Genomic DNA, 144179 nt, shown 5'->3' with positions numbered 1-144179 from the left:
AATACCACTGCCCCACTCTTTCCACATAGCCCTGTATCAATCCCAAACTAATCCCACTGCCCCGCTCACTCCCCATAGCCCTGTATCAATCCCAAACGAATCCCACTGCCCTGCTCACACCCCATAGCCCTGTATCAATCCCCAAACTCATCAAACTGCCCCAATCTCTCCCCATAGCCCTGTATCAATCCCCAAACTAATCCCACTGCCCTGTTCTTTCTCCACAGACCTGTATCAATCCCAAACTAATCGCACTGTCCCACTCTCTCCCCATAGCGCTGTATAAATCCCCAAACTAATCCCACTGCCCTGTTCTCTCTCCACAGACCTGTATCAATCCCAAACTAATCCCACTGCCCCGCTCTCTCCCCACAGCTCTGTATCAATCGCCAAACTAATCCCGATGGCCCACTCTCTCCACATAGCCCTGTATCAAACCCCAAACTAATCCCACTGCCCCGCTCTCTCCCCATAGCCCTGTATCAATTCCCAAACTAATCCCACTGATCCGCTCTCTCCCCATACACCAGTATCACTCCCAAAATAATCCCACTGCCGCCCTCTCTCCCCATAGACCTGTATCAATCCCCAAACTAATCCCACTGCACCGCTCTCTCCCCACAGCGCTGTATCAATCGCAAAACTAATCCCATTGCCCCGCTCTCTCCCCATAGCCCTGTATCAATCCCCAAAATAATCCCACTTCCCCGTTCACTTCCCATAGCCCTGTATCAATCGCAAAACTAATCGTACTGCCCCACTCTCTCCCCATAGCCCTGTATCAATTGGCAAACTAATTCCACTGCCCCCACTCTCTCCCCATAGCCCTGTATCAATCCCCAAACTAACCCCACAGCCCTGCTCTGTCCCCATAGCCCTGTATTAATCCCAAACGAATCCCAGTTCCACTCTCTACCCAGAGCCCTAAGCAATCCCAAACTAATCCCACTGCCCCGCTCTCTCCCCACAGTTCTGTATCAATCCCCAAACTAATCCCACTGCCCCGCTCTCTCCCCATAGCCCTGTATCAATCGCCAAACTAATCCCACTGCCCCGCTCATTTCCCATAGCCCTGTATCATTCCCCAACTAATCCCACTGCCCCGCTCTCTCCCCATAGCCCTGTATCAATCCCCAAACTAATCCCACTGCCCCACTCTCTCCCCACAGACCTGTATCAAACCCCAAACTAATCCCACTGCCCTGCTCTCTCCCCATAGCCCTGTATCAATCCCCAAACTAATCCCACTGCCCCGCTCTCTCCCCATAGCCCTGTATCAATCCCAAACTAATCCCACTGCCCCGCTCTCTCCCCATAGCCCTGTATCAATCCCAAACTAATCCCACTGCCCCGCTCTCTCCCCATAGCCCTGTATCAATCTCCAAATTAATCCCACTGCCCCATTCTGTCCCATTCACTGTGTCAATCCCACAGTAATCTCACTGCACCGCTCACACCCCATAGCCCTGTGTCAATCCCCAAACTCATCAAACTGCCCCAATCTCTCCCCACAGCTCTGCATTAAGCCCCAAACTAATCGCACTGCCCCGCTCTCTCCCCACAGACCTGTATCAATCCCAAACTAATCCCAGTGCCCCGCTCTCTTCCCATAGCCCTGCAGATAGCCCCAAAGTAATCCCACTGCCCCGCTCTCTCTCCACAGCTCTGCATTAATCCCAAATTAATCCCACTGCCCCGCTCTCTCCCCATAGCTCTGTGTCAATCCCAAAACTAATCCCTCTGCCCCGCTCTCTCCCCATGGCCCTGTATCAATCCCCAAACTAATCCCACTGCCCTGCTCCCTCAACATTGCCCTGTATCAATCCCGAAACCAGTCCCGCTGACCCACACTCTCCCCATCGACGTGTATCAATCCCCAAACTAATCACACTGCCCCACTCTCTCCCCAGAGCCCTGTATCAATCCCAAACTAATCCAAGTGCCCCACTCTCTCCCCATAGCCCTGTATTAATTCCAAACTAGTCCCACTGCCACGCTTCTCCTCATAGCCCTGTATCAATCCCCAAACTAAGCCCACAGCCCCGCTTTCTCCCCATGGCCCTGCATTAATCCCAACGTAATCCCACTGCCCTGATCTCTCCCCATAGCCCTGTATCAATCCCAAACTAATGCCACTGTCCCGCTCTTTCCCCATAGCCCTGTATCAATCCCAAACTAATCCCACTGCCCCGCTCTCTCCCCACAGCTCTGTATCAATCGCCAAACTAATCCCGATGGCCCACTCTCTCCACATAGCCCTGTATCAATCCCAAACTAATCCCACTGCCCCACTCTCTCCACATAGCCCTGTATCAATCCCAAACTAATCCCACTGCCCCGCTCTCTCCTCACAGCCCTGTATCAAACTCCAAACTAATCCCACTGCCCCGCTCTCTCCCCATAGCCCTGTATCAATTCCCAAACTAATCCCACTGATCCGCTCTCTCCCCATACACCAGTATCACTCCCAAAATAATCCCACTGCCGCCCTCTCTCCCCATAGACCTGTATCAATCCCCAAACTAATCCCACTGCTCCGCTCTCTCCCCACAGCGCTGTATCAATCGCAAAACTAATCCCATTGCCCCGCTCTCTCCCCATAGCCCTGTACCAATCCCCAAAATAATCCCACTTCCCCGTTCACTTCCCATAGCCCTGTATCAATCGCAAAACTAATCGTACTGCCCCACTCTCTCCCCATAGCCCTGTATCAATTGGCAAACTAATTCCACTGCCCCCACTCTCTCCCCATAGCCCTGTATCAATCCCCAAACTAACCCCACAGCCCTGCTCTGTCCCCATAGCCCTGTATTAATCCCAAACGAATCCCAGTTCCACTCTCTACCCAGAGCCCTAAGCAATCCCAAACTAATCCCACTGCCCCGCTCTCTCCCCACAGTTCTGTATCAATCCCCAAACTAATCCCACTGCCCCGCTCTCTCCCCATAGCCCTGTATCAATCGTCAAACTAATCCCACTGCCCCGCTCATTTCCCATAGCCCTGTATCATTCCCCAACTAATCCCACTGCCCCGCTCTCTCCCCATAGCCCTGTATCAATCCCCAAACTAATCCCACTGCCCCACTCTCTCCCCACAGACCTGTATCAAACCCCAAACTAATCCCACTGCCCTGCTCTCTCCCCATAGCCCTGTATCAATCCCCAAACTAATCCCACTGCCCCGCTCTCTCCCCATAGCCCTGTATCAATCCCAAACTAATCCCACTGCCCCGCTCTCTCCCCATAGCCCTGTATCAATCCCAAACTAATCCCACTGCCCCGCTCTCTCCCCATAGCCCTGTATCAATCTCCAAATTAATCCCACTGCCCCATTCTGTCCCCATTCACTGTGTCAATCCCACAGTAATCTCACTGCACCGCTCACACCCCATAGCCCTGTGTCAATCCCCAAACTCATCAAACTGCCCCAATCTCTCCCCACAGCTCTGCATTAAGCCCCAAACTAATCGCACTGCCCCGCTCTCTCCCCATAGCCCTGTATCAATCCCCAAACTAATCCCACTGCCCCGCTCTCTCCCCATAGCCCTGTATCAATCCCAAACTAATCCCACTGCCCCGCTCTCTCCCCATAGCCCTGTATCAATCCCAAACTAATCCCACTGCCCCGCTCTCTCCCCATAGCCCTGTATCAATCTCCAAATTAATCCCACTGCCCCATTCTGTCCCCATTCACGGTGTCAATCCCACAGTAATCTCACTGCACCGCTCACACCCCATAGCCCTGTGTCAATCCCCAAACTCATCAAACTGCCCCAATCTCTCCCCACAGCTCTGCATTAAGCCCCAAACTAATCGCACTGCCCCGCTCTCTCCCCACAGACCTGTATCAATCCCAAACTAATCCCAGTGCCCCGCTCTCTTCCCATAGCCCTGTAGATAGCCCCAAAGTAATCCCACTGCCCCGCTCTCTCTCCACAGCTCTGCATTAATCCCAAATTAATCCCACTGCCCCGCTCTCTCCCCATAGCTCTGTGTCAATCCCAAAACTAATCCCTCTGCCCCGCTCTCTCCCCATGGCCCTGTATCAATCCCCAAACTAATCCCACTGCCCTGCTCCCTCAACATTGCCATGTATCAATCCCGAAACCAGTCCCGCTGACCCACACTCTCCCCATCGACGTGTATCAATCCCCAAACTAATCACACTGCCCCACTCTCTCCCCAGAGCCCTGTATCAATCCCAAACTAATCCAAGTGCCCCACTCTCTCCCCATAGCCCTGTATTAATCCCAAACTAGTCCCACTGCCACGCTTCTCCTCATAGCCCTGTATCAATCCCCAAACTAAGCCCACAGCCCCGCTTTCTCCCCATGGCCCTGCATTAATCCCAACGTAATCCCACTGCCCTGATCTCTCCCCATAGCCCTGTATCAATCCCAAACTAATGCCACTGTCCCGCTCTTTCCCCATAGCCCTGTATCAATCCCAAACTAATCCCACTGCCCCGCTCTCTCCCCACAGACCTGTATCAATCCCCAAACTAATCCCACTGCCCCGCTCTCTCCCCATAGCCCTGTAGCAATTCCAAACGAATCCCAGTGCCCCGCCCTCTTCCCACAGTCCTGTATCAATGCCAAACGAATCCCAGTGTCCCGCCCTCTTCCCATAGTCCTGTATCAATCGTCAAACTAATCCCACGATCCGCTCTCTACCCATAGCCCTGTATCAATTCCCAAACTAATCCCACTGCTCCGTTCTCTCCCCATGGACCAGAATCACTCCCAAAATAATCCCACTGCCGCCCTCTCTCCCCAGAGACCTGTATCAATCCCAAACTGATCCCACTGCCCCACTCTCTCCCCATAGACCTGTATCAATCTCCAAACTAATCCCAGTGCCCCGCTCTCACCCCATAGCCCTGAATCAATCCCCAAACTAATCCCACTGCCCCGCCTTCTTCCCATCGTCCTGTATCAATCCCCAAACTAATCCCACTGCCCCGCTCATTTCCCATAGCCCTGTATCAATCCCAAACTAATCCCACTTCCCCGTCCTCTTCCCATCGTCCTGTATCAATCCCCAAACTAATCCCACTGACCCGCTCTCTCCCCACAGCTCTGCATCAATCGCAAACCTAATCCCACTGCCCCGCTGTCTCGTCATAGCCCTGTATCAATCCCAAACTAATCCCACTGCCCCACTCTCTCCCCACAGCCCTATATCAATCCCAAGCTAATCCCAGTGACCCACTCTCTCCCAATAGCGCTGTATCAATCCCCAAACTAATCCCACTGCACCGCTCTCTCCACACAGCTCTGTATCAATCCCCAAACTAATCCCAATGCCCCACTCTCTCCCCATAGCTCTGTATCAATCTCCAACCTAATCCCACTGCCCCGCTCTCTCCCCAGACCTGTATCAATCCCAAGCTAATCCCAGTGACCCGCTCTCTCCCCATAGCCCTGTATCAATCCCAAACTAAGCCCACTGCCCCGCTCTCTTCCCATAGCCCTGTATCAATCCCCAAACTAATCCCACTGCCCCACTCTCTCCACATAGCCCTGTATCAATCCCAAACTAATCCCACTGCCCCGCTCACTCCCCATAGCCCTGTATCAATCGCCAAACTAATCCCACTGCCCCGCTCACTCCCCATAGCCCTGTATCAATCCCCAAACTAATACCACTGCCCCACTCTCTCCACATAGCCCTGTATCAATCCCAAACTAATCCCACTGCCCCGCTCACTCCCCATAGCCCTGTATCAATCCCAAACGAATCCCACTGCCCTGCTCACACCCCATAGCCCTGTATCAATCCCCAAACTCATCAAACTGCCCCAATCTCTCCCCATAGCCCTGTATCAATCCCCAAACTAATCCCACTGCCCTGTTCTTTCCCCACAGACCTGTATCAATCCCAAACTAATCGCACTGTCCCACTCTCTCCCCATAGCGCTGTATAAATCCCCAAACTAATCCCACTGCCCCGCTCTCGTCCCACAGACCTGTATCAAACCCCAAACTAATCCCACTGCCCCGCTCTCTCCCCATAGCCCTGTATCAATCCCCAAACTAATCCCACTGCCCCGCTCTCTCCCCATAGCCCTGTGTCAATCCCCAAACTCATCAAACTGCCCCAATCTCTCCCCACAGCTCTGCATTAAGCCCCAAACTAATCGCACTGCCCCGCTCTCTCCCCACAGACCTGTATCAATCCCAAACTAATCCCAGTGCCCCGCTCTCTTCCCATAGCCCTGTAGATAGCCCCAAAGTAATCCCACTGCCCCGCTCTCTCTCCACAGCTCTGCATTAATCCCAAATTAATCCCACTGCCCCGCTCTCTCCCCACAGCTCTGTGTCAATCCCAAAACTAATGCCACTGCCCTGCTCCCTCAACATTGCCCTGTATCAATCCCGAAACCAGTCCCGCTGCCCCACTCTCTCCCCATCGACGTGTATCAATCCCCAAACTAATCACACTGCCCCACTCTCTCCCCAGAGCCCTGTATCAATCCCAAACTAATCACAGTGCCCCGCTATCTCCCCATAGTCCTGTATCAATCCCAAACTAGTCCCACTGCCACGCTTCTCCTCATAGCCCTGTATCAATCCCCAAACTAAGCCCACAGCCTCGCTTTCTCCCCATGGCCCTGCATTAATCCCAACGTAATCCCACTGCCCTGATCTTGTGGATATCTGAACGGAATATATGGAATTAAGGACAGTAAAGTAAACGGGATATATGAAAATGTATAAGCCATGGAAGAATAGCTGGGAGAATGTCAGATTGCAAATAGTGCAACATCAGCATAGCTAACAGTCTGTCTCAAGGTTTCAAGTCACTAATCCTGCCAATAATATATAATTGTAACATGAAATACATCTGCAGAATTGCAAGGTCTCAGTAAATAGTCACACCATTAGATTGAAACATTTGGAGGCAATACTTGAGCTTTCAAGAAGAACATCTCATATAGATTGACTAATGAGTGTCTGAGTTAGACTGTCAATCCATTTGTATTTTGTTATCTGATTTCAAAACTGTATAACTGTTAACGCTTTACGATGTAACTTCACCTATCCGTAGGGAGTGTGTACGCTCTATCCAGAGAGTATATCTTCTGTCTGATAGGTCTTACTGGCCGGTAATAAAGACTGCTTTGTTCAAAGCACAAGAGGTATTCGACTCAGTAATTTTACTGAACCAGATTGAAGTAAAAGAATCCAGGAATTAACATTTGGTGTCAGAAGTGGGATCTCAACGGACGACTGCCGAAAACTTGCGAATTAAGAGCCAGACTAGCCTTGGACGAGACGAGGGGAAAATGGCCACTGGAGTGAGTATGATTTCAATACTGCTCCAGTTTCCCCTGGTTTCAAAAGTCTGAGGAAAGTTTAGCCACTCGCTGGTTCTCAGGTAGTGTCTGAACGAGATCCAGGACAATCTGGTGAATACCTTTCAAACTTAGAATAGGGATAGAGATAGGGAAATTGCGCGATGATGCAAACCAAGCAGCGACTTGGAAAGGGAAAGATAGTTTAGAGCTAGATAGGGATAGATGATCAATCATGGATCCAAAAATTAATAGGAAAGAAAAGAGACTCTTGTGAATGTCTGTTTAAATGAGAAATGCTTCTGTGACTTTTACTGTAAAAAAAAAGCCGGGGAGTTGTGGTTTGTTTTATCTCAAACAGAATGAAAGTTTGTTTTAACCCTTCGTAGTGTTGTCCTGTATGTGGGAAGTTTAAGAGTGTGAACCTTATTGAATTACGTATATTCGGATGATAAGTTACGGAGCCAGGAAATGCCCAAAGGATAGGTTTGTTAAAAAAAAAAGAAAAAATTACATGGTCCCGGTGGTTAAAAAAAAAGAAAAACTTGTTGAAAGAAAACATTCAGAGAAGGCACAGCAAAACAACTGAGATGGATTCAAAAGGATTTAAAAAAAAATATTAAATAACACGACCTTGAGGCTGGAACAATTGAGGTAACGAAAAGCAGTCCACAGCCTACGTGCCAGACTTCTCTCTGGTTATAAAAAAAAGTAACGTACTAAATAGGTGCTGAAAGAAAAAAATGTTCTGAGATTTTAAATTATGAAAAATATAAAATCACTCCTGTCCAATTGGCAGAAAAACTCCATTAAATTAGGGCTTTCATTGACTGATTGAATTTAAACTGCGCAGTAACGCGAAAGGATAGGGAAATTTGGAGACTGAAAGAAATTAATTGAGGCTCATAAGAAATCAAAATTAGAAAATTAGGCTCACAGGGAATAAAATGGGGATTTAAATAGAAGATAGGTGTTCAACTCAGGTACGACGTCGACCTTGTATATCACTTGGCCCGTCTAGGCTCTGATTGAATAAAAAAAAACCCCCGCAGCAACTCAGAAGGTAGGGCCGAAGCGAACACGCAGTAACGTAAACGCGCAGTGAAGCAAACGTGCAGTGACGTCAACGCGCAGTGACGTAGACGCGCAGTGACGTAAACGCGCAGTGACGCCGACGCGTAGTGACGCAGAGGCGCAGCAACGCGAATCGCGAAAGTCAGTGCTAATGGCAGTAAGTCTGTAAGTCTTAAAGTGTTTAGAGTTTTAAGTAAAGTTAAAGTATCTTAACTCGCGCGGCGACGCGAGCCACGGGTCGACGCGGATCGCGCGGCAACGTGAACTGCGAGGTATTGAGATCGTGCGGCGACGCGGACCGTGCGGCGATGCGGGTAAGTGTTAGCATTAGTAAAGTTTGGTTATTTGGAGTTAGTTAAAGTCAGTGTTAGTTCTGTAAAGTCTGTGTCTATTTTTAAGTTTGTTTAAATTGCATGACGACACGAACGCGTAGCGACACAGTAATACGAGGGGCAGTGTGAAAATGGGTAATCAGTTAGATAAAACCACGGATGCGGATAGTCCGCTACAAAAGCTATGTGAGGAATTCCCTGAAAGAGCTGAAGACTTTAGAAAATTATCAGGAGCCCTGAACAAATTATTAGGGGATGACCAGTGGCCTCTAAGTGACACTAGAAGCGTAGAGGTAAAAAAAAAAGCACAGGGATTAATTTGGAGAAGGGGACGAGGAAAAGGGGATAAAAAAATTTAATTGCAACCTGGCGACATTATTGTCAGAAATTAAAAGATGCATCACTTCTATCGAGTTGGCAAACAAATGCTATTAAATTAGGACTTGCATTGACAGAGGGAACACATGTTAAAACTGTAGACGTCTTTAAAAAAAAAGAATGAATGTGCGCACGAGAAACTTGCTAAGAGATCCTCTGGGACCTCTGAGAAAGGTATTGATCAACTACAAGTTAAAATGGCTGGCTTTGTGTTAACCGAGGCTGATGATGAAATTGATGAGTGGCCACTGACTCAGCGCCCAACGGCGCCTCCCGCACCCCCTGGCCTCTTGCTCCAGTCCTCTTCCCAACACCCTCCACCTAACACTCCAGTAAAAAGAGTTAGGAACAACCACATATCACCAAAGCAACAAACCCAAACTGACTCCTCATCCTCTGATAGCAATTCGGATCCCCAGTTCACAGGCAATATAGCCGAAAGGACCAGATCTCACACTCGAAAGGGCAGAACTATATCTCAACATCACAAACAGTCCCGTAAATCTTCTAGTCAACCTACCAGTCCAAGTTGTGAAAGACATAGCAAACACCCCCGCCGATCGAGACGCAGAACTGTCAAGCAGTCAGACAGCTCTGAAACATCCTCCGGCCTAGAAATGATTTCCAAGATCCCAAAGTCCCGACACCAATTCCCTGTCAGACCAATGCCAAACCCTGATGCACAACAAGCTGCAGACCACCTCTCTATAGATGTCTGTGATCTTCAAACAACTATTTGATTGCTCACGCTATCCGGACAGATGGAAAGGGCAGTTAGATATTATTGGCAGAAAAAGAAAGGGGAGGGGGGAGGTGCGCCCCCAACCCGGGTCAAGACTGAATACGTGACTGGAAAGGAAGAGCCATCTCGGGAGGAAGGATCAATAGAACCGTAGTGTGGCATACAGGATTGGATGGATAAGCAAGGATACGGTTATACTAAACAACCAAACGGCCCGAGCCCTGCTAATAAACCTCCTTATTGTCCCCGGCATGGTATGGGAAGAGGCCGGGACTGGGTAAGAGGAATTGACTGTTTTAATTGTGGGCAGGAAGGACATTGGAATAAAAATTGCCCTACCGTCAGCATGGAAAAGGAAGAGGAGGGGGGCAAGGGGGGAGAGGAGGATCTTACACTAACTTCTCCCAGAACAACCCCTTTGGTCAATTGTCCCCCGATTGACTACGCAGCTTGATTGTGCAGGGATCCTCCCCGGACGACGAACCCATTCTGAATGAGTGGCAACCCTTTTTGATAGATACGGGAGCCTTCATGTCTTCTGTACAATCAAAGCTTAAACTCCCTGCTTCTACTGAAACACAGGAACTTTCAGGATTCCTGGGACAAATCTCGACATTCCCAGTGTCAGAACCGGTTAAAATGGGTTACCAGGAACAATCGGTGAAACATCGAGTTGTTATCACAACCAATCTGGACTGTAACTTGATGGCTAGAGACCTCCTTTGCAAATTCCAGTTGCATTTGGAGTGTGGAGATAATGGGATTATTGTAAAACAGGAAACCCTTAAGCGGCAGTATTATACCACTAGAACCCCTCAGTGGTGGTCTCTGGACCTGCCGCAGGCACCCTATCACGTCACCCTAGCATACGATCCCAGTGGAAAGAATCAGGACCTGCAGAACTTTTATCAGGATCACGAAGGGGAAGTGAAGGGAATTCTATTAAGGGCTAGAGTGACTGGACTGGAAAGAGAGGCAGATTTTGTGGAAGTGGATAAGAATCTGTGGAAACAGCCCCTAACAATGGCACCGCATATTGCTCGTGAAGTATTAGCCCCTCACCATGCTAAAGATTTGGGAGTTATGGTACGTAAGGCCATAGATGAGGCTGACCCTACCATCCGGGATGTGCAAATCGTAAAACATGGCCGAACAGTCCAATTTCATGGGGACCCCGAGAAGGTCTTAACGACTCTACAGCATCATACTGGCTCGGACATACCTGACTATGTGGATCCTCATGTGTGGGCAGAGGACCCCTCCCAAGTGGGTTATACTCCCATTAATTGAGATCCCAGTGCAGGGCAATGTGGACTGGCCCTCTATCCGACAGAACCCACTGAAATCACAGGCAATCCTAAACTGACTTTTCGGCACTGTACTGCAAATAATCCAGCCTGTTTTCTTACTGAGCCACCCCAAGATGAGGAAGAACCCAGCCATGATTGCTTATCTTTAATTTAAGAGGCCACATCAGTCAGGGAAGATTTAGTTGATGGAAGATCCAGACTGTATTCTTACTGAGCCACCCCAAGATGAGGAAGAACCCAGTCATGATTGTTTATGTATGTTGACGGAAGTACTTCTATTAATCCAGAAGATACACGAATCTCAGGATACGCCATAGTAAACCAGGAGAATCAGGTCTTGGAATTCTGCTCAACAATTCGCCCTCACCCAAGCCTGTATCTTGGCCAAAGATCTCAAAGTCAATATCTATACCGACTCTAGGTATGCCTTTGGGGTGGCGCATGATTTCGGACAATTATGGAAAAATAGGGGATTCCTAACCTCACAGGGGAATGAGATATCTCAGAAACAGCTAGTATCTGATTTGTTGCAAGCCCTCATGTTCCCCAAACGCATTGCCATTGTACCAAGAGGCCAAACAGGCCTCTCGTGACCAACAGATGGTAGTGCCCAAAATTATGAGTCAGATTAAAAATCCTGCGAAGGATAAGTTAGCCTCGGAAAAACCAATGCCAACCATCCAAGATGTTATAAAAGCACAGGGGGACGCTCCTGAAAAAGATAAACTGTTGTGGAAATATTATGCATGTACTTATGACAATGTTTCTAAACTCTGGACCACTCCCGCGGAACAGACTTGCATGTCTGACGAATTGGCCTCATGGGTTACAGAATGTCTGCATTTTGCTACTCATTGTGGAGCAAGGGCAACAAGTGATACGCTTTTGGCTACTTGGTGGCACCCTAGACTCCAGGCGCTCACCCAGAACATCAGTAGTCATTGCCTGATTGGCCAGCAACATATTCCAGGGAAGGGAGTCCCCTGTGATTGGGGTAAAACGCCCCTACCCGAAGGTCCCTTTGAGACATTTCAGTTGAACTACATTGAGTTGCAAAAAGTTCAGTGTTACAGATATGTGTTAGTAATAGTAGATGTGTTTAGCAGATGGATTGAAGCCTACCCTAACCTGGACGATAAGACTCAGACTGTTGTTAAGGTGTTAATGAGGGAAATTGTTCCTAGATATGAGATCTCAGCTAGACTGATGACCACCTATGTTCTTTCTCTGACTCAGGCTCTGCGACTAGTTCACAACCAGGTTCAAGATGCTCACCTCGACCTCCCAGTTTTACCCGAATTGTCCCTCGTGGCACCAGGGAAGTATGGATTCGGAAGGGATTAGAGCCACAATGGGAGGGGCCTTTTTAGGTGTCACTCACTACCCCCACTGCAGCCAAGGTTGAGGGGAAAAGTGCCTGGGTTCACCTGCACCACTGCAAGCTCATCACTATTTAAACAAATTTTGCTGGTTAGTCTAATTCCTGTTTCTGTTCCAGATCTCCTCCTCCCTATAGCTGAACAAGGCAGTTGAAGGAGGATCAGTTTGAACTCTTACCTGTCAGACAGCCAAATACACTGACGGAGACCTGAAGGGAAATGTGAAAACAGAACTCTTTTTATCAGCTAAATAATTGGACTATTTATAAGATGAGACTGTGTCTGTATGCTACTGTCTGCATAATAGTGTTGATATATGACAGTTTTGGTGCACGGGAAGGAAGACAAAGGCGAGAGCTCCATGTAAACACCTCTTTGTATATGTCTTACGTTTATGCGGAAAAAGGGCACTTCACTAGATGCTGGGTGTGTTCACATATCCCTATACATTCTAAAGGGGGAATTCCTTTGCGCACCGTTCCCCTGACCCTAACTGAGACTGTTAGATGGATTCAAAGAAACGATATTGGAACAGGTAGCTAACCGCACTGCTGAGGCTCTGGAGGGCATCACAGCTGAAATGGTAGCGATAAGGACCGTAGCATTACAAAACCGAATGGCCCTCGATTACCTGTTAGCTGAGAAAGGGGGAACGTGTGCCCTGATAGGATCTGAATGTTGCACTTACATTCCTGATAGTTCAGAAAACATAGCCCACCTTGCCGATCACAAAAGGAGGGAGGTGAAAAAGTTATCCACACCAGCAAAGGAACTTAGCAGGTTTGATTGGTTTCTGGGTGGATCTTGGAGATCCTATCTAATACATGGGGCAATTGTTCTCCTCATAATAATTACCTGCTGTTTGATTGTTGGTTGCCTTAACCTCTGCTGTAAAGCAATGACAAGGTTAGCAGACCCTCTTGTGGTCAAGGGTTCCCGGGTTATGATCCAACAAACTAGAGAACTACTCAACAATAATATGATTCTGGAAAGGGAGTGCGAACGGATGAATGCAATACTCCTAGAATGATCCTAAATGTTATCATAGAATGATAAAAGGGGGGATGTGGATATCTGAACGGAATATATGGAATTAAGGACAGTAAAGTAAACGGGATATATGAAAATGTATAAGCCATGGAAGAATAGCTGGGAGAATGTCAGATTGCAAATAGTGCAACATCAGCATAGCTAACAGTCTGTCTCAAGGTTTCAAGTCACTAATCCTGCCAATAATATATAATTGTAACATGAAATACATCTGCAGAATTGCAAGGTCTCAGTAAATAGTCACACCATTAGATTGAAACATTTGGAGGCAATACTTGAGCTTTCAAGAAGAACATCTCATATAGATTGACTAATGAGTGTCTGAGTTAGACTGTCAATCCATTTGTATTTTGTTATCTGATTTCAAAACTGTATAACTGTTAACGCTTTACGATGTAACTTCACCTATCCGTAGGGAGTGTGTACGCTCTATCCAGAGAGTATATCTTCTGTCTGATAGGTCTTACTGGCCGGTAATAAAGACTGCTTTGTTCAAAGCACAAGAGGTATTCGACTCAGTAATTTTACTGAACCAGATTGAAGTAAAAGAATCCAGGAATTAACATTCTCTCCCCATAGCCCTGTATCAATCCCAAACTAATGCCACTGTCCCGCTCTCTCCCCATAGCCCTGTTTCCATCCCAAACTAATCCCAGTGACCTGCTCTCTCCCCATAGCCCTGTATCAATCCCCAAACTAATCCCACTGCCCCACTCTCTCCACAGACCTGTATCAAACCCCAAACTAATCCCACTGCCCTGCTCTCTCCCCATAGCCCTGTATCAATCCCCAAACTAATCCCACTGCCCCGCTCTCTCCCCATAGCCCTGTATCAATCCCAAACTAATCCCACTGCCCCGCTCTCTCCCCATAGCCCTGTATCAATCCCAAACTAATCCCACTGCCCCGCTCTCTCCCCATAGCCCTGTATCAATCTCCAAATTAATCCCACTGCCCCATTCTGTCCCATTCACTGTGTCAATCCCACAGTAATCTCACTGCACCGCTCACACCCCATAGCCCTGTGTCAATCCCCAAACTCATCAAACTGCCCCAATCTCTCCCCACAGCTCTGCATTAAGCCCCAAACTAATCGCACTGCCCCGCTCTCTCCCCACAGACCTGTATCAATCCCAAACTAATCCCAGTGCCCCGCTCTCTTCCCATAGCCCTGCAGATAGCCCCAAAGTAATCCCACTGCCCCGCTCTCTCTCCACAGCTCTGCATTAATCCCAAATTAATCCCACTGCCCCGCTCTCTCCCCATAGCTCTGTGTCAATCCCAAAACTAATCCCACTGACCCGCTCTCTCCCCACAGCTCTGCATCAATCGCAAACCTAATCCCACTGCCCCGCTGTCTCGTCATAGCCCTGTATCAATCCCAAACTAATCCCACTGCCCCACTCTCTCCCCACAGCCCTATATCAATCCCAAGCTAATCCCAGTGACCCACTCTCTCCCAATAGCGCTGTATCAATCCCCAAACTAATCCCACTGCACCGCTCTCTCCACACAGCTCTGTATCAATCCCCAAACTAATCCCAATGCCCCACTCTCTCCCCATAGCTCTGTATCAATCTCCAACCTAATCCCACTGCCCCGCTCTCTCCCCAGACCTGTATCAATCCCAAGCTAATCCCAGTGACCCGCTCTCTCCCCATAGCCCTGTATCAATCCCAAACTAAGCCCACTGCCCCGCTCTCTTCCCATAGCCCTGTATCAATCCCCAAACTAATCCCACTGCCCCACTCTCTCCACATAGCCCTGTATCAATCCCAAACTAATCCCACTGCCCCGCTCACTCCCCATAGCCCTGTATCAATCGCCAAACTAATCCCACTGCCCCGCTCACTCCCCATAGCCCTGTATCAATCCCCAAACTAATACCACTGCCCCACTCTCTCCACATAGCCCTGTATCAATCCCAAACTAATCCCACTGCCCCGCTCACTCCCCATAGCCCTGTATCAATCCCAAACGAATCCCACTGCCCTGCTCACACCCCATAGCCCTGTATCAATCCCCAAACTCATCAAACTGCCCCAATCTCTCCCCATAGCCCTGTATCAATCCCCAAACTAATCCCACTGCCCTGTTCTTTCCCCACAGACCTGTATCAATCCCAAACTAATCGCACTGTCCCACTCTCTCCCCATAGCGCTGTATAAATCCCCAAACTAATCCCACTGCCCCGCTCTCGTCCCACAGACCTGTATCAAACCCCAAACTAATCCCACTGCCCCGCTCTCTCCCCATAGCCCTGTATCAATCCCCAAACTAATCCCACTGCCCCGCTCTCTCCCCATAGCCCTGTGTCAATCCCCAAACTCATCAAACTGCCCCAATCTCTCCCCACAGCTCTGCATTAAGCCCCAAACTAATCGCACTGCCCCGCTCTCTCCCCACAGACCTGTATCAATCCCAAACTAATCCCAGTGCCCCGCTCTCTTCCCATAGCCCTGTAGATAGCCCCAAAGTAATCCCACTGCCCCGCTCTCTCTCCACAGCTCTGCATTAATCCCAAATTAATCCCACTGCCCCGCTCTCTCCCCACAGCTCTGTGTCAATCCCAAAACTAATGCCACTGCCCTGCTCCCTCAACATTGCCCTGTATCAATCCCGAAACCAGTCCCGCTGCCCCACTCTCTCCCCATCGACGTGTATCAATCCCCAAACTAATCACACTGCCCCACTCTCTCCCCAGAGCCCTGTATCAATCCCAAACTAATCACAGTGCCCCGCTATCTCCCCATAGTCCTGTATCAATCCCAAACTAGTCCCACTGCCACGCTTCTCCTCATAGCCCTGTATCAATCCCCAAACTAAGCCCACAGCCTCGCTTTCTCCCCATGGCCCTGCATTAATCCCAACGTAATCCCACTGCCCTGATCTTGTGGATATCTGAACGGAATATATGGAATTAAGGACAGTAAAGTAAACGGGATATATGAAAATGTATAAGCCATGGAAGAATAGCTGGGAGAATGTCAGATTGCAAATAGTGCAACATCAGCATAGCTAACAGTCTGTCTCAAGGTTTCAAGTCACTAATCCTGCCAATAATATATAATTGTAACATGAAATACATCTGCAGAATTGCAAGGTCTCAGTAAATAGTCACACCATTAGATTGAAACATTTGGAGGCAATACTTGAGCTTTCAAGAAGAACATCTCATATAGATTGACTAATGAGTGTCTGAGTTAGACTGTCAATCCATTTGTATTTTGTTATCTGATTTCAAAACTGTATAACTGTTAACGCTTTACGATGTAACTTCACCTATCCGTAGGGAGTGTGTACGCTCTATCCAGAGAGTATATCTTCTGTCTGATAGGTCTTACTGGCCGGTAATAAAGACTGCTTTGTTCAAAGCACAAGAGGTATTCGACTCAGTAATTTTACTGAACCAGATTGAAGTAAAAGAATCCAGGAATTAACATTCTCTCCCCATAGCCCTGTATCAATCCCAAACTAATGCCACTGTCCCGCTCTCTCCCCATAGCCCTGTTTCCATCCCAAACTAATCCCAGTGACCTGCTCTCTCCCCATAGCCCTGTATCAATCCCCAAACTAATCCCACTGCCCCACTCTCTCCACAGACCTGTATCAAACCCCAAACTAATCCCACTGCCCTGCTCTCTCCCCATAGCCCTGTATCAATCCCCAAACTAATCCCACTGCCCCGCTCTCTCCCCATAGCCCTGTATCAATCCCAAACTAATCCCACTGCCCCGCTCTCTCCCCATAGCCCTGTATCAATCCCAAACTAATCCCACTGCCCCGCTCTCTCCCCATAGCCCTGTATCAATCTCCAAATTAATCCCACTGCCCCATTCTGTCCCATTCACTGTGTCAATCCCACAGTAATCTCACTGCACCGCTCACACCCCATAGCCCTGTGTCAATCCCCAAACTCATCAAACTGCCCCAATCTCTCCCCACAGCTCTGCATTAAGCCCCAAACTAATCGCACTGCCCCGCTCTCTCCCCACAGACCTGTATCAATCCCAAACTAATCCCAGTGCCCCGCTCTCTTCCCATAGCCCTGCAGATAGCCCCAAAGTAATCCCACTGCCCCGCTCTCTCTCCACAGCTCTGCATTAATCCCAAATTAATCCCACTGCCCCGCTCTCTCCCCATAGCTCTGTGTCAATCCCAAAACTAATCCCTCTGCCCCGCTCTCTCCCCATGGCCCTGTATCAATCCCCAAACTAATCCCACTGCCCTGCTCCCTCAACATTGCCCTGTATCAATCCCGAAACCAGTCCCGCTGACCCACACTCTCCCCATCGACGTGTATCAATCCCCAAACTAATCACACTGCCCCACTCTCTCCCCAGAGCCCTGTATCAATCCCAAACTAATCCAAGTGCCCCACTCTCTCCCCATAGCCCTGTATTAATTCCAAACTAGTCCCACTGCCACGCTTCTCCTCATAGCCCTGTATCAATCCCCAAACTAAGCCCACAGCCCCGCTTTCTCCCCATGGCCCTGCATTAATCCCAACGTAATCCCACTGCCCTGATCTCTCCCCATAGCCCTGTATCAATCCCAAACTAATGCCACTGTCCCGCTCTTTCCCCATAGCCCTGTATCAATCCCAAACTAATCCCACTGCCCCGCTCTCTCCCCACAGCTCTGTATCAATCGCCAAACTAATCCCGATGGCCCACTCTCTCCACATAGCCCTGTATCAATCCCAAACTAATCCCACTGCCCCACTCTCTCCACATAGCCCTGTATCAATCCCAAACTAATCCCACTGCCCCGCTCTCTCCTCACAGTCCTGTATCAAACTCCAAACTAATCCCACTGCCCCGCTCTCTCCCCATAGCCCTGTATCAATTCCCAAACTAATCCCACTGATCCGCTCTCTCCCCATACACCAGTATCACTCCCAAAATAATCCCACTGCCGCCCTCTCTCCCCATAGACCTGTATCAATCCCCAAACTAATCCCACTGCTCCGCTCTCTCCCCACAGCGCTGTATCAATCGCAAAACTAATCCCATTGCCCCGCTCTCTCCCCATAGCCCTGTACCAATCCCCAAAATAATCCCACTTCCCCGTTCACTTCCCATAGCCCTGTATCAATCGCAAAACTAATCGTACTGCCCCACTCTCTCCCCATAGCCCTGTATCAATTGGCAAACTAATTCCACTGCCCCCACTCTCTCCCCATAGCCCTGTATCAATCCCCAAACTAACCCCACAGCCCTGCTCTGTCCCCATAGCCCTGTATTAATCCCAAACGAATCCCAGTTCCACTCTCTACCCAGAGCCCTAAGCAATCCCAAACTAATCCCACTGCCCCGCTCTCTCCCCACAGTTCTGTATCAATCCCCAAACTAATCCCACTGCCCCGCTCTCTCCCCATAGCCCTGTATCAATCGTCAAACTAATCCCACTGCCCCGCTCATTTCCCATAGCCCTGTATCATTCCCCAACTAATCCCACTGCCCCGCTCTCTCCCCATAGCCCTGTATCAATCCCCAAACTAATCCCACTGCCCCACTCTCTCCCCACAGACCTGTATCAAACCCCAAACTAATCCCACTGCCCTGCTCTCTCCCCATAGCCCTGTATCAATCCCCAAACTAATCCCACTGCCCCGCTCTCTCCCCATAGCCCTGTATCAATCCCAAACTAATCCCACTGCCCCGCTCTCTCCCCATAGCCCTGTATCAATCCCAAACTAATCCCACTGCCCCGCTCTCTCCCCATAGCCCTGTATCAATCTCCAAATTAATCCCACTGCCCCATTCTGTCCCCATTCACTGTGTCAATCCCACAGTAATCTCACTGCACCGCTCACACCCCATAGCCCTGTGTCAATCCCCAAACTCATCAAACTGCCCCAATCTCTCCCCACAGCTCTGCATTAAGCCCCAAACTAATCGCACTGCCCCGCTCTCTCCCCATAGCCCTGTATCAATCCCCAAACTAATCCCACTGCCCCGCTCTCTCCCCATAGCCCTGTATCAATCCCAAACTAATCCCACTGCCCCACTCTCTCCACAGACCTGTATCAAACCCCAAACTAATCCCACTGCCCTGCTCTCTCCCCATAGCCCTGTATCAATCCCCAAACTAATCCCACTGCCCCGCTCTCTCCCCATAGCCCTGTATCAATCCCAAACTAATCCCACTGCCCCGCTCTCTCCCCATAGCCCTGTATCAATCCCAAACTAATCCCACTGCCCCGCTCTCTCCCCATAGCCCTGTATCAATCTCCAAATTAATCCCACTGCCCCATTCTGTCCCATTCACTGTGTCAATCCCACAGTAATCTCACTGCACCGCTCACACCCCATAGCCCTGTGTCAATCCCCAAACTCATCAAACTGCCCCAATCTCTCCCCACAGCTCTGCATTAAGCCCCAAACTAATCGCACTGCCCCGCTCTCTCCCCACAGACCTGTATCAATCCCAAACTAATCCCAGTGCCCCGCTCTCTTCCCATAGCCCTGCAGATAGCCCCAAAGTAATCCCACTGCCCCGCTCTCTCTCCACAGCTCTGCATTAATCCCAAATTAATCCCACTGCCCCGCTCTCTCCCCATAGCTCTGTGTCAATCCCAAAACTAATCCCTCTGCCCCGCTCTCTCCCCATGGCCCTGTATCAATCCCCAAACTAATCCCACTGCCCTGCTCCCTCAACATTGCCCTGTATCAATCCCGAAACCAGTCCCGCTGACCCACACTCTCCCCATCGACGTGTATCAATCCCCAAACTAATCACACTGCCCCACTCTCTCCCCAGAGCCCTGTATCAATCCCAAACTAATCCAAGTGCCCCACTCTCTCCCCATAGCCCTGTATTAATTCCAAACTAGTCCCACTGCCACGCTTCTCCTCATAGCCCTGTATCAATCCCCAAACTAAGCCCACAGCCCCGCTTTCTCCCCATGGCCCTGCATTAATCCCAACGTAATCCCACTGCCCTGATCTCTCCCCATAGCCCTGTATCAATCCCAAACTAATGCCACTGTCCCGCTCTTTCCCCATAGCCCTGTATCAATCCCAAACTAATCCCACTGCCCCGCTCTCTCCCCACAGCTCTGTATCAATCGCCAAACTAATCCCGATGGCCCACTCTCTCCACATAGCCCTGTATCAATCCCAAACTAATCCCACTGCCCCACTCTCTCCACATAGCCCTGTATCAATCCCAAACTAATCCCACTGCCCCGCTCTCTCCTCACAGTCCTGTATCAAACTCCAAACTAATCCCACTGCCCCGCTCTCTCCCCATAGCCCTGTATCAATTCCCAAACTAATCCCACTGATCCGCTCTCTCCCCATACACCAGTATCACTCCCAAAATAATCCCACTGCCGCCCTCTCTCCCCATAGACCTGTATCAATCCCCAAACTAATCCCACTGCTCCGCTCTCTCCCCACAGCGCTGTATCAATCGCAAAACTAATCCCATTGCCCCGCTCTCTCCCCATAGCCCTGTACCAATCCCCAAAATAATCCCACTTCCCCGTTCACTTCCCATAGCCCTGTATCAATCGCAAAACTAATCGTACTGCCCCACTCTCTCCCCATAGCCCTGTATCAATTGGCAAACTAATTCCACTGCCCCCACTCTCTCCCCATAGCCCTGTATCAATCCCCAAACTAACCCCACAGCCCTGCTCTGTCCCCATAGCCCTGTATTAATCCCAAACGAATCCCAGTTCCACTCTCTACCCAGAGCCCTAAGCAATCCCAAACTAATCCCACTGCCCCGCTCTCTCCCCACAGTTCTGTATCAATCCCCAAACTAATCCCACTGCCCCGCTCTCTCCCCATAGCCCTGTATCAATCGTCAAACTAATCCCACTGCCCCGCTCATTTCCCATAGCCCTGTATCATTCCCCAACTAATCCCACTGCCCCGCTCTCTCCCCATAGCCCTGTATCAATCCCCAAACTAATCCCACTGCCCCACTCTCTCCCCACAGACCTGTATCAAACCCCAAACTAATCCCACTGCCCTGCTCTCTCCCCATAGCCCTGTATCAATCCCCAAACTAATCCCACTGCCCCGCTCTCTCCCCATAGCCCTGTATCAATCCCAAACTAATCCCACTGCCCCGCTCTCTCCCCATAGCCCTGTATCAATCCCAAACTAATCCCACTGCCCCGCTCTCTCCCCATAGCCCTGTATCAATCTCCAAATTAATCCCACTGCCCCATTCTGTCCCCATTCACTGTGTCAATCCCACAGTAATCTCACTGCACCGCTCACACCCCATAGCCCTGTGTCAATCCCCAAACTCATCAAACTGCCCCAATCTCTCCCCACAGCTCTGCATTAAGCCCCAAACTAATCGCACTGCCCCGCTCTCTCCCCATAGCCCTGTATCAATCCCCAAACTAATCCCACTGCCCCGCTCTCTCCCCATAGCCCTGTATCAATCCCAAACTAATCCCACTGCCCCGCTCTCTCCCCATAGCCCTGTATCAATCCCAAACTAATCCCACTGCCCCGCTCTCTCCCCATAGCCCTGTATCAATCTCCAAATTAATCCCACTGCCCCATTCTGTCCCCATTCACTGTGTCAATCCCACAGTAATCTCACTGCACCGCTCACACCCCATAGCCCTGTGTCAATCCCCAAACTCATCAAACTGCCCCAATCTCTCCCCACAGCTCTGCATTAAGCCCCAAACTAATCGCACTGCCCCGCTCTCTCCCCACAGACCTGTATCAATCCCAAACTAATCCCAGTGCCCCGCTCTCTTCCCATAGCCCTGTAGATAGCCCCAAAGTAATCCCACTGCCCCGCTCTCTCTCCACAGCTCTGCATTAATCCCAAATTAATCCCACTGCCCCGCTCTCTCCCCATAGCTCTGTGTCAATCCCAAAACTAATCCCTCTGCCCCGCTCTCTCCCCATGGCCCTGTATCAATCCCCAAACTAATCCCACTGCCCTGCTCCCTCAACATTGCCATGTATCAATCCCGAAACCAGTCCCGCTGACCCACACTCTCCCCATCGACGTGTATCAATCCCCAAACTAATCACACTGCCCCACTCTCTCCCCAGAGCCCTGTATCAATCCCAAACTAATCCAAGTGCCCCACTCTCTCCCCATAGCCCTGTATTAATCCCAAACTAGTCCCACTGCCACGCTTCTCCTCATAGCCCTGTATCAATCCCCAAACTAAGCCCACAGCCCCGCTTTCTCCCCATGGCCCTGCATTAATCCCAACGTAATCCCACTGCCCTGATCTCTCCCCATAGCCCTGTATCAATCCCAAACTAATGCCACTGTCCCGCTCTTTCCCCATAGCCCTGTATCAATCCCAAACTAATCCCACTGCCCCGCTCTCTCCCCACAGACCTGTATCAATCCCCAAACTAATCCCACTGCCCCGCTCTCTCCCCATAGCCCTGTAGCAATTCCAAACGAATCCCAGTGCCCCGCCCTCTTCCCACAGTCCTGTATCAATGCCAAACGAATCCCAGTGTCCCGCCCTCTTCCCATAGTCCTGTATCAATCGTCAAACTAATCCCACGATCCGCTCTCTACCCATAGCCCTGTATCAATTCCCAAACTAATCCCACTGCTCCGTTCTCTCCCCATGGACCAGAATCACTCCCAAAATAATCCCACTGCCGCCCTCTCTCCCCAGAGACCTGTATCAATCCCAAACTGATCCCACTGCCCCACTCTCTCCCCATAGACATGTATCAATCTCCAAACTAATCCCAGTGCCCCACTCTCTCCATAGCCCTGGATTAATCCCAAACTAATGCCACTGTCCCACTCTCTCCCCATAGTCCTGTATCAATCTCCAAACTAATCCCAGTGCCCCGCTCTCACCCCATAGCCCTGAATCAATCCCCAAACTAATCCCACTGCCCCGCCTTCTTCCCATCGTCCTGTATCAATCCCCAAACTAATCCCACTGCCCCGCTCATTTCCCATAGCCCTGTATCAATCCCAAACTAATCCCACTTCCCCGTCCTCTTCCCATCGTCCTGTATCAATCCCCAAACTAATCCCACTGACCCGCTCTCTCCCCACAGCTCTGCATCAATCGCAAACCTAATCCCACTGCCCCGCTGTCTCGTCATAGCCCTGTATCAATCGCAAACTAATCCCACTTCCCCGCCATCTCCCCATAGCCCTGTATCAATCCCAAACTAATCCCACTGCCCCACTCTCTCCCCACAGCCCTATATCAATCCCAAGCTAATCCCAGTGACCCACTCTCTCCCAATAGCGCTGTATCAATCCCCAAACTAATCCCACTGCACCGCTCTCTCCACACAGCTCTGTATCAATCCCCAAACTAATCCCAATGCCCCACTCTCTCCCCATAGCTCTGTATCAATCTCCAACCTAATCCCACTGCCCCGCTCTCTCCCCAGACCTGTATCAATCCCAAGCTAATCCCAGTGACCCGCTCTCTCCCCATAGCCCTGTATCAATCCCAAACTAAGCCCACTGCCCCGCTCTCTTCCCATAGCCCTGTATCAATCCCCAAACTAATCCCACTGCCCCACTCTCTCCACATAGCCCTGTATCAATCCCAAACTAATCCCACTGCCCCGCTCACTCCCCATAGCCCTGTATCAATCGCCAAACTAATCCCACTGCCCCGCTCACTCCCCATAGCCCTGTATCAATCCCCAAACTAATACCACTGCCCCACTCTCTCCACATAGCCCTGTATCAATCCCAAACTAATCCCACTGCCCCGCTCACTCCCCATAGCCCTGTATCAATCCCAAACGAATCCCACTGCCCTGCTCACACCCCATAGCCCTGTATCAATCCCCAAACTCATCAAACTGCCCCAATCTCTCCCCATAGCCCTGTATCAATCCCCAAACTAATCCCACTGCCCTGTTCTTTCCCCACAGACCTGTATCAATCCCAAACTAATCGCACTGTCCCACTCTCTCCCCATAGCGCTGTATAAATCCCCAAACTAATCCCACTGCCCTGTTCTCTCTCCACAGACCTGTATCAATCCCAAACTAATCCCACTGCCCCGCTCTCTCCCCACAGCTCTGTATCAATCGCCAAACTAATCCCGATGGCCCACTCTCTCCACATAGCCCTGTATCAAACCCCAAACTAATCCCACTGCCCCGCTCTCTCCCCATAGCCCTCTATCAATTCCCAAACTAATCCCACTGATCCGCTCTCTCCCCATAGACCAGTATCACTCCCAAAATAATCCCACTGCCGCCCTCTCTCCCCATAGACCTGTATCAATCCCCAAACTAATCCCACTGCTCCGCTCTCTCCCCACAGCGCTGTATCAATCGCAAAACTAATCCCATTGCCCCGCTCACTCCCCATAGCCCTGTATCAATCCCCAAAATAATCCCACTTCCCCGTTCACTTCCCATAGCCCTGTATCAATCGCAAAACTAATCGTACTGCCCCACTCTCTCCCCATAGCTTTGTATCATTTGGCAAACTAATTCCACTGCCCCCACTCTCTCCCCATAGCCCTGTATCAATCCCCAAACTAACCCCACAGCCCTGCTCTGTCCCCATAGCCCTGTATTAATCCCAAACGAATCCCAGTTCCACTCTCTACCCAGAGCCCTGTATCAACCCCCAAACTAATCCCACTGCCCCGCTCACACCCCATAGCCCTGTGTCAATCCCCAAACTAATCCCACTGCCTGCTCTCTCCCCACAGCTCTGCATCAATCCCCAAACTAATCACACTGCCCCGCTCTCTCCCCACAGACCTGTATCAAACCCAAACTAATCCCACTGCCCCGCTCTCGTCCCAAAGACCTGTATCAAACCCCAAACTAATCCCACTGCCCCGCTCTCTCCCCATAGCCCTGTATCAATCCCCAAACTAATCCCACTGCCCCGCTCTCTCCCCATAGCCCTGTATCAATCCCAAACTAATCCCACTGCCCCGCTCTCTCCCCATAGCCCTGTATCAATCCCAAACTAATCCCACTGCCCCGCTCTCTCCCCATAGCCCTGGATCAATCTCCAAATTAATCCCACTGCCCCATTCTGTCCCCATTCACTGTGTCAATCCCACAGTAATCTCACTGCACCGCTCACACCCCATAGCCCTGTGTCAATCCCCAAACTAATCCCACTGCCCCGCTCTCTCCCCATAGCCCTGTATCAATCCCAAACTAATCCCACTGCCCCGCTCTCTCCCCACAGACCTGTATCAAACCCAAACTAATCCCACTGCCCCGCTCTCGTCCCACAGACCTGTATCAAACCCCAAACTAATCCCACTGCCCCGCTCTCTCCCCATAGCCCTGTATCAAACCCAAACTAATCCCACTGCCCCGCTCTCGTCCCACAGACCTGTATCAAACCCCAAACTAATCCCACTGCCCCGCTCTCTCCCCATAGCCCTGTATCAATCCCCAAACTAATCCCACTGCCCCGCTCTCTCCCCATAGCCCTGTGTCAATCCCCAAACTCATCAAACTGCCCCAATCTCTCCCCACAGCTCTGCATTAAGCCCCAAACTAATCGCACTGCCCCGCTCTCTCCCCACAGACCTGTATCAATCCCAAACTAATCCCAGTGCCCCGCTCTCTTCCCATAGCCCTGTAGATAGCCCCAAAGTAATCCCACTGCCCCGCTCTCTCTCCACAGCTCTGCATTAATCCCAAATTAATCCCACTGCCCCGCTCTCTCCCCACAGCTCTGTGTCAATCCCAAAACTAATGCCACTGCCCTGCTCCCTCAACATTGCCCTGTATCAATCCCGAAACCAGTCCCGCTGCCCCACTCTCTCCCCATCGACGTGTATCAATCCCCAAACTAATCACACTGCCCCACTCTCTCCCCAGAGCCCTGTATCAATCCCAAACTAATCACAGTGCCCCGCTATCTCCCCATAGTCCTGTATCAATCCCAAACTAGTCCCACTGCCACGCTTCTCCTCATAGCCCTGTATCAATCCCCAAACTAAGCCCACAGCCTCGCTTTCTCCCCATGGCCCTGCATTAATCCCAACGTAATCCCACTGCCCTGATCTTGTGGATATCTGAACGGAATATATGGAATTAAGGACAGTAAAGTAAACGGGATATATGAAAATGTATAAGCCATGGAAGAATAGCTGGGAGAATGTCAGATTGCAAATAGTGCAACATCAGCATAGCTAACAGTCTGTCTCAAGGTTTCAAGTCACTAATCCTGCCAATAATATATAATTGTAACATGAAATACATCTGCAGAATTGCAAGGTCTCAGTAAATAGTCACACCATTAGATTGAAACATTTGGAGGCAATACTTGAGCTTTCAAGAAGAACATCTCATATAGATTGACTAATGAGTGTCTGAGTTAGACTGTCAATCCATTTGTATTTTGTTATCTGATTTCAAAACTGTATAACTGTTAACGCTTTACGATGTAACTTCACCTATCCGTAGGGAGTGTGTACGCTCTATCCAGAGAGTATATCTTCTGTCTGATAGGTCTTACTGGCCGGTAATAAAGACTGCTTTGTTCAAAGCACAAGAGGTATTCGACTCAGTAATTTTACTGAACCAGATTGAAGTAAAAGAATCCAGGAATTAACATTTGGTGTCAGAAGTGGGATCTCAACGGACGACTGCCGAAAACTTGCGAATTAAGAGCCAGACTAGCCTTGGACGAGACGAGGGGAAAATGGCCACTGGAGTGAGTATGATTTCAATACTGCTCCAGTTTCCCCTGGTTTCAAAAGTCTGAGGAAAGTTTAGCCACTCGCTGGTTCTCAGGTAGTGTCTGAACGAGATCCAGGACAATCTGGTGAATACCTTTCAAACTTAGAATAGGGATAGAGATAGGGAAATTGCGCGATGATGCAAACCAAGCAGCGACTTGGAAAGGGAAAGATAGTTTAGAGCTAGATAGGGATAGATGATCAATCATGGATCCAAAAATTAATAGGAAAGAAAAGAGACTCTTGTGAATGTCTGTTTAAATGAGAAATGCTTCTGTAACTTTTACTGTAAAAAAAAAGCCGGGGAGTTGTGGTTTGTTTTATCTCAAACAGAATGAAAGTTTGTTTTAACCCTTCGTAGTGTTGTCCTGTATGTGGGAAGTTTAAGAGTGTGAACCTTATTGAATTACGTATATTCGGATGATAAGTTACGGAGCCAGGAAATGCCCAAAGGATAGGTTTGTTAAAAAAAAAAGAAAAAATTACATGGTCCCGGTGGTTAAAAAAAAAGAAAAACTTGTTGAAAGAAAACATTCAGAGAAGGCACAGCAAAACAACTGAGATGGATTCAAAAGGATTTAAAAAAAAATATTAAATAACACGACCTTGAGGCTGGAACAATTGAGGTAACGAAAAGCAGTCCACAGCCTACGTGCCAGACTTCTCTCTGGTTATAAAAAAAAGTAACGTACTAAATAGGTGCTGAAAGAAAAAAATGTTCTGAGATTTTAAATTATGAAAAATATAAAATCACTCCTGTCCAATTGGCAGAAAAACTCCATTAAATTAGGGCTTTCATTGACTGATTGAATTTAAACTGCGCAGTAACGCGAAAGGATAGGGAAATTTGGAGACTGAAAGAAATTAATTGAGGCTCATAAGAAATCAAAATTAGAAAATTAGGCTCACAGGGAATAAAATGGGGATTTAAATAGAAGATAGGTGTTCAACTCAGGTACGACGTCGACCTTGTATATCACTTGGCCCGTCTAGGCTCTGATTGAATAAAAAAAAACCCCCGCAGCAACTCAGAAGGTAGGGCCGAAGCGAACACGCAGTAACGTAAACGCGCAGTGAAGCAAACGTGCAGTGACGTCAACGCGCAGTGACGTAGACGCGCAGTGACGTAAACGCGCAGTGACGCCGACGCGTAGTGACGCAGAGGCGCAGCAACGCGAATCGCGAAAGTCAGTGCTAATGGCAGTAAGTCTGTAAGTCTTAAAGTGTTTAGAGTTTTAAGTAAAGTTAAAGTATCTTAACTCGCGCGGCGACGCGAGCCACGGGTCGACGCGGATCGCGCGGCAACGTGAACTGCGAGGTATTGAGATCGTGCGGCGACGCGGACCGTGCGGCGATGCGGGTAAGTGTTAGCATTAGTAAAGTTTGGTTATTTGGAGTTAGTTAAAGTCAGTGTTAGTTCTGTAAAGTCTGTGTCTATTTTTAAGTTTGTTTAAATTGCATGACGACACGAACGCGTAGCGACACAGTAATACGAGGGGCAGTGTGAAAATGGGTAATCAGTTAGATAAAACCACGGATGCGGATAGTCCGCTACAAAAGCTATGTGAGGAATTCCCTGAAAGAGCTGAAGACTTTAGAAAATTATCAGGAGCCCTGAACAAATTATTAGGGGATGACCAGTGGCCTCTAAGTGACACTAGAAGCGTAGAGGTAAAAAAAAAAGCACAGGGATTAATTTGGAGAAGGGGACGAGGAAAAGGGGATAAAAAAATTTAATTGCAACCTGGCGACATTATTGTCAGAAATTAAAAGATGCATCACTTCTATCGAGTTGGCAAACAAATGCTATTAAATTAGGACTTGCATTGACAGAGGGAACACATGTTAAAACTGTAGACGTCTTTAAAAAAAAAGAATGAATGTGCGCACGAGAAACTTGCTAAGAGATCCTCTGGGACCTCTGAGAAAGGTATTGATCAACTACAAGTTAAAATGGCTGGCTTTGTGTTAACCGAGGCTGATGATGAAATTGATGAGTGGCCACTGACTCAGCGCCCAACGGCGCCTCCCGCACCCCCTGGCCTCTTGCTCCAGTCCTCTTCCCAACACCCTCCACCTAACACTCCAGTAAAAAGAGTTAGGAACAACCACATATCACCAAAGCAACAAACCCAAACTGACTCCTCATCCTCTGATAGCAATTCGGATCCCCAGTTCACAGGCAATATAGCCGAAAGGACCAGATCTCACACTCGAAAGGGCAGAACTATATCTCAACATCACAAACAGTCCCGTAAATCTTCTAGTCAACCTACCAGTCCAAGTTGTGAAAGACATAGCAAACACCCCCGCCGATCGAGACGCAGAACTGTCAAGCAGTCAGACAGCTCTGAAACATCCTCCGGCCTAGAAATGATTTCCAAGATCCCAAAGTCCCGACACCAATTCCCTGTCAGACCAATGCCAAACCCTGATGCACAACAAGCTGCAGACCACCTCTCTATAGATGTCTGTGATCTTCAAACAACTATTTGATTGCTCACGCTATCCGGACAGATGGAAAGGGCAGTTAGATATTATTGGCAGAAAAAGAAAGGGGAGGGGGGAGGTGCGCCCCCAACCCGGGTCAAGACTGAATACGTGACTGGAAAGGAAGAGCCATCTCGGGAGGAAGGATCAATAGAACCGTAGTGTGGCATACAGGATTGGATGGATAAGCAAGGATACGGTTATACTAAACAACCAAACGGCCCGAGCCCTGCTAATAAACCTCCTTATTGTCCCCGGCATGGTATGGGAAGAGGCCGGGACTGGGTAAGAGGAATTGACTGTTTTAATTGTGGGCAGGAAGGACATTGGAATAAAAATTGCCCTACCGTCAGCATGGAAAAGGAAGAGGAGGGGGGCAAGGGGGGAGAGGAGGATCTTACACTAACTTCTCCCAGAACAACCCCTTTGGTCAATTGTCCCCCGATTGACTACGCAGCTTGATTGTGCAGGGATCCTCCCCGGACGACGAACCCATTCTGAATGAGTGGCAACCCTTTTTGATAGATACGGGAGCCTTCATGTCTTCTGTACAATCAAAGCTTAAACTCCCTGCTTCTACTGAAACACAGGAACTTTCAGGATTCCTGGGACAAATCTCGACATTCCCAGTGTCAGAACCGGTTAAAATGGGTTACCAGGAACAATCGGTGGAACATCGAGTTGTTATCACAACCAATCTGGACTGTAACTTGATGGCTAGAGACCTCCTTTGCAAATTCCAGTTGCATTTGGAGTGTGGAGATAATGGGATTATTGTAAAACAGGAAACCCTTAAGCGGCAGTATTATACCACTAGAACCCCTCAGTGGTGGTCTCTGGACCTGCCGCAGGCACCCTATCACGTCACCCTAGCATACGATCCCAGTGGAAAGAATCAGGACCTGCAGAACTTTTATCAGGATCACGAAGGGGAAGTGAAGGGAATTCTATTAAGGGCTAGAGTGACTGGACTGGAAAGAGAGGCAGATTTTGTGGAAGTGGATAAGAATCTGTGGAAACAGCCCCTAACAATGGCACCGCATATTGCTCGTGAAGTATTAGCCCCTCACCATGCTAAAGATTTGGGAGTTATGGTACGTAAGGCCATAGATGAGGCTGACCCTACCATCCGGGATGTGCAAATCGTAAAACATGGCCGAACAGTCCAATTTCATGGGGACCCCGAGAAGGTCTTAACGACTCTACAGCATCATACTGGCTCGGACATACCTGACTATGTGGATCCTCATGTGTGGGCAGAGGACCCCTCCCAAGTGGGTTATACTCCCATTAATTGAGATCCCAGTGCAGGGCAATGTGGACTGGCCCTCTATCCGACAGAACCCACTGAAATCACAGGCAATCCTAAACTGACTTTTCGGCACTGTACTGCAAATAATCCAGCCTGTTTTCTTACTGAGCCACCCCAAGATGAGGAAGAACCCAGCCATGATTGCTTATCTTTAATTTAAGAGGCCACATCAGTCAGGGAAGATTTAGTTGATGGAAGATCCAGACTGTATTCTTACTGAGCCACCCCAAGATGAGGAAGAACCCAGTCATGATTGTTTATGTATGTTGACGGAAGTACTTCTATTAATCCAGAAGATACACGAATCTCAGGATACGCCATAGTAAACCAGGAGAATCAGGTCTTGGAATTCTGCTCAACAATTCGCCCTCACCCAAGCCTGTATCTTGGCCAAAGATCTCAAAGTCAATATCTATACCGACTCTAGGTATGCCTTTGGGGTGGCGCATGATTTCGGACAATTATGGAAAAATAGGGGATTCCTAACCTCACAGGGGAATGAGATATCTCAGAAACAGCTAGTATCTGATTTGTTGCAAGCCCTCATGTTCCCCAAACGCATTGCCATTGTACCAAGAGGCCAAACAGGCCTCTCGTGACCAACAGATGGTAGTGCCCAAAATTATGAGTCAGATTAAAAATCCTGCGAAGGATAAGTTAGCCTCGGAAAAACCAATGCCAACCATCCAAGATGTTATAAAAGCACAGGGGGACGCTCCTGAAAAAGATAAACTGTTGTGGAAATATTATGCATGTACTTATGACAATGTTTCTAAACTCTGGACCACTCCCGCGGAACAGACTTGCATGTCTGACGAATTGGCCTCATGGGTTACAGAATGTCTGCATTTTGCTACTCATTGTGGAGCAAGGGCAACAAGTGATACGCTTTTGGCTACTTGGTGGCACCCTAGACTCCAGGCGCTCACCCAGAACATCAGTAGTCATTGCCTGATTGGCCAGCAACATATTCCAGGGAAGGGAGTCCCCTGTGATTGGGGTAAAACGCCCCTACCCGAAGGTCCCTTTGAGACATTTCAGTTGAACTACATTGAGTTGCAAAAAGTTCAGTGTTACAGATATGTGTTAGTAATAGTAGATGTGTTTAGCAGATGGATTGAAGCCTACCCTAACCTGGACGATAAGACTCAGACTGTTGTTAAGGTGTTAATGAGGGAAATTGTTCCTAGATATGAGATCTCAGCTAGACTGATGACCACCTATGTTCTTTCTCTGACTCAGGCTCTGCGACTAGTTCACAACCAGGTTCAAGATGCTCACCTCGACCTCCCAGTTTTACCCGAATTGTCCCTCGTGGCACCAGGGAAGTATGGATTCGGAAGGGATTAGAGCCACAATGGGAGGGGCCTTTTTAGGTGTCACTCACTACCCCCACTGCAGCCAAGGTTGAGGGGAAAAGTGCCTGGGTTCACCTGCACCACTGCAAGCTCATCACTATTTAAACAAATTTTGCTGGTTAGTCTAATTCCTGTTTCTGTTCCAGATCTCCTCCTCCCTATAGCTGAACAAGGCAGTTGAAGGAGGATCAGTTTGAACTCTTACCTGTCAGACAGCCAAATACACTGACGGAGACCTGAAGGGAAATGTGAAAACAGAACTCTTTTTATCAGCTAAATAATTGGACTATTTATAAGATGAGACTGTGTCTGTATGCTACTGTCTGCATAATAGTGTTGATATATGACAGTTTTGGTGCACGGGAAGGAAGACAAAGGCGAGAGCTCCATGTAAACACCTCTTTGTATATGTCTTACGTTTATGCGGAAAAAGGGCACTTCACTAGATGCTGGGTGTGTTCACATATCCCTATACATTCTAAAGGGGGAATTCCTTTGCGCACCGTTCCCCTGACCCTAACTGAGACTGTTAGATGGATTCAAAGAAACGATATTGGAACAGGTAGCTAACCGCACTGCTGAGGCTCTGGAGGGCATCACAGCTGAAATGGTAGCGATAAGGACCGTAGCATTACAAAACCGAATGGCCCTCGATTACCTGTTAGCTGAGAAAGGGGGAACGTGTGCCCTGATAGGATCTGAATGTTGCACTTACATTCCTGATAGTTCAGAAAACATAGCCCACCTTGCCGATCACAAAAGGAGGGAGGTGAAAAAGTTATCCACACCAGCAAAGGAACTTAGCAGGTTTGATTGGTTTCTGGGTGGATCTTGGAGATCCTATCTAATACATGGGGCAATTGTTCTCCTCATAATAATTACCTGCTGTTTGATTGTTGGTTGCCTTAACCTCTGCTGTAAAGCAATGACAAGGTTAGCAGACCCTCTTGTGGTCAAGGGTTCCCGGGTTATGATCCAACAAACTAGAGAACTACTCAACAATAATATGATTCTGGAAAGGGAGTGCGAACGGATGAATGCAATACTCCTAGAATGATCCTAAATGTTATCATAGAATGATAAAAGGGGGGATGTGGATATCTGAACGGAATATATGGAATTAAGGACAGTAAAGTAAACGGGATATATGAAAATGTATAAGCCATGGAAGAATAGCTGGGAGAATGTCAGATTGCAAATAGTGCAACATCAGCATAGCTAACAGTCTGTCTCAAGGTTTCAAGTCACTAATCCTGCCAATAATATATAATTGTAACATGAAATACATCTGCAGAATTGCAAGGTCTCAGTAAATAGTCACACCATTAGATTGAAACATTTGGAGGCAATACTTGAGCTTTCAAGAAGAACATCTCATATAGATTGACTAATGAGTGTCTGAGTTAGACTGTCAATCCATTTGTATTTTGTTATCTGATTTCAAAACTGTATAACTGTTAACGCTTTACGATGTAACTTCACCTATCCGTAGGGAGTGTGTACGCTCTATCCAGAGAGTATATCTTCTGTCTGATAGGTCTTACTGGCCGGTAATAAAGACTGCTTTGTTCAAAGCACAAGAGGTATTCGACTCAGTAATTTTACTGAACCAGATTGAAGTAAAAGAATCCAGGAATTAACATTCTCTCCCCATAGCCCTGTATCAATCCCAAACTAATGCCACTGTCCCGCTCTCTCCCCATAGCCCTGTTTCCATCCCAAACTAATCCCAGTGACCTGCTCTCTCCCCATAGCCCTGCATCAATCCGCAAACTAATCCCAATGCCCCGCTCTCTCCACATAACACTGTGTCAATCCCCAAACGAATCCCACTGCTCCGCTCTCTCCCCATAGACCAGTATCAATCCCAAACTGATCCCACTGCCCCACTCCCTCCCTATAGCCCTGTTTCCATCGCAAACTAATCCCACTGCCCCACTCTCTCCCCATAGCCCTGTTTCCATCCCAAACTAATCCCACTGCCCCACTCTCTCGCCATAGACCTGTATCAATCCCAAACTAATCCCACTGCCCCACTCTCTCCCCATAGCCCTGTATCAATCGTCAAACTAATCCCACGATCCACTCTCTCCCCATAGTCCTGTATCAATTCCCAAACTAATCCCACTGACCTGCTCTCTCCCCATAGCACTGTATCAATCCCCAACTAATCTCACTGCCCCGATCTCTCCCCATAGCCCTGTGTCAATCCCCAAACTAATCCCACTGCCCTGCTCCCTCAACATTGCCCTGTATCAATCCCGAAACCAGTCCCACTGCCCCACTCTCTCCCCAGAGCCCTGTATCAATCCCAAACCAATCCCAGTGCCCTGCGATCTCCCCATAGTCCTGTATCAATCCCAAACTAATCCCACTGCCCCACTCTCTCCCCATAGCCCTGTATCAATCGTCAAACTAATCCCACGATCCACTCTCTCCCCATAGTCCTGTATCAATTCCCAAACTAATCCCACTGACCTGCTCTCTCCCCATAGCACTGTATCAATCCCCAAACTAATCCCTCTGCCCCGCTCTCTCCCCATAGCCCTGTATCAATCCCCAAACTAATCCCACTGCCCTGCTCCCTCAACATTGCCCTGTATCAATCCCGAAACCAGTCCCACTGCCCCACTCTCTCCCCAGAGCCCTGTATCAATCCCAAACCAATCCCAGTGCCCTGCGATCTCTCCATAGTCCTGTATCAATCCCAAACTAATCCAAGTGCCCCGCTCTCTCCCCTTAGCCCTGTATCAATCCCCAAACTAACCCCACTGCCCCACTCTCTCCCCATAGCTCTGTATTAATCCCAAACTAGTCCCACTGCCACGCTTCTCCTCATAGCCCTGTATCAATCCCCAACCTAAGCGCACAGTCCCGCTTTCTCCCCATGGCCCTGCATTAATCCCAACGTAATCCCACTGCCCTGATCTCTCCCCATAGCCCTGTATCAATCCCAAACTAATGCCACTGTCCCGCTTTCTCCTCATAGCCCTGTTTCCATCCCAAACTAATCCCAATGACCTGCTCTCTCCCCATAGCCCTGCATCAATCCGCAAACTAATCCCAATGCCCCGCTCACTCCCCATAGCTCAGTATCAATCCCCAAACTAATCCCACTGCCCCGCTCTCTCCCCACAGCTCTGTTTCAATCCCCAAACTAATCCCACTGCCCTGCTCCCTCCCCATAGCCCTGTCAATCCCCAAAGTAATCGCACTGCCCTACTCTCTCCCTATCGCGCTGTATCAATCGCAAAACTAATCCCACTGCCCCGCTCTCCCCCACAGCCCTGTATCAAACCCCAAACTAATCCCATGGCCCCGCTCTCTCCCCATAGAGCAGTATCATTCCCAAAATAATCCCACTGCCGCCCTCACTCCCCATAGACCAGTATCAATCCCAAACTGATCCCACTGCCCCACTCTCTCCCCATAGCCCTGTTTCCATCCCAAACTAATCCCACACTCTCGCCATAGTCCTGTATCAATCCCAAACTAGTTCCACTGCCCCGCTCTCTCCCCACAGACCTCTATCAAACCCCAAACTAATCCCACTGCCCCACTCTCTCCCCATAGCCCTGTATCAATCGTCAAACTAATCCCACGATCCACTCTCTCCCCATAGCCCTGTTTCCATCCCAAACTAATCCCACTGCCCCGCTCTCTCCCCATAGCCCTGTATCAATTCCCAAACTAATCCCACTGACCTGCTCTCTCCCCATAGCACTGTATCAATCCCCAACTAATCTCACTGCCCCGATCTCTCCCCATAGCCCTGTATCAATCCCCAAACTAATCCCACTGCCCTGCTCCCTCAACATTGCGCTGTATCAATCCCGAAACTAGTCCCACTGCCCCACTCTTTCCCCAGAGCCCTGTATCAATCCCAAACCAATCCCAGTGCCCTGCGATCTCCCCATAGTCCTGTATCAATCTCAAACTAATCCCACGGCCCCGCTCTCTCCCCACAGCTCTGTATTAATCCTAAACTAATCCCACTGCCACCCTTCTCCTCATAGCCCTGTATCAATCCCCAAACTAATCCCACTGCCCCGCTTTCTCCCCATAGCCCTGTATTAATCCCAAACTAATCCCACTGCCCTGCTCTCTCCCCATAGCCCTGTATCAATCCCAAACTAATCCCACTGTCCCGCTCTCTCCCCATAGCCCTGTATCAATCCCAAACTAATCCCACTGCCCCGCTCTCTCCCCATAGCCCTGCATTAATCCCAAACTAATCCCACTGCCCTGCTCTCTCCCCATAGCCCTGTATCAATCCCAAACTAATCCCACTGTCCCGCTCTCTCCCCATAGCCCTGTATCAATCCCAAACTAATCCCACTGCCCCGCTCTCTCCCCATAGCCCTGCATTAATCCCAAACTAATCCCACTGCCCTGCTCTCTCCCCATAGCACTGTATCAATCCCAAACTAATCCCACTGTCCTGCTCTCTCCCCATAGCCCTGCATTAATCCCAAACTAATCCCACTGCCCTGCTATCTCCCCATAGCCCTGTATCATTCCCCAAACTAATCACACTGCCCCGCTCTCTCTCCACAGGCCTGTATCAATCGCAAAACTAATCGTACTGCCCCACTCTCTCCCCATAGCCCTGTATCAATCGGCAAACTAATTCCATTGCCCCCATTCTCTCCCATAGCCCAGTATCAATCCCAAGCGAATCCCAGTGACCCGCTCTCTCCCCATAGCCCTGTATCAATCCCAAACTAATCCCACTGCCCCGCTCTGCCCATAGCCCTGTATCAATCCCAAACTAATCCCACTGCCCCGCTCTCTCCCCACAGCTCTGTATCAATCCCCAAACTAATCCCGATGCCCCACTCTCTCCACATAGCCCTGTATCAATCGTCAAACTAATCCCACGATCCGCTCTATCCCCATAGCCCTGTATCAATTCCCAAACTAATCCCACTGACCTGCTCTCTCCCCATAGCCCTGCATCAATCCCCAACTAATCTCACTGCACCGCTCTCTCCCCATAGCCCTGTATCAATCCCAAACTAATCCCAGTGCCCCGCTCTCTCCCCATAGCCCTGTAGATAGCCCCAAAGTAATCCCACTGCCCCGCTCTCTCTCCACAGCTCTGTATTAATCCCAAATTAATCCCACTGCCGCTCTCTCCCCATAGCCCTGTGTCAATCCCCAAACTAATCCCTCTGCCCCGCTCTCCCCATAACCCTGTATCAAACCCCAAACTAATCCCTCTGCCCCGCTCTCTCCCCATAGCCCTGTGTCATTCCCCAAACTAATCATTCTGCCCCGCTATCTCCCCATAGTCCTGTATCAAACCCCAAACTAATCCCTCTGCCCTGCTCTCTCCCCATAGCCCTGTGTCATTCCCCAAACTAATCCCTCTGCCCCACTCTCTCCCCAGAGCCCTGTATCAATCCCAAACTAATCCCAGTGCCCCGCTATCTCCCCATGTCCTGTATCAATCCTCAAACTAATCCCACTGCCCCGCTCTCTCCCCATAGCCCTGTATCAATCCCAAACTAATCCCACTGCCCCGCTCTCTCCCCATAGCCCTGTATCAATCTCCAAATTAATCCCACTGCCCCATTCTGTCCCCATTCACTGTGTCAATCCCACAGTAATCTCACTGCACCGCTCACACCCCATAGCCCTGTGTCAATCCCCAAACTCATCAAACTGCCGCAATCTCTCCCCACAGCTCTGCATTAATCCCCAAACTAATCGCACTGCCCCGCTCTCTCCCCACAGACCTGTATCAATCCCAAACTAATCCCAGTGCCCCGCTCTCTCCCCATAGCCCTGTAGATAGCCCCAAAGTAATCCCACTGCCCCGCTCTCTCTCCACAGCTCTGCATTAATCCCAAATTAATCCCACTGCCCCGCTCTCTCCCCATAGCTCTGTGTCAATCCCAAAACTAATCCCTCTGCCCCGCTCTCTCCCCATGGCCCTGTATCAATCCCCAAACTAATCCCACTGCCCTGCTCCCTCAACATTGCCCTGTATCAATCCCGAAACCAGTCCCGCTGCCCCACTCTCTCCCCATCGACGTGTATCAATCCCCAAACTAATCACACTGCCCCACTCTCTCCCCAGAGCCCTGTATCAATCCCAAACTAATCACAGTGCCCCGCTATCTCCCCATAGTCCTGTATCAATCCCAAACTAATCCAAGTGCCCCACTCTCTCCCCATAGCCCTGTATTAATCCCAAACTAGTCCCACTGCCACGCTTCTCCTCATAGCCCTGTATCAATCCCCAAACGAAGCCCACAGCCCCGCTTTCTCCCCATGGCCCTGCTTTAATCCCAACGTAATCCCACTGCCCTGATCTCTCCCCATAGCCCTGTATCAATCCCAAACTAATGCCACTGTCCCGCTCTCTCCCCATAGCCCTGTTTCCATCCCAAACTAATCCCAGTGACCTGCTCTCTCCCCATAGCCCTGCATCAATCCGCAAACTAATCCCAATGCCCCGCTCACTCCCCATAGCTCAGTATCAATCCCCAAACTAATCCCACTGCCCCGTTCTCCCCCACAGCCCTGTATCAAACCCCAAACTAATCCCATGACCCGCTCTCTCCACATAACACTGTGTCAATCCCCAAACGAATCCCACTGCCCAGCTCTGTCCCCATAGCCCTGTATCAATTCCCAAACTAATCCCACTGCTCCGCTCTCTCCCCATAGAGCAGTATCATTCCCAAAATAATCCCACTGCCGCCCTCTCTCCCCATAGACCAGTATCAATCCCAAACTGATCCCACTGCCCCACTCTCTCCCCATAGCCCTGTTTCCATCGCAAACTAATCCCACTGCCCCACTCTCTCCCCATAGCCCTGTTTCCATCCCAAACTAATCCCACTGCCCCACTCTCTCGCCATAGTCCTGTATCAATCCCAAACTAATCCCACTGCCCCACTCTCTCCCCATAGGCCTGTATCAATCGTCAAACTAATCCCACGATCCACTCTCTCCCCATAGCCCTGTTTCCATCCCAAACTAATCCCACGGCCCCGCTCTCTCCCCATAGCCCTGTATCAATTCCCAAACTAATCCCACTGACCTGCTCTCTCCCCATAGCACTGTATCAATCCCAAACTAATCCCACTGCCCCGCTCTCTCCCCATAGCCCTGCATTAATCCCAAACTAATCCCACTGCCCTGCTCTCTCCCCATAGCCCTGTATCAATCCCAAACTAATCCCACTGTCCCGCTCTCTCCCCATAGCCCTGTATCAATCCCAAACTAATCCCACTGCCCCGCTCTCTCCCCATAGCCCTGCATTAATCCCAAACTAATCCCACTGCCCTGCTCTCTCCCCATAGCCCTGTATCAATCCCAAACTAATCCCACTGTCCCGCTCTCTCCCCATAGCCCTGCATTAATCCCAAACTAATCCCACTGCCCCGCTCTCTCCCCATAGGCCTGTATCAATCGCAAAACTAATCGTACTGCCCCACTCTCTCCCCATAGCCCTGTATCAATCGGCAAACTAATTCCATTGCCCCCATTCTCTCCCATAGCCCTGTATCAATCCCAAACTAATCCCACTGCCCCGCTCTGCCCATAGCCCTGTATCAATCCCAAACTAATCCCGATGCCCCACTCTCTCCACATAGCCCTGTATCAATCGTCAAACTAATCCCACGATCCGCTCTATCCCCATAGCCCTGTATCAATTCCCAAACTAATCCCACTGCTCCGCGCTCTCCCCATAGTCCTGTATCAATCCCAAACTGATCCCACTGGCCCACTCTCTCCCCATAGCCCTGTATCAATCTCCAAATTAATCCCACTGCCCCGTTCTGTCCCCATTCACTGTGTCAATCCCACAGTAATCCCACTGACCTGCTCTCTCCCCATAGCCCTGCATCAATCCCCAACTAATCTCACTGCACCGCTCTCTCCCCATAGCCCTGTATCAATCCCAAACTAATCCCAGTGCCCCGCTCTCTCCCCATAGCCCTGTGTCAATCCACAAACTAATCCCTCTGCCCCGCTCTCCCCATAGCCCTGTATCAAACCCCAAACTAATCCCTCTGCCCCGCTCTCTCCCCATAGCCCTGTGTCATTCCCCAAACTAATCATTCTGCCCCGCTATCTCCCCATAGTCCTGTATCAAACCCCAAACTAATCCCTCTGCCCTGCTCTCTCCCCATAGCCCTGTATCAATCCCAAACTAATCCCAGTGCCCCGCAATCTCCCCATGTCCTGTATCAATCCCCAAACTAATCCCACTGCCCCGCACTCCTCACATAGCCCTGTATCAATCCCAAATGATCCCACTGACCCGCTCTTTCCCCATAGCCCTGTATCAATCCAAAACTAATCCCACTGTCCCACTCTCTCCCCATAGCCCTGTATCAATCCCAAGCTAATCCCAGTGACCTGCTCTCTCCCCATAGCCCTGCATCAATCCGCAAACTAATCCCAATGCCCCACTCACTCCCCATAGCTCAGTATCAATCCCCAAACTAATCCCACTGCCCCGCTCTCTCCCCACAGCTCTGTTTCAATCCCCAAACTAATCCCACTGCCCCGCTCCCTCCCCATAGCCCTGTCAATCCCCAAAGTAATTGCACTGCCCCACTCTCTCCCCATCGCGCTGTATCAATCGCAAAACTAATCCCACTGCCCCGCTCTCCCCCACAGCCCTGTATCAAACCCCAAACTAATCCCATGGCTCCGCTTTCTCCACATAACACTGAGTCAATCCCCAAACGAATCCCACTGCCCAGCTCTGTCCCCATAGCCCTGTATGAATTCCCAAACTAATCCCACTGCTCCGCTCTCTCCCCATAGACCAGTATCAATCCCAAACTGATCCCACTGCCCCACTCTCTCCCCATAGCCCTGTTTCCATCCCAAACTAATCCCACTGCCCCACTCTCTCGCCATAGTCCTGTATCAATCCCAAACTAATCCCACTGCCCCGCTCTCTCCCCATAGCCCTGTATCAATCCCAAACTAATCCCATTGCCCCGCTCCCTCCCCACAGCCCTGCCAATCCCCAAACTAATTCCACTGCCCCGCTCACTCCCCATAACCCTGTATCAATCCCAAACTAATTCCACTGCCCCGCTCACTCCCCATAGCCCTGTATCAATCCCAAACTAATCCCAGTGCCCTGCTCTCTACCCATAGACCTGTATCAATCCCCAAACGAATCCCACTGCCCCGCTCTCTCCCCATAGCCTTACACCACTCCCAAACTAATCTCAGTGCCCATGTCTCCCCATAGGCCTGTATCAATCCCCAAACGAATCCCACTGCCCCGCTCTCTCCCCATAGCCTTACACCACTCCCAAATTAATCTCAGTGCCCCGCTCTCTCCCCATAGGCCTGTATCAATCCCAAACTAATCCCAATGCCCCGCTCTCACCCCATAGCCCTGTATCAATCCCCAAACGAAACCAACTGCCCCGCTCTCTCCCCATAGTCCTGCATTAATCCCAAACTAATCCCAGTGCCCCACTCTCTCCCCAGAGCCCTGTATCAATCCCCAAACTAATCCTACTGCCCTGCTCCCACAACATTGCACTGTATCAATCCAAAACTAATCCCACTGCCCCGCTCTCTCCCCATAGCCCTGTATCAATCCCCAAACTAATCCCACTGCCCCGCACTCCCCACATAGCCCTGTATCAATCCCCAAACTAATCCCACTGACCCGCTCTTTCCCCATAGCCCTGTATCAATCCAAAACTAATCCCACTGTCCCACTCTCTCCCCATAGCCCTGAGCAATCCCTAAACTAATCACAGTGCCCTGCTCTCTCCCCATAGACCTGTATCAATCCCCAAACTAAACCCACTGCCCCGCCCTCTCCCCACAGACCTGTATCAATCCCAAACTAATCCCACTGCTCCACTCTTTGCATATAGCCCTATACAAATCCCCATTAATCCCAGTGCCCCGCGCTCTCCCCATAGCCCTATATCAATCCCAACCTAATCCCACTGCCCCGCTCTCTACTCATAGTTCTGTATCAATCCCAAACTAATGCCACTCTCTCCCCATAGCCCTGAGCAATCCCTAAACTAATCCCACTGCCCCGTTCTCTCCCCATAGACCTGGATCAATCCCCAAACTAATCCCACTGCTCCACTCTTTCCATATAGCCCTATACCAATCCCAAATTAATCCCAGTGCCCCGCTCTCTCACCATAGCCCTGTATCAATCCCAAATTAATCCCACTGCCCTGCTCTCTCGTCATAGTCCTGTATCAATGCCCAAACTAATCCCACAGCACCGCGCTCTCCCCATAGCCCTGTATCAATCCCCAAACTAATCCCAGTGCCCCGCTCTCTCCCCATAGCCCTGTATCAATCCCAAACTAATCCCACTTCCCCGCTCTCACCTCATAGCGCTGTATCAATCCCCAAACTAATCCCACTGCCCCGCGCTCTCTCTCCCCATAGCCCTGTATCAATCCCCAAACTAATCCCAGTGCCGCGCTCTCTCCCCATAGCCCTGTATCAATCCCAAACTAATCCCACTGCCCCGCTCTCTCCCCCATAGCCCTGTATCAAACCCAAACTAATCCCACTGCCATGCTCTCTCCCCACAGACCTGTATCAATCCCCAAACTAATCCCACTGCCCCGCTCTCTCCGCACAGACCTGTATCAATCTGCAAATTAATCCCACTGCCCCACTCTCTCCCCAAACTAATCCCACTGCTCCGCTCTCTCCCCACAGACCTGTATCAATCCCAAACTAATCCCACTGCTCCACTCTTTGCATATAGCCCCATACAAATCCCATATTAATCCCAGTGCCCCACTCTTTGCATATAGCCCCATACAAATCCCATATTAATCCCAGTGCCCCACTCTCTCCCCATAGCCCTGTATCAATCCCAACCTAATCCCACTGCCCCGCTCTCTCCTCATAGTCCTGTATCAATCCCAAACTAATCCCACTGCCCCACTCTCTCCCCATAGCGCTGTATCAATCCCCAAATCAATCCCACTGCCCCGCTCTCTCTCTCTCCCCATAGCCCTGTATCAATCCCCAAACTAATCCCACTGCCCCGCTCTCTCCCCATAGCCCTGTATCAATCGCCAAACTAGGGTTTAGGGTGGGTGGGTGTGAGGGTTTAGGGTGGGGGGGTTGAGGGTTTAGGTTGGGGGGGTGTCAGGGTTTAGGGTGGGGGGTGTTTATGATTTAGGATGGGGGGGGGTTGAGGATTTAGGGTGGGGAGGAGTTGAGGATTTAGGGTGGGGAGGAGTTGAGGGTTCAGGGTGGGGAGGAGTTGAGGGTTTAGGGTGGGGAGGGTCTGAGGGTTCAGGGTGGGGAGGGTCTGAGGGTTCAGGGTGGGGAGGGTCTGAGGGTTCAGGGTGGGGAGGAGTTGAGGGTTCAGGGTGGGGAGGAGTTGAGGGTTCAGGGTGGGGAGGAGTTGAGGGTTCAGGGTGGGGAGGAGTTGAGGGTTTAGGGTGGGGAGGAGTTGAGGGTTCAGGGTGGGGAGGAGTTGAGGGTTTAGGGTGGGGAGGAGTTGAGGGTTTAGGGTGGGGAGGAGTTGAGGGTTCAGGGTGGGGAGGAGTTGAGGGTTTAGGGTGGGGAGGAGTTGAGGGTTTAGGGTGGGGGGTCTGAGGGTTCAGGGTAGGGAGGAGTTGAGGATTTAGGGTGGGGAGGAGTTGAGGATTTAGGGTGGGGAGGAGTTGAGGGTTCAGGGTGGGGAGGGTCTGAGGGTTCAGGGTGGGGAGGAGTTGAGGGTTTAGGGTGGGGAGGAGTTGAGGGTTTAGGGTGGGGAGGAGTTGAGGGTTTAGGGTGGGGGTTGATGTATTCTAAGCACCCTCTCCACTTCCCTCCAGCCCTGTCAGATGATGTCCCATCAGTTATTTATGAATGGCGGGTAAGGTTGTGGATTTGTGGCGCGAATCCTTTTTCATGAATGGAGTTCCGGCGCTGCCGCCTTTTCCAAAAAGCACCCAATCAGCGAGCAGGGCGCGGAGCCAGCGTCGCCCCGGGCAACGCCGGCGCGCGAGGCCGGGGGCGGCATTGGGCCAATCAGAGGCGGAGCTGGCTGCGCGCGGCGCGGGGCTGGAGCGAGGCGGACAAGCGGCTGACATCTTCCCGAGCGCGGAGCGGGCCAGCGGCAGGATGGTGAGGGTCCCGGGGGCCGAGGGCGGCCCGCGGGCTGGGGGCACAGCCACCTCTTGGTGTGCGGCGCCTGCTGAGGCAATCGCTGAGAGGCCGCTCCCTACCGAGCTTCGCCATTAGCGGGGGCGCCGCCGCCGCCGTTATCTTCGTCGTCTTCGCCTTTCAAAAGATGCGCCGGCGTCGAGCGTGCGCAGGCGCGGTCCCCGCCTCTCGCCCTCTTTCCCTCCGTGCGCAGGCGCGGCCTTTCCCCTCCCTCGCTGCGCAGACGCGGTCGCTCTCGCTTTCCCTCAGTGTGTCGACGCGGTCCGGTTCCCTTCGCTGCGCAGACGCGGTTTCTTTCCCCCCCCCCCACTCCCTCGCTGCGCAGGCGCAGTCGTTACCGCCTTCTCCCTCCCTCAGTGCGCAGGCGCGCTCCTGTTCGCTCCCTCAGTGCGCAGGCGCGCTCTCTTCCTCCCTTGGGCATTGGGTGGTAGGACACTGAGAAGTGTACAGGAACACAGGGACCTTGGGGTGCAGGTCCACAGATCCCTGAAGTGAGCAGGCCAGGTGGATAAGGTGGTTAAGAAGGCACACGGAATACTTGCCTTTATTGGCCGAGGCATGGAATACAAGAGCAGGGAGGTTATGCTTGAACTGTATTTCACACTGGTTAGGCCACAGCTGGAGTACTGTGTGCAGTTCTGGTCACCACATTACAGGAAGGATGTGATCGCACTGGAGAGGGTACAGAGGAGATTTACCGGGATGTTGCCGGGACGGGAGAATTTTAGCGATGAGGAAAGATTGGACAGGCTGGGGTTGTTTTCCTTGGAACAGAGGAGGCTGAGGGGAGACCTGATTGAGGTGTATAAAATGATGAGGGACCTGGATAAAGTGGATGGGACGGACCTGTTTCCCTCGGCAGAGGGGTCAACAACCAGGGGGCAGAGATTGAAAGTAATTGGGAGGGAGGTTTAGAGGGGAAAAGTCTTCACCCAGAGGGTGGTGGGGGTCTGGAGTGGAACTCACGGCCTGAAAGGGCGGTAGAGGCAGAAACCCTCACCACATTTGGATGTTTCTATAGCAGGAATGGGGTACTGAAGTTGCATGTTCAGCCATGAACTCATTGAATGGCGGTGCAGGCTCGAAGGGCCGAATGGCCTACTCCTGCACCTATTTTCTATGTTTCTATGCAGCTTGAAGTGCTGTAACCTACAGGGCTACGGACCCAGAGCGGGAAAGTGGGATTAGGCTGGGTAGCTCTTGGTCGGCCGGCCCGGACACGATGGGCCGAAATGGCCTCCTTCCTTCCGTGCTGTAAATTTCTATGATTCTATAATTTGAGGTCAAAGTTTTGTTTGGGATTCGGTGTGTCTCTGCCGTACTTTTTGAGATTAGCAGCTGAAAATTCGGTGCCGCCCCAAGACTTCTGTGCTTGCCCCGCAAGCTATATTTGGCTTATTGCCCCCGACAGGAACTGCAGCGTGTAATCCCAGGAACGGCCCCTGGGGAGAATGCTAACTGGAGGGGCAAACGACCCCAATTTTCCCCCATGATTTATATTTGGGATTACGCTTAGGGTCGGAATTGAGGTTAATTTCTGTTTACATTTGGGATTAGGTTGTCATTAAAGTTAGCTTTACATTTCGGGTTAAGATCTAACGTGGTGTTATGGTTACACTTAAAGGCAGAGTAACCCTGAGGGTTTGGGTTACACTTGGAGTTCAGGTTTTATGTTTAATGTTCTGTTTATATTTCATTTTGCAATTTGGATTAACGTTACACTTGGCGCGAATCTCACTTTCAAGTTTGAGGGAAACCCTGGGAGGAGAGGAGGATACAGAGTTAGGGTGCTGTAGGTGGGGGATTTGTAAATAAGGACCTCTGCTGGTAAAACTTCGTAGTGTAACGTTAATATTACTCCGACATAACACCCATCTTCAGTAATTGTATATGATACAGCCTGTGGGTTCATCTCCACTGACTGTATAAAGCATTACCCTCCTACCTGTGTGAGTAATCATGTGATCTTCCCTCTTTAGCGTGAGTGTCTTTCAATCCACGTTGGCCAGGCGGGTGTGCAGATCGGCAACGCTTGCTGGGAGCTGTATTGCCTGGAGCATGGGATCCAGCCGGACGGGCAGATGCCCAGTGACAAGACCATCGGAGGTGGCGACGATTCCTTCAACACCTTCTTCAGTGAGACGGGGGCGGGCAAACACATTCCCCGAGCCGTGTTTATAGATCTGGAGCCCACTGTGATTGGTAAGGGGAGTGATTGTTGGTGGGTTGGTCAGTCAGTGCTCTCTCTAAACTAGCTGCCTGTGGTAGGTACACAGTTACAGACCATCCTTATGTACATTGTGCTACATTTTGGCACTGAGGGAAGATAGATTATGAAAGTAAACTAGCACGAAATATAAAAACAGACAATAAGAGTTTCTCCACGTACATAAAAAGGAAAAGAATGGCTAAAGTAAATGTTGGTCCCCTAGAGGATGAGACAAGGGAATTAATAACGGGGAACAGGGAAATGGCAGAGACTTTGAACAAATATTTTGTATCGGTCTTCACGGTAGAAGACACTAAAAACATCCTAATAGTGGATAATCAAGGGGCTATAGGGAGGGAGGAACTTAATACAATCACTATCACTAAAGAAGTAGTATTCATTAAAATAATGAGACTAAAGGTCGACAAGTCCCCTGGACCTGACGGCTTACATCCTAGGGTCCTAAAAGAAGTGGCTGCAGAGATAGTGGATCCATTGGTTGTAATCTACCAAAATTCCCTGGATTCTGGGGAGGTCCCAGCGGATTGGAAAACCGCAAATGTAACGTCCCTATTTAAAAAAAGGAGGCAGACAGGAAACTACAGACCAGTTACCCTAACATCTGTGGTTGGGAAAATGCTGGAGTCCATTATTAAAGAAGCAGTAGCAGGGCATTTGGAAAAGCATGATTCGGTCAAGCAGAGTCAGCATGGATTTATGAAAGGGAAATCCTGTTTGAAAAAGTTGTTGCAGTTCTTTGAGGATGTAACGGACAGGGTGGATAAAGGGGAACCAGTAGAGGTAGTGTATTTGCATTTCCAGAAGGCATTCGATAAGGTGCCACATGAAAGGTTACTGCACAAGATAAAAGTTCACAGGATTGGGGATAATATATTATCATGGATAAAGGATTGGCTAACTAACAGCAAACAGAGAGTCGGGATAAATGGGTCAAACTGTAACTCGTGGGGTGCCGCAGGGGAAGAGAGGCAGGCAGTGTGGGGCTGAACGACCCCCTCGACCGCCCGCTGCCCGGACCTGTTAATGGCCAGCTTGGCCGTGCCCTGGAGCAGCCCTACGAGGAGGCCTTCCGACCTGCCCGCTCCCCTTCGCACAGGGTGCCCAAAGATCAGGAGTGTGGGACTGAAGTGCAACCAGAATTTGAGGAGCCAGCCCCTTCAAATAATGGAATAGGGGCTGCAACCCTCGCACATTCAATAAAAACGTGGAACACGGACTCCTCTAGACTGCAGAAATTGCAGGCGGCCTGGGAGCCCGTGAACCGACTTAAACCTGTGAGCATATTCGCAGGTGCAAACATTACAACAGCCAATGAAGTACTTTTCTGAGCGCTTGTGGCAATTGTAGACTGCAAATATGACATCTCTGTCGCGTTCATACGCACAGAAAAGTCTTACTTTGTGCTGTATTCACACCAGTAGGGGGCCAGTCCACTTGCATTCCTGCTCGTAAACCAAAATCTGCCTCGGGAACGTGTAAACAGTATGATGGGTTGCTGTCGGGTGTTCCTCGATAAATGGCCAACTTTGTATCAAAGTTACTGGAATGCTCTGTGTTCCTGTCCCGAAATCATAGGATCATCAAATCTTACAGCACAGAAAGAGGCCATTTCGGCCCATCGTGTCCGTGCCGGCCGACCAAGAGCTACCCCGCCTAATTCCACTTTCCCACTCTGGGTCCGCAGCCCTGTAGGTTACGGCACTTCAAGCTGCACATCCAAATGTGGTGAGGGTTTCTGCCTCTACCGCCCTTTCAGGCCGTGAGTTCCACCCCAGACCCCCACCACCCTCTGGGTGAAGACATTTCCCCTCAAATCCCCTCTAAACCTCCCCCAATTACTTTCAATCTATGCCCCCTGGTTGACCCCTCTGCTAAGGAAAATATGACCTTTCTATCCAGGCCCCTCATAATTTTATACACCTCAATCAGGTCTCCCCTCAGCCTCCTCTGTTCCGAAGAAAACAACCCCAGCCTATCCAACCTTTCCTCATCGCTAAAATTCTCCCGTCCCGGCAACATCCTGGTAAATCTCCTCTGCACCCTCTCCAGTGCGATCACATCCTTCCTGTGATGTGGTGACCAGAACTGCACGCAGTACTTCAGCTGAATTAAAAAGATGGACAAGGCGAAAATATGGATTTGAGCTCAACCTAAAGGCCATATATATCCTTTTCCTGTTCCTAAAATGTATTGTTTTAAAATCCATGTTCATTTCCATGTGTGACCGCTCAAACCATGCCCCTCCAGATCTCTCAAAATACTTTCTACGTTTTTCCTGCCTGTATTAAACTTGACTGGTCTATAGATTTCAGGTATGTCTCCCAAGTTTTCTTAAAATACCTATAGTCGAGTTCTGTTTTCCATATCCTAATCGAGAATCTCCCCAGAATATAGTAACTTTTAAAAAAAATTTAAGCTTTCCTAATTTTGATGTCGGCAACCTCTTAAAGTGCTTCAGTATTGCTGCAATGGTTTGTGACGGAGGAGCGGTGAGAGATCGTGGCGGAGGTGCGACAGATGAGGGTACGGGGCCCAGAAGAGCCGAGGGCCCAGGGGCAGCACGGGCCCAGCCCACACTGTGCGATATGTGAGCGCACTGGGTCCGTGCAGCAGAGCTGGTCTCCAGTTGTCCTGGTTAATCCTTGCCCCTGGACCCAGACCTCGCTCTGTCAAGCCCCGTGTGGTGGCTGGTGTTCAATGGTCACCACACGTTAAAAAAATCCACCCACAGGCATCTTCCACCCCCTCAATTGGAGTTCAGATCATCACCATCACGGGCAGTCCCTCGGAATCGAGGAAGACTTGCTTCCACTCTTAACACGAGTCCTCAGGTGGCTGAACAGTCCAATACAGGAACCACAGTCCCTGTCACAGGTGGGACAGACAGTGGTTGAGGGAAGGGGTGGGTGGGACTGGTTTGCCGCACGCTCCTTCCGCTGCCTGCGCTTGGTTTCTGCACGCTCTCGGCGACGAGACTCGAGGTGCTCAGCGCCCTCCCGGATGCACTTCCTGCACTGAGGGTGGACTGGTCTTTGGGCCCAGGGACTCCCAGGTGTCGGTGGGGATGTTGCACTTTATCAGGGAGGCTTTGAGGGTGGTCCCTTGTAACGTTTCCTCTGCCCACCTTTGGCTCGTTTGCCGTGAAGGAGTTCCGAGTAGAGCGCTCGCTTTGGGAGTCTCGTGTCTGGGGGCATGCGGACAATGTGGGCCCTGTCCAGCGGAGCTGGTCGAGTGTGGTTCAGAACTGGAACATCAGGTCCTCCATCGAAACACCTGTGAACTCGTGTGGAAGCAAGTCATCCTCGTTCGAGGGACCACCCATGATGATGATCCAGTGTTTTATACAGTTCAAACAAAACCTCCCTGCTCTTGTATTCTATGCCTCGGCCAATACAGGCAAGTGTCCCGTGTGCCGCCTTAACCTCCGTTCTTTACCCCCAGATGAGGTTCGCACCGGCACCTACCGACAGCTCTTTCACCCCGAGCAGCTCATCACCGGCAAGGAGGACGCGGCCAATAACTACGCACGGGGCCACTGCTCCATCGGCAAGGAGATTGTGGATCTGGTCTTGGATCGTATCCGGAAGGTGGTAAGTTACGTCGCGTTGGTCTGCCGTGGATTTGGCGTGTTTGGCCCACAGCTCTCCGGTGCCCCATTTTAATCTGGTCGCCCCAACACTGAACAGCACCCTCTGAGAAAAGCAGTCGTGGTGTAACGCACACGTACACGCACACGCACACGCACGCTTCTGGCCCAAGCACCACTGCCACCTCCAGTCCACTGCAGGGTGCGAGCCCAGTTCAGACTCCCAAAGTGAAATCGTGGATGTCTACCTTCAGAAGCAGGCTTGGGAGATTTTGATGCATTTTATTTTTGGTACCCTTGTTCTCTTGCATGCTGTTCGCAGCGGACAGGAGGGGTCGTCGACAGAGGTGTGTGAGGTGATGCATTTTGACAGCAGGGATATCGAGAGGCAGTATAGACTTAATGGCACAGTTCTAAAGTAAGAAAGAAAGATTTAAGAACATAAGAAATAGGAGCAGGAGTAGGCCATACGGCCCCTCGAGCCGACGCTGCCATTTAATACTGTTATGTATGTAAACATTACCAATGTGTAAGACTTGCCACCAGGGGGCGCACCTGTGGGAGACCCAAGGGTCACCTGCACACCCTGGGCAAGCAGGTATAAAAGGCCGTCTACCGCACTCTGGAGTTACAGTAAAGAGACCAAGGTCACAGCAGTTTGAGCTTACAGCATACAGTCTTGTGGAGTTATTCTGAACATAACAAATATGACTGGCTGACCCGATCATGAGCTCGGGTCCACTTCCCTGCCCGCTCCCCATAATCCCTAATCGGTTAATATAGCATTTGTATAGCGCCGGATGTTTCAAAGCGATTCGCAGCCAATGAAGTAGTTTTGGAGTGTAGTCACTGTTGTGTAATGTGGGAAACGCGGCAGCCAATTTGCGCACAGCAAGCTCCCACAAACAGCAATGTGATAATGACCCAGATAATCTGCTTTTAATTATGTTGATTGAGGGATAAATATTGGCCCCAGGACACCAGGGATAACTCCCCTGCTCTTCGGAAGAGTGCCATGAGATCTTTTGTACGTACACCTGAGAGAGCAGATGGCGCCTCGGTTTAAAGTCTCATCCGAAAGACGGCACCTCCGACAGTGCAGCACTCCCTCAGCACTGCATTGGGAGTGTCAGCCTAGATTCTTGTGCTCAAGTTTCTGACTCTGAGGCAAAGCTGCTGCCCACTGAGCCACAGCTGACACGACTAAAGAGAGTGCAGGGACAGAGGGACCTGGGGTCCATGTGCATAAGTCCTTGAAGGTGGCAGGACATCTCGAGAGAGTATTGAGCAAAGCACATGGGGTCTTGGGCTTCATAAATAGAGATATTGAGTACAAAAGCAGGGAAGTTATGCTGAACCTTTATAAAGCTCTGGTTAGGCCACAGCTAGAGTATTGCGATGAGGGAGGAGGAGTGTGAAATATTAATCGAGATAAACATGGTGACAGAGGAAGTATTAAGGGGCTTAGCAGCTTTGAAAGTGGATAAATCCCCAGGCCCGGATGAAATGTATCCCAGGGTGTTAAGAGAAGCAAAAGAGGAAATAGCAGAGGCTCTGACCATCATTTTTCAATTGTTTCTGGCTTCAGGTGGAGGACTGCTAATGTAGTACCTTTGTTTAAAAAGGGAGAAAGGGATAGACCGAGTAATTACAGGCCAGTCAGCGTAACCTCAGTGGTGGGAAAATTATTGGAAAAAGTCCTGAGGGTCAGGATAAATCTTCATTTGGAAAGACATGGATTAATCGAGGACAGTCGGCATGGATTTGTTAAGGGAAGGTCCTCCTGGTCCTCGAAAAATTCAATGAGGGCAGTGTGTACGATGTAGTGTATATGGATTTTAGCAAAGCTTTTGATAAGGTCCCACAGGCAGACTGGTCACGAAAGTAAAAGCCCATGGGATCCAGGGCAAAGTGGCAAGTTGGATCCAAAATTGGCTCAAAGGCAGGAAGCAAAGGGCAATGGTTGATGGGTATTTTTGTGACAGGAAGGCTGTATCCAGTGGGGCACAGTGCTGGCTTAGCAGCTTTGAAACTGGATAAATCCCCAGGCCCGGATAAAATGTATCCCATGCTGTTAAGAGAAGCAAAAGAGGAAATAGCAGAGGCTCTGACCATCATTGTCCAGTCCTCTCTGGCTGCAGGTGTGGTACCAGAGGACTGGAGGACTGCTAATGTTGTCCCTTTGTTTAAAAAGGGAGAAGGGGATAGACCGGTGGTATATGTCAATGACTTGGAATTGAATGTTGGGGGTATGATTAAGAAGTTTGCCGATGACACTAAAATAGGCTGCCTGGTTGATAATGACGAAGAAAGCTGCAGACTGCAGGAAGATATCAGTTGGGCAGAACAGTGGCAAATGGAATTCAATCTGGCTAAGTGTAAAGTAATGCATTTGGAGAGGTCTAACATTAAATGATATGGCACTGAAAAGTGTAGAGGAACACAGGGACCTGGGAGTGCAGGTCCACAGATCCCTGAAGGTAGCAGGCCAGGTGGATAAGGTGGTTAAGAAGGCATACGGAATACTTGCCTTTATTGGCCGAGGCATGGAATACAAGAGCAGGGAGGTTATGCTTGAACTGTATAACACGCTGGTTAGGCCACAGCTGGAGTACTGCGTGCAGTTCTGGTCACCACATTACAGGAAGGATGTGATCGCACTGGAGAGGGTGCAGAGGTGCTTTACAAGAATGTTGCCGGGACTGGAGAATTTTGGCGATGAGGAAAGATTGGGGATGCTAGGTCTGTTTTCTTTGGAACAGAGGAGGCTGAGGGGAGAACATAAGAGCATAAAAAATAGGAGTAGGATTTAATACGATCACGGCTGGCCTGATCCTGGGCTCAGCTCCACTTCCTCGCCCGCTCCTCATAACCCTTCACTTGCTTATTGCTCAAAAATCTGTTTATCTCCACCTTAAATATATTCAGTGATCCAGCCCCCACAGCTCTCTGGGGCAGAGAATTCCACAGATTTACGACCCTCTGAGAGAAGAAATTCCCCCTTATCTCAGTTCTAAATGGGCGACCCCTTATTCTGAAACTATGCCCCCCTAGTTCTAAATTCCCCCACGAGGGGAAACATCCTCTCTGCATCCACCTTGTTGAACCCCCTCATTATCTTACATGTTTCAATAAGATCACCTCTCATTCTTTTTAAACTCCTATGAGTATAGGCTCAACCTGCTCAACTTTTCTTCATAAGTCAACCCCTTCATTTCAGGAATCAATCTAGTGAACCTTCTCTGAACTGCCTCCAATGCAAGTATATCCTTCCTTAAATAAGGAGACCAAAACTGTACACAGTACTGTAGGTGTGACCTCACCAATACCCTGTACAGTTGTAGCAGGACTTCTCCTCTTTGATACTCTATCCCCCTTGCAATAAAGGCCAACATTCCATTTGCATTCCTGAACACTTGCTGTACCTGCAGACTAACTTTTTGGGCCCAAGTTTCCACATGATTTGCGCCTGATTTTTAGGGGCAACTGGTGGAGAACGGACTATCTTAGAAATCGCAATTCTCCACATTTTTTTTTCTGCAGTTCTAGTGAGGTAGAACAGTTCTACTTTAGAACAGAATTTTTTCTTCAAAAGGGGGCGTGTCCGGCCACTGACGCCTGATTTCAAAGTTTCCACAGTGAAAACGTACTCCAAACTAAAGTAGAATGGAGCAGGTGAAGATTTTTGTAGAACCTGTTCTACACATTAAAAAATCAGGCGCAGGTTACAAATTAGGCGTCCAGAACGAGGGGGGGGGGGGGGGGGAGGGGAAGTCATTAAATTCTACAATCAATCCTTATTTATACTTCTACAAATATTATACAAATAAATCCAACCTGAATAAACATTTATAAGCAAAGAAAAGATTAAATAAACCATCTTCCTACCTGTGTGAAAGTGCTTCAGCCATCGTTCGAAGGAAACCGCCGTTTGTTGCCGCGCAGGGGAGGAAGGGGAAGGAGACAGCGGCTTGTTGCCGTGGAGGGAGGAAGGGGAAGGAGACAGCGGCTTGTTGCCGTGGAGGGAGGGAGGGGAAGGAGACAGCGGCTTGTTGCCGTGGAAGGAGGGAGGGAGGGGAAGGAGACAGCGGCTTGTTGCCGTGGAGGGAGGGAGGGAAAGGAGACAGCGGCTTGTTGCCGTGGAAGGAGGGAGGGAGGGGAAGGAGACAGCGGCTTGTTGCCGTGGAAGGAGGGAGGGAGGGGAAGGAGACAGCGGCTTGTTGCCGTGGAAGGAGGGAGGGAGGGGAAGGAGACAGCGGCTTGTTGCCGTGGAAGAAGGGAGGGAGGGGAAGGAGACAGCGGCTTGTTGCCGCGCAGGGGAGGGAGGGGAAGGAGACAGCGGCTTGTTGCCGTGGAAGGAGGGAGGGAGGGGAAGGAGACAGCGGCTTGTTGCCGGGGAGGATGGGGAAGGAGACAGTGAGAAGGGAAGCCTCAGTGCTGATGTGCTGATGGCAATGTGGTTTTATTAAAAAATGTTCAAAAATTAAACAGCTACAAAGAACTACAAAGATGGCCGAGTGCCAATGTTTTTTTTCACACTGAGCATGCGCGAACGCTCCAACGCGCACGCGCAGCGTTGCCGGCAGGAAAAAAACTAATTTAAATAGTACCCACCCCCTCCCACTTACAAAATCGGCGCGAGTGTAGGCTCCGCCCCCCTGGGCGCCGCGCCAAACAGACAAGGAGCTGCAGGGCGCTCCAGAATCGCGATTTTTTTTTTAGGCTCGGAGGGGCGCCCGTTTTTTTTCGTGTGGAAACTTGGGCCCTTTGTGTTTCATGCACAAGGACCCCCAGGTCCCGCTGTACTGCAGCATTTTGTAACTTCTCTTCATTTAAATAATAATTAGCTTTTTTATTTTTCCTGCCAAACTGGATAACCTCACACTTTCCCACGTTGCACTCCATCTGCCAAATGTTTTCCCACTCACTTGGCCTGTCTATATCCCTTTGCAGATTTGTCTGTGTCCTCCTCACAACTTGTTTTCCCACCCACCTTTGTATCATCAGCAAACTTGGCTACATTACATTCGGTCCCTTCATCCAAGTCATTAATATAGATTGTAAATAGCTGAGGTCCCAGCACTGATCCCTGCGGCACACCACTAGGCACTGTTTGCCAACCGGAAAATGACCCATTTATCCCGACTCTCTGTTTTCTGTTAGTTAGCCAATCCTCTATCCTTGCTAGTCTATTAAAGGAGACCTTATTGAGATGTATAAAACGATGAGGGGCCTGGATAGAGTGGATCAGCCATGATCTTATTGAATGGCGGAGCAGGCTCGAGGGGCTAGATGGCCTCCTCCGGTTCCTAATTCTTATGTTCTTATGGATAGGACGGACCTGTTTCCCTTGGCAGAGGGGTCAACAACCAGGGGGCAGAGATTGAAAGTAACTGGGGGGAGGTTTAGAGGGGATTTGAGGGGAAATGCCTTCACCCAGAGGGTGGTGGGGGTCTGGGGTGGAACTCACGGCCTGAAAGGGCGGTAGAGGCAGAAACCCTCACCACATTTGGATGTGCAGCTTGAAGTGCCGTAACCTACAGGGCTACGGACCCAGAGCGGGAAAGTGGGATGAGGCCGGGTAGCTCTTGGTCGGCCGGCACAGACACGATGGGCCGAAATGGCCTCCTCCCGCGCTGTAAACGTCTCTGATTCTACAGAGAGCCAGCATGGGCTCGATGGGTGACTGTATGATCCCATGACTTCTGCCAGTCTCCCAGGAGCCAATAGGTGTGCACGGTAAGAAGGGAAGGGACACTTTGATCTCTTACTCGTTGAGTTGTCAATGTTCGGGAAGCAGAAGGGAGAGGTTCAAGATCCCCATCCCTGGAACGGGCCACTTTTCCTGTTTGCCCCCACCCCCCCCCCCCCCAAACTGGCCCCCAACCATGCCACCGTAAACTGTAGTGCAGCTGCAGACTTGGAGTCTGGTCACCAACCTGTTTTGGGGCTGGAGGGATTCTAGGCCCATAAAACTGCAGCGAAGGTGCCACTTTGCTCTGTGGCCGCCCTCGTCTCGCTGCCTTTCTGACCTGTTTGGTTCCCAGCCACGAGATCCTTCCAGCGAAACTTGCAGGAGAGGTGAGGGTGTACCTGTGTGCCCCCTGAAAACATAAGAATTAGGAGCAGGAGCAGGCCATTCGGCCCCTCGAGCCTGCTCCACCATTCACTAAGATCATGGCTGATCTTCGACCTCAACTCCACCCTCGCTCGATCTACATATCCCTTGGTTCCCTTAATATCCCCAAATCTAGCGATCTCTGTCTTGAATATACTCAACGACTGAGCCTCCACAGCTCTCTGGGGCAGAGAATTCCAAAGATTCACCCCCCTCTGAGTGAAGAAGTTTCTCCTCATCTCTGTCCTAAATGGCCGCCCCCTTATCCTGAGACTGTGACCCCTGGTTCTAGACTCCCCAGCCCGGGGGAAACACCCTCCCTGCATCTACCCTGTCAAGCCCTGTAAGAATTGTGTCTGTTTCAATGTGATCACCTCTCATTCTTCTAAACTCCAGAGAATATCGGCCCAGTCTGCTCAATCTCTCCTCATAGGACAATCCCCCCATCCCAGGAATCAGTCTGGTGAACCTTCGCTGCACTCCCTCTATGGCACGTATATCCTTCCTTAGGTAAGGAGACCCAAACTGTGCACAATACTCCAGGTGTGGTCTCACCAGGGCCTGATATAATCGCAGTAAGACATCTTTACAAGCTTGGACAACCTTACAATAGAGGCGAGAACCAGACCTGGGCCTCCTGCAAGGGGCATCCCTTCACAGTTGCGATGTGGAGCACCCTTCAAAAACAACTTGTGTTTTTCCAGTGCCTTTAACTTAATAAAACGTCCCACAGGAGCGTTATCATAAAAAGCAAAATTTGACACTCGGGAGATGTTAGGCCATATAGCTTGTTCAAAGAGGCAGGTTTTGAGGAGCGTCTTAAAGGAGGAAAGTGTAATGTTTGCACCTGGTGAGAATGCTCACCGATTGGTCGAGCTGTTGAGTTGGGGGTGGGTTAGCCAGTCACGTGATGTTCACAAGACTCAATAAAACCCCGGCCAGTTGGGTTCAGGGGGTCCATGATGAGGAATGCAGTTGTGAGCCTCGTGGATAAACTGGTAATGTGTAGTGTAAGAACATAAGAAATAGGAGCAGGGGTCGGCCATTTGGCCCCTCGAGCCTGCTCCGCCATTCTATAACATCATGGCTGATCTGATCGTAGACTCAGCTCCACTTCCCTGCCCGCTCCCCATAACCCTTTATTCCCTTGTCGCTCAAAAATCTGTCTATCTCCGCCTTAAATATATTCAATGTCCCGGCCTCCACAGCTCTCTGGGGCAGAGAATTTCACAGATTCACAACCCTCAGAGAAGAAATTCCTCCTCATCTCTGTTTTAAATGGGCAGCCCCTTATTCTAAGACTATGCCCCCTAGTTTTAGTTTCCCCTGTTAGTGGAAACATCCTCTCTGCATCCACCTTGTCGAGCCCCCTCACTATCTTATGTTTCGATAAGATCACCTCTCATTCTTCTGAACTCTAATGAGTAGAGGGCCAACCTACTCAACCTTTCCTCATAAGTCAACCCCCTCATCGCCAGAATCAACCGAGTGAAGCTTCTCTGAACAGCCTCCAAAGCAAGTACATCCTTCCGTAAATATGGAAACCAAAACTGCACGCAGTATTCCAGGTGTGGCCTCACCAGTACCCTTTACAGTTGTAGCAGGATAGTGTGATTGTTAAATCTTTGTTGATAAACCAACTCGCTCTTAATAGCAATGTGTTGCTATGAATTCTTAAGCTAAGAATCCATAAAGCTAATACATTACAGAAAGAGAAGTGGAGAGACTAAGGGAAGGAATTGCAGAGCTTACGAGCTGAAGGTATGGCCACCAATGGTGGAGCATTTCAAATCGTGAATGCTAAAAAAGGCCAGAATAGGTGGAGAGCTGAAATATAGAAAATAGGTGCAGGAGTAGGCCATTCGGCCCTTCGAGCCTGCACCACCATTCAATAAGATCATTCCCTCAGTACCCCATTCCTGCTTTCTCTCCATACCCCTTGATCTCTTAAGCCATAAGGGCCACATCTAACTCCTTCTTGAATATATCCAATGAACTGGCCTCAACAACTCTGTGGCAGGGAATTCCACAGGTTAACAACTCTCTGAGTGATGAAGTTTCTCCTCATCTCAGTCCTAAATGGGCTATCCCTTATCCTAAGACTGTGTCCCCTGGTTCTGGACTTCCCCATCATCGGGAACATTCTTCCCGCATCTAACCTGTCCAATCCCGTCAGAATCTTGTAAGTTTCTATGAGATCCCCTCTCATCCTTCTAAACTCCAGTGTATAAAGGCCCAGTTGATCCAGTCTCTCCTCATATGTCAGCCCTGCCATCCCGGGAATCAGTCTGGTGAACCTTCATCGCACTCCTCAATAGCAAGAACGTCCTTCCTCAGATTAGGAGACCAAATTGAACACAATATTCCAGGTGACGCCTCACCAAGGCCCTGTATAACTGCAGTAAGATCTCCCTGCTCCTATACTCAAATCCTCTCGCTATGAAGGCCAACATACCATTTGCGTTCTTCACCGCCTGCTGTATCTGCATGCCAACCTTCAATGACTGATAAACCATGACACCCAGGTCTTGTTGCACCTCCCCTTTTCCTAATCTGCCGCCATTCAGATAATATTCTGCCTCCCTGTTTTTGCCACCAAAGTGGATAACCTCACATTTATCCACATTATACTGTATCTGCCATGCATTTTCCCACTCACCTAACCTGTCCAAGTCACCCTGCAGCCTTTTAGCGTCCTCCTCCAAGCTCACACTGCCACCCAGCTTAGTGTCATCTGCAAACTTGGATATTTTACACTCAATTCCTTCATCTAAATCATTAATGTATATTGTAAAGAGCTGGGGTCCCAGCACTGAGCCCTGTGGCACTCGACTAGTCACTGCCTGCCATTCTGAAAAGGACCCTTTTATCCCGACTCTCTGCTTCCTGTCTGCCAACCAGTTCTCTATCCACGCCAGTATATTACCCCCAATACCATGTGCTTTAACTTTGCACACCAATCTCTTGTGTGGGACCTTGTCAAAACCCTTTTGAAAGTCCAAATACACCACATCCACTGGTTCTCCCTTGTCCACTCTACTAGTTACATCCTCAAAAAGATCTAGGGAGATTGTTGGGCTGGAGGAGATTAGAGATAAGCAGGCATTTGATAAATTCCCTCATAAGAGACTGTTAACTAAACTTGACTTGAGGGCAAATCATTGACCTGGTTAGGAAATTGTCTGAGTGGCGGGAGACAGTGGGGATAATGGGCAGGATCGGTAATTGGCAGGATGTGACTGGTGTCCTGCAGGGATCTGTGCTGGGGCCTCAACTATTCACTGCATTTATTAACAACTGAGATGATGCGATCGAAAGCCACATACCTAAATTTGCCGAGAACACAAAAATAGGCAGCATTGTAAGCAGTGCAGATGAGAGCATAAAATGACAAAAGGATGTCGACAGATTACGTGAATGGGCAAAACTGTGGCAAATGCAGGCAAATGCCAGGTCATCCACTTTGGACCTAAAAAGAATAGAACAGGGTCCTTTCTAAATGGTAAAGCTAATGACATCAGAGATCCACCAAGCGACTTGGTCCAAGAACATAGATCATTAAAATGTCATGAACAGGTGCAGAAAATAATCAAAATGGCTAATGGAATATCTAGAGGACTAGAATACAAGGGGGTAGAAGTTATGCTGCAGCTGTACAAAGCTCTGGTTAGACCACACCTGGGGCACTGTGAGCAGTTCTGGGCACCACACCATAGGGAGAGTATATTGGTCTTGGAGGGAGTGCAGCGTAGGTTTACCAGAATGATTTCCGGAATTCAAGGGTTGAATTATGGAGAGAATGCACAAACTCGGGTTGTATTCCCTGGAATTTTGACGGTTAAGGGGTGATTTGAGTGGAGCGTAAGATATTAAGGGGAAGATGGAGAGAAACGATTTCTGCTGTTTGGGGAGTCTAACACGAAGGGAGTATAGTCTAAACATTAGAGCCAGGCCTTCAGAAGTAAAATTAGGAAACATTTCTATACACAAAGGGTGGTAGAACTTTGGAATTCTCTCCTGCAAATGGCAATTGATCGGTCAGTTGTCAATTTTCAATCTGCGATTTGTCCATTTTTGTTAACCAAAGGTGTTGAGCAAAGGCAGGTAGGTGAAGTTAGGTTGCAGATAAGTCATGATCTCATTGAATGGTGGAACAGGCTCGAGGGGCTGAATGTCCTCCACTTAAACATAGAAACATAGAAAATAGGTGTAGGAGTAGGCCATTCGGCCCTTCGAGCCTGCACCGCCATTCAACAAGATCATGGCTGATCACCCACCACAGCACCTCCCCCCCACGCCCCCTCCACACCCCCCGACCCCCCCCACAGCCGCAAGGACCACATCCAACTCCCTCCTGAACACATCTAATGAACTGGAATCAACAACTCTCTGCGGCAGGGAACCCCACAGGCCAACAACTCCCCGAGTGAAGAGGTCTCTCCCAATCCCAGCCCCAAACAGCCCACCCCCCCATCCCAAGACCGTGCCCCCCACACCACCCCCCCGGTTCCGGACGCACCCCCCGGATGTCGAGCCCCCAGCCCCGGCCGCTCCGGAGCCACGCCCCCGCGACGCCAACCACACCACATCCGCCAACCGCCATCTGCGCAGTCAACCCGTCCACCCCACTCTGAACACTCCCCGCATCGAGGCACAGAGCCCCCAGGCCCGCCCCTCCAACACACGTCGCCTCCCCCCCCCCCCCCCCCCCCCAGACCTCCACTGCAATGTGGCCCCTCCTGTCCCCCGCCCTGGGTTTCTCCGCCCCCCCCCCCCACCCCCCACCTCCACCACTCTCCCCTCCATCCCCCGCCCCTGTCTCCCCTCAACTTCCCTCTGCCTCCCCGCACAGGCTCCCATCTTGGGGGCGGTAACCTTCTGGGGCCAGGAATTTTAGCCCCCAGCCTGGAAGTCCTGCTCCCACCGCAGAATTGGCCTTACCCCCCCCCTCAATGGAAGCGGAGTGCAATTTCCCACACTCCACTTCCTTTGGGGGCAGTTACCGGGGCACGACTGGATGCTCCTGTTCCTAAGGAGGGGCGAGGAGGCCAAAGAGAGATTTGAAAAAGCGGATGAGAAGTTTAAAATCGAGCCGTTGCTTAACTGGGAGCCAATGTAGGACAGGGAAGCGGGGTGTGTGGGACTTGGTGTGAGTTAGGGCATGGGCGGCAGAGGCTTGAATGACCTCCAATTTATGGAGGGTAGAGCTCGGGAGGCTGGCAAAGAGTGCGTTGGGATAGTCTATTCGAGAGCTGATAAAGGTATGGAGGAGAGCTTCAGTGGCAGATAAGTTGAAGTAACGGCGGAGAAGGTTTATTATTACAAGGCGAAAATGGGCGGTGTTAGTGATAGAATGGATATGAGGTAGGACCAAATATGACACACGGGTTGCGGACAGGATTTGGCAACCAATTGCCAGGGAGATGAATCGAATCGGTGGCAATTGGAACGGAGTTTGTGGTGGGAACTGAAGACAATGGCCGAGAAATGCGGGCCGCTTCGGGTCCGTACGGAGTGTGTACGGACCCAGCAAGGCATCGCCAATGCCGGTTTTCGGCCCACAAAACGCATGCCCTGAAAACCGACTTTTCCGACCGGCAAGCTGGAGCCTGACAGATCCTCCGCATCTCGGGAGCGAGGACATTCACACGGGCAGGATTGCGGAATTTACCCATATCTTGCCCAGCCAATGTCCTCAAAACTCTTGCGCCTGATAAAAGCAGATGCATCGCCTACTGTTACAGGCGTAAGAGTCTGAATACACACTTAAACCATACAAAAATCTAATAAAATTAAATTAAAAAAAAAAACACTTTATTTTTAAAACCCTGCCCATTTATTTTGAACCATAATTAAACTTTTTTTTTAAACTTGAGGGAAAAAAAATTTTCTCTAAGATATTTATTAACTTTAATTTCAATTAAATTTAATTATGTTTGGTGTGTTTTTCATTTTTTATTTGGTGTTACTGTGTTTGGGTTTTTTTTCTCGATTTTAATAGCAATGAGAACTGGTCGATACGGAGTTCCCATTGCTATTAATTGAGAAAGCTTTACCTGATTGGTTGAGCAGTCACACGTGACTGCATCGTCTCCGTGGGAACCTGGAGGACGGGAGCGCGCTCCGCAGCGCGGGAAGAGAAGGCCTCCCCACCGGAATCCCACACTCCTCCGGAACCACCAGGTACTTGCCCGCGGAAAGCCTCCAACCGCAATTTCTGGGCCGTCCGGCCTTTCCGACATTTAACTGCTCGAAGCTTCTTCTCATCCAGTGCTGCATGGCGGACAAGCAGCCTGATAGTATAGAGGCGATGGAGGGTTGGCGAGAGCTGGGGGAGAGGTCGAGCTGGGTATCGTCGGTGCTTAGGTGGGAACTCGCGCTGCGTGGCCCGATGATGTCACTGAGGCGCAGCATGTAGATGGGAAATAAGAACAGGTCAAGGATCAATCCTTGGTGGACACCAGAGGTAACAGTGTGGGATGTTCTTCACAGCTTTTAACGTTCTGTACCTTTTTTTTTTGCCCACAGGCGGACCTGTGCACAGGACTACAGGGTTTCCTCATCTTCCACAGTTTCGGGGGTGGGACCGGCTCGGGCTTTGCTTCACTCCTGATGGAGAGACTCTCCGTCGACTACGGCAAGAAATCCAAACTGGAGTTTGCCATTTACCCTGCGCCGCAGATTTCCACCGCGGTGGTCGAGCCCTACAACTCCGTGCTGGTCACCCACTGCACCCTCGAGCACTCTGACTGCGCCTTCATGGTGGACAACGAGGCCATTTACGACGTGTGTCGGCGTAACCTTGACATCGAGCGCCCCACCTACACCAACCTCAACCGTCTCATTGGCCAGATAGTGTCGTCCATCACAGCGTCACTACGGTTTGACGGAGCGCTCAACGTGGACCTGGGTGAATTCCAAACCAACCTGGTCCCCTATCCCCGCATCCACTTCCCACTGGTGACCTATGCGCCCCTTATTTCGGCCGAGAAGGCTTACCACGAGCAACTATCTGTGGCAGAGCTCACCAACTCGTGCTTTGAGCCAGCCAACCAGATGGTGAAGTGCGACCCCCGCCAGGGCAAGTACATGGCGTGCTGCATGCTGTACCGAGGGGACGTGGTGCCGAAGGATGTCAACGCAGCCATCGCCACCATCAAGACCAAGCGCTCGATCCAGTTTGTTGATTGGTGCCCGACTGGGTTCAAGGTAAGACCATAAGAAGTGTGCCACGGGGCCCTCGAGCCTGATCCGCCATTCAATAAGATCATGGCTGATCTACTCCCTCAACTCCACCTTCATATCCAATCCCCTCAATTCCCCTCGAATCCAAAACTCTTATCGATCTCAGCCTTAAATATACTCAACGATCCAGCATCCACAGCCCATTGGGGTAGAGAACTCCAAAAGTTCACAACCCTCTGAGTGAAGAAATTTCTCCTCGTCTCAGTCTTAAATGGCTGTCACCTTGTCCTGAAACTATGATCCCTAGTTCTAGAATCTCCAGCCAGGGAAGTGAGGGGGGGGCCTGTTCAATTCCTGATCTCGGAACAGGAGTAGGCCATACAGACCAGCCCTCTTCGATCCTAACTATCTGTACCTCAACTCCAATGTATCCCTCTTTGATACATGTCCCCGATACCCTTAACTGGCAATTTATTAATTACATAGATATACGGCACAGAAACAGGTCATTCGGCCCAACCAGTCCGTGCCAGTGTTTATGCTCCACTCGAGCCTCCTCCTGTTTTTCCTCATCTAAATCTATCTTCATAACCCTCTATTCCCTTCTCCCCCCCAATGCTTGTCCAGCCTCCCCTTAAATGCATCGATACTATTCGCTTCAACCCCTCCCTGTGGCAGCGAGTTCCAGATTCTCACCACTCTCTGGGTAAAGAAGTTTCTCCTGAATTCCCCATTGGATTTTTTGGTGACTATCTTATATTGATGGTCTCTAGTTATGCTCTTCCCCACAAGTGGAAACATTCTCTCTCTATCCACTCTAACAAAACCTTTCATAATTTTAAAGACCTCTATTAGGTCACCCCTCAGCTTTCTTTCTTCAAGAGAAAACAGACCCAGCCTGTTCATCCTTTCCTGATATGTGCACCCTCGCATTTCTGGTATCATCCTTGTAAATCTTCTCTGCACCTTCTCCAGTGCCTCTATATCCTTTTTATAATATGGCAACCACAGCTGTCCACAGTGTGGTCTAACCCAGGGTCGATACAGGTTTAGCATAACTTCCCTACTTTTCAATTCTATCCCTCTAGAAATAAACCCTATGTTGTGGAAAAATATTTCCGAGACTGTGTAATATATAAAGAGAGGTTTATTAAATCTGAGACAAAGCTTTGGGAGAAGTGTTAAAGACCCCTGTCTTTGAACCATCTTCTCAAATTGGTATCTGCAGTGAAGTTCTTTTATCTTACAAATTACGTCACTTTACAACACATGCTTTAGCACTACAAAGCTTTGACTATCGAAGGCTAAGCTTTTGATATAACCCATCCTGCATTGTGACAGGGCAGTATAAACAAGTGCAGGCTTTTGACACCGGTATAAACAAACATACCCAGCACTTAACTCTCCAGTGTTCATGATCTCACTTTCCTATCTGCATTAACTCAAGGCCAGCATACCTTAAAGTCTAACTGGTTTTTTTATATCGAGCATAATGCATCAGTATTGTCCCTTACAAAATTCATTTAAAGGGGAAAATAAAACAAATGTTTGGTCCCGTATACTAGTCCAGTATATGTCCAAAATTCCGCTCCAACAGTATTCCCCCTTTTGGTCCTGGAGGATGTTTACGAAATCCAGATGACCACAATGATAGTAGCATATATTCGTCCTTTGGGGTATGTTACTTCCCTGATGTTCCGTATGTCCACCTTGCCTGTAGCTCTAGGCTACCCTTCAAGGATAGTGGTCGGTGTCATTGTCGTCTGTTTCTTCATCCTTGGTGTCTTCAGGTATTTCCATCAGGTGTGCTTCTTCTTTGGCGATTACACTGGCTACTGGCATCAGTCGAGCCATCATAACTTTACAGCAGATATTAAAACACCCGATAATCAGACAGCAAGTAATTATTATTACAACCAGAATAATTACTCCATGCATAAGATAGGACCCCCAGGATTCCCCCTAACAGCCAGTCAAACCAGCCAGATCCTCCTGCTGTCGTGGATAACTTCTTTACCTCCCTTCTTATGTGATCAGCGAGGTTGGTTATGTTTTCTGAATTATCAGGAATGTAAGTGCAACATTCAGCTCCAATTAAGGCACATTGTGCGTATGGCTATCCATTTCAGCCGTTATGCCCTCCATTGCTTCAGCAGTGTCATTAACTATCTGTTCCAGTACCCTCTCTAGGTTACGTAATTCATCCATGGTGCGTCCTATCCCGAATGGGAGCATCATGACCCCAAATAGCCCCTCTACCGGGGTAAGATCTCGTCTTAGTCGACTGGTGTCTGTACTTCTGCTAAAGTACGTACCCGTCTGACAAAAGGGACCACATATCCCAAATAACAGGACCCCCCTCCAGTCCTGTGGCAACCAGGGGTAGGCCTTATGCCCGCACACAAAATAAGTGCCATTGTATGCTGTTAGATTCGATCCCAATCTCTCTCTCAGCCCCCGTCGCCACCTAATCTTAGGGTCCCAGTCCTGGCTACTTGTCTGATTCTTCAAACCCTCGATTTCAAAGAACCCCTGGTTTGTTGTTTCGCTGGCTATTATGTTCCACCTGGTGAGGTTAAAGTATTGCGTACAATTGCTATATCCTGCTACAAAACCTGTTTCCTCACCAGTCAGGTCTCTGGTGAAACAAATGTCAGCGGTGGGCCTTCCAACTCCTGAGGTGTTGGTCAAAACCAGGAACGGGGGTCGTACCGACCTGTTGTATTCCGGCTGGTATCAACCGTCAATGCATCCAAAAGGTAACCCCCCGATCTCCACGTTTCTTTATCCCCACTCTGGTTCCAAGTATCATTTACTTCCCCTGTACCGTTTTGTCGCATTACCCACTCTGCTACTTCCGAAATGTTAAGGGAGATTGACCTCAAAGGGATGCCTCCTTTGCTATGTATGGGGATGTGCGAACATATCCAGCAACTGGAAAAGTTCTCATTTTGCACATAAACATAAGACATGTACAAAAAGTTATTTACATGTAACTCTCGTTTCGTTCTAGCTAGCAGGCCGGACCTAACACGAACTATGATAATCGCACCGATCGCAATATATCGTTTCATCTTATTCCTCTATAATTAACAAATAGTCAAAGGCAAAATGGCCGTATGGCTTGCTTGAAGAATCTCTCGCTGTCAATCTGTAAATAGACAAACAACAACAACTAATACGTGTGCTAAACGGCTGGTTCAAAAACCTGAAGCTGGGTCCAATGCTTCCATTGTCCATTCCCTTTAACATCGATGCAGGCACAAGTGTCCCTGCTAATTATAACCTCGTACAGTCCTATCCATTTTGGGGCAAACCCCGGTTTTCCCGGGAGGACTCTTGCCATAACGCGACTTCCCACCAACGGGACTTCAGGGAGCTTTGTAAGCTCTGCTTCCGCGTCTCTTTCTTCCTGATTGTCCCTAACTAATTTATGCATCCCTTTTAATTGAGTACTTAGTTCCAAAACATACCGTTTTATTTTGTCTTTTAATGGGCCTACATCGGCCCCCCCCGTTATGATGTTCTCTGGTAATTGCATCGCCCTTCCTGTCATTAGTTCATAAGGGGTTAATCCGGTTGTCCGGTTTGTCGAAGCTCTTAACTTCATCAATATAATGGGTAATACTTCTGTCCACGTTTTTCCTGACGTTTGCTTGGCCTTTGCCAGGGCATTCTTAAGGGTATGGTTCATGCGCTCTACCATCCCAGAACTCTGCGGGTGGTAGGGGATGTGGAATTTTTGTTTTATGCCCATCAGCTGTTATACTGTTTTTACAATCTTCCCGGTGAAGTGGGTGCCTTGGTCGGAGTCTATCTGAAGAGGGACTCCCCATCGGGGAATCACCTGCTCGGTCAATATCCTTGCCACTGTTGAGGCAGTGCAATCACGTGTGGGGAAATCTTCCACCCACCGGGTAAATTGATCTATAATCACTCGGCAATATCTTTTTCCATGGGATGGGGGCAAAGGACCTGTGAAATCAATTTGTACGTGTTCCCATGGCCCCCGTGGACGGGGCTGGTGTCCCATTTTAATTTTAATGGGCCTGCCTGGATTATATTGTGCGCACGTAGCGCATCGATGGCAATATTTGGTGATATCTCTCCCCATCCCTTTCCACCACCAATCTCTCCCAAGACTCCCGGTCATGGCCTCTCGTCCTGAATGAGAAAGGCCATGACGCAACTCCAATAAGGTATTCTGTATGCATTCAGGCGCCATTACCTTGTCGTTTCGTCTCCAAACGTTATCCTTCCCTTGCGTTGCGCCCTGCTTTGTCCACATACTTATTTCCTCCTCAGAAGTGTCCTGGGGTAGTTTCTCAATACTTACCTGTTCGTCTCGGGCCCCAGCGGCGCTGACTTAATTTTAATAATTTAAAATCATTATCAATGGAGAGTGTTTTTTTTTCAATTAAACCAATATAATTTTCACAGCTGATATCAACTGGTATTTAGTAAGTTATGTCATTATCCATCGCAAACACCCCTTTTCCCCCATGCTGTCATATAATCGTGTACTACCCCGAATGCATATCTACTGTCCGTATAGATATTAACAATCTTATTTTCCGATAATTCCAGTGCCTGGGTAAGGGCTACCAGTTCTGCCACTTGAGCTGACGACCCCCCATTAATTCGCCCTGATTCATCTGTCTCTAGATCCTGGTTAACTACGGCCCATCCGGTATGAAGTAGTCCCTCTACGTATTTTCGTGAGCCGTCCACAAACAAGGTTTGTTCTGCGGTTTGAAGGGGGGCGTCTTTTATTCTATCCTCTTCCATATCCTCACATACCTCTTCGCAAAAGTGGGGTTCCCCTTCACCCATCATACCTTCTGCGGGGTTGTTTCCTACATCCCTAATTATGGTTACCGCTTTGTTGGGTGTTAAGAGGACTGCTTCCCACTTTGCCCGTCTCATATTAGATACGGTTCTCAGTTTTCCTGTGTTTAACATTTCTACCAATGTGTGTTTAGTGTGGAGAATGATGTTTCCAGTCATCACCACAGGCTCGCTTAATTTTTTTTACCGCCCAAGCTACGCAATCTAGCGCGGCTATACATCTGGATAACCCAGTCACCACCGGGCTTTCGGTGGTAGAGTAATAGGCTATAGGTCTCCTTTTATCAGGGATAAAGTTCCGGCTGTAATTAAAGAGGCCCAGTACCTTCCTCACCCCCCTTACCGTTACTGGTCTAGGCATGTCCTTGACAGCCTTTTTCCTGTCCAAGGGCATTTCTTTCAGCCCCTTGAGAGGCAGTACCCTAGGTACAGGACCTGGGATTTCCCTACCTGGGCCTTTTTGGGGAGTTAGTGGTGCTAACTCTTTCTTTTAAGATACCCTTTTCCACTAGCCCTTTTACTATTTCTACAACTGCTGTCCTAGCTTCAGGTCTTATAGGGTATTGTGGCAAGTCCCCCTTTTCTGCCCTCCTGCTGTTCCCGTGGCAGAGACCTTTTCCTGCTTTATCTTTTTCTTTTCTAAACTGCTAAAGCTTACTGTTTTAGCCTTTTTCAAAAGTCCCTTTTACACCTTCACAGATAGCTCACCACTCGCCCAGGAGTTTGACCTGATCCCTGAAGGTATTTCTAAATTTAAAACTTTTTTTTTTACTGAGCTAGAAGCTTTCGTGTCAAGGTTTTACACAAAGGAAAATGGGAGCGTTTTAAAAGGCATTCTTTATCTCATTCCTGGACTAAATTTATGTCTTTCAACCCAATTGCATGTTTTCTTTCGACAAGTAAGTGAGCGTGTCAAATTCTTTTTTTTTTTTACAACCGGGACCATGTATTTTTATCTTTTACTCAACAAACCTATCCTTTGTGCATTTCCTAGCTCCGTAACCTATCATCTGAATATATCCACACCTTCGTTTCTAACTTAAAATGTAATACCATAAGGTTCACAGTTTCTTAAACCTCTCACATACAGGACAACACTACGAAGGGTTTAAAAAAAAAACATTTCACTCTGTTTGGAAAGAGTGGGTGGAGCTAAAACAGGCAGGCAACTCCACACCTTCTTAAAACAGGCTTTCATTCATTCCACAGTCAAAATTACTCGAGTACTCTCTTCATTCAAAATAGACACTCACAAAAGTCTCTTCATTCAACAAAGCTTATAGTCACTATCAGCTTTTTTTATGGCATTACGTAATTACGCAAGTTACAATTAATGATAGGAATTAATTAATGACCCAGGCAGCCCACGTTTTACATTCCCTTCCTTACCTTCCATGTTCGCCAGTCTCGGACGTTTCCCTTTGTTTCTGTAATACTCACGGCCACGACTACTCTGTGGAGACCCTTTGTCTTCGCAACAAAGCTAGCGTGTTTCCTTACCACCGGAGTTTTCGGCTCTAGGTTGGATCGATCAGTTCCCTTCTGCACCGACCTTATTTACTAAAGGGACAACTGGTTAGTCAGCCTCTTCCCACTATCTGTTTACTCGTATCTTATACACTATCCCGTCATGCCCGTACACCTCTCTTTTCAGTCTCTAACACCAGATTCCAGATACTGTCTTAAGTGATCACGTCTGATCAGACAGTATCCTGCCGACTACGCCATTTTGTTGTGAAAAAATATTTCCGACACTGTATAATATATAAAGAGAGGTTTATTAAATCGGAGACAAAGCTTTGGGAGAAGTGTTAAAGACCCCTGTCTTTGAACCATCTTCTCAAATTGGTATCTGCAGTGAAGTTCTTTTATCTTACAAATTACGTCACTTTACAACACATGCTTTAGCACTACAAAGCTTTGACTATCGAAGGCTAAGCTTTTGATATAACCCATCCTGCATTGTGACAGGGCAGTATAAACAAGTGCAGGCTTTTGACACCGGTATAAACAAACATACCCAGCACTTAACTCTCTAGTGTTCATGATCTCACTTTCCTATCTGCATTAACTCAAGGCCAGCATACCTTAAAGTCTAACTTTTTTTTATATCGAGCATAATGCATCAGTATTGTCCCTTACAAAATTCATTTAAAGGGGAAAATAAAACAAATGTTTGGTCCCGTATACTAGTCCAGTATATGTCCAAAAATCCGCTCCAACACCCTAGTTCTTGGTTTTCTTTTTTTTTTATGGCCTTGTCACAACTGGCCATAAAAAAAGCAAACCAAGAACTAGGGTTTATTTCTAGAGTGATAGAATTGAAAAGTAGGGAAGTTATGCTAAACCTGTGTCACAAGCTTTATGTGTATTTGTGTATTTGTACTCCGAGATCCCTTTGTTCATCTACCCCACCCAGACTCACATCCTCCTAGTAATCAGTGACCTCCGTATTCAGTGTTGAAAATTTCAACTGACCAAGTATATCCATAGCGTTTTGGTGGTAGAGTTAAAGGTTTCTACGACTGTTTGTGTGGAAAAAGTGTTTCTCGATTTCTCTCCTGAATGGGCAATTTTGAATTAATTCTATAATTGTACGCCCTTGTTCTGGATTCCCCACTAAAGGAAATTACTTCTGTGCATCTGCTCTATCAAAAAACTTGATCATTTTAAACACCTCAATTAATCACCCCTCAACCTCTTTTTTTTATATACAAGGGAATACAAGCCAACTTTATGCAAGTCAGGAGTGTGATCGAATACGAAGTAACACCAACATTAGCGGCCTTGACCAGGCCAACATCCCCAGCATTGAAGCACTGACCACACTCGACCAGCTACGCTGGGCAGGCCACATTGTTCACGTGACTGACACGAGACTCCCAAAGCAAGCGCTCTACTCGGAACTCCTACACGGCAAACGAGCCAAAGGTGGGCAGAGGAAACGTTACAAGGACCACCCTCAAAGCCTCCCTGATAAAGTGCAACATCCCCACCGACACCTGGGAGTCCCTGGCCAAAGACCAGTCCGCCCTAAGTGGAGGAAGTGCATCCGGGAGGGCGCTGAGCACCTCGAGTCTCGTCGCCAAGAGCGTGCAGAAACCAAGTGCAGGCAGCGGAAGAAACGTGCGGCAAACCAGTCCCACCTTCCCCTTCCCTCAACCACTGTCTGTCCCACCTGTGACAGGGACTGTGGTTCCCGTATTGGACTGTTCAGTCACCTGAGAACTCACTTTGAGTGGAAGCAAGTCTTCCTCGATTGCGAGGGACTGCCTATGATGATGATGGAATACTCCCCACTTGCCTGGATGAGTTGCAGCTCCAACAACACTCCACAAACGCGACACCATCCAGGACAACGCAGCCGTCCATCACCCGAAACATTCACTCCCTCCACCAGCGGCGCACCATGGCTGCAGTGTGTCATCTTCGGCAGTCCCTTGGAATCGAGGATGACTTGCGTCCACACTAATGAGTTCTCACGTGACTGAGTCCAGTGCAGGACCTTCCGTCTCTGTCACGGGTGGGGCAGACAGTGGTTGGAGGGGACGGCTGGGTGGGGCACTTGGTTTGTCGTGCGCTCCTTCTGCTTGGCTTCCGCATACTCCCGGCAAAGAGACTCGTGTTCGGCACCTTCCCGGATTCTGAATCTCCATTTTGAGCGGTCCTGGGCCAGGGACGCCCAGGTGTTGGTGGGGATGTTGCACCTTTTCAAGGCGGCTCGGAGGGTGTCCTTAAAGCATTTCCTCTGACCACCTGGAGCTCGCTTGCCGTGTCGGAGCTCAGTAAAGCACTTGTTTTGGGAGTCTAGTATCGGGCATGCGGACAATGTGGCCCGCCCATCGGAGCTGATCGAGCGCGGTCAATGCTTCGATGCTGAGGTGTTGGCCTGAGAGCGAACACTGATGTCAGTGCACCTATCCTGCCAATGGATTTGTAGGATCTGGCGGAGGCAGCGTTGGTGGTACTTCTCTTTGAGGTGCCTGCTGTACATAGTCCATGTCTCTGAAGCATATAGTAGGGCGGGTGTCATTACTGCTCTGTATAGCATGAGCTTGGGTTTGAAGTCCTGTTCCTTAGGCAATCGAAGGCTGCACTGACACACTGAAGACGGTGTTGGACTTCGCCATTGCAAAATTAAAAAGGATATTAGGAATGCTAAGAGAGAGCACGAGAAATTCTTGGCCAGTAAAATTAAGGAAAACCCCACTATGTTCTAAAAATATATTAAGAGTAAGAGGGTAATTAAAGAAAGGGTAGGGCCTATTAGAGACCATGAGGGTAATCTTTGTGTGGAGGCGGAAGATGTTGGGAGGGTTCTTAACAAATACTTTGCATCTGTTTTCACAAAGGAAAGGGGCATTGCAGATACGGCTATCGAGGAGGAGTGTGATATTCTGGATGAAATGAACAGTGAGAGAGGAAGTATTAAGGGGTTTAGCAGCTTTGAAAGTAGATAAGTCCCCAGGCCCGGGTGAAATGCATCCCAGGCTGTTGAGCGAAGTAAAAGAGGAAATAGTAGAGGCCTTGACCATCATTTTCCAGACCACTTTGGATCTGAGCATGGTGCCGGAGGCTTGGAGGACTGCTAGTGTAATACCCTTGTTCAAGAAGGGAGAAAGGGATAATTACAGGCCTGTCAGTCTAACCTCAGTGGTGGGAAAATTATTAGAAAAAATCCTGAAAGACAGGATAAATCTACATTTGGAAAGCCAAGGATTAATTAGGGACAGTCAGCACGGATTTGTTAAGGGAAGATCGTGTCTGACTAACCATGAGGGTCGTGCGTACGATGTAGTATATTATCATCATCATAGGCAGTCCCTTAGAATTGAGGAAGACTTGTTTCCACTCTTAGAATGAGTCCTTAGGTGGCTGAGAGCCACAGTCCCTGCCACAGTTGGACAGACAGTCGTTGAGGGTAAGAGAGGTTGGGACAAGTTTGCCGCAAGTTCCTTCCGCAGCCTGCGCTTGTAGAAACATAGAAAATAGGTGCAGGAGTAGGCCATTCGGCCCTTCTAGCCTGCACCGCCATTCAATGAGTTCATGGCTGAACATGCAACTTCAGTACCCCATTCCTGCTTTCTCACCATACCCCTTGATCCCCTTAGTAGTAAGGACTACATCTAACTCTTTTTTGAATATATTTAGTGAATTGGCGTCAACAACTTTCTGTGGTAGAGAATTCCACAGGTTCACCACTCTCTGGGTGAAGAAGTTCCTCCTCACCTCGGTCCTAAATGGCTTACCCCTTATCCTCAGACTGTGACCCCTGGTTCTGGACTTCCCCAACATTGGGAACATTCTTCCTGCATCTAACCTGTCTAAACCCATCAGAATTTTAAACGTTTCTATGAGGTCCCCTCTCATTCTTCTGAACTCCAGTGAATACAAGCCCAGTTGATCCAGTCTTTCTTGATAGGTCAGTCCCGCCATTCCGGGAATCAGTCTGGTGAACCTTCGCTGCACTCCCTCAATAGCAAGAATGTCCTTCCTCAGGTTAGGAGACCAAAACTGTACACACTACTCCAGGTGTGGCCTCACCAATGCCCTGTACAACTGTAGCAACACCTCCCTGCCCCTGTACTCAAATCCCCTCGCTATGAAGGCCAACATGCCATTTGCTTTCTTAACCGCCTGCTGTACCTGCATGCCAACCTTCAATGACTGACGTACCATGACACCCAGGTCTCGTTGCACCTCCCCTTTTCCTAATCTGTCACCATTCAGATAATAGTCTGTCTCTGTTTTTACCACCAAAGTGGATAACCTCACATTTATCCACATTATACTTCATCTGCCATGCATTTGCCCACTCACCTAACCTATCCAAGTCGCTCTGCAGCTCACACTGCCACCCAACTTAGTGTCATCCGCAAATTTGGAGATACTACATTTAATCCCCTCGTCTAAATCATTAATGTACAATGTAAACAGCTGGGGCCCCAGCACAGAACCTTGCGGTACCCCACTAGTCACCGCCTGCCATTCTGAAAAGTACCCATTTATTCCTACTCTTTGCTTCCTGTCTGACAACCAGTTCTCAATCCATGTCAGCACACTACCCCCAATGCCATGTGCTTTAACTTTGCACATTAATCTTTTGTGTGGGACCTTGTCGAAAGCCTTCTGAAAGTCCAAATATACCACATCAACTGGTTCTCCCTTGTTCACTTTACTGGAAACATCCTCAAAAAATTCCAGAAGATTTATCAAGCATGATTTCCCTTTCACAAATCCATGTTGACTTGGACCTATCATGTCACCTCTTTCCAAATGCGCTGCTATGACATCCTTAATAATTGATTCCATCATATTACCCACTACCGATGTCAGGCTTACCAGTCTATAATTCCCTGTTTTCTCTCTCCCTCCTTTTTTAAAAAGTGGGGTTACATTGGCTACCCTCCACTCGATAGGAACTGATCCAGAGTCAATGGAATGTTGGAAAATGACTGTCAATGCATCCGCTATTTCCAAGGCCACCTCCTTAAGTACTCTGGGATGCAGTGTATCAGGCACTGGGGATTTATCGGCCTTCAATCCCATTAATTTCCCCAACACAATTTCCCGACTAATAAGGATTTCCCTCAGTTCCTCCTCCTTACTAGACCCTCTGACCCCTCTTATATCCGGAAGGTTGTTAGTGTCCTCCTTAGTGAATACCGAACCAAAGTACTTGTTCAATTGGTCCGCCATTTCTTTGTTCCCCGTTATGACTTCCCCTGATTCTGACTGCAGGGGACCTACGTTTGTCTTTAGTAACCTTTTTCTCTTTACATATCTATAGAACCTTTTGCAATCCGTCTTAATGTTCCCTGCAAGCTTCTTCTCATACTCCATTTTCCCTGCCCTAATCAAACCCTTTGTCCTCCTCCGCTGAGTTCTAAATTTCTCCCAGTCTCCGGGTTCACTGCTATTTCTGGCCAATTTGTATGCCACTTCCTTGGCTTTAATACTATCCCTGATTTCCCTTGATAGCCACGGTTGAGCCACCTTCCCTTTTTTATTTTTACGACAGACAGGAATGTACAATTGTTGTAGTTCATCCATGCGGTCTCTAAATGTCTGCCATTGCCCATCCACAGTCAACCCCTTAAATATCATTCGCCAATCTATCCTAGCCAATTCACACCTCATACCTTCAAAGTTACCCTTCTTTAAGTTCTGGACCATGGTCTCTGAATTAACTGTTTCATTCTCCATCCTAATGCAGAATTCCACCATATTATGGTCACTCTTCCCCAAGGGGCCTCGCACAATGGTATTGCTAATTAATCCTCTCTCATTACACAACACCCAGTCTAAGATGGCCTCCCCTCTAGTTGGTTCCTCGACATATTGGTCGATAAAACCATCCCTTATGCACTCCAGGAAATCCTCCTCCACCGTATTGCTTCCAGTTTGGTTAGCCCAATCTATGTGCATATTGTCTTCCGCATACACTCGCCGACGAGTCTCGAGGCACTTAGCACTCTCCCGGATCCTCCGCCTCCATCCAGGGCGGTCTTTGGCCAGGGACTTCCAGGAGTTGGTGGGGATGCTGCACTTTACCAGGGTGGCTTTAAGTCTGTCCTTGTAACGTATCCTCTGTCTATCTTTGGCTCGTTTGCCATGAAGGAGTTCCGAGTAGAGCGCTTGGTTCGGGAGTCTTCTGTCAGGCATGCGGACAATGTGGCCCTGCCCAGCGGAGCTGGTCGAGTGTGGTCAGTGCTTCGATGCTGGGGATGTTGGCCTGGTCGAGGATGCTAACGTTGGTGCGTCTGTCCTCCCAGGGAATTTGCAGGATCTTGCGGAGGCGTCGTTGGTGGCATTTCTACAGCGACTTGACTTGTCTACTATACATGGTCCATGTCTCTGAGCCATTCAGGAGGGCGGGTATTACTACAGCCCTGTAGACCATGAGCTTGGTGGCAGATTTGAGGGCCTGGTCTTCAAACACTCTTTTCCTCAGGCGGCTGAAGGCTGTGCTGGCGCACTGGAGGCGGTGTTGGATCTCCGCATCAATGTCTGCTCTTGTTGATAAGAGGCTCCCAAGGTATGGGAAATGGCCCACGTTGTTGAGTGCCATGCCGTGGATCTTGATGACTGGGGGGCAGTGCTGTGCAGCGAGGACAGGCTGGTGGAAGACTTTTATCTTACGGGTGTTTAGCGTAAGGCCCATACTTTCGTACGCCTTGGTACATACATCGACGGTGTCCTGGAGTTCAGCCTTTGCGTGTGCGCAGACGCAGCTTATATTAACTTTAGCAAGGCTTTTGATAAGGTCCCACGTGGTAGACTGGTCATGAAGGTTAAAGCCTGTGGGATCCAGGGCAAAGTGGCAAGTTGGATCCAAAATTGGCTTGGAGGTAGGAAGCAAAGGGTCATGATTGATGGATGCTTTTGTGACTGGAAGGATGGTTCCAGTGAGGTTCCGCAGGGACAGTACTCAGTACTGTGTCCCTTGCTTTTTGTGGTACCTATCAACGATTTAGATTTGAATATAGGGAGTATGATTAAGAAGTTTGCAGACGACACTAAAATTGGGGTGTGGTTGATAATGAAGAGGAACGTCATGGGCTGCAGGAGGATATCAATTTACTGGTTAGGTGGGCAGAGCAAATGGAATTTAATTCAGAGAAGTGTGAGGTGATGCGCTTTGGGAGGGCCAATAATGAAAGGGTATACACATTAAGCGGTCGGCCACTTAATAGTGTAGATGAATAAAGGGACCTTGGAGTGCTTGTCGACAGAACTCTTTTTGGGAGGAAACTAAAACATTAAATCATTAAATCGTGTCCCCCCGATCTGGGGGACACACCAAACATTTTCAAGGCCCTTTTTTTTGGTTTTTTCTTTGTGTTTTTTTTAAAGTTTTTTTGGGGGCACTGAAATGCTTGTCCACAGATCCCTGAAAGTAGCAGGCCAGGTGGATAAGGTGGTTAAGAACATAAGAAATAGGAGCAGGAGTCGGCCATACGGCCCCTCGAGCCTGCTCCGTCATTTAATCCGATCATGGCTGATCCAATCATGGACTCAGCTCCACTTCCCTGCCCGCCCCCTTATTCCCTTATCGGTTAAGAAACTGTCTATCTCTGTCTTAAATATATTCAATGTCCCAGCTTCCACAGCTCTCTGAGGCAGCGAATCCCACAGATTTACAACTCTCTGAGAGAAGAAATTCTTCCTCATCTCAGTTTTAAATGGGCGGCCCCTTATTCTAAGACCATGCGCCCTAGTTCTAGTCTCCCCCATCAGTGGAAACATCCTCTCTGCATCCACCTTGTCAAGCCCCCTCATAATCTTATACGTTTCGATAAGATCACCTCTCATTCTTCTGAATTCCAATGAGTAGAGGCCCAACCTACTCAACCTTTCCTCATAAGTCAACCCCCTCATCTCCGGAATCAACCGAGTGAACCTTCTCTGAACTGCCTCCAAAGCAAGTATATCCTTTCGTAAATATGGAAACCAAAACTGTACGCAGTACTCCAGATGTGGCCTCACCAATACCCTGAATAGCTGTAGCAAGACTTCCCTGCTTTTATACTCCATCCCCTTTGCAATAAAAGCCAAGATACCATTGGCCTTCCTGATCACTTGCTGTACCTGCATATCATCCTTTTAAGTTTCATGCACAATTACCCCCAGGTCCCGCTGTACTGCGGCACTTTGCAATCTTTCTCCATTTAAATAATAACTTGCTCTTTGATTTTTTTCTGCCAAAGTGCATGACCTCACACTTTCCAACATTATACTCCATCTGCCAAATTTTTTGCCCACTCACTGAGCCTGTTTATGTCCTTTTGCAGATTTTTTGTGTCCTCCTCACACATTGCTTTTTCTCCCATCTTTGTATCGTCAGCAAACTTGGCTACGTTACACTCGGTCCCTTCTTCCAAGTCGTTAATATAGATTGTAAATAGTTGGGGTCCCAGCACTGATCCCAGCGGCACCCCACTAATTACTGCCAACCAGCGAATAAACCTGTTGTGTATCTGTGAAGCATGCACTCCATGTTCCGCCAACAGGGAGCTCATCCCCTGAAGTCCCAAGGGATCCCAACAGCCCTTGGGAGCACTGTATATAAGCCGGCCCCTAAGGCCTGTTCCTCACTCTGGAGTGTCTTATTAAAAACTGAGATCACTGTTACTTTAACCTCCCTGTGTGCAGCCTCACCTGTGTTAGGAACACAATAGCTGGCGACGAGTATATGAGTCCAACGCAAAGATGCAGCAAACTGTGGGCATCCTGGAGAAGTTCTCGGAGAGTGAGGACTGGGAAGCCTGTGTCGAACAGCTAGACCAGTACTTTGTAGCCAACGAGCTGGACGGAGAAGGAAGTGCTGCAAAAAGGAGAGCGGTCCTCCTCACAGTCTGCAGAGCACCGACCTACAGCCTCATGAAGAATCTTCTGGCTCCGGTGAAACCCACAGATAAGTCGTATGAGGAGATGTGTATACTGGTTCGGGAGCATCTTAACCCAAGGGAGAGTGTGCTGATGGCGAGGTATCGGTTCTACACGTGCCAGCGATCTGAAGGTCAGGAAGTGGCGAGCTACGTCGCCGAGCTAAGGCGACTTGCAGGACAGTGAGTTTGATGGCTACCTGGAGCAAATGCTCAGAGACTTATTTGTACTGGGCATTGGTCACGAGACCATCCTACGAAAACTAATGACTGTAGAGACACCGACCCTCAGTAAGGCCATTGCGATAGCACAGGCGTTTATGTCCACCAGTGATAACACCAAACAAATCTCTCAGCACACAACTGCTAGCAATGTTCATAAATTAACTGGAACTGTGTTTGCGAGCAGAAATGTACAGGGCAGAACCCACAAGTCTGCAACTGCCAGCAGGCCTCAGGTGACCCAGATGACTGAGTCCCCAACAAATGATGAATGCAAAGCAATTTACAACTTGTTGGCGTTGTGGAGGCTTCCATTCAGCCTATTCATGCCGCTTCAAAGGGTATGTTTGCAAGAGCTGTGGAACAATGGGGCAACTCCAACGAGCTGCAAGCTCTGCAAAACCTGCTAACCAACACGTGGCAGAGGAAGATCGGTCCAAGGTGGATCAAAGCAATTTCGAGCCTCAGAGAGGAGGCAGATGCTGAAGTACACGGGGTGCACACATTTTTGCCTAACCCTAACCCTAACCCTAACCCTAAATGCTAAATGTCTAAAGATTACAAATGTCCACCTATAAGGCCATTACAGAAACGTGGTTGCAGGGTGGCCAAGACTGGGAATTAAACATACAGGGGTATCTGACAATTTGAAAAGATAGACAAGAAGGGAAAGGAGGTGGGGTAGCTCTGTTAATAAAGGATGATATCAGGGCAGTTGTGAGAGATGATATTGGCTGTAATGAACAAAATGTTGAATCATTGTAGGTGGAGATTAGAGATAGTAAGGGGAAAAAGTCACTGGTGGGCGTAGTTTATAGGCCCCCAAATAAGAACTTCACGGTGGGGCGGACAATAATCAAGAGAATAATAGAGGCATGTGAAAAAGGAACGACAGTAATCATGGGGGATTTTAACCTACATAGCGATTGGTCAAATCAAATCGCACGGGATAGCCTGGAGGAGGAATTCATAGAATGCATACGGGATTGTTTCTTAGAACAGTATGTTACAGAACCTACAAGGGAGCAAGTTTTCTTAGATCTGGTCCTGTGTAATGAGACAGGAATAATAAACAATCTCCTGGTAAAAGATTCTCTCGGAATGAGTGATCACAGTATGGTTGAATTTGTAATACAGATTGAGGGTGAAGAAGTAGTGTCTCAAACGAGCGTACTATGCTTAAACAAAGGGGACTACAGTGGGATGAGGGCAGAGTTGGCTAAAGTAGACTGGGAACACAGACTAAACGGTGGCACAATTGAGGAACAGTGGAGGACTTTTAAGGAGCTCTTTCACAGTGCTCAACAAAAATATATTCCAGTGAAAAAGAAGGGCAGTAAGAGAAGAGATAACCAGCTGTGGATAACCAAGGAAATAAAGGAGAGCATCAAATCAAATTAAAAACCAATGCGTATAAGGTGGCCAAGGTTAGTGGGAAACTAGAAGATTGGGAAAATTTTAAATGACAGCAAAGAATGACTAAGAAAGCAATAAAGAAAGGAAAGATAGATTACGAAAGTAAACTTGCGCAAAACACAAAAACAGATAGTAAAAGCTTTTACCGATATATAAAATGGAAAAGAGTGACTAAAGTAAATGTTGGTCCCTTAGAAGATGTGAAGGGGGATATAATAATGGGAAATGTGGAAATGGCTGAGACCTTAAACAATTATTTTGCTTCGGTCTTCACAGTGGAAGACATAAAAACCATGCCAAAAATTGCTGGTCACGGGAATGTGGGAAGGGAGGACCTTGAGACAATCACTATCACTAGGTGGGTAGTGCTGGACAGGCTAATGGATCTCAAGGTAGACAAGTCCCCTGGTCCTGATGAAATGCATCCCAGGGTATTAAAAGAGATGGCGGAAGTTATAGCAGATGCATTCGTTATAATCTACCAAAATTCTCTGGACTCTGGGGAAGTACCAGCGGATTGGAAAGCAGCTAATGTAACGCCTCTGTTTAAAAAAGGGGGCAGACAAAAGGCAGGTAACTATAGGCTGGTTAGTTTAACATCTGTAGTGGGGAAAATGCTTGAAGCTATCATTGAGGAAGAATTGGCTGGCTAACAGAAAGCAGAGAGTCGGGATAAATGGGTTCTTTTCGGGTTGGAAATCGGTGGTTAGTGGTGTGCCACAGGGATCGGTGCTGGGACCACAACTGTTTACAATATACATAGATGACCTGGAAGAGGGGACAGAGTGTAGTGTAGCAACATTTGCAGATGACACAAAGATTAGTGGGAAAGCAGGTTGTTGAGAGGACACAGAAAGGCTGCAAGAGATTTAGATAGGTTAAGCGAGTGGGCTAAGGTTTGGCAGATGGAATACAATGTCAGAAAATGTGAGGTCATCCATCTTGGAAAAAAAAACAGTAAAAGGGAATATTATTTGAATGGGGAGAAATTACAACATGCTGCGGTGCAGAGGGACCTGGGGGTCCTTGTGCATGAATCCCAAAAGATTAGTTTGCAGGTGCAGCAGGTAATCAGGAAGGCGAATGGAATGTTGGCCTTCATTGCGAGAGGGATGGAGTACAAAAGCAGGGAGGTCCTGCTGCAACTGTACAGGGTATTGGTGAGGCCACACCTGGAGTACTGCATGCAGTTTTGGTCACCTTATTTAAGGAAGGATATACTAGCTTTGGAGGGGGTACAGAGATGATTCACTTGGCTGATTCCGGAGATGAGGGGGTTACCTTATGATGATAGATTGAGTAGACTGGGTCTTTACTCGTTGGAGTTCAGAAGGATGAGGGATGATCTTATCGAAACATTTAAAATAATGAAAGGGATAGACAAGATAGAGGCAGAGAGGTTGTTTCCACTGGTCGGGGAGACTAGAACTAGGGGGCACAGCCTCAAAATACGGGGAAACCAATTTAAAACCGAGTTGAGAAGGAATTTCTTCTCCCAGAGGGTTGTGAATGTGTGGAATTCTCTGCCCAAGGAAGCAGTTGAGGCTAGCTCATTGAATGTATTCAAATCACAGATAGATAGATTTTTAACCAATAAGGGAATTAAGGGTTATGGGGAGCAGGCGGGTAAGTGGAGCTGAGTCCACGGCCAGATCAGCCATGATCTTGTTGAGTGGCGGAGCAGGCTCGAGGGGCTATTCCTAATTCTTATGTTCTTAAACGTAAAATTGAATGGCTTACCCGTAGCCATGAAACTGACCACTGGCGCTAGCCAATCCATCATGAGTAAAAAGATGTTTGAGAGACTGTGGTTCAACAAGGTATTCAGACCAGCCCTGAGCCCCATCCACACGAAGCTGAGAACGTACACCAAAGAGCTCATCACTGTCCTGGGCAGCGCCATGGTCAAGGTCACCTACGAGGGCACGGTGCACGAACTGCCACTCCGGATTGTCCCGGGCGATGGCCCCACACTGCTTGGAAGGAGCTGGCTGGGCAAAATCCGCTGGAACTGGGATGACATCCGAGTGCTATCACACGTCGATGAGGCCTCATGTACCCAGGTTCTTAACAAATTTCCTTCTCTTTTTGAGCCAGGCATTGGAAACTTTTCCGGTTCGAAGGTACGGATCCACTTGGTCCCAGAGGCATGACCTATTCACCACAAGGCGTGAGCGGTACCTCACGTGATGAGGGAGAGAGTGGAAATCGAGCTGGACAGGCTGCAATGCGAGGGCATCATCTCCCCAGTGGAATTCAGCGAGTGCGACAGCCCGATTGTTCCAGTACTCAAAAGTGATGGCACGGTCAGGATTTGTGGCGATTATAAAGTAACTATTAATCGTTTCTCGCTACAGGACCAATACCCGCTACCTAAGGCAGATGACCTATTTGCGATGCTGGCAGGAGGCAAGACGTTCACCAAGCTTGACCTGACTTCGTCCTACATGACGCAAGAGCTGGAGGAATCTTCGAAGGACCTCACCTGCATCAACACGCACAAGGGACTGTTCATCTACAACAGATGCCCGTTTCGAATTCGGTCGGCTGCAGCGATCTTCCAAAGAAACATGGAGAGCCTACTCAAGTCGGTACCACACACGGTGGTCTTTCAGGCCGACATATTGGTCACGGGTCGGGACACCGTCGAGCACCTACAAAACCTGGAGGAGGTCCTCCAGTGACTGGATCGCGTAGGGCTGCAGCTGAAGAGGTCGAAATGTGTCTTCATGGCAACAGAAGTGGAGTTTTTGGGGAGAAAGATGGCGGCGGATGGCATTCGGCCCACAGACGCCAAGACAGAGGCTATCAGAACTCGCCCAGGCCACAGAACGTCACGGAGCTGTGGTCGTTCCTGGGACTGCTCAACTATTTTGGTAACTTCCTACGGGAGTTAAGCACCCTTTTAGAGCCTCTACATGTGTTATTATGCAAAGGTGAGAAATGGGTATGGGGAAAAAAAACAAGTAATTGCTTTTGAGAAAGCCAGAAACATTTTATGCTCCAACAAGCTGCTTGTATTGTATAACCCGTGTAAAAGACTTGTGCTAGCATGTGATACGTCGTCGTACGGAGTCGGGTGTGTATTACAACAAGCTAACGTTGCGGGGAAGTTGCAACCTGTCGCCTATGCTTCCAGGAGCTTGACTAAGGCCAAGAGGGCCTTACAGCATGATTGAGAAAGAGGCATTAGCGTGTGTGTTCGGGGTAAAGAAAATGCATCAGTACCTGTTTGGCCTCAAATTTAAGCTGGAAACCGATCACACGCCCCTCACATCCCTGTTCGCTGTAAACAAGGGGATAAATAATAATGCCTCAGCCTGCATACAAAGGTGTGCACTCGTGCTATCAGCGTATAACTATACCATCCGCCACAGGCCAGGCACCGAGAACTGTACGCATGCTCTCAGTCGGCTACCATTGCCCACCACGGGGGTGGAAATGGCGCAGTCTGAAAACTTGTTGATGGTGGCGCAGCCCGCAGACTTGTTGATGGTCATGGAAGCGTTTGAAAATTATAAATCACCTGTCACAGCCCGCCAGATTAGGACTTGGACCAGCCAAGATCCTCTGCTGCCCCTAGTAAAAAAACTGTGCACTGCATGGGAGCTGGGCCAGCATCCCCGTTGAAATGCAAGAGCCAATCAAGCCGTTCCAGCAGTGAAAGGACGAGCTGTCCATTCAGGCAGACTGCCTGTTGTGGGGTAACCGCGTAGTGCTATCAAAAAAGGGCAGGGAGACGTTCATTTCGGATCTTCACAGCACACACCCGGGTGTAGTAATGATGAAAGCGATAGCCAGATCCCACATGTGGTGGCCCGGTATCGACTCTGACTTAGAGTCCTGTGTACGGCAATGTAGCGTATGTGCTCAGTTGAGCAACGCGCCCAGAGAGGCACCATTAAATTTGTGGTCCTGGCCCCCCAGACCATGGTCGAGGATCCATGTCGACTATGCGGGCCCGTTTCTCGGTAAAATGTTCCTGGTGGTGGTGGATGCTTTTTCAAAATGGATTGAATGTGAAATAATGTCAGGAAGCACCACCACCATCACCATTGAAAGCCTGAGGGCCATGTTTGCCACCCACGGCCTGCCTGACATACTGGCCAGTGACAACGGGCCATGTTTCACCAGTGCCGAATTTAAAGAATTCATGACCCGCAGTGGGATCAAACATGTCACCTCGGCCCGGTTTAAACCAGCCTCCAATGGGCAGGCAGAGCGAGCAGTACAAACCATCAAACAGAGCCTTAAACGAGTCACAGAAGGCTCACTCCAGACCTGCCTGTCCTGAGTACTGCTCAGCTACCGCACGAGACCCCACTCGCTCACAGGCTGAGCTACGCATGAAAAGGACACTTAAAACCAGACTCTCGCTGGTTCACCCCAACCTGCATGATCAGGTAGAGAGCAGGCGGCAGCAACAAAATATAAACGATGGTCGCGCCACTGTGTCACAGGAAATTGATCTGAATGACCCTGTGTCTGTGCTAAACTATGGACATGGTCCCAAGTGGATCGCGAGCACGGTGATAGCTAAAGAAGGGAGTAGGGTGTTTGTAGTCAAACTCGACAATGGACAAATTTGCAGAAAGCACCTGGACCAAACGAGGCTGCGGTTCACAGACTGCCCTGAACAACCCACAGCAGACACCACCTTTTTCGAGCCCACAACACATACCCAAAGGATCAACGACACCACCCCGGACCAGGAAATCGAACCCATCACGCCCAACAGCCCAGCAAGGCCAGGCTCACCCAGCAGCCCTGAAGGGCCAACAACACGCCAGCCCAGCGAGGGCACAGCCAACACACCAGAACAGACATTTGTACCGAGGCGGTCCACCAGGGAAAGAAAGGCTCCCGACCCCCTCACCTTGTAAATAGTTTTCACTTTGACTTTGCGGGGGGAGTGTTGTGTATCTGTAAAGCATGCACTCCCATGTTCTGCCACCAGGGAGCTCATCCCCTGAAGTCCCAAGGGATCCCAGTATCCCTTGGGAGCACTGTATATAAGCTGGCCCCTAAGGCCTGTTCCTCACTCTGGAGTGTCTTAATAAAGACTGAGGTCACTGTTACTTTAACCTCCCTGTGTGCAGCCTCATCTGTGTTAGGAACACAATAGAACCATTTATCCCGACTCTGTTTTCTGTTAATTAGCCAATCCTCTATCCATGCTAATATATTACCCCCAACCCCGTGAACTTTTACCTTGTGCAGTAACCTTTTATGTGGCACCTTGTCAAATGTCTGCTGGAAGTCCAAATACACCACATCCACTGGTTGCCCTTTATCCACCCTGGTTCGTTACATCCTCGAAGAACTCCAGCAAATTTGTCAAACATGACTTCCCCTTCATAAATCCATGCTGACTCTGCTTGACCAAATTTTGCTTTTCCAAGAAGGCATACAGAATGCTTGACTTTATTGGCCGAGGCATAGAATATAAGATCAGGGAGCTTAAGCTTAAATTGTATACTACTTTGGTTAGGCCACAGCTGGAGTACTGCGTGCAGTTCTGGTTGCCGAATTATAAGAAGGATGTGATTGCACTAGAGAGGGTGCAGAGGAGATTTACTAGGATACTGCCTGGAATGGAGAATCTTAGTTATGAGGACAGATTGGATAGGCTGGGTTTGTTCTCATTGGAACAGAGGAGGTTGAGAGGAGACCTCATTGAGGTGTACAAAATATTGAGGGGCCTGGACATAGGGGAGAAAAAGGGCCGATTTCCATTGATGAAGGGGTCTATTATGTGGGAGCATCATTTTAAGGTGGTTGGTGGAAGGTTTAGAGGGGATTTGAGGGAGGGGGGCTTCTTTACGCAGAGGGTTGTGGGGATCTGGAACTCACTGGCGGGAAACATAGAAAAATAGGTGCAGGAGTAGGCCATTCGGCCCTTTGAGCCTGCACCACCATTCAATCTCATGGCTGATCATTCACCTCAGTACCCCTTTCCCGCTTTCTCTCCATGCCCCTTGATCCCTTTAGCCGTAAGGGCCATATCTAACTTCCTCTTGAATATATCGAATGAACTGGCATCAACAACTCTCTGCGGTAGAGAATTCCACAGGTTAACAACTCTCTGAGTGAAGAAGTTTCTCCTCATCTCAGTCCTAAATAGCTTACCCCTTACCCTTCGATTATGTCCCCTGGTTCTGGACTTCCCCAACATTGGGAACATTCTTCCTGCATCGAACCTGTCCAGTCCCATCAGGATTTTATATGTTTCTATGAAATCCCCTTCTAAACTCCAGTGTATAAAGGCCTAGTCGATCCAGTCTCTCCTCATATGTCAGTCCAGCCATCTCGGGAATCAGTCTGGTGAACCTTCGCTACACTCCCTCAATAGCAAGAATGTCCTTCCTCAGATTAGGAGACCAAAACTGAACACAGTATTCCAGGTGAGGCCTCACCAAGGCCCTGTACAACTGCAGTAAGATCTCCCTGCTCCTATACTCAAATCCCCTAGTTATGAAGGCCAACATACCATTTGCCTTCTTCACCGCCTGCTGTACCTGCATGCCAACTTTCAATGACTGATGTACCATGACACCCAGGTCTCGCTGCACCTCCCCTTTTCCTAATCTGCCGCCGTTCAGATAATATTCTGCCTTCGTGTTTTTGCCACCAAAGTGGATAACCTCACATTTATCCACTTTATACTGCATCTGCCACACATTTGCCCACTCACCTAACCTGTCCAAATCACCCTGCAGCCTTTTAGCGTCCTCCTCATAGCTCACACCGCCACCCAGCTTAGTGTCATCTGCAAACTTGGAGATATTGCACTTAATTCCCTCATCCAAATCATTAATGTATATTGTACATAGCTGGGGTCCCAGCACTGAGCCCTGCAGCACCCCACTAGTCATTGCCTGCCATTCTGTACAGGACCCGTTAATTCTGACTCTCTGCTTCCTGTCTGCCAACCAGTTCTCTATCCATGTCAGTACACTACCTCCAATACCATGTGCTTTAATTTTACACACCAATCTCTTGTGTGGGACCTTGTCGAAAGCCTTTTGAAAGTCCAAATACACCACATCCACTGGTTCTCCCTTGTCCACTCTACCAGTTACATCCTCAAAAGATTCTAGAAGATTTTTCAAGCAAGATTTCCCTTTCATAAATCCATGCTGCCTTGGACTGATCCTGTCACTGTTTTCCAAATGTGCTGCTATTTCATCTTTAATAATTGATTCCAACATTTTCCCCACTACTGATGTCAGGCTAACCGGTCTATAATTACCCGTTTTCTCTCTTCTTTCTTAAAAAGTGGTGTTACATTAGCTACCCTCCAGTCCATAGGAACTGATCCAGAGTCGACAGAATGTTGGAAAATGATCACCAATGCATCCACTATTTCTAGGACTACTTCCTTAAGTACTCTGGGATGCAGACCATCAGACCCCAGCGATTTATCGGCCTTCAATCCCATCAATTTCCCTAACACAAATTCCCACCTAATAAGGATTTCCTTCAGTTCCTCCTTCTCACTAGACCCTCGGTCCCCTAGTATTTCCGGAAAGTTATTTGAGTCTTCCTTCGTGAAGACAGAACCAAAGTATTTGTTTAACTGGTCCACCATTACTTTGTTCCCCATTATAAGTTCACCTGAATCTGACTGCAAGGGACCTACGTTTGTCTTCACTAATATTTTTCTCTTCACATATCTATAAAAGCCTTTGCAGTCAGTTTGTATGTTCCCGGCAAGCTTCCTCTCATACTCTTATTTTCCCCCTCCTAATTAAACCCTTTGTCCACCTCTGCTGTATTATAAAATTCTCCCAGTCCTCAGGTTTGCTGCTTTTTCTGGCCAATTTATATGCCTCTTCCTTGGATTTAACACTATCCTTAATTTCTCTTGTTAGCCATGGTTGAGCCACCTTCCCCATTTTATTTTTACTCCAGACAGGGATGTACAATTGTTGAAATTCATCCATGTAATCTATAAATGTTTGCCATTGCCTATCCACCGTCAACCTTTTAAGTATCACTCGTCAGTGTATTCTAGCCAATTCACGTCTCATACTATTGAAGTTACCTTTTCTTAAATTCAGGACCCAAGTCTCTGAATTAACTATGTCGCTCTCCATCTTAATAAAGAATTCTACCATATTATGGTCATTTTTCCCCAAGAGGCCTCGCACAACAAGATTGCTAATTAGCCCTTCCCCATTACACATCACCCAGTCTAGGAAGGCCAACCCTCTCGTTGGTTCCTCGACATCTTGGTCCAGAAAACCATCCCCCTCCACCGCATTGCTACCAGTTTGATTAGCCCAATCTATATGTAGATTAAAGTCGCCCATGATAACTGCTGTACCTTTATTGCACACTTTCCTAATTTCTTGTTTGATGCTGTCCCCAACCTCACTACTACTGTTTGGTGGTCTGTAGACAACTCCCACTAGCGTTTTCTGTCCTTTGGTATTCCGTAGCTCCACCCATACAGATTCCACATCATCCAGGCTAATGTCCCTCCTTACTATTGCATTAATTCCCTCTTTAACTGGCAACGCCACCCCGCCTCCTTTTCCTTTCTGACTATTCTTCCTAAATGTTGAATACCCCTGGATGTTGAGTTCCCAGCCTTGATCACCCTGGAGCCATGCCTCCGCGATGCCAATTACATCATACCCGTTAACTGCTATCTGCGCAGTTAATTCGTCCACCTTATTCTGAATACTCCTCGCATTGAGGCACAGAGCCTTCAGGCTTGTCTTTTTGACACACTTTGCCGCTTTAGAATTTTGCTGTAATGTGGCCCTTTTTGCTTTTTGCCTTTGGTTTCTCTGCCCTCCACTTTTACTTTTCTTCTTTCTATCTTTTGCTTCTGCCCCCATTCTACTTCCCTCTGTCTCCCTGCATAGGTTCCCATCCCCCTGCCATATTAGTTTAACCCCTCTCCAACAGCACTGGCAAACACTCCCCCTAGGACATTGGTTCCAGTCCTGTAGTTTGTACTGGTCCCACCTCCCCCAGAACCAGTTCCAATGTCTCAGGAATTTGAATCCCTCCCTTCTGCACCACTCCTCAAGCCACGTATTCATCTGAGCTATCCTACGATTCCTACTCTGACTAGCACGTGGCACTGGTAGCAATCCTGAGATTACTACTTTTGAGATTCTACTTTTTAATTTAGTTCCTAGCTCCTTAAATTCCTTTTGTCGGACCTCATCCCGTTTTTTACCTATATGCACCACGACAACTGGCTGTTCATCCTCCCTTTTCAAAATGTCATGCACCCGGTCCGAGACATCCTTGGCCCTTACACCAGGGAGGCAACATACCATCCTGGAGTCTCGGTTGCGGCCGCAGAAACTTCTATCTATTCCCCTTACAATAGAATCCCCTATCACTATCGCTCTCCCACTCTCTTTCCTGCCCTCCTGTGCAGCAGAGCCACCCACGCTGCCATGAACTTGGCTGCTGCTGCCCTCCCCTGATGAGTCATCCCCCTCAACAGTACTCAAAGTGGTGTATCTGTTTTGCAGGGGGATGACCGCAGGGGACCCCTGCACTACCTTCCTTCCACTGCTCTTCCTGTTGGTCACTCATCCCCAGTCTGTATGTGTACCTTTGACCTGCGGTGTGACCAACTCACTAAACGTGCTATTCACGACATCCTCAGCATCGTGGATGCTCCAGAGTAAATCCACCCGCAGCTCCAATGCCGTAATGTGATCTGTCAATGCTGCAGGTGGATGCACTTCCTGCACATGTAGTCGTCAAGGACACTGGAAGCGACCCTGACTTCCCACATAGCACAGGAGGAGCATGACGCGTGTCCGAGCTCTCCTGCCATGACTTAACCTTTAGATTTGCTTAATTTGGCACAATGCTAAAAGGTTACTTACTGATAAAGAAAAGGAAAAACTACTCACCAATCACCAGCCAATCACTTACCCCCTTGGCTGTGACATCACCCTTCAATGAGTGAATGCAGAAACTCTCTCCACTTTTAAGAGATGGTTGGATGGGCACTTAAAGTGCCGTAACCTGCAGGGTTATGGACCTAGAGCTGGTAATTGGGATTAGACTGGATGACCTTTTGTTGGATGACGCAGATATAATGGTAAGTACTGCAAGGAATAGAATACGGCCAGGGTGATCTCCTGGACTAGTGTCGATCGCCTGGATGGGTCGGAGAGGAATTTTCCCAGATTTTTTTCTCCCTAAATTGGCCTGGGTTTTTATCTGGTTTTTGCCTCTCCCAGGAGACCACATGGCTCCGGTTGGGGTGGAGTGTTGAATGTTTCAGTACAAGGGGTGTCGCAGTTGTGTGAGGCGGACTGGTTGGGCTGGGTGCTCGTTACCTTTCCGCCATTGTTCATTGTTCATAGGTTTATATGTAACCTTCAGGGCTGCTGACCGAAGGCCGTGCGGCTCTTTGTCGGCCGGCGCGGACACAATGGGCCGAAATGGCCTCCTCCTCCGCTGTAAATTTCTATGTTTCTATGTCTGCCCTTATTGACAGTAGGCTCCTGATGTATGGAAAATGGTCCACGTTGTCCAAGGCCTCGTCATGGATTTTGATAAGTGGGGGGCGGTACTGTGTGGTGGGAACAAGTTGGTCGAGGACCTTTGTCCAACGGATGTTTAGTGTACGGCCCATACTCTCGTACACTTCGGTGAAGGTGTTGACGATGGTTTGGAGTTCAACCTCCGAGTGTTCACAAACGCAAGTGTCGTCTGCATACTGTAATTAAATGACAGAGGATGGGACGACCTTGGATCTGGACTGGAGGCGACGGAGGTTGAACAGTTTCCCGTTTGTTCTGGAGATTAGCTCCACTCCAGCGGGGGAGCTTATTGAGGATGAGATGGAGCATTGCAGCGAGGAAGATTGAGAAGAACGTTGGTGCGATGACACATCCTTGCTTGACCCCGGTCTGCACGTGTATTGGATCTGTGGTGGATCAGTTGGTCAGCATCACGGCTTGCATGTCCTCATGAAACAGGCAGAGGATCGTGAAGAACTTTTGAGGGCAGCTGAATTTGAGGAGGACACTCCATAATCCCTCCCGGTTGACCGTGGCGAAGGCCTTTGTGAGGTCAAAGGCGGCCCTGGACAGAGGTTGATGCTGCTCCCTGTATTTTTCTTGAATTTGACGCACGGTGAAGATCATGTCCATTGTGCCCCTTAGCGAACAGAATCCGCATCGCGACTCTGGGAGGAGCTCTTCAGCCAATGGGCAGAGGTGATTGAGGAGGATTCTTGCGATGACGTTCCCTGTGGCAGACAGCAGGGAAGCTTCTCTGTAATTATCGCAATCGGTCTTGTCACCGTTCTTGAAGATGGTCACGATTACAGCGTCTCTGCGGTCCCCTGGCATGCTCCCCTCCTTCCCAATAAGAGCAATGAGTTCATGGATTTGAGACAAGAGTGCTTCTCCGCCATGCTTTAGTGCCTCGGCGGAGATTCCATCTGCTCCTGAGGCCTTGTTATTCTTCTGTTGTTGGGTGGCCTTTTCTACCTTGTGCCGGGCTGGGGTTGTGCTGAGGTGGTAGTCGGTGGCATGCTGTGGGACAGAGTCGAGGACACTTGCGTCAAAGACAGAGGCTCGGTTAAGAAAACCTTCGAAGTGCTCCTTCCAGCAGGCACTGACTGCCTCTCTGTCCCTGATGAGTACCTCTCCGTTCTTGGCCCTCAGTGGGGTAGGACCTTGGGTGCTTGGGCCGTAGGTGGTCTTGATTGCGCTGAAGAATCCACGCACGTCGTGGCTGTCGGCTAGTTGCTGGATCTCCTGTGCTTTTTGCACCCACCATCTGTTCTTTAGGTCGTGAGTTTTATATTGGACCTCGGCCTTGAGACGTCTCGAGAGCTGCTTTCTTGTTCTGTTGTGTTGCTGTTTCCAGTTCAAGAATGCCTTGCGTTTGCGGCTTATCAGCTCTTGGATCTCCTGGTTGTTCTCGTCGAGCCAGTCTTGATGTTTCCTGGTGGAGTGACAGATGTTGATTATGGAGGCCTTGAGGGCAGACCAGGCGCGGTGGACTCTCTGCGTCTCCGGTTCACTGGGGGTCGTCAGGTTGGGAGTGAATTGCTGGCTGAATAGGGCTTTCTTAGCAGGGTCTTTGAGTGCTCCACCATTGATTTTCCTGTGGCAGTGTTGCTGTTGCTGTTTTGGGGCTACATTGATGGAAATGACCGAGCGGGTTAGGCGGTGGTCCATCTCGCAGGCGTCAGCTCCTGTCATGGCGCGGGTGATGCGGATGTCCTTGCGGTCCCTCGCTCGGACGATGACATCGTCTAACAGATGCCAGCGCTTGGAGCGAGGGTGTTGCCATGAGACCTTGTACTTAGTGTGTGCCATCTCATCATCATCATAGGCAGTTTCTCAGAATCAAGGAAGACTTGCTTCCACTCTAAAACTGAGTTCTCGGGTGGCTGAACAGCCCAATACGGGAATTACAGTCTCTGTCACAGGTGAGACAGACAGTGGTTGAGGGAAGGGGAGGGTGGGACAGGTTTGCCGCACGCTCCTTCCGCTGCCTGCGCTTGGTTTCTGCATGCTCTCGGCGACGAGACTCGAGGTGCTTAGCGCCCTCCCGGATGCTCTTCCTCCACTTAGGGTGGACTGGTCTTTGGCCAGGGACTCCCAGGTGTCGGTGGGGATGTTGCATTTCATCAAGGAGGCTTTGAGGGTGTCCTTGAAACGTTTCCTCTGCCCACCTGGGGCTCGCTTGCCATGCAGGAGTTCTGAGTAGAGCGCTTGCTTTGGGAGTCTCGTGTCGGGGCATGCGGACAATGTGGCCCTGCCCAACAGAGCTGGTCGCGTGGGGTCAGTGCTTCGATGCTGGGGATGTTGGCTTGGTCGAGGACGCTAACGTTGGTGCGTCTGTCCTCCCAGGGGATTTGCAGGATCCTGCGGAGACATCGTTGGTGATATTTCTCCAGCGATTTGAGGTGTCTACTGTACATGGTCCATCTACGAGATGCAATGCAGCAACTCGCCAAGGCTTCTTCAGCAGCACCTCGACCACCTAGAAGGACAAGGGCAGCAGGTCCATGGGAACACCACCACGTCCACGTTCCCCTCCAAGTCACACACACCATCCCAACTTGGAAATATATCGGCCATTCCTTCATTGTCGCTGGGTCACAATCCTGGAACTCCCTCCCTAACAGCACTGTGGGAGCACCTTCACCACACGGACTGCAGCGGTTCAAGAAGGAGGCTCACCACCACCTTCTCAAGGGGCGATTAGGGATGGCCAATAAATGCTGAGCCTTGCCAGCGACACCCATATCCCGGAATGAATTTTAAAAAGCAGTTCTCCTAATGTATCCCTCTTAGCCCAGCTATCATTCTGGTGAATCTGTGCTGTACCCACTCCAATATATCCTCCTTGGAGTGGGATACCCAAAATTGGGCGCAGTATTCCAGATGGGGTCTGGCCACAAGGCTGTATACAACGGAATCATAAACTCCTCCCCATTTTATTCCAGTCTCCATGAGATAAAGGCCAACATTCCATGAATGATCCTGAAACACAGGAGTGGTAGCAGTGTGGTTACATTACTGGACTAGAAATCCCGAGGCCTGTACTAATGATCAGGCGACGTGAGATCAAATCCCACCACGGCAGCGAGGGAATTGAAATTCAGTTAATTAAATTAATCTGGAATTAAAAAGTCTTGTATCAGTAATGGTGACAGAGAAATTTGCCGTTAAAAACCCATTTGGTTCACCAATGTCCTTTCAGGAATGAAATCTGCCTCCCTTACCTGGTCTAGTCTACCGCAGGAGCCTCAGCGAGGACAGACATCGACGATGAGGTCCAACACCGCCTCCAGTGCGCCAGCGGAGTCTTCGGTCGCCTGAGGAAGAGAGTGTTTGAAGACCAGACCCTCAAATCTGCCACCAAGCTCATGGTCTACAGGGCTGTAGTGATACCCGCCCTCCTGTATGGCTCAGAGACATGGACCATGTACAGTAGACGCCTCAAATTTCTGAAGAAGTACTACCAACGATGTCTCTTCAAGATCCTACAAATCCCCTGGGAGGACAGGCGCACCAACGTTAGCGTCCTCGACCAGGCCAACATCCCCAGCATCGAAGCACTGACCACACTCGACCAGCTCCGCTGGGCAGGCCACATTGTCCGCATGCCCAGACACGAGACTCCCAAAGCAAGCGCTCTACTCGAAACTCCTTCACGACAAGCGAGCCGAAGGTGGGCAGAGGAAACGTTACAAGGGACCATCCTCAAAGCCTCCCTGATAAAATGCAACATCCCCACCGACACCTGGGAGTCCCTGGCCAAAGACCACCCTAAGTGGAGGAAGTGCATCCGGGAGGGCGGTGAGCACCTCGAGTCTCGTCGCCGACAGCGTGCAGAAAACGAGCGCAGACAGCGGAGAAGCGTGCGGCAAACCAGTCCCACCCTCCCCTTCCCTCAACCACTGTCTGTCCCACCTGTGACAGAGACTGTAATTCCCGTATTGGTCTGTTCAGTCACCTAAGGACTCACTTTTCAGAGTGGAAGCAAGTCTTCCTCAATTTCAAGGGACTGCCCATGATGATGGGAGTCTACATGTGACTCCAAACCCACAGCAATGTGGTTGACTCTTAACTGCCCTGTAGTCTTCAAGAATGTGGCTCACCTTCTCGAAGGCCATTAGGGATGGGCAATTAATGCTGGCCTTGCCAGCGACACCAACATCCAGTGAAGACATTTCCAAAAAATGCACAGATCTCCTTCTGCTGCAGATTCTCCCATTTATCTGTCCGTGTCCCTTTGCAGTTTTCTGTTCCCTCAACTTGCTGTGCCTCCTGACTGGGTGCCATCTACAACCCTGCGGTACTGGAGCTGCAGGTGGATGAACTCTGGAGCATCCACGATGCTGAGAATGACGTGAATAGCACGTTTAGTGAGTTGGTCTTACTGCAGGTAAAGGGTACACAGCAGGATAGTAAATGGTGACCAACAGGAAGAGCAGTGGAAGGAAGGTAGTGCAGGGGTCCCCTGCGGTCATCCCCCTGCAAAACAGATACACCGCTTTGGGTACTGTTGAGGGGGATGACTCATCAGGGGAGGGCAGCAGCAGCCAAGTTCATGGCACCGTGGGTGGCTCTGCTGCACAGGAGGGCAGGAAAAAGAGTGGGAGAGCTATAGTGATAGGGGATTCGATTGTAAGGGGAATAGATAGGCGTTCCTGCGGCCACAACCGAGACTCCAGGATGGTATGTTGCCTCCCTGGTGCAAGGGTCAAGGATGTCTCGGAGCGGGTGCAGGACATTCTGAAAAGGGAAGGTGAACAGCCAGTTGTCGTGGTGCATATAGGTACCAACGATATAGGTAAAAAACGGGATGAGGTCCTTACGAGACGAATTTAGGGAGCTAGGAGCTAAATTTAAAAAGTAGGACCTCAAAAGTAGTAATCTCAGGATTGCTACTACTGCCATGTGCTAGTCAGAGGAATTGCAGGATAGCTCAGATGAATACGTGGCTTGAGGAGTGGTGCAGAAGGGAGGGATTCAAATTCCTGGGACATTGGAACCGGTTCTGGGGGAGGTGGGACCAGTACAAACCGGACGGTCTGCACCTGGGCAGGACCGGAACCAATGTCCTCGGGGGAGTGTTTGCTAGTGCTGTTGGGGAGGAGTTAAACTAATATGGCAGGGGGATGGGAACCTATGCAGGGAAATAAAAGGGAGGCAGAGGCAACATTTAGAAAGGAGAATAGTAAAAGTGGGGGGGGGGGCGGGGGGGGCAGAGAAACTCGAGGCAAAAAACAAAAAGGGTCACATTACAGCAAAATTCTAAAGTGGCAAAGTGTGTTAAAAAGACAAGCCTGAAGACTCTATTCCTCAATGCGAGGAGTATTCGGAATAAGGTGGACGAATTAACTGCACAAACAGCAGTTAACGGATATGATGTAATTGGCATCACGGAGACATGGCTCCAGGGTGACCAAGGCTGGGAACTCAACATCCAGGGTATTCAACATTTAGGAAGGATAGACAGAAAGGGAAAGGAGGCGGGGTGGCGTTGCTGGTTAAAAAGGAAATTAATGCAATAGCAAGGAGGGACATTAGCCTGGATGATGTGGAATCGGTATGGGTGGAGTTACGGAATAGCAAAGGACGAAAAACGCTAGTGGGAGTTGTGCACTGACCACCAAACAGTAGCAGTGAGGTTGGGGACAGCATCAAACAAGAAATAAGGGATATGTGCAATAAAGGTACAGCAGTTATCATGGGCGACTTTAATCTACATATTGATTGGGCTAACCAAACTGGTAGTAATGCGGTGGAGGAGGATTTCCTGGAGTGTATAAGGGATGGTTTTCTCGACCAATATGTCGAGCAACCAACTAGAGAGCTGGCCATCCTAGACTGAGTGATGTGTAATGAGAAGGAACTAATTAGCAATCTTGTTGTGCGAGGCCCCTTGGGGAAGAGTGACCATAATATGGTAGAATTCTTTATTAAGGTGGAGAGTGACACAGTTAAATCAGAAACTAGGGTCCTGAACTTAAGGTAAGGTAAGCTAACTTAAACGGCATGAGGCCTGAATTGGCTAGAATAGACTGGCGAGTAATAGTTAAAGGGTTGACAGTGGATAGGCAATGGCAAACATTTATAGATCACATGGATGAACTTCAACAATTGTACATCCCTGTCTGGAGTAAAAATAAAACAGGGAAAGTGGCTCAACCATGGCTAACAAGGGAAATTAAGGATAATGTTAGATCCAAGGAAGAGGCATATAAATTGGCCAGAAAAAGTAGCAAATCAGAGGACTGGGAGAAATTTAGAATTCAGCAGAGGACTAAGGGTTTAATTAGGAGGGGGAAAATAGAGTACGAGAGGAAGCTTGCTGGGAACATAAAAACTGACAGCAAAAGCTTCTATAGATATGTGAAGAGAAAAAGATTAGTGAAGACAAAAGTAGGTCCCTTGCAGTCGGACTCGGGTGACTTTATAATGGGGATCAAAGAAATGGCAGTCCAATTGAACAAATACTTTGGTTCTGTCTTCACGAAGGAAGACACAAATAACCTTCCGGATGTACTCGGGGACTGAGGGTCTAGTGAGAAGGAGGAATTAAAGGATATCCTAATTAGGTGGGAAATTGTGTTGGGGAAATTGATGGGATTGAAGGCCGATAAATCCCCGGGGCCTGATTGTCTGCATCCCAGAATACTTAAGGAAGTAGCCCTAGAAATAGTGGATGCATTGGTGATCATTTTCCAACAATCTATTGACTCTGGATCAGTTCCCATGGACTGGAGGGTAGCTAATGTAACACCACTTTTTAAAAAAGGAGGGAGAGAGAAAATGGGTAATTATAGACCCGTTAGCCTGACATCAGTAGTGGGGAAAATGTTGGAGTCAATTATTAAAGATGAAATAGCAGCACATTTGGAAAGCAGTGACAGGATCGGTCCAAGTCAGCATGGATTTATGAAAGGGAAATCATGCTTGACAAATCTTGTGGAATTTTTTGAAGATGTAACTAGTCGAGTGGACAAGGGAGAACCAGTGGATGTGGTGTATTTGGACTTTCAAAAGGCTTTTGACAAGGTCCCACACAAGAGATTGGTGTGCAAAATCAAAGCACATGGTATTGGGGATAATGTACTGGCGTGGATAGAGAATTGGTTGGCAGATAGGAAGCAGAGAGTCGGGATAGACGGGTCCTTTTCGGAATGGGAGGCAGTGACTAGTGGGGTACCGCAGGGCTCAGTGCTGGGACCCCAGCTCTTTACAATCTATATCAATGACTTGGATGAAGAAATTGAGTGTAATATCTCCAAGTTTGCAGATGACACTAAACTGGGTGGCAGTGTGAGCTGTGAGGAGGATGCTAAGAGGCTGCAGGGTGACTTGGACAGGTTAGGTGAGTGGGCAAATGCATGGCAGATGCAGTATAATGTGGATAAATGTGAGCTTATCCACTTTGGTGGCAAAAACACGATGACAGAATATTATCTGAATAGCGGCAGATTAGGAAAAAGGGAGGTGCAACGAGACCTGGTTGTCATGGTTCATCAGTCATTGAAAGTTGGCATGCTGGTACAGCAGGTGGTGAAGAAGGCAAATGGTATGTTGGCCTTCATAGCTAGGGGATTTGAGTATAGGAGCAGGGAGGTTTTACTGCCATTGTACAGGGCCTTGGTGAGGCTTCACCTGCAATATTGTGTTCAGTTTTGTTCTCCTAATCTGAGGAAGGACGTTCTTGCTATTGAGGGAGTACAGCGAAGGTTCACCAGACTGATTCCAGGGATGGCTGGACTGACATATTGGGAGAGACTGGATCAACTGGACCTTTATACACTGGAGTTTAGAAGAATGAGAGGGGATCTCATCGAAATGTACAAGATTCTGACGGGACGGGACAGGTTAGATGCGGGAAGAATGTTTCCGATGTTGGGGAAGTCCAGAACCAGGGGACACAGTCTTAGGATAAGGGGTAGGCCATTTAGGACTGAGATGAGGAGAAACTTCTTCACTCAGAGAGTTGTTAACCTGTGAAATTCCCTGCCGCAGAGAGTTGTTGATGCCAGTTAGAGGGAGTTAGATATAGCCCTTACAGCTAAAGGGATGAAGGGGTATGGAGAGAAAGCGGGAAAGGGGTACTGAGGTGAAGGATCAGCCATGATCTTATAGAATGGTTGATTTATTTTATATCTGACTCCTTTTATATTCTATGTTTCTGGATATATTTCTCCCTATTACTTCATCAAAGTCTACATCAAACTACCTATGGTGCAAAAGCCAAGGCTCCAGCACAGTTCCCAAGGGAACACACTCGTCACAACCCGCAAAGTGGAGAACATTCCCTTTATCTCTATCTCCAAACCAATTACCCACCGATCTTAAGTTTACGCTCCATTCCACGGGCTTTCAGCTTTGCCAAGTCTTTGTGTGGAAGTTTATCAAGTGCCACCTGGAACTCCACACATATAACATCCCTCGACACTTCTCTGTCCAACCATGTTAAGGACCTACTCAGTAAAATTTAACTGGATCAGCTAGACATGACCTGCCTGTAAGAAATCATGAATTGGAAGATATTGTGAACTGTAGTTGAAAGTGGTTTTATAGAGAGGACTGGGTTTGCCTAGCTCAGGCAGCCGCGATGAACTCATAAGAAATAGGAGCAGGAGTAGACCATACAGTCCCTCGAGCCTGCTCCGCCATTTAATACGATCCTGGCTGATCCGATCATGGACTCAGCTCCACTTCCCTGCCCACCCCCTTATTCCCTTATCGGTTAAGAAACTGTCTATCTCTGTCTTAAATATATTCAATGTCCCGGCTTCCACAGCTCTCTGAGGCAGTGAATTCCACAGATTTACAACCCTCTGAGAAGAAATTCCTCCTCATCTCAGTTTTAAATGGGCGGCCCCTTATTCTAAGATCATGCCCTCTAGTTCTAGTCTCCCCCATCAGTGGAAACATCCTCTCAGCATCCACCTTGTCAAACCCCCTCATAATCTTATACATTTCGATAAGATCACCTCTCATTCTTCTGAACTCCAATGAGTAGTCGCCCAACCTCCTCAACCTTTCCTCATAAGTCAACCCCCTCATCTCCGGAATCAACCGAGTGAACCTTCTCTCAACTGCCTCCAAAACAAGTATATCCTTTCGTTAATATGAAAACTAAAACTGTATTCCAGGTGTGGCCTCACCAATACCCTGTATAGCTGTAGCAAAGACTTCCCTGCTTTTATACTCCATCCCCTTTGCAATAAAGGCCAAGATACCATTGGCCCTCCTGATCACTTGCTGTACCTGCATACTATCCTTTTGTTTCATGCACAAGTACTGCAGCACTTCCAATCTTTCTCCATTTAAATAATAACTTGCTCTTTGATTTTTGTTCTGCCAAAATGCATGACCTCGCACTTTCCAACATTATACTCCATCTGCCAAATTTTTGCCCACTCACTGAGCCTGTCTTTGTCCTTTTGCAGATTTTTTGTGTCCTCCTCACACATTGCTTTTCCTCCCATCTTTGTATCGTCAGCAAACTTGGCTACGTTACACTCAGTCCCTTCTTCCAAGTCGCTAATATAGATTGTAAATAGTTGGGGTCCCAGCACTGATCCCTGTGGCACCACACTAGTTACTGATTGCCAACCAGAGAATGAACCATTTATCCTGACTCTCTGTTTTCTGTAAGTTAGCCAATCCTCTATCCATGCTAATATATTACCCCCAACCCCGTGAACTTTTATCTTGTGCAGTAACCTTTTATGTGGCACCTTGTCAAATGCCTTCTGGAAGTCCAAATACACCACATCCACTGGTTCCCCTTTATCCACCCTGTTCGTTACATGCTCAAAGAATTACAGCAAATTTATCAAACATGACTTCCCTGCATAAATCCATGCTGACTCTGCCTGACCGAATTTTGCTTTTCCAAATGTCCTGCTACTGCTTCTTTAATAATGGACTCCAACATTTTCCCAGCCACAGATGTTAGGCTAACTGGTCGAAAGTTTCCTGCTTTTTGTTTGCCTCCTTTTTTAAATAGGGGAGTTACATTTGAACTTTTCCAATTTGCTGGGACCTCCCCAGAATCCAGGGAATTTTGGTAAATTACACCCAATGCATCCACAATCCCTACCGCTACTTCTCTTAAGATCCTAGGATGCAAGCCATCAGGTCCAGGGGATTTATCTGCCTTTAGTCCCATTATCTTACTGAGTACCACCTCCTTTGTGATTGTGATTGTGTTAAGTTCCTCCCCCCCCTATAGCCCCTTGACTATGCACTGTTGGCATATTTGTTCAGAGTTTCTGCCATCTCCATGCTCCCCATTACTAATTCCCCGGTCTCGTCCTCTAAGGGACCAACATTTACTTTAGCCTCTCTTTTCCTTTTTATATACCGATAGAAACTCTTGCTATCTGTTTTTATATTTTGTGCAAGTTTACTTCATCATTCTTTGCTGGCTTTTAAAAGCTTCCCAGTCTTCTGTCCTCCCACTAGTTTTGGCCACTTTGTATGTCCTTGTTTTTAATTGGATACCGATCTTTATTTCTTTAGTTAGCCATGGCGGCTATCTTTTCTCTTACACCCTTTCCTGCTCACTGGAATATATTTTTCTTGAGAGTTGTGAAATATCTCCTTAAATGTACTCCACTGTTCATCAACCGTCCTACACTTTAATCGATTTTCCCAGTCCACTTTAGCCAACTCTGCCATCATACCTTCATAGTCTCCTTTACTTAAGCTTAGTACGCTGGTTAGAGATCCAACTTTCTCACCCTCCATCTGAATTTGAAATTCAATCATGCTATGAACAGTCATTCAAGGGGATCCTTTATTAGGAGATTGTTTATTAATCCTGTCTCATTACACAGGACCAGATCTAAGATAGCCTGCTCCCTGGTTGGTTCCGTTACATACTGCTCAAGGAACCTGTCCCTTATGCACTCTATGAACTCCTCCTCAAGGCTACCCTGACCAATTTCATTTGTCCAATCAATATGGAAGTTAAAATCATCCATGATTATTGCTGCTCCCTTTTTGCAAGCCTCCACTATTTCCTGGTTTATGCTCCGACCAACAGAGTTGCTACTGTTAGGGGCCCTATAGATTACGCCCACCAGTGACTTTTTCCCTTATTGTTCCTTATCTCCACCCAACATCCTGATCATTTGAGCCAATAATCGTTTCTCACTATTGCAGTGATTCCATCCTTTATCAACAGAGCTACTCCACCTCCTTTTCCTTTCTGTCTGTCCTTCCGGATTGTCAAATACCCCTGAATGTTTAATTCCCAGTCCTGGTCACGTCTCTGTAATGCCTATCAGATCATACCCATTTGTATCTATTTGTGGCATCAACTCACCTATTTTGTTACAAATGCTACATGCATTTAGACAAAGTGCCTTTAATTTTGTTTTTTTGCCCTTTTTTCCTGCTTATTTCCTCTCCTTCAAACTCACTTTCTTTATTTTTGCTTTCTAATTCCAGCTTTACTCCCCTCCCTACTGAATCTATTCTCAGGTTCCAATCCCCCCTGCTAAGCTCGTTTAAACCCTCCCCAACAGCACTAGCAACCCCCCTCCCCCCCCGTGAGGATATTGGTCCCGGCTCTGTTGAGGTGCAACCTGTCCGGCTTGTACAGATCCCACTTAACCCAGAAGCGATCTCAATGCCTCAGGAAACTAAAACCCTCCCACCTGCAGCATCTCTCCAGCCACGTATTCATCTGCTCTGCCTTCCTGTTTCTGTACTCACTAGCTCATGGCACTGGGAGTAATCCGGAGATTACTACCTTTTTGAGGTCCTGCTTTTTAATCTCTCTCCTTGCTCCCTAAACTCTGCCTGCAGGACCTCATTCCTCTTCCCACCTATGTCATTGGTACCGATGTGGAATTCGACCTCTGGCCGTTCACCCTCTCCCCCCAGAATGCCCTGCAGCCGCTCAGTGACACCCTTGACCCTGGCACCAGGGAGACAACATACCATCCTGGAGTCACATCTGCGACCGCAGAAACTCTTGTCTGCTCCCCGGACTATTGAATCCCCTACCACTGTAGCTGGTATTCCATTCTTTGTCCCGCCCCCCCCCCCCCACCCCCACCCCCCCCGTGACGCTGAGCCATCATAAAGTCAGAAGTGAGGCTGTACACTGATGACTGCACAGCATTCAGTTCCATTCACAATTCCTCAGACTACCACCTCAAAGACCCCCCAGCCCCCGGCCCCCAAGTCGCGTACCATTCCACCTTGGACATATATCCTCATGGTTTCCCAGTCACACGGTCAAAATTCTGGCACTCCCTGTGGGGGGGGGCACCTTCACAACAAGGACTGCAGCGGTTCAAGAAGGTGGCCCACCATCACCTCCTCAAGGGAAGTCTTGCATTTATATAGCACCTTTCATGGCCTCAGGGTGTCCCAAAGCGCTTTACAGCCAATGAAGTACTTTCGAAGTGCAGTCACTGTTGTAATGTAGGCAACGCGGACGCCAATTTGCGCACAGCAAGCTCCCACAAATGTGATAATGACCTGATAATCTGTTTGTGATGTTGACCGAGGGATAAATTTTACGTCCATCTGAGAGAGCAGACGGGGCCTCGGTTTAACGTCTCATCCAAAAGACGACACCTCCGACAGTGCAGAGCTCCCTCAGCACTGCACTGGGAGTGCCAGCCGAGATTTTTTTTTGTGCTCAAGTTCCTGGAGTGGGACTTGAACCCGCAACCTTCGGACTCCGAGGCGAGAGTGCTGCCCACTGAGCCACAGCTGATAGGCAGTAAATGCCAACATTGCCAGCTATGCCCGCACCCCATGAAGGAATGCCGAAAAAAGTCCAACATGAGTAACGTTTTTCTTTTCCCCCACAGGTTGGCATCAACTACCAGCCCCCGACGGTGGTGCCAGGGGGCGATCTGGCAAAGGTGCAGCGCGCTGTTTGTATGCTGAGCAACACCACCGCCATTTCCATGGCTTGGACCCGCCTCAACCTCAAATTCGACAAGATGTACGCCAAGCGGGCCTTTGTCCACTGGTACGTGGGAGAGGGGCTGGAGGAAGGGGAGTTCCAGGATGCACGGGAGGACTTGGCCTCACTCGAGAAGGATTACGAAGAGGTGGGGGTCGATTCCTCCTCGCTGGACAGAAAGGCGGAGGAGGAAGAATAAGATTTCTTTGTTTAGAATTGTAAAAAGGGTTTAATATGCATTTATATTCCAAATGTAAATATGTATTTTTTATTTATGTTGGGCTGTGTTTATTTAAAAGCCAGAGACCGAGATTCTGAAAAAGCTGGGTAAGAATAAATTGCCATGACGGTTGCAGTCACTTTGGACGTAGAGGAAGGAGTTTGGTTTTGGAAAAATATAAATATTTAGGCACCTGAAGGCGATCTTGGGGCCGTCAGCCCTGAGGCTGGTGTCTTGGAGGTGTTCCCCTTTGCTCATTCTGTCCTATTGCAAACAAACAGGGCTAGAAATTGCGTAGTGCAGCGTTTGCGTCCATAAGTATTGGGGGAGCGGAAAAATGTCATCAAGCGCTAAACAGTTGATTCTGCCGAAACTTCCGCTATAGCGCTCCAAGGGGGAAGAGGCCGGCAAAATTGTCGTGCAGCGTGAATTTTGCCCCACCACGACGCTACTACCGAAGCGCCCCTTTATGACCCCTGCCAGGTGCTAACTGGGGGTGCAACCACGCCGAATTTCTGCCCACTTAAGTTGCAGAGGCATTCGGCTGCAAGCATGGGACCATTCCTCAGACGAGCCAAGGAGGAACCACGCGCGCGACACCGACCGAACAAAGAGTCAATCGGATGAGGGCGGGCGGGGGTTTGCTCGTGGAGATCGCCACCTCCACCCAAGGCATAATGGGTAATATAACTCCAAAATTGTGACTTGTTCAACTGCTGCTCAGATGCTGCAATAGGTCAAGTCTCACTTGCACTGAATAAAATATAATTTCTGTCACCAAAACGGTCCAACGTGAATTTTTTCGACCTTGGGTTAAAGGGTTCATTGCCAAGGACCCTGGAACTGCACAATATGGGTCCGGTCGACGGGAATGGGAAAGATGTGTCTGATTGAGGGGGACCTGATCAAATGCATTCTGATAGATGGGTTTCATTGATGGGGACTGATACATTAATCTGATTGATGGGGTTAGATTCATGGTGACCTCATTTATAAGGGTTGATTGATTGGTATTTGATTGATGGAGCCTGATTGGTGGACTCTGATTGAAGGGGGTCTGATTGATATGGAACTGATTGATGGGGTCTGATTGATGGGAGTCTGATTGATGGGAGTCTGATTGATTGGCGTCTGATTGATGGGGATCTGATTGACCGTTTCTGATAGATTGATGGGAGTAGATTCATGGGACCTTACCAAAGGTGTCTGAGTTTTATTATTTGAATGATGGGATTTGATTGATGGGTGTTTGATTGGTGGGGTCTGTGTGATGGGTGTCTTCTTGATGTGCTTTGATTGATCGGGTTTGATGGATGAGGCGTTTGATTGCGCTCTGGGATTGGATGATTGATAGGGGTCAGATTTATGGGGTCAAATTGATGGGCTCTGAAGAATCCTGTCTGATTCTGGATGTTAGATTGATGGGGTGAGACTGATATATCAAATTGATGGTGCTCAGATTGATGGAACTGACTGATGGGGGTCTCAGAGATGGGGGTCTGATTTATGAGAGACTGATTGATGAGGATCGGACTCATTGCGGCCTAATTGTTGAGGGTCTGATTGATGGATGCCTGATTAATGAGGGTCTGATTGATGCTGGTCTGATTGATGCTGGTCTGATTGATGGGAGTCTGATTGATGGGAGTCTGATTGATGGGAGTCTGATTGATGGGACTCTGATTGATGGGAGTCTGATTGATGTGGGTCTGATTGATGGGGGTCTGATTGATGGGGGTCTGATTGATGGGGGTCTGATTGATGGGGGTCTGATTGATGGGGGTCTAATTGATAGGGGTCTGATTGTTGGGTGTCTATTGTTGGGTGTCTGATTGTTGGGTGTCTGATTGTTGGGTGTCTGATTGATGGCGGTCTGATTGATGGCGGTCTGATTGATGGGGATCTGATTGATTGTCGTCTGATTGATGGGGATCTGATTGACCGTTTCTGATAGATTGATGGGAGTAGATTCATGGGACCTTATCAAAGGTGTCTGAGTTTTATTATTTGAATGATGGGATTTGATTGATGGGTGTTTGATTGGTGGGGTCTGTGTGATGGGTGTCTTCTTGATGTGCTTTGTTTGATCGGGTTTGATGGATGAGGCGTTTGATTGCGCTCTGGGATTGGATGATTGATAGGGGTCAGATTTATGGGGTCAAATTGATGGGCTCTGAAGAATCCTGTCTGATTCTGGATGTTAGATTGATGGGGTGAGACTGATATATCAAATTGATGGTGCTCAGATTGATGGAACTGACTGATGGGGGTCTCAGAGATGGGGGTCTGATTTATGAGAGACTGATTGATGAGGATCGGACTCATTGCGGCCTAATTGTTGAGGGTCTGATTGATGGATGCCTGATTAATGAAGGTCTGATTGATGCTGGTCTGATTGATGCTGGTCTGATTGATGGGAGTCTGATTGATGGGAGTCTGATTGATGGGAGTCTGATTGATGGGAGTCTGATTGATGGGGGTCTGATTGATGGGGGTCTGATTGATGGGAGTCTGATTGATGGGAGTCTGATGGGAGTCTGATTGTGGGAGTCTGATTGATGGGAGTCTGATTGATGGGAGTCTGATTGATGGGAGTCTGATTGATGGGAGTCTGCTTGATGGGAGTCTGCTAGATGGGAGTCTGCTAGATGGGAGTCTGCTAGATGGGAGTCTGCTAGATGGGAGTCTGATTGATGGGAGTCTGATTGATGGGAGTCTGATTGATGGGAGTCTGATTGATGGGAGTCTGATTGATGGGAGTCTGATTGATGGGAGTCTGATTGATGGGAGTCTGATTGATGGGAGTCTGATTGATGGGAGTCTGATTGTTGGGAGCCTGATTGTTGGGAGCCTGATTGATGGGAGTCTGATTGATGGGAGTCTGATTGATGGGAGTCTGATTGATGGGAGTCTGATTGATGGGAGTCTGCTGGTTGGGAGTGTGCTGGTTGGGAGTGTGCTGGTTGGGAGTGTGCTGGTTGGGAGTGTGCTGGTTGGGAGTCTGTTGGTTGGGAGTCTGCTGGTTGGGAGTCTGCTGGTTGGGAGTCTGATTGATGGGAGTCTGATTGATGGGAGTCTGATTGATGGGAGTCTGATTGATGGGAGTCTGATTGATGGGAGTCTGATTGATGGGAGTCTGATTGATGGGAGTCTGATTGATGGAAGTCTGATTGATGGGAGTCTGATTGATGGGAGTCTGATTGATGGGAGTCTGATTGATGGGAGTCTGATTGATGGGGGTCTGATTGATGGGGGTCTGATTGATGGGAGTCTGATTGATCGGGGTCTGATTAATGGGGGTCTGATTGATGGGAGTCTGATGGATGGGTGTCTGAGTGATTGCCGTCTGATTGATAAGGGTCTGATTGATGGGGATCTGATTGACCGTTTCTGAATGTTTGCAGTTAGATTGATGGGAGTAGATTCATGGGAGTAGATTCATGGGATCTTATCAAAGGTGTCAGATTTTTATTATTTGAATGATGGGATTTGATTGATGGGTGTTTGATTGGTGGTGTCTGTGTGATGGGTGTCTTATTGAAGCGCTTTGATTGATCTGGTTTGATGGATGAGGCGTTTGATTGCGCTCTGGAATTGGATGATTGATAGGGGTCAGATTTATGGGGTCTAGTTGATGGGCCCTGAAGAATCGTGTCTGATTCTGGATGTTAGATTGATGGGGTTAGACTGATGTATCGAATTGATGGTGCTCAGATTGATGGAACTGACTGATGGGGGTCTCAAAGATGGGGGTCTGATTTATGAGAGACTGATTGATGAGGATCGGACTCATTGTGGCCTAATTGTTGAAGGTCTGATTGATGGATGCCTGATTAATGAGGTTCTGATTGATGCTGGTCTGATTGATGGGCGCCTGATTGATGGGCGCCTGATTGATGGGGCTCTGATTGATCGGTGTCTGATTGATGAGTGTCTAATTGATGGGGTCTGATTGATGGGGTCTGATTGATGGGTGTCTGATTGATGGGTGTCTGATTGATAGGGGTCTGATTGATAGGGGTCTGATTGATGGGGGTCTGATTGATGGGGGTCTGATTGATGGAAGTCTGATTGATGGGAGTCTCATTGATGGGGGTCTCATTGATGGTGGTCAGCATAATGGGAGTCTGATATTGATGGGGGTCTGATTGATGGGGGTCTGATTGATGGGAGTCTGATGAATGGGAGTCTGATGGATGGGAGTCTGATGGATGGGAGTCTGATGGATGGGAGTCTGATGGATGGGGGTCTGATTGATGGAGTTTGCTTTATGGTCGTCTGATTGATGTGGGTGTGATTGATGGGGTCTGATTGATGGGAGTCTGATTGATGGGGCTCTAATTGATGCGAGTCTGAATGATGGTAGTCTGATTGATGGTAATCTGATTGATGGGCGTCTGATTCATGGGAGTCTGATTGATGGTAGGACTGATTGATGGGGGTCTGATTGATGGGAGGCTGATTGATGGGAGTCTGATTGATGGGGGTCTAATTGATGGGAGTCTGATTGATGGGGGTCTGACGGATGGGAGTCTGTTTGATGGGAGTCTGTTTGATGGGAGTCTGTTTGATGGGAGTCTGATTGATGGGCGTCTGATTCATGGGAGTCTGATTGATGGTAGGACTGATTGATGGGGGTCTGATTGATGGGGGTCTGATTGATGGGAGGCTGATTGATGGGAGTCTGATTGATGGGGGTCTAATTGATGGGAGTCTGATTGATGGGGGTCTGACGGATGGGAGTCTGTTTGATGGGAGTCTGTTTGATGGGAGTCTGATTGATGGAAGTCTGATTGATGGGAGTCTGATGGATGGAGGACCAATTTATGGGAGTTTGATTGATGGGGTTCGAAATGATGGGGGTCTGATTGATGAGTGTCTGATTAATGGGGGTCTGATTGATGGGGTTCGTAATGATGGGAGTCTGATTGATGGGGGTCTAATTCATGGGGGTCTAATTGTTGTGAGTCTGATTGATGGGGGTCTGATTGATGGTCTAATTGATGGGGCCTGATTGATGGGAGTCGGGATTATGGGGGTCTGATTGATGGGAGTCTGATTGATGGGAGTCTGATTGATGGGAGTCTGATTGATGGGAGTCTGATTGATGGGAGTCTGATTGATGAGAGTCTGATTGATGAGTGTCTAATTGATGTGGTCTGATTGATGGGGTCTGAATGATGGGGGTCTAATTGATGGGGGTCTGATTGATGGGAGTCTGATGGATGAGAGCCTGATTGATGGGGGTCTGATTGACGGGATTCTGATTGATAGGGGTCTGATTGATGCGGGTCTGATTGATGGGGGTCTGATTGATGTGAGTCTGATTGATGGGTGTCTGATTGATGGGAGTGTGATTGATGGGGTTCTAATTGATGGGAGTCTGATTGATGGGTGTCTGATTGATGGGAGTAATTGATGGGGTTCTGATTGATGGGGGTGTGATTAATGTGGTTCTGATTAATGTGGTTCTGATTGATGGGGTCTGATTGATGGGGGTCTGATTGATGGGAGTCTGATTGATGGGAGTCTGATTGATGGGAGTCTGATTGATGTGGGTCTAATTGATGTGGGTCTAATTGTTGTGAGTCTGATGGGGGACTGATTGATGGGGGTCTAATTGATGGCTGTCAGCTTGATGTGAGTTTGATTGATGGGTCTCTAATTGATGGGTATCTGATTGGTGGCGGTCTGATGGATGGGGGTCTAATGGATGTGGGTCTAATTGTTGTGAGTCTGATTGATGGGGGCCTAAATGATGGGAGTCTGTTTGATGGGGCCCTGATTGATGGGTGTCTAATTGATGTGTCTAATTGATGGGTGTCTGATTGATGGGGGTCTAATTGATGGGGGTCGAATTGATAGGGGTCTGATTGATGGGGTTCTGATAGATGGGAGTGTTATTGATGGGGTTCTGATTGATGGGGGTCTGATTGATGGGAGTCTGATGGATGGGAGTCTGATTGATGGGGGTTTAATTGATGGGAATCTGATTGATGGGATTCTGATGGATGGGAGTGATGGATGGGGGTCTAATTGATGAGGGTCTGATTGATGAGAGTCTGATGGATGGGAGTCTGATTGATGGGGGTCTAAGTGATGGGTGTCGAATTGATGGGAGTCTGATTGATTTGGGTCTGATTGATGCGAGTCTGATTGATGGGGGTCTGATTGATGGAAGTCTGATGGATGGGGCTGATATTTTATGGAAGTCTGAATGATTGGGTTCTAAATGATGGGGTTCTGATTGATGAGAGTCTGATTGATGGGGGTCTAATTGATGTGGGTCTAATTGTTGTGAGTCTGATTGATGGGGGACTGATTGATGGGGTCTTTTTGATTGGGGTCTGATTGATGGGAGTCTGATTGATGTGGGTCTGATTGATGGGAGTCTGATGGAAGGGGCTTATAATTTATGGGAGTCTGATTGATGGGGGTCTAATTGATGTGGGTCTAATTGTTGTTAGTCTGATTGATGGGGGTCTGATTGATGGGGTTCTGATTGATGGGGGTCTGATTGATGGGAGTCTGATGGATGGGAGTGTGATTGATGGGGGTTTAATTGATGGGAATCTGATTGATGGGATTCTGATGGATGGGAGTCTGATGGATGGGGGTCTAATTGATGGGGGTCTGATTGATGAGAGTCTGATGGATGGGGGTCTGATTGATGGAAGTCTGATGGATGGGGCTGATATTTTATGGTAGTCTGATTGATTGGGTTCTAAATGATGGGGGTCTGATTGATGAGAGTCTGATTGATGGGGGTCTGATTGATGAGAGTCTGATATATGGGGCTTATAATTGATGGAAGTCTGATTGTTGGGGTTGTAAATGTTATCGGTCTGATTGATGAGAGTCTGATTGATGGGGGTCTAATTGATGTGGGTCTAATTGTTGTGAGTCTGATGGGGGACTGATTGATGGTGGTCAGCTTGATGTGAGTCTGATTGATGGGTCTCTAATTGATGGGTATCTGATTGGTGGTGGTCTGAAGGATGGGGGTCTAATTGATGTAGGTCGAATTGTTGTGAGTCTGATTGATGGGGGCCTGAATGATGGGAGTCTGTTTGATGGGGCCCTGATTGATGGGTGTCTAATTGATGTGTCTAATTGATGGGTGTCTGATTGATGGGGGTCTAATTGATGGGGGTCTAATTGATGGGTATCTGATTGGTGGGGGTGTGATGGATGGGGGTCTAATTGATGTGGGTCTAATTGTTGTGAGTCTGATTTATGGGGGTCTGATTGATGGGAGTCTGATTGATGGGGTCTGATTGATGGGGGTCTGATTGATGAGGGTCAGAATAATGGAAGTCTGATTAATGGGGGTCTGATTGATGGGGGTCTGATTGATGGGTCTCTGATTGATGGGTGTCTGATTGATGAGTGTCTAATTGATGGGTGTCTGATTGATGGGTGTCTGATTGATGGGGGTCTGTTTGATGGGGGTCTGATTGATGGGAGTCTGCTTGATGGGGTCTGATTGATGGATGTCTGACTGATGGGGGTCAGAATAATGCGAGTCTGATTGATGATGGTCTGATTGATGAGTGTCTGATTGATGGGGTTCTGATTGATGGGAGTCTGATACATGGGGCTTATAATTGATGGAAGTCTGATTGTTGGGGTTGTAAATGTTATCGGTCTAATTGATGGGAGTCTGATTGATGGGGGTCTAATTGATGTGGGTCTAATTGTTGTGAGTCTGATGGGGGACTGATTGATGGGGGTCTAATTGATGGTGGTCAGCTCGATGTGAGTCTGATTGATGGGTGTCTAATTGATAGGTATCTGATTGGTGGGGGTCTGATGGATGGGGTTCTAATTGATGGGGGCCTGAATGATGGGAGTCTGTTTGATGGGGCCCTGATTGATGGGTGTCAAATTGATGTGTCTAATTGATGGGTGTCTGATTGATGGGGGTCTAATTGATGGGGGTCGAATTGATGGGGGTCTGATTGATGGGGTTCTGATTGATGGGAGTGTTATTGATGGGGTTCTGATTGATGGGGGTCTGATTGATGGAAGTCTGATGGATGGGATTCTGATGGATGGGAGTGATGAATGGGGGTCAAATTGATGGGCGTCTGATTGATGAGAGTCTGATTGATGGGGGTCTAAGTGATGGGTGTCGAATTGATGGGAGTCTGATTGATGCGAGTCTGATTGATGGGGGTCTGATTGATGGAAGTCTGATGGATGGGGCTGATATTTTATGGGAGTCTGATTGATTGGGTTCTAAATGATGGGGGTCTGATTGATGACAGTCTTATTGATGGGGATCTAATTGATGTGGGTCCAATTGTTGTGAGTCTGATTGATGGGGGACTGATTGATGGGAGTCTGATTTATGGGGGTCTGATTGATGGGAGTCTGATTGATGGGGACTGATTGATGGGTGTCTGATTGATGTGGGTCAGAATAATGGAAGTCTGATTAATGGGGGTCTGATTAATGGGGGTCTGATTGATGGGGCTCTGATTGATGGGTGTCTGATTGATGAGTGTCTAATTGATGGGGGTCTGATTGATGGGTGTCTGATTGATGGGGGTCTGATTGATGGGGGTCTGATTGATGGGAGTCTGATTGATGGGGTCTGATGATGGGTGTCTGACTGATGGGGGTCAGAATAATGGGAGCCTTATTGATGATGGTCTGATACGTGGGTGTCTGATTGATGGGGGTCTGATTGATGGGAGTCTGATATATGGGGCTTATAATTGATGGAAGTCTGATTGTTGGGGTTCTAAATGATATCGGTCTGAATGATGAGAGTCTGATTGATGGGGGTCTAATTGATGTGGGTCTAATTGTTGTGAGTCTGATGGGGGACTGATTGATGGGGGTCTAATTGATGGTGGTCAGCTGGATCTGAGTCTGATTGATGGGTGTCTAATTGATGGGTATCTGATTGGTGGGGGTCTGATGGATGGGGGTCTAATTGATGGGGGTCTGATTGGTGGGGTTCTAATTGATGGGGGCCTGAATGATGGGAGTCTGTTTGATGGGGCGCTGATTGATGGGTGGCTAATTGATGTGTCTAATTGATGGGTGTCTGATTGATGGGGGTCTAATTGATGGGGGTCTAATTGATGGGGGTCTGATTGATGGGGGTCTGATTGATGGGGGTCTGATTGATGGGGTTCTGATTGATGGGGGTCTGATTGTTGGAAGTCTGATGGATGAGAGTCTGATTGATGGGGGTTTAATTGATGGGAATCTGATTGATGGGATTCTAATGGATGGGAGTCTGATGGATGGGGGTCTAATTGATGAGGGTCTGATTGATGAGAGTCTGATGGATGGGAGTCTGATTGATGGAGGTCTAAGTGATGGGTGTCGAATTGATGGGAGTCTGATTGATGGGGGTCTGATTGATGCGAGTCTGATTGATGGGGGTCTGATTGATGGAAGTCTGATGGATGGGGCTGATATTTTATGGGAGTCTGATTGATTGGGTTCTAAATGATGGGGTTCTGATTGATGAGAGTCTGATTGATGGGGGTCTAATTGATATGGGTCTAATTGTTGTGAGTCTGATTGATGGGGGACTGATTGATGGGGTCTTTTTGATTGAGGTCTGATTGATGGGAGTCTGATTGATGGGGGTCTGATTGATGGGAGTCTGATGGAAGGGGCTTATAATTTATGGGAGTCTGATTGATGGGGGTCTAATTGATGTGGGTCTAATTGTTGTGAGTCTGATTGATGGGGGTCTGATTGATGGGGTTCTGATTGATGGGGGTCTGATTGATGGGAGTCTGATGGATGGGAGTGTGATTGATGGGGGTTTAATTGATGGGAATCTGATTGATGGGATTCTGATGGATGGGAGTCTGATGGATGGGGGTCTAATTGATGGGGGTCTGATTGATGAGAGTCTGATGGATGGGGGTCTGATTGATGGAAGTCTGATATATGGGGCTTATAATTGATGGAAGTCTGATTGTTGGGGTTCTAAATGATATCGGTCTGAATGATGAGAGTCTGATTGATGGGGGTCTAATTGATGTGGGTCTAATTGTTGTGAGTGTGATGGGGGACTGATTGATGGGGGTCTAATTGATGGTGGTCAGCTGGATCTGAGTCTGATTGATGGGTGTCTAATTGATGGGTATCTGATTGGTGGGGGTCTGATGGATGGGGTTCTAATTGATGGGGGCCTGAATGATGGGAGTCTGTTTGATGGGGCGCTGATTGATGGGTGTCTAATTGATGTGTCTAATTGATGGGTGTCTGATTGATGGGGGTCTAATTGATGGCGGTCTAATTGATGGGGGTCTGATTGATGGGGGTCTGATTGATGGGGGTCTAATTGATGGGGTTCTGATTGATGGGGGTCTGATTGTTGGAAGTCTGATGGATGGGAGTCTGATTGATGGGGGTTTAATTGATGGGAATCTGATTGATGGGATTCTGATGGATGGGAGTCTGATGGATGGGGGTCTAATTGATGAGGGTCTGATTGATGAGAGTCTGATGGATGGGAGTCTGATTGATGGGGGTCTAAGTGATGGGTGTCGAATTGATGGGGGTCTGATTGATGGGGGTCTGATTGATGCGAGTCTGATTGATGGGGGTCTGATTGATGGAAGTCTGATGGATGGGGCTGATATTTTATGGGAGTCTGATTGATTGGGTTCTAAATGATGGGGTTCTGATTGATGAGAGACTGATTGATGGGGGTCTAATTGATGTGGGTCTAATTGTTGTGAGTCTGATTGATGGGGGGCTGATTGATGGGGTCTTTTTGATTGGGGTCTGATTGATGGGAGTCTGATTGATGGGGGTCTGATTGATGGGAGTCTGATGGAAGGGGCTTATAATTTATGGGAGTCTGATTGATGGGGGTCTAATTGATGTGGGTCTAATTGTTGTGAGTCTGATTGATGGGGGTCTGATTGATGGGGTTTTGATTGATGGGGGTCTGATTGATGGGAGTCTGATGGATGGGAGTGTGATTGATGGGGGTTTAATTGATGGGAATCTGATTGATGGGATTCTGATGGATGGGAGTCTGATGGATGGGGTCTAATTGATGGGGGTCTGATTGATGAGAGTCTGATGGATGGGGGTCTGATTGATGGAAGTCTGATGGATGGGGCTGATATTTTATGGTAGTCTGATTGATTGGGTTCTAAATGATGGGGGTCTGATTGATGAGAGTCTGATTGATGGGGGTCTGATTGATGAGAGTCTGATATATAGGGGCTTATAATTGATGGAAGTCTGATTGTTGGGGTTGTAAATGTTATCGGTCTGATTGATGAGAGTCTGATTGATGGGGCTCTAATTGATGTGGGTCTAATTGTTGTGAGTCTGATGGGGGACTGATTGATGGGGGTCTAATTGATGGTGGTCAGCTTGATGTGAGTCTGATTGATGGGTCTCTAATTGATGGGTATCTGATTGGTGGCGGTCTGATGGATGGGGGTCTAATGGACGTGGGTCTAATTGTTGTGAGTCTGATTGATGGGGGCCTAAATGATGGGAGTCTGTTTGATGGGGCCCTGATTGATGGGTGTCTAATTGATGTGTCTAATTGATGGGTGTCTGATTGATGGGGGTCTAATTGATGGGGGTCGAATTGATAGGGGTCTGATTGATGGGGTTCTGATTGATGGGAGTGTTATTGATGGGGTTCTGATTGATGGGGGTCTGATTGATGGGAGTCTGATGGATGGGAGTCTGATTGATGGGGGTTTAATTGATGGGAATCTGATTGATGGGATTCTGATGGATGGGAGTGATGGATGGGGGTCTAATTGATGAGGGTCTGATTGATGAGAGTCTGATGGATGGGAGTCTGATTGATGGGGGTCTAAGTGATGGGTGTCGAATTGATGGGAGTCTGATTGATTTGGGTCTGATTGATGCGAGTCTGATTGATGGGGGTCTGATTGATGGACGTCTGATGGATGGGGCTGATATTTTATGGAAGTCTGAATGATTGGGTTCTAAATGATGGGGTTCTGATTGATGAGAGTCTGATTGATGGGTGTCTAATTGATGTGTCTAATTCATGGGTGTCTGATTGATGGGGGTCTAATTGATGTGGGTCTAATTGATGGGGGCCTGAATGATGGGAGTCTGTTTGATGGGGCGCTGATTGATGGGTGTCTAATTGATGTGTCTAATTGATGGGTGTCTGATTGATGGGGGTCTGATTGATGGGGGTCTGATTGATGGGAGTCTGATTGATGGGGTTCTGATTGATGGGGGTCTGATTGTTGGAAGTCTGATGGATGGGAGTCTGATTGATGGGGGTTTAATTGATGGGAATCTGATTGATGGGATTCTGATGGATGGGAGTCTGATGGATGGGGGTCTAATTGATGAGGGTCTGATTGATGAGAGTCTGATGGATGGGAGTCTGATTGATGGGGGTCTAAGTGATGGGTGTCGAATTGATGGGAGTCTGATTGATGGGGGTCTGATTGATGCGAGTCTGATTGATGGGGGTCTGATTGATGGAAGTCTGATGGATGGGGCTGATATTTTATGGGAGTCTGATTGATTGGGTTCTAAATGATGGGGTTCTGATTGATGAGAGTCTGATTGATGGGGGTCTAATTGATGTGGGTCTAATTGTTGTGAGTCTGATTGATGGGGGACTGATTGATGGGGTCTTTTTGATTGGGGTCTGATTGATGGGAGTCTAATTGATGGGGGTCTGATTGATGGGAGTCTGATGGAAGGGGCTTATAATTTATGGGAGTCTGATTGATGGGGGTCTAATTGATGTGGGTCTAATTGTTGTGAGTCTGATTGATGGGGGTCTGATTGATGGGGTTCTGATTGATGGGGGTCTGATTGATGGGAGTCTGATGGATGGGAGTATGATTGATGGGGGTTTAATTGATGGGAATCTGATTGATGGGATTCTGATGGATGGGAGTCTGATGGATGGGGGTCTAATTGATGGGGGTCTGATTGATGAGAGTCTGATGGATGGGGGTCTGATTGATGGAAGTCTGATGGATGGGGCTGATATTTTATGGTAGTCTGATTGATTGGGTTCTAAATGATGGGGGTCTGATTGATGAGAGTCTGATTGATGGGGGTCTGATTGATGAGAGTCTGATAAATGGGGCTTATAATTGATGGAAGTCTGATTGTTGGGGTTGTAAATGTTATCGGTCTGATTGATGAGAGTCTGATTGATGGGGGTCTAATTGATGTGGGTCTAATTGTTGTGAGTCTGATGGGGGACTGATTGATGGGGGTCTAATTGATGGTGGTCAGCTTGATGTGAGTCTGATTGATGGGTCTCTAATTGATGGGTATCTGATTGGTGGTGGTCTGAAGGATGGGGGTCTAATTGATGTGGGTCTAATTGTTGTGAGTCTGATTGATGGGGGCCTGAATGATGGGAGTCTGTTTGATGGGGCCCTGATTGATGGGTGTCTAATTGATGTGTCTAATTGATGGGTGTCTGATTGATGGGGGTCTAAATGATGGGGGTCTAATTGATGGGGGCCTGAATGATGGGAGTCTGTTTGATGGGGCGCTGATTGATGGGTGTCTAATTGATGTGTCTAATTGATGGGTGTCTGATTGATGGGGGTCTAATTGATGGGGGTCTAATTGATGGGGGTCTGATTGATGGGGGTCTGATTGATGGGAGTCTGATTGATGGGGTTCTGATTGATGGGGGTCTGATTGTTGGAAGTCTGATGGATGGGAGTCTGATTGATGGGGGTTTAATTGATGGGAATCTGATTGATGGGATTCTGATGGATGGGAGTCTGATGGATGGGGGTCTAATTGATGAGGGTCTGATTGATGAGAGTCTGATGGATGGGAGTCTGATTGATGGGGGTCTAAGTGATGGGTGTCGAATTGATGGAAGTCTGATTGATGGGGGTCTGATTGATGCGAGTCTGATTGATGGGGGTCTGATTGATGGAAGTCTGATGGATGGGGCTGATATTTTATGGGAGTCTGATTGATTGGGTTCTAAATGATGGGGTTCTGATTGATGAGAGTCTGATTGATGGGGGTCTAATTGATGTGGGTCTAATTGTTGTGAGTCTGATTGATGGGGGACTGATTGATGGGGTCTTTTTGATTGGGGTCTGATTGATGGGAATCTGATTGATGGGGGTCTGATTGATGGGAGTCTGATGGAAGGGGCTTATAATTTATGGGAGTCTGATTGATGGGGGTCTAATTGATGTGGGTCTAATTGTTGTGAGTCTGATTGATGGGGGTCTGATTGATGGGGTTCTGATTGATGGGGGTCTGATTGATGGGAGTCTGATGGATGGGAGTGTGATTGATGGGGGTTTAATTGATGGGAATCTGATTGATGGGATTCTGATGGATGGGAGTCTGATGGATGGGGGTCTAATTGATGGGGGTCTGATTGATGAGAGTCTGATGGATGGGGGTCTGATTGATGGAAGTCTGATGGATGGGGCTGATATTTTATGGTAGTCTGATTGATTGGGTTCTAAATGATGGGGGTCTGATTGATGAGAGGCTGATTGATGGGGGTCTGATTGATGAGAGTCTGATGGGGGACTGATTGATGGGGTTCTGATTGATGGGAGTCTGATATATGGGGCTTATAATTGATGGAAGTCTGATTGTTGGGGTTGTAAATGTTATCGGTCTGATTGATGAGAGTCTGATTGATGGGGGTCTAATTGATGTGGGTCTAATTGTTGTGAGTCTGATGGGGGACTGATTGATGGGGGTCTAATTGATGGTGGTCAGCTTGATGTGAGTCTGATTGATGGGTCTCTAATTGATGGGTATCTGATTGGTGGGGGTCTGATGGATGGGGGTCTAATTGATGTGGGTCTAATTGTTGTGAGTCTGATTGATGGGGGCCTGAATGATGGGAGTCTGTTTGATGGGGCCCTGATTGATGGGTGTCTAATTGATGTGTCTAATTGATGGGTGTCTGATTGATGGGGTTCTGATTGATGGGAGTGTTATTGATGGGGTTCTGATTGATGGGGGTCTGATTGATGGGAGTCTGATGGATGGGAGTCTGATTGATGGGGGTTTAATTGATGGGAATCTGATTGATGGGATTCTGATGGATGGGAGTGATGGATGGGGGTCTAATTGATGGGCGTCTGATTGATGAGAGTCTGATGGATGGGAGTCTGATTGATGTGGGTCTAAGTGATGGGTGTCGAATTGATGGGAGTCTGATTGATGCGAGTCTGATTGATGGGGGTCTGATTGATGGAAGTCTGATGGATGGGGCTGATATTTTATGGGAGTCTGATTGATTGGGTTCTAAATGATGGGGGTCTGATTGATGACAGTCTGATTGATGGGGTTCTAATTGATGTGGGTCTAATTGTTGTGAGTCTGATTGATGGGGGACTGATTGATGGGAGTCTGATTTATGGGGGTCTGATTGATGGGAGTTTGATTGATGCGGTCTGATTGATGGGGGTCTGATTGATGAGGGTCAGAATAATGGAAGTCTGATTAATGGGGGTCTGATTGATGGGGGTCTGATTGATGGGGCTCTGATTGATGGGTGTCTGATTGATGAGTGTCTAATTGATGGGGGTCTGATTGATGGGTGTCTGATTGATGGGGGTCTGATTGATGGGGGTCTGATTGATGGGAGTCTGATTGATGGGGTCTGATTGATGGGTGTCTGACTGATGGGGGTCAGAATAATGGGAGTCTTTATGATGATGGTCTGATTCATGGGTGTCTGATTGATGGGGGTCTGATTGATGGGAGTCTGATATATGGGGCTTATAATTGATGGAAGTCTGATTGTTGGGGTTCTGAATGATATCGGTCTGAATGATGAGAGTCTGATTGATGGGGGTCTAATTGATGGGGGTGTAATTGATGGGGGTTTTATTGATGGCAGTCCGATTGATGGGAGTCTGATTGATGGGGGTGTAATTGATGGCGGGCTGATTGATGGAGGTCTTATTGTTGGGAGTCTGATTGATGGGAGTCTGTTTGATGGGAGTCTGTTTGATGGGAGTTTGTTTGATGGGACTCTGATTGATGGGGGTCTGATTGATGGGGGGCTAATTGATAGCGGTCTGATTGATGGGAGTCTGATTGATGGGGGTCTAATTGATGGGGGTTTTATTGATGGCAGTCCGATTGATGGGAGTCTGATTGATGGGTGTCTGATTGATGGGGGTCTGATTGATGGCCATCGAATTGAATGGGGTCTAATTGATGTGGGTCTGATTGATGGATGCTGATTGATGGTGTCTGATTGATGGGGGTCTGATTGAAGTGGGTCTGATTGATGGGGTCTGATTGAAGGGGGTCTGATTGATGGGAGTCTGATTGATGGGAGTCTGATTGATAGGGGTCGAATTGATGAGAGTCTGATTGATGGAAGTGTGATGAATGGGAGTCTGATTGATGGATGTCTGATTGATGGGGTTCTGATTGATGTGAGTTTGATTGATGTGAGTCTGATTGATGGGGTCTAATTGATGGGGGTCTAATTGATGGGAGTCTGATTGATGGGGTTCTGATTGATGGGGGTCTGATTGATGGGAGTCTGATTGATGGGGATCTGATTGAAGGGGGTCTAACTGATGGGAGTCTGATTGATGGGGTTCTGATTGATGGGAGTCTGATTGATGCGAGTCTGATGGATGGGAGTCTGATTGATGGGGGTTTAATTGATGGGACTCTGATTGATGGGATTCTGATGGATGGGAGTCTGATGGATGGGGGTCTAATTGATGGGGGTCTGACTGATGGGTGTCGAATTGATGGGAGTCTGATTGATGGGGGTCTGATTGAAGGGAGTCTGATTGATGGGGTCTGATTGATGGGGGTCTGACTGATGGGGGTCAGAATAATGGGAGTCTGATTGATGGGGGTCTGATTGATGGGTGTCTGATTGATGGGGGTCTGATTGATGGGAGTCTGATATATGGGGCTTATAATTGATGGGATTCTGATTGATGGGGGTCTAATTGATGCGGGTCTGATTGTTGTGAGTCTGATGGGGGACTGATTGATAGGGGTCTAATTGATGGTAGTCAGCTTGATGTGAGTCTAATTGATGGGGGTCTGATTGATGGGGGACTGATTGATGGGGTCTTTTTGATTGGGGTCTGATTGATGTGAGTCTGATTGATGGGGGTCTGATTGATGGGAGTCTGATGGAAGGGGCTTATAATTTATGGGAGTCTGATTGATGGGGGTCTAATTGATGTGGGTCTAATTGTTGTGAGTCTGATTGATGGGGGTCTGATTGATGGGGTTCTGATTGATGGGGGTCTGATTGATGGGAGTCTGATGGATGGGAGTGTGATTGATGGGGGTTTAATTGATGGGAATCTGATTGATGGGATTCTGATGGATGGGAGTCTGATGGATGGGGGTCTAATTGATGGGGGTCTGATTGATGAGAGTCTGATGGATGGGGGTCTGATTGATGGAAGTCTGATGCATGGGCCTGATATTTTATGGTAGTCTGATTGATTGGGTTCTAAATGATGGGGGTCTGATTGATGAGAGTCTGATTGATGGGGGTCTGATTGATGAGAGTCTGATATATGGGGCTTATAATTGATGGAAGTCTGATTGTTGATGTTGTAAATGTTATCGGTCTGATTGATGAGAGTCTGATTGATGGGGGTCTAATTGATGTGGGTCTAATTGTTGTGAGTCTGATGGGGGACTGATTGATGGGGGTCTAATTGATGGTGGTCAGCTTGATGTGAGTCCGATTGATGGGTCTCTAATTGATGGTTATCTGATTGGTGGGGGTCTGATGGATGGGGGTCTAATTGATGTGGGTCTAATTGTTGTGAGTCTGATTGATGGGGGCCTGAATGATGGGAGTCTGTTTGATGGGGCCCTGATTGATGGGTGTCTAATTGATGTGTCTAATTGATGGGTGTCTGATTGATGGGGGTCTAATTGATGGGGGTCTAATTGATGGGGGTCTGATTGATGGGGTTCTGATTGATGGGAGTGTTATTGATGGGGTTCTGATTGATGGGGGTCTGATTGATGGGAGTCTGATGGATGGGAGTCTGATTGATGGGGGTTTAATTGATGGGAATCTGATTGATGGGATTCTGATGAATCGGAGTGATGGATGGGGGTCTAATTGATGGGCGTCTGATTGATGGGGGTCTGATTGATGGAAGTCTGATGGATGGGGCTGATATTTTATGGGAGTCTGATTGATTGGGTTCTAAATGATGGGGGTCTGATTGATGTGGGTCTAATTGTTGTGAGTCTGATTGATGGGGGACTGATTGATGGGAGTCTGATTTATGGGGGTCTGATTGATGGGAGTCTGATTGATGGGGTCTGATTGATGGGGGTCTGATTGATGAGGGTCAGAATAATGGGGGTCTGATTAATGGGGGTCTGATTGATGAGGGTCTGATTGATGGGTGTCTGATTGATGAGTGTCTAATTGATGGGGGTCTGATTGATGGGGCTCTGATTGATGGGGGTCTGATTGATTAATGTGTCTAATTAATGGGGGTCTGATTGATGGGGGTCTGATTGATGGGGCTCTGATTGATGGGTGTCTGATTGATGAGTGTCTAATTGATGGGGGTCTGATTGATGGGTGTCTGATTGATGGGGGTCTGATTGATGGGGGTCTGATTGATGGGAGTCTGATTGATGGAGTCTGATTGATGGGTGTCTGACTGATGGGGGTCAGAATAATGGGAGTCTGATTGATGATGGTCTGATTGATGAGTGTCTGATTGATGGGGTTCTGATTGATGGGAGTCTGATATATGGGGCTTATAATTGATGGAAGTCTGATTGTTGGGGTTGTAAATGTTATCGGTCTGATTGATGAGAGTCTGATTGATGGGGGTCTAATTGATGTGGGTCTAATTGTTGTGAGTCTGATGGGGGACTGATTGATGGGGGTCTAATTGATGGTGGTCAGCTCGATGTGAGTCTGATTGATGGGTGTCTAATTGATGGGTATCTGATTGGTGGGGATCTGAAGGATGGGGGTCTAATTGATAGTGGTCAGCTCGATGTGAGTCTGATTGATGGGTGTCTAATTGATGGGTATCTGATTGGTGGGGGTCTGATGGATGGGGGTCTAATTGATGGGGGTCTGATTGGTGGGGTTCTAATTGATGGTGGCCTGAATGATGGGAGTCTGTTTGATGGGGCCCTGATTGATGGGTGTCTATTTGATGTATGTAATTGATGGGTGTCTGATTGATGGGGGTCTAATTGATGGGGGTCTGATTGATGGGGTTCTGATTGATGGGAGTGTTATTGATGGGGTTCTGATTGATGGGGGTCTGATTGATGGGAGTCTGATGGATGGGAGTCTGATTGATGGGATTCTGATGGATGGGAGTGATGGATGGGGGTCTAATTGATGGGCGTCTGATTGATGAGAGTCTGATGGATGGGAGTCTGATTGATGTGGGTCTAAGTGATGGGTGTCGAATTGATGGGAGTCTGATTGATGCGAGTCTGATTGATGGGTGTCTGATTGATGGAAGTCTGATGGATGGGGCTGATATTTTATGGGAGTCTGATTGATTGGGTTCTAAATGATGGGGGTCTGATTGATGACAGTCTGATTGATGGGGGTCTAATTGATGTGGGTCTAATTGTTGTGAGTCTGATTGATGGGGGACTGATTGATGGGAGTCTGATTTATGGGGGTGTGATTGATGGGAGTTTGATTGATGCGGTCTGATTGAAGGGAGTCTGATTGATGGGAGTCTGATGGATGGGAGTCTGATTGATGGGGGTTTAATTGATGGGAGTCTGATTGATGGGATTCTGATGGATGGGAGTCTGATGGATGGGGGTCTAATTGATGGGGGTCTGACTGATGGGTGTCGAATTGATGGGAGTCTGATTGATGGGGGTCTGATTGAAGGGAGTCTGATTGATGGGATCTGATTGATGGGGGTCTGACTGATGGGGGTCAGAATAATGGGAGTCTGATTGATGGGGGTCTGATTGATGGGTGTCTGATTGATGGGGGTCTGATTGATGGGAGTCTGATATATGGGGCTTATCATTGATGGGAGTCTGATTGATGGGGGTCTAATTAATGTGGGTCTGATTGTTGTGAGTCTGATGGGGGACTGATTGATAGGGTTCTAATTGATGGTAGTCAGCTTGATGTGAGTCTAATTGATGGGGGTCTGATTGATGGGAGTCTAATTGATGGAGGCCTGACTGATGTGAGTCTGATTGATGGGGTCTAATTGATGGGGGTCTAATTGATGGGAGTCTGATTGATGGGGTTCTGATTGATGGGGGTCTGATTGATGGGAGTCTGATTGATGGGGATCTGATTGAAGGGGGTCTAATTGATGGGAGTCTGATTGATGGGGTTCTGATTGATGGGAGTCTGATTGATGGGAGTCTGATGGATGGGAGTCTGATTGATGGGGGTTTAATTGATGGGAGTCTGATTGATGGGATTCTGATGGATGGGAGTCTGATGGATGGGGGTCTAATTGATGGGGGTCTGACTGATGGGTGTCGAATTGATGGGAGTCTGATTGATGGGGGTCTGATTGAAGGGAGTCTGATTGATGGGGTCTGATTGATGGGGGTCTGACTGATGGGGGTCAGAATAATGGGAGTCTGATTGATGTGGGTCTGATTGATGGGTGTCTGATTGATGGGGGTCTGATTGATGGGAGTCTGATATATGGGGCTTATAATTGATGGGAGTCTGATTGATGGGGGTCTAATTGATGTGGGTCTGATTGTTGTGAGTCTGATGGGGGATTGATTGATAGGGGTCTAATTGATGGTAGTCAGCTTGATGTGAGTCTAATTGATGGGGGTCTGATTGATGGGAGTCTGATTTATGGGGGTCTAATTGATGGGGGTCTGATTGATGGGTGTCTAATTGATGGGGCTCTGATTGATGGGAGTCTGATTGATGGGGTCTGATTGATGGGGGTCTAATTGATGGTGTTCAGAATAATGGGAGTCTGATTGATGGGGGTCTGATTGATGAGGGTCTGATTGATGGGAGTCTGATTTATGGGGGTCTGATTGATGGGAGTCTAATTGATGGGAGTCTGATGGATGGGAATCTGATTGATAGGGGTCTAATTGAAAGGGGTCTGATGGTTGGGGCTTATAATTTATGGGAGTCTGATTGATGGGATTCAAAATGATGGAGGTCTGATTGATGGGGGTCTAATTGATGTGGGTCTAATTGTTGTAAGTCTGATTGACGTGGCTGTGATTGATGGGTGCCTGATTGATGAGTGTCTAATTGATGGGGGTCTGATTGATGGGTGTCTGATTGATGGGAGTCTCTTTGATGGGGGTCTGATTGATGGGAGTCTGATTGATGGAGTCTGATTGATGGGTGTCTGACTGATGGGGGTCAGAATAATGGGAGTCTGATTGATGATGGTCTGATTGATGAGTGTCTGATTGATGGGGTTCTGATTGATGGGAGTCTGATATATGGGGCTTATAATTGATGGAAGTCTGATTGTTGGGGTTGTAAATGTTATCGGTCTGATTGATGAGAGTCTGATTGATGGGGGTCTAATTGATGTGGGTCTAATTGTTGTGAGTGTGATGGGGGACTGATTGATGGGGGTCTAATTGATGGTGGTCAGCTCGATTTGAGTCTGATTGATGGGTGTCTAATTGATGGAATCTGATTGGTGGGAGTCTGATGGATGGGGGTCTAATTGATGGGGGTTTGATTGGTGTGGTTCTAATTGATGGGGGCCTGAATGTTGGGAGTCTGTTTGATGGGGCCCTGATTGATGGGTGTCTAATTGATGTGTCTAATTGATGGGTGTCTGATTGATGGGGGTCTAATTGATGGGGGTCGAATTGATGGGGGTCTGATTGATGGGGTTCTGATTGATGGGAGTGTTATTGATGGGGTTCTGATTGATGGGGGTCTGATTGATGGGAGTCTGATGGATGGGAGTCTGATTGATGGGGGTTTAATTGATGGGAATCTGATTGATGGGATTCTGATGAATGGGAGTGATGGATGGGGGTCTAATTGATGGGCGTCTGATTGATGAGAGTCTGATGGATGGGAGTCTGATTGATGGAGGTCTAAGTGATGGGTGTAGAATTGATGGGAGTCTGATTGATGCGAGTCTGATTGATGGGGGTCTGATTGATGGAAGTCTGATGGATGGGGCTGATATTTTATGGGAGTCTGATTGATTGGGTTCTGAATGATGGGGGTCTGATTGATGACAGTCTGATTGATGGGGGTCTAATTGATGTGGGTCTGATTGATGGGGGACTGATTGATGGGAGTCTGATTTATGGGGGTCTGATTGATGGGAGTCTGATTGATGGGGTCTGATTGATGGGGGTCTGATTGATGAGGGTCAAATAATGGAAGTCTGATTAATGGGGGTCTGATTGATGGGGTCTGATTGATGGGTGTCTGACTGATGGGGGTCAGAATAATGGGAGTCTTATTTATGATGGTCTGATTCATGGGTGTCTGATTGATGGCGGTCTGATTGATGGGAGTCTGATATATGGGGCTTTTCATTGATGGAAGTCTGATTGTTGGGGTTCTAAATGATATCGGTCTGAATGATGAGAGTCTGATTGATGGGGGTCTAATTGATGTGGGTCTAATTCTTGTGAGTGTGATGGGGGACTGATTGATGGGGGTCTAATTGATGGGGGTGTAATTGATGGCGGTCTGATTGATGGAGGTCTTATTGTTGGGAGTCTGATTGATGGGAGTCTGTTTGATGGGAGTCTGTTTGATTGGAGTCTGTTTGATGGGACTCTGATTGATGGGGGTCTAATTGATGGGGGTCTAATTGATGGGGGTTTTATTGATGGCAGTCCGATTGATGGGAGTCTGATTGATGGGTGTCTGATTGATGGGGGTCTGATTGATGTCCATCGAATTGAATGGGGTCTGATTGATGTGGGTCTGATTGATGGATGCTAATTGATCGGGTCTGATTGATGGGGGTCTGATTGAAGTGGGTCTGATTGATGGGGTCTGATTGAAGGGGGTCTGATTGAATGGGAGTCTGATTGATGGGAGTCTGATTGATAGGGGTCGAATTGATGGGAGTCTGATTGATGGAAGTGTGATGAATGGGAGTCTGATTGATGGATGTCTGATTGATGGGGTTCTGATTGATGTGAGTTTGATTGATGTGAATCTGATTGATGGGGTCTAATTGATGGGGGTCTAATTGATGGGAGTCTGATTGATGGGGTTCTGATTGATGGAGGTCTGATTGATGGGAGTCTGATTGATGGGGATCTGATTGAAGGGGGTCTAATTGATGGGAGTCTGATTGATGGGGTTCTGATTGAAGGGAGTCTGATGGATGGGGGTCTAATTGATGGGGGTCTGACTGATGGGTGTCGAATTGATGGGAGTCTGATTGATGGGGGTCTGATTGAAGGGAGTCTGATTGATGGGGTCTGATTGATGGGGGTCTGACTGATGGGGGTCAGAATAATGGGAGTCTGATTGATGGGGGTCTGATTGATGGGTGTCTGATTGATGGGGGTCTGATTGATGGGAGGCTGATATATGGGGCTTATAATTGATGGGAGTCTGATTGATGGGGGTCTAATTGATGTGGGTCTGATTGTTGTGAGTCTGATGGGGGACTGATTGATAGGGGTCTAATTGATGGTAGTCAGCTTGATGTGAGTCTAATTGATGGGGGTCTGATTGATGGGAGTCGGATTTATGGGGGTCTAATTGAAGGGGGTCTGATTGATGGGTGTCTAATTGATGGGGCTCTGATTGATGGGAGTCTGATTGATGGGGTCTGATTAATGGGAGTCTGATTGATGATGATCTGATTGATGGGTGTCTGACTGATGGGGTTCTGATTGATGGGAGTCTGATATATGGGGCTTATAACTGATGGAAGTCTGATTGTTGGGGTTGTAAATGTTATCGGTCTGATTGATGAGAGTCTGATTGATGGGGGTCTAATTGATGTGGGTCTAATTGTTGTGAGTCTGATGGGGGACTGATTGATGGGGGTCTAATTGATGGTGGTCAGCTCGATTTGAGTCTGATTGATGGGTGTCTAATTGATGGGTATCTGATTGGTGGGGGTCTGATGGATGGGGGTCTAATTGATGGGGGTTTGATTGGTGGGGTTCTAATTGATGGGGGCCTGAATGATGGGAGTCTGTTTGATGGGGCCCTGATTGATGGGTGTCTAATTGATGTGTCTAATTGATGGGTGTCTGATTGATGGGGGTCCAATTGATGAGGGTCGAATTGATGGGGGTCTGATTGATGGGGTTCTGATTGATGGGAGTGTTATTGATGGGGTTCTGATTGATGGCGGTCTGATTGATGGGAGTCTGATGGATGGGAGTCTGATTGATGGGGGTTTAATTGATGGGAATCTGATTGATGGGATTCTGATGGATGGGAGTGATGGATGGGGGTATAATTGATGGGCGTCTGATTGATGGGAGTCTGATTGATGGGAGTCTAATTGATGGGAGTCTGATGGATGGGAATCTGATTGATAGGGGTCTAATTGAAAGGGGTCTGATGGTTGGGGCTTATAATTTATGGGAGTCTGATTGATGGGATTCTAAATGATGGAGGTCTGATTGATGGGGGTCTAATTGATGTGGGTCTAATTGTTGTAAGTCTGATTGATGTGGCTCTGATTGATGGGTGCCTGATTGATGAGTGTCTAATTGATGGGGGTCTGATTGATGGGTGTCTGATTGATGGGGGTCTGATTGATGGGAGTCTGATTGATGGAGTCTGATTGATGGGTGTCTGACTGATGGGGGTCAGAATAATGGGAGTCTGATTGATGATGGTCTGATTGATGAGTGTCTGATTGATGGGGTTCTGATTGATGGGAGTCTGATATATGGGGCTTATAACTGATGGAAGTCTGATTGTTGGGGTTGTAAATGTTATCGGTCTGATTGATGAGAGTCTGATTGATGGGGGTCTAATTGATGTGGGTCTAATTGTTGTGAGTCTGATGGGGGACTGATTGATGGGGGTCTAATTGATGATGGTCAGCTCGATTTGAGTCTGATTGATGGGTGTCTAATTGATGGGTATCTGATTGGTGGGGTCTGATGGATGGGGGTCTAATTGATGGGAGTCTGATTGGTGGGGTTCTAATTGATAGGGGCCTGAATGATGGGAATCTGTTTGATGGGGCCCTGATTGATGGGTGTCTAATTGATGTGTCTAATTGATGGGTGTCTGATTGATGGGGGTCTAATTGATGAGGGTCGAATTGATGGGGGTCTGATTGAAGGGAGTCTGATTGATGGGATCTGATTGATGGGGGTCTGACTGATGGGGGTCAGAATAATGGGAGTCTGATTGATGGGGGTCTGATTGATGGGTGTCTGATTGATGGGGGTCTGATTGATGGGAGTCTGATATATGGGGCTTATAATTGATGGGAGTCTGATTGATGGGGGTCTAATTGATGTGGGTCTGATTGTTGTGAGTCTGATGGGGGACTGATTGATAGGGTTCTAATTGATGGTAGTCAGCTTGATGTGAGTCTAATTGATGGGGGTCTGATTGATGGGAGTCTAATTGATGGGGGTCTGACTGATGTGAGTCTGATTGATGGGGTCTAATTGATGGGGGTCTAATTGATGGGAGTCTGATTGATGGGGTTCTGATTGATGGGGGTCTGATTGATGGGAGTCTGATTGATGGGGATCTGATTGAAGGGGGTCTAATTGATGGGAGTCTGATTGATGGGGTTCTGATTGATGGGGTTCTGATTGATGGGAGTCTGATTGATGGGAGTCTGATGGATGGGAGTCTGATTGATGGGGGTTTAATTGATGGGAGTCTGATTGATGGGATTCTGATGGATGGGAGTCTGATGGATGGGGGTCTAATTGATGGGGGTCTGACTGATGGGTGTCGAATTGATGGGAGTCTGATTGATGGGGGTCTGATTGAAGGGAGTCTGATTGATGGGGTCTGATTGATGGGGGTCTGACTGATGGGGGTCAGAATAATGGGAGTCTGATTGATGTGGGTCTGATTGATGGGTGTCTGATTGATGGGGGTCTGATTGATGGGAGTCTGATATATGGGGCTTATAATTGATGGGAGTCTGATTGATGGGGGTCTAATTGATGTGGGTCTGATTGTTGTGAGTCTGATGGGGGATTGATTGATAGGGGTCTAATTGATGGTAGTCAGCTTGACGTGAGTCTAATTGATGGGGGTCTGATTGATGGGAGTCTGATTGATGGGTGTCTAATTGATGGGGCTCTGATTGATGGGAGTCTGATTGATGGGGTCTGATTGATGGGGGTCTAATTGATGGTGTTCAGAATAATGGGAGTCTGATTGATGGGGGTCTGATTGATGAGGGTCTGATTGATGGGAGTCTGATTTATGGGGGTCTGATTGATGGGAGTCTAATTGATGGGAGTCTGATGGATGGGAATCTGATTGATAGGGGTCTAATTGAAAGGGGTCTGATGGTTGGGGCTTATAATTTATGGGAGTCTGATTGATGGGATTCAAAATGATGGAGGTCTGATTGATGGGGGTCTAATTGATGTGGGTCTAATTGTTGTAAGTCTGATTGACGTGGCTGTGATTGATGGGTGCCTGATTGATGAGTGTCTAATTGATGGGGGTCTGATTGATGGGTGTCTGATTGATGGGGGTCTCTTTGATGGGGGTCTGATTGATGGGAGTCTGATTGATGGAGTCTGATTGATGGGTGTCTGACTGATGCGGGTCAGAATAATGGGAGTCTGATTGATGATGGTCTGATTGATGAGTGTCTGATTGATGGGGTTCTGATTGATGGGAGTCTGATATATGGGGCTTATAATTGATGGAAGTCTGATTGTTGGGGTTGTAAATGTTATCGGTCTGATTGATGAGAGTCTGATTGATGGGGGTCTAATTGATGTGGGTCTAATTGTTGTGAGTCTGATGGGGGACTGATTGATGGGGGTCTAATTGATGGTGGTCAGCTCGATTTGAGTCTGATTGATGGGTGTCTAATTGATGGGAATCTGATTGGTGGGAGTCTGATGGATGGGGGTCTAATTGATGGGGGTTTGATTGGTGGGGTCTGATGGATGGGGGTCTAATTGATGGGAGTCTGATTGGTGGGGTTCTAATTGATAGGGGCCTGAATGATGGGAATCTGTTTGATGGGGCCCTGATTGATGGGTGTCTAATTGATGTGTCTAATTGATGGGTGTCTGATTGATGGGGGTCTAATTGATGAGGGTCGAATTGATGGGGGTCTGATTGAAGGGAGTCTGATTGATGGGATCTGATTGATGGGGGTCTGACTGATGGGGGTCAGAATAATGGGAGTCTGATTGATGGGGGTCTGATTGATGGGTGTCTGATTGATGGGGGTCTGATTGATGGGAGTCTGATATATGGGGCTTATAATTGATGGGAGTCTGATTGATGGGGGTCTAATTGATGTGGGTCTGATTGTTGTGAGTCTGATGGGGGACTGATTGATAGGGTTCTAATTGATGGTAGTCAGCTTGATGTGAGTCTAATTGATGGGGGTCTGATTGATGGGAGTCTAATTGATGGGGGTCTGACTGATGTGAGTCTGATTGATGGGGTCTAATTGATGGGGGTCTAATTGATGGGAGTCTGATTGATGGGGTTCTGATTGATGGGGGTCTGATTGATGGGAGTCTGATTGATGGGGATCTGATTGAAGGGGGTCTAATTGATGGGAGTCTGATTGATGGGGTTCTGATTGATGGGGTTCTGATTGATGGGAGTCTGATTGATGGGAGTCTGATGGATGGGAGTCTGATTGATGGGGGTTTAATTGATGGGAGTCTGATTGATGGGATTCTGATGGATGGGAGTCTGATGGATGGGGGTCTAATTGATGGGGGTCTGACTGATGGGTGTCGAATTGATGGGAGTCTGATTGATGGGGGTCTGATTGAAGGGAGTCTGATTGATGGGGTCTGATTGATGGGGGTCTGACTGATGGGGGTCAGAATAATGGGAGTCTGATTGATGTGGGTCTGATTGATGGGTGTCTGATTGATGGGGGTCTGATTGATGGGAGTCTGATATATGGGGCTTATAATTGATGGGAGTCTGATTGATGGGGGTCTAATTGATGTGGGTCTGATTGTTGTGAGTCTGATGGGGGATTGATTGATAGGGGTCTAATTGATGGTAGTCAGCTTGACGTGAGTCTAATTGATGGGGGTCTGATTGATGGGAGTCTGATTGATGGGTGTCTAATTGATGGGGCTCTGATTGATGGGAGTCTGATTGATGGGGTCTGATTGATGGGGGTCTAATTGATGGTGTTCAGAATAATGGGAGTCTGATTGATGGGGGTCTGATTGATGAGGGTCTGATTGATGGGAGTCTGATTTATGGGGGTCTGATTGATGGGAGTCTAATTGATGGGAGTCTGATGGATGGGAATCTGATTGATAGGGGTCTAATTGAAAGGGGTCTGATGGTTGGGGCTTATAATTTATGGGAGTCTGATTGATGGGATTCAAAATGATGGAGGTCTGATTGATGGGGGTCTAATTGATGTGGGTCTAATTGTTGTAAGTCTGATTGACGTGGCTGTGATTGATGGGTGCCTGATTGATGAGTGTCTAATTGATGGGGGTCTGATTGATGGGTGTCTGATTGATGGGGGTCTCTTTGATGGGGGTCTGATTGATGGGAGTCTGATTGATGGAGTCTGATTGATGGGTGTCTGACTGATGCGGGTCAGAATAATGGGAGTCTGATTGATGATGGTCTGATTGATGAGTGTCTGATTGATGGGGTTCTGATTGATGGGAGTCTGATATATGGGGCTTATAATTGATGGAAGTCTGATTGTTGGGGTTGTAAATGTTATCGGTCTGATTGATGAGAGTCTGATTGATGGGGGTCTAATTGATGTGGGTCTAATTGTTGTGAGTCTGATGGGGGACTGATTGATGGGGGTCTAATTGATGGTGGTCAGCTCGATTTGAGTCTGATTGATGGGTGTCTAATTGATGGGAATCTGATTGGTGGGAGTCTGATGGATGGGGTTCTAATTGATGGGGGTTTGATTGGTGGGGTTCTAATTGATGGGGGCCTGAATGATGGGAGTCTGTTTGATGGGGCCCTGATTGATGGGTGTCTAATTGATGTGTCTAATTGATGGGTGTCTGATTGATGGGGGTCTAATTGATGGGGGTCGAATTGATGGGGGTCTGATTGATGGGGTTCTGATTGATGGGAGTGTTATTGATGGGGTTCTGATTGATGGGGGTCTGATTGATGGGAGTCTGATGGATGGGAGTCTGATGGATGGGAGTCTGATTGATGGGGGTTTAATTGATGGGAATCTGATTGATGGGATTCTGATGAATGGGAGTGATGGATGGGGGTCTAATTGATGGGCGTCTGATTGATGAGAGTCTGATGGATGGGAGTCTGATTGATGGAGGTCTAAGTGATGGGTGTAGAATTGATGGGAGTCTGATTGATGCGAGTCTGATTGATGGGGGTCTGATTGATGGAAGTCTGATGGATGGGGCTGATATTTTATGGGAGTCTGATTGATTGGGTTCTGAATGATGGGGGTCTGATTGATGACAGTCTGATTGATGGGGGTCTAATTGATGTGGGTCTGATTGATGGGGGACTGATTGATGGGAGTCTGATTTATGGGGGTCTGATTGATGGGAGTCTGATTGATGGGGTCTGATTGATGTGGGTCTGATTGATGAGGGTCAAATAATGGAAGTCTGATTAATGGGGGTCTGATTGATGGGGTCTGATTGATGGGTGTCTGACTGATGGGGGTCAGAATAATGGGAGTCTTATTTATGATGGTCTGATTCATGGGTGTCTGATTGATGGCGGTCTGATTGATGGGAGTCTGATATATGGGGCTTTTCATTGATGGAAGTCTGATTGTTGGGGTTCTAAATGATATCGGTCTGAATGATGAGAGTCTGATTGATGGGGGTCTAATTGATGTGGGTCTAATTCTTGTGAGTGTGATGGGGGACTGATTGATGGGGGTCTAATTGATGGGGGTGTAATTGATGGCGGTCTGATTGATGGAGGTCTTATTGTTGGGAGTCTGATTGATGGGAGTCTGTTTGATGGGAGTCTGTTTGATTGGAGTCTGTTTGATGGGACTCTGATTGATGGGGGTCTGATTGATGGGGGTCTAATTGATAGCGGTCTGATTGATGGGGGTCTGATTGATGGGGGTCTAATTGATGGGGGTCTAATTGATGGGGGTTTTATTGATGGCAGTCCGATTGATGGGAGTCTGATTGATGGGTGTCTGATTGATGGGTGTCTAATTGATGGGGCTCTGATTGATGGGAGTCTGATTGATGGGGGTCTGATTGATGAGGGTCTGATTGATGGGAGTCTGATTTATGGGGGTCTGATTGATGGGAGTCTAATTGATGGGAGTCTGATGGATGGGAATCTGATTGATAGGGGTCTAATTGAAAGGGGTCTGATGGTTGGGGCTTATAATTTATGGGAGTCTGATTGATGGGATTCAAAATGATGGAGGTCTGATTGATGGGGGTCTAATTGATGTGGGTCTAATTGTTGTAAGTCTGATTGACGTGGCTGTGATTGATGGGTGCCTGATTGATGAGTGTCTAATTGATGGGGGTCTGATTGATGGGTGTCTGATTGATGGGGGTCTCTTTGATGGGGGTCTGATTGATGGGAGTCTGATTGATGGAGTCTGATTGATGGGTGTCTGACTGATGGGGGTCAGAATAATGGGAGTCTGATTGATGATGGTCTGATTGATGAGTGTCTGATTGATGGGGTTCTGATTGATGGGAGTCTGATATATGGGGCTTATAATTGATGGAAGTCTGATTGTTGGGGTTGTAAATGTTATCGGTCTGATTGATGAGAGTCTGATTGATGGGGGTCTAATTGATGTGGGTCTAATTGTTGTGAGTCTGATGGGGGACTGATTGATGGGGGTCTAATTGATGGTGGTCAGCTCGATTTGAGTCTGATTGATGGGTGTCTAATTGATGGGAATCTGATTGGTGGGAGTCTGATGGATGGGGGTCTAATTGATGGGGGTTTGATTGGTGGGGTTCTAATTGATGGGGGCCTGAATGATGGGAGTCTGTTTGATGGGGCCCTGATTGATGGGTGTCTAATTGATGTGTCTAATTGATGGGTGTCTGATTGATGGGGTTCTGATTGATGGGGGTCTAATTGATAGCGGTCTGATTGATGGGAGTCTGATTGATGGGGGTCTAATTGATGGGGGTTTTATTGATGGCAGTCCGATTGATGGGAGTCTGATTGATGGGTGTCTGATTGATGGGGGTCTGATTGATGGCCGTCGAATTGAATGGGGTCTGATTGATGTGGGTCTGATTGATGGATGCTGATTGATGGGGTCTGATTGATGGGGGTCTGATTGAAGTGGGTCTGATTGATGGAGTCTGATTGAAGGGGGTCTGATTGATGGGAGTCTGTTTGATGGGAGTCTGATTGATAGGGGTCGAATTGATGGGAGTCTGATTGATGGGAGTGTGATGAATGGGAGTCTGATTGATGGATGTCTGATTGATGGGGTTCTGATTGATGTGAGTTTGATTGATGTGAGTCTGATTGATGGGGTCTAATTGATGGGGGTCTAATTGATGGGAGTCTGATTGATGGCGTTCTGATTGATGGGGGTCTGATTGATGGGAGTCTGATTGATGGGGATCTGATTGAAGGGGGTCTAATTGATGGGAGTCTGATTGATGGGGTTCTGATTGTTGGGAGTCTGATTGATGGGAGTCTGATGGATGGGAGTCTGATTAATGGGGGTTTAATTGATGGGAGTCTGATTGATGGGATTCTGATGGATGGGAGTCTGATGGATGGGGGTCTGATTGAAGGGAGTCTGATTGATGGGGTCTGATTGATGGGGGTCTGACTGATGGGGGTCAGAATAATGGGAGTCTGATTGATGGGGTTCTGATTGATGGGTGTCTGATTGATGGGGGTCTGATTGATGGGAGTCTGATATATGGGGCTTATAATTGATGAGAGTCTGATTGATGGGGGTCTAATTGATGTGGGTCTGAATGTTGTGAGTCTGATGGGGGACTGATTGATAGGGGTCTAATTGATGGTAGTCAGCTTGATGTGAGTCTAATTGATGGGGGTCTGATTGATGGAAGTCTGATTTATGGGGGTCTAATTGATGGGGGTCTGATTGATGGGTGTCTAATTGAAGGGGCTGTGATTGATGGAAGTCTGATTGATGGGGTCTGATTGATGGGAATCTGATTGATTAAACGGGTCTAATTGAAAGGGGTCTGATGGTTGGGGCTTATAATTTATGGGAGTCTGATTGATGGGATTCTAAATGATGGAGGTCTGATTGATGGGGGTCTAATTGATGTGGGTCTAATTGTTGTAAGTCTGATTGATGTGGCTCTGATTGATGGGTGCCTGATTGATGAGTGTCTAATTGATGGGGGTCTGATTGATGGGTGTCTGATTGATGGGGGTCTCTTTGATGGGGGTCTGATTGATGGGAGTCTGATTGATGGAGTCTGATTGATGGGTGTCTGACTGATGGGGGTCAGAATAATGGGAGTCTGATTGATGATGGTCTGATTGATGAGTGTCTGATTGATGGGGTTCTGAGTGATGGGAGTCTGATATATGGGGCTTATAATTGATGGAAGTCTGATTGTTGGGGTTGTAAATGTTATCGGTCTGATTGATGAGAGTCTGATTGATGGGCGTCTAATTGATGTGGGTCTAATTGTTGTGAGTCTGGTGGGGGACTGATTGATGGGGGTCCAATTGATGGTGGATTGCTCGATTTGAGTCTGATTGATGGGTGTCTAATTGATGGGTATCTGATTGGTGGGGGTCTGATGGATGGGGGTCTAATTGATGTGGGTCTGATTGGTGGGGTTCTAATTGATGGGGGCCTGAATGATGGGAGTCTGTTTGATGGGGCCCTGATTGATGGGTGTCTAATTGATGTGTCTAATTGATGGGTGTCTGATTGATGGGGGTCTAATTGATGGGGGTCGAATTGATGGGGGTCTGATTGATGGGGTTCTGATTGATGGGAGTGTTATTGATGGGGTTCTGATTGATGGGGGTCTGATTGATGGGAGTCTGATGGATGGGAGTCTGATTGATGGGGGTTTAATTGATGGGAATCTGATTGATGGGATTCTGATGGATGGGAGTGATGGATGGGGGTCTAATTGATGGGCGTCTGATTGATGAGAGTCTGATGGATGGGAGTCTTATTGATGGGGGTCTAAGTAATGGGTGTCGAATTGATGGGAGTCTGATTGATGCGAGTCTGATTGATGGGGGTCTGATTGATGGAAGTCTGATGGATGGGGCTGATATTTTATGGGAGTCTGATTGATTGGGTTCTAAATGATGGGTGTCTGATTGATGACAGTCTGATTGATGGGGGTCTAATTGATGTGGGTCTAATTGTTGTGAGTCTGATTGATGGGGGACTGATTGATGGGAGTCTGATTTATGGGGGTCTGATTGATGGGAGTCTGATTGATGGGGTCTGATTGATGGGGGTCTGATTGATGAGGGTCAGAATAATGGAAGTCTGATTAATGGGGGTCTGATTGATGGGGGTCTGATTGATGGGGCTCTGATTGATGGGTGTCTGATTGATGAGTGGCTAATTGATGGGGGTCTGATTGATGGGTGTCTGATTGATGGGGGTCTGTTTGATGGGGGTCTGATTGATGGGAGCCTGATTGATGGAGTCTGATTGATGGGTGTCTGACTAATGGGGGTCAGAATAATGGGAGTCTGATTGATGATGGTCTGATTGATGAGTGTCTGATTGATGGGGTTCTGATTGATGGGAGTCTGATATATGGGGCTTATAATTGATGGAAGTCTGATTGTTGGGGTTGTAAATGTTATCGGTCTGATTGATGAGAGTCTGATTGATGGGGGTCTAATTGATGTGGGTCTAATTGTTGTGAGTCTGATGGGGGACTGATTGATGGGGGTCTAATTGATGGTGGTAAGCTCGATGTGAGTCTGATTGATGGGTGTCTAATTGATGGGTATCTGATTGGTGGGGGTCTGATGGATGGGGGTCTAATTGATGGGGGTCTGATTGGTGGGGTTCTAATTGATGGGGGCCTGAATGATGGGAGTCTGTTTGATGGGGCCCTGATTGATGGGTGTCTAATTGATGTGTCTAATTGATGGGTGTCTGATTGATGGGGGTCTAATTGATGGGGGTCGAATTGATGGGGGTCTGATTGATGGGGTTCTGATTGATGGGAGTGTTATTGATGGGGTTCTGATTGATGGGGGTCTGATTGATGGGAGTCTGATGGATGGGAGTCTGATTGATGGGGGTTTAATTGATGGGAATCTGATTGATGGGATTCTGATGGATGGGAGTGATGGATGGGGGTCTAATTGATGGGCGTCTGATTGATGAGAGTCTGATGGATGGGAGACTGATTGATGGGGGTCTAAGTGATGGGTATCGAATTGATGGGAGTCTGATTGATGCGAGTCTGATTGATGGGGGTCTGATTGATGGAAGTCTGATGGATGGGGCTGATATTTTATGGGAGTCTGATTGATTGGGTTCTAAATGATGGGGGTCTGATTGATGACAGTCTGATTGATGGGGGTCTAATTGATGTGGGTCTAATTGTTGTGAGTCTGATTGATGGGGGACTGATTGATGGGAGTCTGATTTAGAAACATAGAAACATGGAAAATAGGTGCAGGAGCAGGCCATTCAGCCCTTCTAGCCTGCAGCGCCATTCAACGAATTCATGGCTGAACATGAAACTTCAGTACCCACTTCCTGCTTTCACGCCATACCCCTTGATCCCCCGAGTAGTAAGGACTTCATCTAACTCCCTTTTGAATATATTTAGTGAATTGGCCTCAACTACTTCCTGTGGTAGAGAATTCCACAGGTTCACCACTCTCTGGGTGAAGAAGTTTCTCCTTATCTCGGTCCTAAATGGCTTACCCCTTATCCTTAGACTGTGACCCCTGGTTCTGGACTTCCCCAACATTGGGAACATTCTTCCTGCATCCAACCTGTCCAAACCCGTCAGAATTTTAAACGTTTCTATGAGGTCCCCTCTCACTCTTCTGAACTCCAGTGAATACAAGCCCAGTTGATTCAGTCTTTCTTGATAGGTCAGTCCCACCATCCCGGGAATCAGTCTGGTGAATCTTCGCTGCACTCCCTCAACAGCAAGTATGTCCTTCCTCAAGTTAGGAGACCAAAACTGTACACAATACTCCAGGTGTGGCCTCACCAAGGCCCTGTACAACTGTAGCAACACCTCCCTGCCCCTGTACTCAAATCCCCTCGCTATGAAGGCCAACATGACATTTGCTTTCTTAACCGCCTGCTGTACCTGTATGCCAACCTTCAATGACTGATGTACCATGACACCCAGGTCTCGTTGCACCTTCCCTTTTCCTAATCTGTCACCATTCAGATAATAGTCTGTCTCTCTGTTTTTACCACCAAAGTGGATAACCTCACATTTATCCACATTATACTTCATCTGCCACGCATTTGCCCACTCACCTAATCTATCCAAGTCACTCTGTAGCCTCATAGCATCCTCCTCGCAGCTCACACTGCCACCCAACTTAGTGTCATCCGCAAATTTGGAGATACTACATTTAATCCCCTCGTCTAAATCATTAATGTACAATGTAAACAGCTGGGGCCCCAGCACAGAACCCTGCGGTACCCCACTAGTCACTGCCTGCCATTCCGAAAAGTACCCATTTACTCCTACTCTTTGCTTCCTGTCTGACAACCAGTTCTCAATCCACGTCAGCACACTACCCCCAATCCCATGTGCTTTAACTTTGCACATTAATCTCCTGTGTGGGACCTTGTCGAAAGCCTTCTGAAAGTCCAAATATACCACATCAACTGGTGCTCCTTTGTCCACTTTATTGGAAACATCCTCAAAAAATTCCAGAAGATTTGTCAAGCATGATCTCCCTTTCACAAATCCATGCTGACTTGGACCTATCATGTCACCATTTTCCAAATGCGCTACTATGACATCCTTAATAATTGATTCCATCATTTTACCCACTACTGAGGTCAGGCTGACCGGTCTATAATTCCCTGCTTTCTCTCTCCCTCCTTTTTTAAAAAGTGGGGTTACATTGGCTACCCTCCACTCGATAGGAACTGATCCAGAGTCAATGGAATGTTGGAAAATGACTGTCAATGCATCCACTATTTCCAAGGCCACCTCCTTAAGTACTCTGGGATGCAGTCCATCAGGCCCTGGGGATTTATCGGCCTTCAATCCCATCAATTTCCCCAACACAATTTCCCGACTAATAAAGATTTCCCTCAGTTCCTCCTCCTTAATAGACCCTCTGACCACTTTTATATCCGGAAGGTTGTTTGTGTCCTCCTTAGTGAATACTGAACCAAAGTACTTGTTCAATTGGTCTGCCATTTCTTTGTTCCCCGTTATGACTTCCCCTGATTCTGACTGCAGGGGACCTACGTTTGTCTTTACTAACCTCTTTCTCTTTACATACCTATAGAAACTTTTGCAATCCGCCTTAATGTTCCCTGCAAGCTTCTTCTCGTACTCCATTTTCCCTACCCTAATCAAACCCTTTGTCCTCCTCTGCTGAGTTCTAAATTTCTCCCAGTCCCCAGGTTCGCTGCTATTTCTGGCCAATTTGTATGCCACTTCCTTGGCTTTAATACTATCCCTGATTTCCCTAGATAGCCACGGTTGAGCCACCTTCCCTTTTTTATTTTTACGCCAGACAGGAATGTACAATTGTTGTAATTCATCCATGCGTTCTCTAAATGTCTGCCATTGCCCATCCACAGTCAACCCCTTAAGTATCATTAGCCAATCTATCTTAGCCAATTCATGCCTCATACCTTCAAAGTTACCCTTCTTTAAGTTCTGGACCATGGTCTCTGAATTAACTGTTTCATTCTCCATCCTAATGCAGAATTCCACCATATTATGGTCACTCTTCCCCAAGGGGCCTCGCACAATGAGATTGCTAATTAATCCTCTCTCATTACACAACACCCAGTCTAAGATGGCCTCCCCCCTAGTTGGTTCCTCGACATATTGGTCTAGAAAACCATCCCTTATGCATTCCAGGAAATCCTCCTCCACCGTATTGCTTCCAGTTTGGCTAGCCCAATCTATGTGCATATTAAAGTCACCCATTATAACTGCTGCACCTTTATTGCATGCACTCCTAATTTCCTGTTTGATGCCCTCCTCAACATCACTACTACTGTTTGGAGGTCTGTACACAACTCCCACTAACGATTTTTGCCCTTTAGTGTTCTGCAGCTCTACCCATATAGATTCCACATCATCCAAGCTAATGTCTTTCCTAACTATTGCATTAATCTCCTCTTTAACCAGCAATGCTAACCCACCTCCTTTTCCTTTTATTCTATCCTTCCTGAATGTTGAATACCCCTGGATGTTGAGTTCCCAGCCCTGATCATCCTGGAGCCACGTCTCCGTAATCCCAATCACATCATATTTGTTAACATCTATTTGCACTATTAATTCATCCACCTTATTGCGGATACTCCTTGCATTAAGACACAAAGCCTTCAGGCTTGCTTTTTTAACACCCTTTGTCCTTTTAGAATTTTGCTGTACAGTGGCCCTTTTTGTTCTTTGCCTTGGGTTTCTCTGCCCTCCACTTTTCCTCATCTCCTTTCTGTCTTTTGCTTTTGCCTCCTTTTTGTCTCCCTCTGTCTCCCTGTATAGGTTCCCATCCCCCTGCAATATTAGTTTAACTCCTCCCCAACAGCACTAGCAAACACTCCCCCTAGGACATTGGTTCCGGACCTGCCCAGGTGCAGACCGTCCGGTTTGTACTGGTCCCACCTCCCCCAGAACCGGTTCCAATGCCCCAAGAATTTGAATCCCTCCCTGCTGCACCACTGCTCAAGCCATGTATTCATCTGCGCTATCCTGCGATTCCTACTCTGACTAGCACGTGGCACTGGTAGCAATCCCGAGATTACTACTTTTGAGGTCCTACTTTTTAATTTAGCTCCTAGCTCCTTAAATTCTTTTCGTAGGACCTCATCCCTTTTTTTACCTATGTCGTTGGTACCAATGTGCACCACGACAACTGGCTGTTCTCGCTCCCATTTCAGAATGTCCTGCACCCGCTCCGAGACATCCTTGACCCTTGCACCAGGGAGGCAACATACCATCCTGGAGTCTCGGTTGCGTCCGCAGAAACGCCTATCTATTCCCCTCACCATCGAATCCCCTATCACTATCGCGCTCCCACTCTTTTTCCTGCCCTCCTTTGCAGCAGAGCCACCTACGGTGCCATGAACCTGGCTGCTGCTGCCCTCCCCTGATGAGTCTGATTGATGGGAGTCTGATTGATGAGGGTCAGAATAATGGAAGTCTGATTAATGGGGGTCTGATTGATGGGGGTCTGATTGATGGGGCTCTGATTGATGGGTGTCTGATTGATGAGTGTCTAATTGATGGGGGTCTGATTGATGGGTGTCTGATTGATGGGGGTCTGATTGATGGGGGTCTGATTGATGGGCGTCTGATTGATGGGGTCTGATTGATGGGTGTCTGACAGATGGGGGTCAGAATAATGGGAGTCTTATTGATGATGGTCTGATTCATGGGTGTCTGATTGATGGCGGTCTGATTGATGAGAGTCTGATATATGGGGCTTATAATTGATGGAAGTCTGATTGTTGGGGTTCTAAATGATATCGGTCTGAATGATGAGAGTCTGATTGATGGGGGTCTAATTGATGTGGGTCTAATTGTTGTGAGTGTGATGGGGGACTGATTGATGGGGGTCTAATTGATGGGGGTGTAATTGATGGCGGTGTGATTGATGGAGGTCTTATTGTTGGGAATCTGATTGATGGGAGTCTGTTTGATGGGAGTCTGTTTGATTGGAGTCTGTTTGATGGGACTCTGATTGATGGGGGTCTGATTGATGGGGGTCTAATTGATAGCGGTCTGATTGATGGGATTATGATTGATGGGGGTCTAATTGATGGGGGTTTTATTGATGGCAGTCCGATTGATGGGAGTCTGATTGATGGGTGTCTGATTGATGGGGGTCTGATTGATGGCCGTCGAATTGAATGCGGTCTGATTGATGTGGGTCTGATTGATGGATGCTGATTGATGGGGTCTGATTGATGGGGGTCTGATTGAAGTGGGTCTGATTGATGGGGTCTGATTGAAGGGGGTCTGATTGATGGGAGTCTGATTGATGGGAGTCTGATTGATGGGGGTCGAATTGATGGGAGTCTGATTGATGGGAGTGTGATGAATGGGAGTCTGATTGATGGATGTCTGATTGATGGGGTTCTGATTGATGTGAGTTTGATTGATGTGAGTCTGATTGATGGGGTCTAATTGATGGGGGTCTAATTGATGGGAGTCTGGTTGATGGGGTTCTGGTTGATGGGGTTCTGATTGATGGGAGTCTGATTGATGGGAGTCTGATTGATGGGGATCTGATTGAAGGGGGTCTAATTGATGGGAGTCTGATTGATGGGGTTCTGATTGATGGGAGTCTGATTGATGGGAGTCTGATGGACGGGAGTCTGATTGACGGGGGTTTAATTGATGGGAGTCTGATTGATGGGATTCTGATGGATGGGAGTCTGATGGATGGGGGTCTAATTGATGCGGGTCTGACGGATGGGTGTCGAATTGATGGGAGTCTGATTGATGGGGGTCTGATTGAAGGGAGTCTGATTGATGGGGTCTGATTGATGGGGGTCTGACTGATGGGCGTCAGAATAATGGGAGTCTGATTGATAGGGGTCTGATTGATGGGTGTCTGATTGATGGGGGTCTGATTGATGGGAGTCTGATATATGGGGCTTATAATTGATGGGAGTCTGATTGATGGGGGTCTAATTGATGTGGGTCTGATTGTTGTGAGTCTGATGGGGGACTGATTGATAGGGGTCTAATTGATGGTAGTCAGCTTGATGTGAGTCTAATTGATGGGGGTCTGATTGATGGGAGTCTGATTTATGGGGGTCTAATTG

General features: G+C 48.2%; 1 protein-coding gene across 3 annotated transcripts; it reads left to right on the top strand.

The window, feature by feature from the left end:
• The first annotated feature begins 44401 nt into the window (after window positions 1–44401).
• On the top strand, window positions 44402–104946 carry LOC139240514 (tubulin alpha-3 chain-like). 3 transcript variants are annotated; one of them, XM_070869056.1, is made up of 5 exons: window positions 44402–44484; window positions 46503–46725; window positions 50195–50343; window positions 62986–63666; window positions 103846–104946. In XM_070869056.1, exons 1-5 carry the CDS (start codon window positions 44482–44484, stop codon window positions 104140–104142), a joined length of 1353 nt encoding a protein of 450 aa, XP_070725157.1. In that variant the 5' UTR covers window positions 44402–44481; the 3' UTR covers window positions 104143–104946. The 3 variants fall into 3 exon arrangements, with proteins under 3 accessions (XP_070725157.1, XP_070725159.1, XP_070725156.1); XM_070869058.1 differs by lacking the exon at window positions 44402–44484 and adding an exon at window positions 44945–45014; XM_070869055.1 differs by lacking the exon at window positions 44402–44484 and adding an exon at window positions 45049–45204.
• Window positions 104947–144179: the final 39233 nt, after the last annotated feature.

Source organism: Pristiophorus japonicus, chromosome 32 (assembly GCF_044704955.1).
Source record: "Pristiophorus japonicus isolate sPriJap1 chromosome 32, sPriJap1.hap1, whole genome shotgun sequence".
NCBI classification, from domain to species: domain Eukaryota; kingdom Metazoa; phylum Chordata; class Chondrichthyes; family Pristiophoridae; genus Pristiophorus; species Pristiophorus japonicus.
Note: the sequence above shows the minus strand (reverse complement) of the source record. Positions and strands in the feature narration are given on the sequence as shown.

Coding starts and splice junctions, on each gene's coding strand:
- LOC139240514 (XM_070869055.1), top strand. CDS start 45,082: ATGGAATACAAGAGCAGGGAGGTTATGCTTGAACTGTATTTCACACTG. Junction 45,205..46,502: donor ATGTGATCGCACTGGAGAGG/GTACAGAGGAGA, acceptor TTCCCTCTTTAG/CGTGAGTGTCTTTCAATCCA. Junction 46,726..50,194: donor TCTGGAGCCCACTGTGATTG/GTAAGGGGAGTG, acceptor CTTTACCCCCAG/ATGAGGTTCGCACCGGCACC.